Raw genomic sequence first — 144,179 nt, 5'->3', positions numbered from 1 at the left:
TTGTGGCTTGGGGCCGAAATTTCTCCCTTTGTGAGAGTGTCTTTCCGTGTAAGCGTCTGTCACAGCGAACACACACACACACACACACACACACACACACACACACACACACACACACACACACACACACACGATAACGCCCGCGAAAAATAATCACACCTTCACTTAACTCCACGAATTAACTTTAAAAGGAAATTAGTTGGGAGTTGGGAGACGGAAAAGTCGACACGGTAAATACTCCCCACTACTCCAACTAATTGAACGAGGATAGAGGGACTCGGGAACCACGGCAAATTTGGGGACACACACTCCTACTGGGGGACCTGACGCTTGATTGTCTCAGAGAAGAAAAAAAATCAAGCAAAATATAAAAAAAAGTGGGGGGGAGGGGGAGATATATCAAGTGAATACATCCTCAAAAAATATCGGTAGGTTATAATTGTATTACCGTAAGAGGATAAAAAATATGAACTCTCAACTAAGGTTCATATGTATGTAAATATATATACATTACAAACTACGTACAAACAATGGTCGTCCGTGCATTTCGACGCGAGTGTATCAAGGTTTAGAGCGCGAGAGAAATCAGTTTGTGAGAATAGCGAGTCTCAGTGAAGCGTTGGTGAATGGTGGAGACAACCAGCCAACCTAGCCAAGCCAGTATCTCCACCCTCCTCACAGTTTCAGTCAGATAAAGGCTGTAGTTTAGAAGGGTGGGAGCTCACTTGAACCCTTGAATTGGTACAGCCCTGATGCTTCCTCTCCCGCTACTACCCTCCCTCCCGCTGGTGCTATAACCCAACGTCACCACTGGCAGGAGAAATGGGAGATAGAAGAGAAAGGATAGAGAGAGGGAACAGGCGAGGGAGGAACAGGTGAAGGGAGGGAACAGGTGAGGGAGGGAACAGGTGAAGGAAGGCAAGCAGGGAGGGAACAGGTGAAGGAAGAGGGAACAAACGAGGAGAGGGAACAAGCGAGGAGGAGGAACAGGCAGGAGGGAGCAGGCAGAGGAATGTCAGGTTAGAAGAAGGGAGGCGTAAAGAAATGAAGACGAACACACACACACACACACACACACACACACACACACACACAGTACAGTACTGCTTCCTGTTGGCAACTCAATAAACAAACCATGCTTAACACTATAAGACAGATGGGGTAGGGCAAATTTATGTACAAAAATAATAATACAGTTCCCCACCAGTATAAGCAAGTATTATTGTGTGTGTGTGTGTGTGTGTGTGTGTGAGTGTGTGTGAAGTGTGTGTGTGTGTGTGTGTAGTTTAGGGCACAGCTGCTTCATGTATACAGGTAGTTTGTTGTGGTTCTTCCCTCGTGTGTTTCAAGTAATCAAAACAATGATTACCTTCTCGACACTGACGCCCAACTACACACACTCTTGCACCACCTTCCCTTAATCGCCCTCGCCTCCCCAACTCACCTGCCGTAGCTTCAAAGACGACACCTGTATACGACCACCACCACCACCTACCACACTAACACACAGTACCAGGGCCTCATTTCCTTGTCTCCTCCTGTGTGAATCTATGGTCCTCTTGGGTTGTGCTATATGGCAGCCCTCATCTATCCCTGTAGCACTAAGATGCCCCTTCCCCCTGCCCCCCTCCATACGTCTACACCAGGTTGCACCCTCACCCCCTCCACCTCCCACTAAGAGCAGTAGACCTTCAGAAGCAGAACGCCCTCAACCCTGGGATAAACACACACACCTGCGGCGCCCAAGTACCACGGTAAACACTGGAGCTCCCGCCTTTACCAACACCATTCTTTTGGGTACTTTATGTTGGAACAAACCCACAAACTCAGGTTCACCTCACTTATACACGGAGACTTAATGGATCAATCACTGTGCCCGCTGTGGGTTGGTTCAGTCACTCACATCACCACCAGAGGCTGAGGTGATGTAGATAATGAGAAACGAAATATTTTGAAAGTATAAAGATAGTTCTTGGCATCGTGCTATAACAACCAAACTTTACCTGGGGAAAAAAACCAATCACGAGATTTGTTTAATGTTTTATGATGATGACAAGCAGACGATGACAAGCAGACGATGACAAGCAGATGATGACAAGCAGACGATGACGCAGGAAAGGGAGACAAAAGACGGATTTTCCACAGATACGAGGCACATCAGACGGCAAATAACACACTGTGGGCCGGGATGTAGTGGTAGAGGGTGGAGTTGGCAGGTGAGGCGAGCTTCTTTGACGGCCAAGGAGGGAGAGCTACGCGGCAGAGACAAAAAGATCTGAGACATAGATACATTACAGTAGCAAGGATGTACGTAGCAGAGGTAAGGTAGAGAGAGGAATATGAGAGGAAGCATAGAGAGAGAGACAGAGGAAGGGGAGATGAGAGGAGGCATAGAGAGAGAGGAAGATGAGAGGAGGTAAAAAAAAGGAGGAAGACGAGAGTAGGCACAGAGAGAGGAAGATAAGAAGGGAGGAGGTATATAAAGGAATATAAATTGAGAGGAGGTACAGAGAGGAAGATAAAATGAGAGGAGGAATAGAGAGGAAAATAAGAAGAGGTAGAGAGAGAGGAAGCTGAGAGGAGGTATAAAGATAAGAGGTATACAGAGAAGAAAAGATGAGAGGAGGAATAAAGAGAAAGATAAGAGGAAGAAAATTAAATAAAGACGATAGGTGGAGAAAGATTAAGTATATATAGCGCAACTTTACTACGGCAGGTAGGGCCATGGAACGTAACACACACCTGGCACTGACTGCCCCACACACACACCTATTACACTGACCCCCCCCACACACCTATTACCCACTGACACCCCCACACACCTCCCAATCACTTGTACCTTTACAGAGCTGAAGCCCAAAAACTACACTCTCGACACACAACAGCACACCACTCGACACACCGTAGCTTACACCCTCGACACACCGTAACTACGCCTCTCGACACACTGTAACTACACTCTCGACACACCGTAACTTCCCCCTCTCGACACCGTAACTACACTCTCGACACACCGTAACTACACCCTCGACACACCGTAACTACACTCTCGACACACCGTAACTACACTCTCGACACACCGTAACTACACTCTCGACACACCGTAACTACACTCTCGACAAATCATCGACGCCCTACGAAACCAAACTAAAATCCTCACTATCTCAGACCCATAGTTAAACTCTCAGAAGGATCATTTATTGTCCTCAGCAACCCATGGTATATAGTGTAGTAACCCATGATGTATAATGCAGTAAGCCATGATGTATAATGCAGTAACCCCATGATGTATAATGCAGTAACCCCATGATGTATAATGTAGTAACCCATGATGTATAATGCAGTAACCCCATGATGTATAATGTAGTAACCCATGATGTATAATGCAGTAACCCCATGATGTATAATGTAGTAACCCATGATATATAATGCGGTAACCCCATGATGTATAATGCAGTAAACCCATGATATATAATGCAGTAACCCCATGATGTATAATGTAGTAACCCATGATATATAATGCAGTAACCCATGATGTATAATGCAAGACCCTGAATGTCACACCGTCATTTCTGAATCAGTGTAAACAGGAAGTGAGTGATACGTCTACCAACCTCACGTCACACCACCCACCCTAGGGGAAGAGGAGGGGGAAGGGAGGGGGAAGGAGAGAGAGGGGGAAGGGATGGAGAGGGGGAACGGAGGGAGAGGGGGAAGGGGTGGTGGGGGAGTGGATGGAAGAGTAAGATATTGGGGAGGGTTATACAAAAAAATCATGGTGAAAGTCTCTCGTCACAGCTAACAATATCACCATTACTCCCGCCACTACCCAGAGGAAGTTGTGTGCGGTGATCTATGAGTAAAAGTCAGGTGGAACATTACGCTACACCTCATTACAAAATGTAATTAATCCTCAAACTACAACCGTACATCGTTATACTCTAGGATATGTAATTCTCGCCTCTAAAAGTATACAAGAGGTATAAAAACACACATTTGAATTATGTTATCCCTGTGTCCTTTGTGTATGTTAAGTATGAACATATTCTGTGTTGTTCAAATGTTATGTTATTATGTTCAAATGTTCTCATGGCACTGTCACGGCATTGGTCAAAATTAACGAGAGTTTTGGGTGTTGTCTTTGGAATGGTATTGTAACGTGAATGATTATGCACGCACGCACGCACGCACACCTCACGGAATGTCTCGGTATTTTTAATTAAACTTTAGAATGGGTTCGTCAAGTGTTGTGTTTCTGAGTCAGGTTTATTAAAAATTCAAAATAAATGCTTTTTTTCCTTTAAACTTTTATTTCACGGCTTTTGGTGATAAAAAAGAAAGTTATTGAGGTAAACAACAAAGTTTATCAGTTACTGTGTATAAAAATGATAGGAATATGATCATATGACCGTGTTAAACCTCCGCTGCCAGTGATGATGATTGTGATGATGATAATAATTAGTATTATTATCATCATCGCTAAGCTCTACTATCGTTATCACTCCTCTAATGATAACACAACACCCAGAGGAACACCAACACAAGGGAACAGAATATGTGCACTATCCCACAACACAGCACTGGCCCCTCGCTGCCTCCACTCCTCCACGTAATCTGCCGATGAGTCGCTTCAAAGTTATGTGAAAGACGACCGCAGGAAACAAAAGTAAAATACAATCTATATATTATTTAGAAACTACATGAGGTCAGTATATCTGTATTTCAAATTTTCGTTTCGATTTTCTGTAGAGCCATACATTAAAGCACTATGTGAGGATGTTTTAAATTATTGTTTGTTTAGGAGACCAGAGAGCTCAAAGTAACCTAATCAAACTTAACCTAACAAGTCATACATAATCAAAAAAGTATCTTAATTATTTTGTGTTAGACAATATGACACAACGGACGAAGAATTTTGACAAACCTACCGAAACAAGAGGAGTCGCAGTGATCGTTCTGAAATTCATCGATCACCCTCCGTAATGATACATTTTTTGGAGTGAGTGTACGTTGTGACGCAGAGTTTCCGGGTGAAGTGGCGTCCAATATCTCCCTTTAATAACTCGATAGATTGTTGACAGACTAAAGGCTATGTGGTTACTGCCAGACCACACCAGACCCCCATCATACACCACTGATTACATTACACCCGTCACCCATTACACTACACCCGTCACCCATTACACCACACCTGTCACCCACTGCACCACACCTGTCGCTGACCACACCACCCTCGTCAGCCATCACCTCGAAGTCTCTCTCCCTCCCCTGCCTCAACTATCACTGGACGCGTGACAAAAGAAAACTTCATTAGTTCACACCCAAATCTCCGCTGAAAAACTGGGTCGCGCTCCCAACAGCCTTTATAGATTCTGCGTTCCCAAAAGGTCAGAGGTCAACGTAGTGTGGCCGGGGAAGGGGTCGCAGGGCTAAAGACCACAGCAGGGGGAGAGGAGGAGTGAGATGGAAGAGAAGGAGGAGGAGGAGAGGAATGAGATGAAAGAAGGAGTGAGATGGAAGGAGAAGTAGGAACGACGGTAGAGTGACCAAAGAAGGAGGGAGGGAGAGGGAAGAATAGATGGGGATAAAGGAGAGGGCTCAGTGGAGAAGTGAAGTAGTAGGGGATAAAGAGGAAGACGAGTAAATGAGAGAGAGAGAAAGATTAGAACGGAGAAGGGTGGGAAGGATGAGGGGAAAGACAGGGAGGTGAGAAAGATGGAAGAATGAGGGGAAGTCAGGGAGGTAAGAAAGATGGAGGAAGGAAATACAGGGAGATGAGGATGATAAGGTGGGAAGGATGGAGAGAAAGACAAAGAGGTGAGGAAGATGGACGAGGGAAGGAAGGCTGGAGGTTGTATCAGAAGAGGCAGGTCAGCACACGGCCTTCAATATACCAACACCTCCGTCACTCCTCACCAGTCACCCCTCTCACCAGTCACCCCTCTCACCAGTCACCCCTCTCAACAGTCACCCCTCTTAACAGTCACCCCTCTCACCAGTCACCCCTCTCACCAGTCACCCCTCTCACCAGTCACCCCTCACCATTCTCCCTTCACCAGTCACATCTCAAAGGATTGCTAAGGTGTTTAAGAATGCACGTAACTAATTGACGAGCTAAAGAACAAAAAAAAAATCAAAACGAAAAAAACATTAAAATTACCACAGAAACTCTACCTTAACTAGATACCCTCACTTCACCACCCGTTCAGGAGACAAAACGAAGATAGAGAAGCCATGTTTAAAAAGTTTCCTTAACTTAATTTCGTCGGGTGCAAGAAGTGAATGTAACTAGTTAGGGCAAAGTTTCCATGTCATTTTGGTTCCATTTTTCGACGCTATATCTTGTGCTTTAACTTGCCAAATGAAACAGTGAAATACAGTCGCCTACACTTACACCTGGTACAGTGGCTTGTGTGTGTTGAGAAATGTGGCAACTGTGTGTTTGTTCATCTAGCATCCTTAGTCTGGCTACTATTGAGAGGTTCCTTAGGGCCACATTCAGGGAGTTTTAACTCGATGTAAACAAACACAGCGGTGCCACATCTCACAAAACGCTCCAGCCACTGTATCAGGTGTAAGTGTAGGTGACTGTACATCTCACACCGTAACGCTAGTCTACTTTTTCTTCTCACACTCCAACAACCTGAGATAAAAATGTCAGGTTGGTTACATCAGGTAGGAGATTACGGCGACGGCTGAATGGGTGAAACTGTCTCAAGAAAGGACCAAGGCAGGGAATTGGGGACTGGCGAAGTTCCTGCAAGATTAGAAGGAAATTAAATTAAAGACGGGATGAGGAGAAAGGGAGGGAGGAGAATGGAGGGGGAGAGAGAGAGAGAGAGAGAGGGGGGGGGATTTGTAGAGAGAGCAAGGAAGAGAGGAGGGAGGGTGGGGGAGGAGGTATGAGAAAGAAACACGAGCTTAAAGAAAGTAGAAAGTGAATGAAGGAAAAAAAAAGACTATTCAAACATGGAAGACAAATTAGAACAGCAAGCTCTTTTAAACAGGAGAGGAAGACGAATAGAAGGAGGTGGAGGGGAGAAGGAAGGAGGGGAGAGGAGAAACGTGAGATGGGTGAAGTATGAAGGGTGGCAATGAAGCGACGCAGGAGAGAGAGTTATAGTGCATAGGAAACGAAGGAAAAAAAGAGATGGGTGAATGTGCTGGGTGAGGGAAAACAAGAGAAACGGGGACGGAAAACGGGAAAGTGAGAAACGGTAACGGCAGCTTAAGGGGGAAAGAGCTTAGTGAGGGGGGAAGAGAGCTTAGTGAGGGGGAAATAGCTTATTGGGAGGAAGAGAGCTTTTTTAGTGGGGGAACGAGAGCTTAGTGCAGGGAAGAGAGCTTAGTGGAGGGAAGAGAGTTTAGTGGGGGACAAGAGCTTATTGGAAGAACGAAAGCTTAGTGGGGAAACGAGAGCTTAGTGGGAGGAAGAGAGCTCAATGGGGGGAACGAAAGCTTAGTTGCAGATTAAATAGGCCCCAGTCCGAATAGGCCCCAGTCCGAATAGGCCCCAACCTACCCTACCCATTAGACTTGGGACTTAATGGGACCCACAACACAACTCCCCTCCCCACCACCACATCAAACATCATCAACATCACCCCACACCTGCCGGCCACTGTATATCCCACACCTGTCATTCACTATATACTCCACACCTGTCATTCACTGTATATCCCACACCTGTCGTCCACTGTATACTTCACACCTTTAACATCAGTCATACCTTTTAAATCTTATTACCTGTCCACTAATACACGAAGACGTACACATGCATACATACATACATACATACATACATACATACATACATACATACATACATACATACATACATAAATACATACATACAACATAACATACATAACATAAACATACATACAAACATACCTAACATACATACATACATACATACATACATACATACATACATACATACATACATACATACATACATACATACATACCTAACATACATACAGACGCAGACACACACATACACATTCACTGTCCAAATCCCCCTACGATTCCCCGACCTAATCATACCTAATCATAAGGATTAATTGGCCAGTCTAATCCTAAAGGTCAGGTCAGTTTGGAGCCTATTAGGAGAGACCCCAATTAACCTGTAGCCGATACCTTCCTCCTACCTGGCTCGAATACCTACACTCTCACCCACACTCTCACCCACACTCAACCACATTCATCCATATCCACTGATCCACACCCACCAACACACTCACATTCACCCACTCACTCACTTGTACACACCCACACAACACCCGCTCACTCACACTCATCCATACTCTCACACCCATTAACACCCACACTCATCCATACCCACACTCTTCCACACCCACCCCTACATTCACCCAAACCCACACACACCCACCCAAACTCATCCACACCTACACTCACCCATATTCACCCAAACCCACCCATACCCACACTCATCCAACCCACACCCACCCACACACTAGCACCAGAGGAACGTTTTCACCCACAAGTCAATATTCCGGAAAACCTTGACCCACTTCCCCTACACCTGTTGATGTGGACCTCACACCTGGTCACTTCTTGTCCTCGACGCGTAATTGGATTTCAGCTAGTTAGTGTCTGAATGGTCTCAAGTGTGCTTAGTATGGTCGCGAGTGTGTTTAGTGTGGTCCCGAGTGCGTTTAGTATGATCTCGAGTGCGTTTGCATGGTCTCGAGGGCATCAAGTATACCACTCTAACCCTGAGACCATCCACCACCATTACCTTGAATTACTTTGAGTCAAGAGTGTGTGTGTAGACGGGAGGGGGAAGAGGCTCATGATCTGTCACACCTGTATTATTTTCAACACCTGTTACGTAAAGTCATCAACGTCACTCAAGTACACCATACCATCACTACTCTCCGTCAGGTGATCAATCTTGCTCCACCTCACCAATATGTCTAACTACGAGGTACAAGCCAAGAAGGAAATCCCAGGTTAATTAACATCTAGCAACAGGTGATCACGGTAGGTATGGGAGGCAAGGATGAGATTGGACATTGGAGGGAGGAAAGAGGTAACCCCCAGCGGATCACCCGGCTAACAGGGAACCAACAGCACCTCCTGGGTATACATTGCTAGCGCTAACAGCCCAGGGAGCACTAGTGGCGGAAGGCAACGGGGAGAACTAACCTTGTCAGGAATGCAAATGATGTCTTCACAGGAGCAACAACACAGGTCGCTTCACATCACCTCGCCGTCTAATTACACTAAACAAATAATTAACAGCTTAAACCTTAACAGGTCGTTAATCCCTTACCTAACTTGTATGTTGTTACACACACACACACACACACAAGCCCGCACCGATAGATATAAGAATAGCACCATCCCATCTATTGTTAAAATAATAAACAACTCCTGATTTATGTACTGTACAGCCCTGTAAATGTTTTCAACGCATATTATATCATTATGTCTAAATCAAATGTAAGTCTGCATATTTTCAGCCACCGGCTGCAACTCTATTAATAAACCATTTATTATTATTATTATTACACACACACACACACAGGTCGTCATGCTCCTCCTCACAGCGTCGCGTCGTGTACTTCAGAACGATGGGGGATGTCGTCACCCCACACTGAAGAGGACACACCACTCACACATTAACACTGTTGATGAAAGAGCTATACTTAAAACACCCTCCCGTAAGTGAGGTGTGGTGGCGGGAAGGTGGGGTTGGCGAGGAAGAGATGGGGTTGGCGAGGAAGAGGTGGGGTTGGCGGGGAAGAGGTGGGGTTGGCGAGGAAGAGGTGGGGTTGGCGAGGAGAAGGTGGGGTTGGCGGGGAAGAGGTGGGGTTTGGGAAGAGGTGAGACTGGGAAGAGTGAAGTTGGCGAGGAAAGTGGGGTTGGCGGGGAAGAGGTGGGGTTGGCAGGAAGAGGTGGGTTGGCGAGGAAGAAGATTAGGGTTGGCGAGAAGAGGTGGAACTGGTGAGATGATGAAGGTGGTTGGGATGGCGGGGAGGTTAACTTGATCAGGTGTTGAAGAATTTACTTCACAAACCCAAATCTTTAACGAGATGAACCAAGACGGGAAAAACGGCGTCGACTGATTTCCTGATTACACAACTAAAAACCATTTTACCAGAAGACAAATACTGAGATTCCTAAGGTTCGTCTGGCACTGAGAGGGGGTGAAGGGGGGAAGGAGGGGTGAAGGGAGAAAGGAAGGGGTGAAGGGGGGTAGGAGGGTGAAGGGGAGAAGGAGAAGGGGTGAAGGGGGGTAGGAGGGGGTGAAGGAGAAAGGGAAGAGGGAGAAGGGGGAAGGGGGAAGGGGAGAGGGGACAGGGGAGAATTAGGAAGACACACTGAGGGGACGTTTACATTGTGGCAGGGAGTAGCACCCACAGATCTTTGTCAATTTACAGCTCCAGCGTTCCCCTCCCTCCTCCCTCTCCCCACTCCTCCCTCTCCCCACACTCCTCCCTCTCCCTCACACCTCTTCCTCTCCCCACACTCCTCCCTCTCCCCACACTCATCCCCTCCCCCCACCTCCCTCCTCTCCCCACCTCACTCCCTCTCCCCACACTCCTCCCTCTCCCCCCACTCCTCCTCTCCCCCTCTCTTCCCTCACCCCACCTCTCCCTCCCCCCCACCTCCTCCTCTCCCCATCTTCTCACACACTCTTCCCTCTCCTGCACTCCTCCCTCTCCTCACTCCTCCCTGCCCCTGCTCCTCCCTCTCCCCACCTCCTCCTCTGCACTCCTCCCTCTCCCCCACCTCCTCCCTCTCCCCCCACCTCCTCCCTCTCCCCCACTCCTCCCTCTCCCCCACCTCATCCTCTCCCCCACCTCCTCCCTCTCCCCCCACTCCTCCCTCTCCCCACCTCCTCCTCTCCCCACACTCTTCCCTCTCCCCACTCCTCCCTCCCCACCTCCTCCTCTCCCCCACCTCCTCCTCTCCCCACACTCCTCCCTCTCCCCACTCCTCCCTCTCCCCACACTCCTCCTCTCCCCCCTCCCTCCCTCTCCCCACACTCATCCCTCTCCCATCTCCCTCTCCCCCCACCTCCTCCCTCTGCTCTCTCCCTCTCCACACTCTCCCTCTCCCCACCTCCCTCCCTCCTCCCCACCTCCTCCGTCTCCCCCACACTCCTCCGTCTCCCCCACACTCCTCCGTCTCCCCCACACTCTTCCCTCTCCCTCACACTCTTCGCCAAACCTGATTAAAAAAAAATGCTTTGGTGTTCACGATGGTAGTACGAGACACCACTGTACTTCCTTATCTACAGAGGATCCTGGTTACCTATACGAGTAGTTCCCTGGGGTTCAAGTTATAGCTCGAGAACCACGTTGAGGCAGGACCCAAGGAGGAGCACATGGCCTAATTTCATACCTAAAGATTTTTAAGTTATTCCTCGAGATTCATTACCTGTGCTTCAGAGTCCACCTGCAGGTTCATTAATTCACGATGGCTCAGGTGAGATTTACCCACCTACTGAAGATTCGACCCACCAACTTAAAGATTCTACCCACTTACTTAAAGATTCGACCCACCAACTTAAAGATTCTACCCACTTACTTAAATATTCTACCCACTTACTTAAACACTCAAAACAGGGTATAATAGTGAGGCAAGTTTGTCACGGGAGGACACATACTCTACTTCATGTGGCTTTTGCTCCATTAAACATACATAAATACATACATACATATATGCATACATACTGTACATACATACTAAGTGGTTCACCTGACATATAAAGTATAGCTGTAATTGGTTCATCTGTCATATATAGCTATAATTGGTTCATCTGTCATATATAGCTGTAATTGGTTCACCTGTCATATATAGCTACAATTGGTTCATCTGTCATATATAGCTGTAATTGGTTCATCTGTCATATATAGCTACAATTGGTTCATCTGTCATATATAGCTGTAATTGGTTCACCTGTCATATATAGCTGTAATTGGTTCACCTGTCATATATAGCTTTAATTGGTTCATCTGTCATATAAAGTACAGCTGTAATTGGTTCACTTGTCATATATAGTTGTAATTGGTTAACCCGTCATATATAGTTGTAATTGGTTAACCTGTCATATAAAGCTGTAATCGGTTCATCTGGCATATAAAGTATAACTGTACTTGGTTCACCTGCCATATATATAGCTATAATTGGTTCACCTGTCATATAAAGTATAGCTGTAATTGGTTCACCTGTCATATAAAGTATGGCTGTAATTGGTTCACCTGTCATATCAGTATGACTGTAATTGGTTCACGTATCATATAAAGCATAGCTGTAATTGGTTCACCTGCCATATATAGCTGTAATTGGTTCACCTGTCATATAAAGTATAGCTGTAATTGGTTCACCTGTCATATAAAGTATAGCTGTAATTGGTTCACCTGTCATATAAAGTATGGCTGTAATTGGTTCACGTGTCATATCAAGTATGGCTGTAATTGGTTCAAGTATCATATAAAGCATAGCTGTAATTGGTTCACCTGCCATATATAGCTGTAATTGGTTCACCTGTCATATAAAGTATAGCTGTAATTGGTTCACCTGTCATATAAAGTATGGCTGTAATTGGTTCACCTGTCATATCAAGTATGGCTGTAATTGGTTCACGTATCATATAAAGTATGGCTGTAATTGGTTCACCTATCATATAAAGTATAGCTATAATTGGTTCACCTATCATATGAAGTATGGCTGTAATTGGTTCACCTGTCATATATAGCTATAACTGGTTCACCTGTCATATATAGCTGTAATTAGTTCACCTGTCATATAAATCATAGCTGTAATTGGTTCACCTGCTGCCTCTACATATAGGTGGACACACACAACACAGTATCTATGAGTAGGTTCACCTGTCATATATAGCTATACTGTAATTGGTTCACCTACAGCTGTAATTGGTTCACCTGTCAATTCAAATCACTAGACGAAAATAGTGACCGTACAATATATTCACGTGAGACTATAGGGTTCCCGATGCGAAAACATCACCTCCGTATTTCTTGGTGACAATTCTATGGAGTCACCCGGACCCCAATTACTGCCCCATCGAGCCAACAATGCCTCCTGGGCCGCCCTTCATTCACACTCCAGCGCGGCAAATTACGACTTACAACCTGTCCCTCCCCCTTCATCTCTCCCCCATATGCCTCTATTGAATCAGGAGTTCATAGTGTGTGACGGCAATAGAACCAGACGTTAGCCCTCCCAGATTGAGCCAGAAATGCGATATACTTCATACTGGCCCGGGAGCGGTTTTGCACCGTATCAAACCACACTCCAGTTCAAGGGTGAAGTAAACTGCCTCCGTCATACAAAGTCTCACTGCTACAGGTGCTGACTTAAGAGGTTACCAACACCTGGGAAGGTTTACTAGTGTGGGAGATTAATAAAATGTGGTATATGCATAAGACGCAGTAATAACGGGAACCTTGCTGCCAGCCTTCACCCTATTGTTACCCACAATCCTCCCTCCACTACAGTATATACACAGTCGACAGTCTTGGTGTACACATGAACGTTTATATAAAGTATGCGTAAAGGGAATTAAGCCTCGTTATGTAAGCAATAAAATTAAGTGGGTTAGTAGGGGCGCCGCTCCCTGTCAGTGGCACATCTAATGGTGGGCGTAGGGCCAAGGTGGGCCAGAGGGCCAAGGTCACCAGATGAGGGTGTACAAGAACCAGCTGGGGGGGTTGGGGGGGGACCCAGCAGGTTCACCTGGGTACATTACCCGCGGGATGCCCACTCTGGTGCCCAGCCGTCTCTTACACCACACTAGTTGTTCCTCATTAACTTGTCTCACCACCAGTTGCGCTGCGCAGCTTTTTCTTTATATTCAGTACATCTGTCACAGTGCAGCGCTGATTGGCATTTTGCAAATAAGTCAAATGTCAACTTCGTTTATCATTTACGTCATATTTGTTTACAGTTTACAACATAAACAACGTTCACAACACTTGTGTCTTAGTTAAATAATGCAAATATCCGAGAGTTGACGATACTGTGCGGGGTCAACCCCTTTAGGGAGTGACCTCCGGACTGGGGTACAACACTTGGCAGCTAGAACCTGCAGGAGGCGCAGAGGGTGGCTTAAGCAGCACGTGTCCCGCCAGTGGACAGAGAGCGGCACCACCGCCACACTGCCAGCCACAGTGCCACACTCACAAGAGGCGGGCGGCCCGAGCACCAGGGCGGACTGCTGGTGTTGAGGGTGCAGGCGCCACTGTACGCCCGCTCACTCACTCACTCCTTCCCACCCTCACCCCCCTCCCCCCCACATACCGCACCGTCCCCCGTACACCAACCACGCACCTTAAACATGCTCTACACGCCACACGCAACCCCTACCGCACGCACACTCTCACTATTGTAGAGAGCGGGAGAAGGTTTTTTGGGGTATCCCCACGCCTGGCCCACTTCCCTTATGCCACTTCCTTCCGCAGGCGCACGCTCCCTGATGACTCTCACACCTCGTGCTCTCGTCTCTTGCCTCGCTAATGATCACAGGTAAACAGTCAAAGCTGGTGACCTGGGTAAACAAACTAGTGGCAGGCATCACAACCCTCGCCAGTACTCCACCATGACGCAGCCCCAATAATCAATGAGGTAAAATAATTTAGATCTCACCACTCAGCTCAATGAGGATTAAAAGCTTCATTTTCAAATTCTTACTTCCCTTCAAGTTTAAATGATTTCATAACCACCATCTTAAAATTCTCAGCTACTCATTCTTCTTGAGGGTTAACATAGGGACTCACTCGACCACAAAAGGCCACACGTGTGTATATTCTCGTATTATAAGAAAAAGTGAATACTGTTTAAGTTTACGTAATACAAATGGCATGCGCTCTGTTGCGTGAGAATAATACGTCACTCTTGCATGTAAACACACACAGTCGGCTTTCTCTGTCTCCCAGTAACCCCACGTAATACACCATAATTACTGATCATCACAAGAACTACCGTCTTGCCATCACGAAACACAGCTGATTCATCCCCCTTCCCTACAAGACAAGCCTGACCAGTGTGTGTGTGTGTGTGTCTGTGTGTGTGTGACAATGCTCTCATCCTCTGCAGTATAACCCAACTATGCTGTATAAGGTGACGAATATGTTAAACAGGAAGAGGTAGGAAGAAAGTAGGTGGGGAAAGGAGGGGGGTGGAGGAAGAACCGGGGGAGGTGGAGGGGGGATGATGTAGGTGGGGAGTGGGGAAGGAGGTAGGTGGAGGGGAAGGAGGGTGGAGGGAAGGAGGTGGTGGAGGAATGAGGTGGGGGTGGGAGGAATATGTGGGGGAGGAAGAGGGTGGAGGGAAGGAGGTGGGGTGGAGGAGGAGGTAGGGTGGGGGAAGGAGGTAGGTGGGGAAAGGAGGTGGGGTGGAGTGAATAGGGTGGGTGGAGGGAGGAAGGTGGTGGAGGAAGAAGGGTGGGTGGAGGAAGAAGGTGGGTGGAGAAGAAGGTAGGTGGGAGGAAGAAGGTAGGGTGGAGGGAAGGTGGTGGAGGAAGAAGGTAGGGAGGAGGAGGGAGGAGGAGGAGGGGAGGAGGGAGGAGGAGGAGGAGGAGGGAGGGGAGGTAGATGGAGGAGGGAGGAGGGGGGGGCGTAGGTGGAGGAGGAGGCAGGTGGAGGGAGGAGGAGGGAGGGGAAGGTGGAGGGATGAGGGTGGGAGGGAGGAGGAGGTAGGCGGGAGGTAGGTGGAGGAGAGGAAGAGGAGGAGGTAGGGAGGAGGAGGAGGAGGTAGGAGGAGGAGGAGGAGGTAGGGTGGGAGGAGGAGGAGGTAGGTGGAGGAGGAGGAGGGAGGGTGGAGGAGGAGGTAGAGGAGGAGGAGGAGGAGGGGAGGAGGAGGAGGAGGTGGTGGTGGAGGAGGAGGGGGTGGAGGGAGGTGGGTGGAGGAGGAGGAGGAGATAGATGGAGTGAAGGAGATAGGGTGGAGGAGGTAGGAGGGTAAAGGCGAAGGGGAGGAAGTAGGGGAAGGAGGGAGATGGAGAGGAAAAGTGGTAGCGGGAAGGGGAAAGCATGGAGGAGGGGAGGAGGGGGGGAGGGAAGGAAAGGCAGGAGAAGGAGGATGGAGTGGGAGGAATAGGAGGAGGAGAAAGAATCAATAAAGACACCAACAATAACATCGTGAAGAATGAGGTATATTACAAAAAAAGAAAGAAAAATAAAAACACCTGAACACGACGACAAACGGGAAGAGTAAACACAAAATTAAACCTTTAATATCTAGCGAAGTTGGCAGAGGGCGGCATCGATACCCCCCTCCAGCCGCCCACCGAGTTTTAAAAACGCAGCAATAAAAATATCCTCAAAATAATTCCGGGTGGCGAGAAGGAGGAGGAGGTTCCGCGGTTTGAGTCACACCCCAGGTCCCCCGGCAGGCAGGTTTTCCCCCACCCGCCAACCATACCATTTGCTGGAATGAGATTTGGCATTGCTCACTCAGCTTTAAATGCGGAAAATAGAGTGACTGAGTAAGTGACCGAAGCAAATTCTCAGGCACTTCCGGAGGTCTGTAAAGCTGAAATTTGGTGCGACAGCTGCCATGGCGACCCTTGTGGCGACGACGGGGGGGAGTCGAGGAAAGTTATTTTCAAGCCCCAAGGTCAAGAGGCAGTAAAGTTATTTAAGAGAAATGGATCTGAATAAACCGAGTGAAATAATGAGCGACTCTCTCCTACCTTTAAGCTTTCATATATGCAAATATATATTTTTGTATTTATATCAGTAATACACGCAACCAAATATACCGTATGTATATACTGTATAACTCTTAAGAGTTCACCTCAGACGTCGAAAGTTGGTAAGACACCGATTACTGGGTCCGCACACATACACACAGAAGCTCTAAAACGACCAGCGCAAAATCTGAGCCCCTGAGCTGCTCCCTGGAGTGAGGGTTGAAATAAAGTGAAGTGACCACCACACACACCGGTCCCTCACACCAGTACATCATAGATACATACTGAGGCCGACCCAGAGGCAGGCAGACCAGACACTCTGCAGATAGCTTCAATAAATACACCTGATGAGTCATATATCAAGACAATAACAAGGTTAACATGGTCTTTGGCAGCCTAGAGACGATTATTAATCAATAAACCCCAAGAAAAACACTGCCTAATGGGTCTTTATAGGCAGTGTGCCAAATATGTAATCCTGTGATTTACTATACCTAAAAACACACACACACACACACACACACACACACACACACACACACTATCAATAACTTGTAATAAACCAGTGTATTCACTCCCAGTAAATACTACTTCTTGCACTGTCACTATGTTGAAATGCCCTGTAGTTTGAGCTTTTCCCCATCTAGTTATTATAGATCTTATTTATACCACTTATGTTATTTGTATATTATTTGTAATTCGAAACCTAATTCCCCAAATATGTAATTGTATATTTTCAGCCTTCACGCTGCTCTTTCAATAAACCAATTATTATTATTATTATTATTACGTATATTATTATTATTATTATTATTATTATTATTATTGCTATTACCACACACGAGGTCGACGTTAAGTATATTTACAGAAGCGCGGGGGGGGGGGGTAATTATTTCTGCCGTAATAACAGACGAGGAGACTCAGGTGTGCACGACTCACACGGGATGTAAATAATAAAAAGGGTCTTCACGTTACCTGTCCCCACCTCACCTGTCATGTATTTACCTTTCTCACCTCTAATCAAGTTTTTAATTTTCGCCTATGAGAGTCTTTCTATATATGCCATCAGCAACTATTACGCTATTTATTTATACACAACAACTTCTATACGAACACCGGAATGTTATATACACAGACAACTTTAATACATTAATAAAAAAAATCCAGGTAAATCGTGAACAGATGCATAACGAGACTGTAAACAAGTTGATGTCATGTCAGATGCATAATACACCTGTCAGGGGGGAGGGGCACACGCCGGGACGTTCATCAACACGTAGACACAGTTAAGAGTTGATAAATATTCTCAATTTCAAAATGGCGCAGGATCTTCTCAGCGGCAGACATCGGGAGCCAAGCGACCAGATTTAAGTTTTACTCAGTTTGTGTTAAGCTGTCATTTACGGGCGGCTCAGGGGGGACGACAACATTCACTTACTCCAGAATATTAGGATTTAAACCACCCTCCCTTATAACTATTTGGTGACTGTCGTAGTTTCATAGTTTCATCTCGTATCACTAATTCACAAACAGGTAGAGGAGTGAACAAGCACAGGTGGTCTTACAGATTTCAAAATAATAACACCACACGTTACAGCAGCAGCACCGGGAGCACGCACGCACGCACGCACGCACGCACGCACGCACGCACGCACGCACGCACGCGCACACACACACACACACACACACACACACACACACACACACACACACACACAGCCCTGTAAATGTATTCAATGCATATTTATATCATTATGTCTAAATCAAATGTAGTATATGTTTTCAGCCACCATCTCTATTAACCAAGCGATTTATTATTATTATTATTATTATTATTATTATTATTATACACTCGGGGACATAAATTGCAAATTGCTATCGACTATAATTCACTTATCATAGGGGGTGGAGTGGAGTGGAGGGGGAAAGAGGGGATGTTAAGCAATAAAGGGAGGTAAATTTAATGCTTCCTCCTGAGTGACGTCTTAATGATCACTCTCTCTCTCTCTCTCTGCTGCTGCTGCTTTACCCTATTCATTAAATACTTTCATGTGATGTAAAAAAAAAACCTGGAGTCAACACCAAGTACAATATTTTAACCAGGAAAATTACCATGTCTAATTGTCACACACACACACACACACACACACACACACACACACACACACACACACACACACACACACACACACACACACACACACACACACACACACACACACACACACACACACACACACACACACACACACACACACACACACACACACACACACACACACACACACACACACACACACACACACACACACACACACACACACACACACACACACACACACACACACACACACACACACACACACACACACACACACACACACACACACACACACACACACACAGGTTGAGTCACCACTTCTGTCACGTCACACATGAACTTAAAAATATCCTCAAGTTAAATCAATTTCTGACAAGGATGCTCCAGTCTCCTCCTCCTCCTCTGCTCTGCTCCAGGAACTGTGTCGCCAGATTCTCGCACCAGTATCTTCATGTTATGGCGGCTTGTACGAGGCGACTCTCTCATCCCTGGATAAGTTAGGAGTGCGGTGGCAATGAAAGCAAATGAGAGAGAGGCCTGGCTGGCTCAGGGGGGAGACAAGAGGGACCAAAAAGTCAATTTGTAGACAAGAGACACAACTAACAGTGACGAGCGAGAGAGAAGGCCAAGCACCACACTACCCCCCGAGAGAACACAACAACACACCCCAATCTTCTCTCCCTGATTTCCTCCTCCTAACGCGGCACTAAATCAGCGTCACAAGAGCCGCCATTGTACAGCCAATCAGAATAAAAACCCTCGCTGTTGCCTCGACCACTCAGAGAGACTCAAGTTTAGGATGGTTCTGTACCCTGGTAGTGATGATGGCAAGGAGAGAGCTATCTAATATTCTATCTATCTATCTATCGAGAGAGAGAGAGAGAGAGAGAGAGAGAGAGAGAGACTGGGCACCTCGACACACTTTACAGCTCCAAAAGCCTCTCAGCGTAGAGAAGAGCGTCGTACGTTCCAATGTTTTAGCAGTCCCTCCCCTAACGTGTGTAGGCGACTGGTCAACAGAGCCCCAGTCCCAGTAAGCCTTAAGCCTAGTTTTCACCTTAATAAATAAGCAAAAATAAACAAATAAATAAAGCAGCCAAATTCTAAGATTACAGAAATTAACAAGAACAATACATTTACACGGAGACGATAGCTTCCATAACTGTTTTTGTTATACTTGTAAGAAGACATTACAAGTGGTTAATAAACTTAATACTGGGCTCACCTGGCTGGCACAATGGGGTGTGTGGAGGGGGGGGGGTGTCCATCCTAAGCCGCAACTCGGTCAAATAAGCCCTAGTTATGATAGGTCTTAACCCATAAGGAACCCAACTTAGCCATTGGGTTGGGTCTTTTTGACACTTTTGGGCACTACCCCCCAACACCAGGTAACTCCCGCACTTCACTTACCTTAACAGCAACGCCCACACACACACACACACACGTTGGTCTTACCTGAAAAAGAGAAAATGACTCAATACAGGTTCATGAATGCTGACAGTATGTGTTCAATACACAGACACAGCTTTTAGTGTTACTCACCTCCCTTCATTATCTTATATCATGACTGATAAGAAATTCATTGTTAACAAGCGCCTACATGTGCCTGGTAGTTTCCAACACATCCGTCACCTAGACTCACCTCAAGTCAGCCTTACCTGGCCAACTGCTACACAGAAACACTAAAACCACAAACACACGGCTTCAGGAGGCTGTCAAATCAATTCTTGGAGTGATCTAAGGTGTTCATTGCAGACACTCTGGCCTTCCTCAATGGTCGCCTTTTCCTTCATCTCCTCTTACCTCCCCCCTCACGTCCCGACATCTACCCCCTCCTCACCCCTCCTCCCCCCGCCACGAAAATACCACCATCAGTTATCTGGATTCAAAAGTCAGGATCTGCGACAGGTGAATCATTTCTTTTGTGACAATCATATCCTCAGAACAATGGAAAAAGGCGTATTAACGTATCTGACAGAGACAGACAGACAAAGACAGACAGACAGACGGGTGCAGGACCTTGAAATATTAGCGATGATAGATTAGCTACATCACCTGTGCGAACTATAAGGTCATCATCGATCAGACAACCTGAATTATATATATTTACTTTTATTTATCTAACGTAGAATTTAAGGATGAGTCTTAAAGCACACCTCATGTTTGTGTACCCTCCCACTTATATATTTACTCACACTTAATCACTCACTCTCACACATTCACCCACCCACTCACTCACCCACACTCATTCACCCACCCACCCACTCACTCACTCACCCACACTCATTCACCCACCCACTCACTCTCTCACTCTCACACATCCACCCACTCACTCACTCACCCACACTCATTCACCCACCCACTCACTCTCTCACTCTCACACATTCACCCACTCACTCACTCACCCACACTCATTCACCCACCCACACACATTCACCCACTCACTCACCCACCCACACACTCACACACACTCATTCACCCACTCACTCACCCACTCACTCTACAGTATATTAAGGCGAAGTTACATGAACAATCCCCCACTTAAGACTTTCTGTGAGATTAGAAATTCGGCCAATCAGGAGCCACAACGCCTCATTAATATGCATAACGACCTTTAATAATGAACGATATTAACCTCTTTAAAAGGTGTGGCTAAGTGTCCACACTATGGTAAGGTTTTAAACTAACAAAGGTCAGTTTAATAAGGCTTCCGGAGCTTAAGAATATTGACTAATTAGCAACCAGGAGTTTTATTTATCACGTAATATGTTGTGAGAGAGAGAGAGAGAGAGAGAGAGAGAGAGAGAGAGAGATTGCCTCACAAGTACGTCACCAAAACCGCATCGCCATTCCCATCTTCCCATTCTACCATACAAATAATTTAACCCCGGCTCATTAACCCCCTGAACCTCCGTAATTAACTTAAGCGAGGACTGGAAGTAGTGTGTGTAAGGGGGGGGGGGGAGGAGTGATGATGCCACAGCGGTGCCAACTTGTTTCGACTGTCCCCCACCCAGGTAGGTTCCAACCTTACCTGGCCACACACACACACACACACGGAGACACTCGTGTACCCCTATAAACAAAATAATGAGGTTTTCTTAACTAATTCCTTAACCTGAGCAGACAACCTCAGCCCGGCGCCCAATTACAAACTTCGTCTATGACCCTTGACCTTCACTTTGAACTTCGCCCTGACCTTCACCTTGACTTTTGTCCTTCAAGTGTAACCCTGACCTATATCCTCCTGTCTCAACGATCAAATTAGTGTTTAACCTTGGCCTACATCCAAACCGTCTGTTAAATTTCATTAAACATCAGTTAATCCCCTCTTGCGATAGTTACACACACACACACCTCTCTTATCCATGACATTTAACACCATCATTCTATGACACTCACCACTCACACTCCCCCTTGACATTTAACAGTCAGCTACGACTCCTGTGATATTTAGTTTCTCTGGAAATTAACACGAAGGACCAAGGACACTCCCACGACCTAAGTCACCGCGTCTCTGTATACATAATGTGGGGCGGCAGTCTCGTGCCTATCCTACACATTATTATAACTTCCACAAAACCAACAGAAAAATATTAACAGCTCAATTACCAAGACTCGCAAGAATCCCCGTCGCGGGTTTCTAAACTTTCGAGAGGTTATTATACGAGGCAGGGATCCCGGAGCCCTGCCCAAGCTACACAGTAATATAAACAACACGTATATTGCCCCAGCATCGGGTTGTTATTGAAGGTGTGGTGAGGCCTATACTAGATGGGGGCGGGTGATAAACATTGTAGCTAGGCCGATGCGGTGTCGGGGAGGAGAAATGTCGTCGTTTCTAAGGAAAACTTTCTTATTTCCGAGCTCAGGCGAGTAAATATGTCCTGTTGGGACTGACTACATCACCTGGACTTACTTTTTTCGCGCAAAAATGTCGGTGCAGGGTGTGATCGACAACTTCCGAAACGATACGTATACACTGTGATATGTCGGGAAGGTTGGTAAGTGTATCCTCATAACCCCCCTCCCCCCAATAGGTGTTGCCATATGGCTGACAATCAGTGTGTTTGTTTCCTCTTTTCGGATTGTTGCTTTGTGTCGACTGAATGATGAGCGAGGGTTCGGTCTCGGTGAACGTGGGTTTAAAACAGAGGCAATATGAAGCAGTAGAGATCAACACATGCCAGACGACATGGAAACCTCGGAGGGAACACGAGGAGCTATTATTGCCCTTCATAACGAAGGGTTCGGCGGGTTGGTGTCCACAGGAACACCGCTGCACGATGGATTCGGCGATACCTCGAAACTGGTGCTACAGACGACAGGTCTCGGAGCGGCCGTCCACGCTGCACCACCCCTCAGGACGACCAGGTTGAGTGGTTTATTTGGTAGCATAAATTAATGTGGCAATATTCACAAGTATCACAAATAATTTTGTTAACAGGGAGCTCCTCATATTTCATACTGTCTATTTATCACTTCCCGACCTTATTTATAACGGTTTGCTTCACTTGACCAGGGCTGCCAACATACGGCTGGAACAACTCGCCTTTCCCAATACCTATCGTCACTGGTCTCAAATTGTTCACACTACAGTATACACCGATACTTTTTGTTGCGAGTGTACTAGGGCATTGGTGGCTTTTGGGGGTATGCTGTTCATACACTACCCTACTACCCACCACACCACACACACACACACACACACATAGGGTGGGGACGTCTGTAGTCGGCGCTGCCCTGCTGAGAAGGCCGTGGTCTTCTGACCAGGAGACCGCTGCCAGCCTGGTCTGTTGGGCCTTCCCCTTCCCCATCTCCTCCTCCCCATCAGGAATTATCAACATCCTCCCACCAACCGTACAGTGCACAGATTGACGATCAACCCACAAGTGATATACAAAAGTGACAATTTTAACTCGAAAGTAAGAAACAACTGTTAGCGACAATCAGTGTTTAGCGGTCAATGTTGACCTGACACACCCAGGGTCTACCGTACACTCGCCACCACCAACACTGGATGAGAAGTCAAGAAAGACTCCAAACTACATCAGGAGAGAAATAAGGACTCCCTATTCCACCCAGGTGAGGAACTATGAATTCCTAACTACATCACATGAGGAACAAGGACCATCTCCAACACCCTATTTGAGCTGAAGAACCTACCCGGACCACGTGGTGGAAGTGTTAATCATCTTATATTTTTGTATTGAAAGTTTTTGTCAATCAAGTGACCCACTCCTCGATCTCACCATATGTAACTTATCATTTCTGTTCATTGTATATTTTCAGCCTTCTGGCTGTCATGATATCTTGATAAACCATTAATTATTATTATTATTATTATTATTATTACACACACACATTCTGTATATATCTTAAGCCTTTACCCTGGGTGCATCATTAAGCCCGCCTCTCTCATTTTTAAGGGTCGGGTGTGTGACTATTTGTTAGGTGTGGACAACCTCTTCACATCCTCCTTCAACATGGCTTTGATGTGGGTGTTGGTGGTGTTGTGGTGGTGGTGGTGTTGTGGTGGTGTTGTGGTGGTGGTGGTGTTGTGGTGGTGTTGTGGTGGTGGTGGTGTTGTGGTGGTGTTGTGGTGGTGGTGGTGTTGTTGTGATGGTGACGTTGTGGTGGTGGTGTGATGGTGGTGATATTGTTGTTGTCGTGTTGGTGGTGTTGTCGAGTTAGAATTAGTGTTGTCGTGTTAAGAGATGAGTGTTGTCCCCAGACCCTCACCACTTTCCACCCCCTCACCACTTCCCAGACCCTCACCCCACTTCCCCACAGCCCCTCACTGCTTCACAGCCCCTCACCACTTCCAGCCCCTCACCCTTCCACCCCTCCACTTCCTACCCCTCACCACTTCCCATACCCCCTCACCACTCCTATACCCCCCTCACACTTCCTATGCCCCCTGCCCACTTCCCACACCCCTCACCACTTCCCACACCCCTCACCACTTCCTATACCCCCTCACCACTTCCCATACCCTACCACTTCCACCCCCTCACCACTTCCACCCCCTCACCACGCCCCACCCCCCCCCCTCACTTCCCACATCCCTACCACTTCCCACATCCTCACCACTTCCCATCCCCTCACCACTTCCCACACCCCTTCACCACTCCCCAACCCTATATTAGCAGTAGTACACATCACAAATCGTCTCATAAAGTACTGCGACAAGGCTCATATGCAATCCAGTACACACTCAGCTGTGACCGAGAGATTACCGACGCAGAAATCCTCTCAGGCAAGACCACACGGCTGGCACGAGGAGTCAACACACGGAGGAGTGAAATAACGAGTCGTCCTTGGCTATAATAGATCACAATATGGTTATTTTCCCTGTGTGTGTGTGTGTGTGTGTGTGTGTGTGTGTGTGTGTGTGTGTGTGTGTGTGTGTAGAAATGAACAAAATGACAATTGTATAAACTGAATAAATTGTAGAATAAAGAAAAAAATAAACCCTTTCATCCCCCCAAAAAAAATCTTTGTCCTCGTAAAAAAAATTTTGTTTTCTTATTCTACAATAAACAAGTTACCGCCCATTAAGACAACAACAAAAAAAAGATCTAAAGATACAAAAAGTCTACATAACATATTACTTTTAAACGAGGGGAAAACTTTACCGGTGTATAATTTAACACCCACCGCCCCCCCCCAAAAAACACGTAAAATTAAAAATAAAATTAAAACTCGGTTAAATTAGACACTGGAGAGTGGAGGAAGACGAGGAGGTGGAGACGAGGAGGTGGAGGAAGACTGAGGAGGTGGAGAAGACCTTGAGGAGGTGGAGACGAGGAGGCGGAGGAAGACAAGGAGAGGAAGGAGGAGGAAGAGGAGGTTGTGAAGGTGGAGGAAGACGAGAAAGAAGGAGGGAGAGGTGTGAAGGTGGAGAAGACGAAGAGAGAAGGAGGAAGACGAGGAGAAGAAGGAGGAGGAGGTTGTGAAGGTGGAGGAAGACGAGGAGGAGGAGGAAGAAGAGGAGGTTGTGGAGGAAGACGAGGAGGAGGAGGTTGAGGAGGCTGTGGAGGTGGAGGAAGACGAGAAGGAGGAATTATAGGTCAAGGGTCACCGACATGCAGGTTAAGGAGCCGCCAGCCAGCCCGCACACACGCGCACACACACACACACACACACACACACACACACACACTACTTAAAAAACTACTAGGTTATGGCTATTTTTGTTTAGTGTGCCTATTTCCCCACCAAGTTCACCTCATGAGCCATAACCTAGTTGTTTTAAGTGGTGTGTGTGTGTGTGTGTGTGTGTGTGTGTGTGTGTGTCCCTCTAAAGTCTGACCACCAACACTATTTCTTTACCGCAGTTTAAAATCTCCTCCCTACTGCCTGTTCTTGTCCTCCCTGCTGCCTGTTCGTGTCCTCCCCTGTTGCCTGTTCGTGTCCTCCCCTGCTGCCTGTTCTTGTCCTCCCCTGCTGCCTGTTCTTGTCCTCCCCTGCTGCCTGTTCGTGTCCTCCCTGCTCCTGCTCTTGTCTCCCTACTGTCTGTTCTTGTCCTCCCCTGCCACTTTGTTCTCCCCTGCTGCCTGTTCTTGTCCTCCCCTGCTGCCTGTTCTTGTCCTCCCCTGCTGTCTGTTCTTGTCCTCCCTACTGTCTGTTCTTGTCTCCTGCCTGTTCTTGTCTCCCCTGCCACTGTTGCTTGTCCTCCCTGCTCCTGCTCTTGTCCTCCCCTGCTGCCTGCTCTTGTCCTCCCCCTGCCTGTCTGTCTCCCCCTACTACTCTTGTCTCCCCCTACTGCCTGCTCTTGTCCTCCCCTACCTGTTCTTGTCCTCCCCTGCTGCCTGTTCTTGTCCTCCCTGTTGCCTGTTTATAAACAACCCCGACGTCATAATGCACCGTGTGGGGCCCTAATTAGTAGACCTCATTACCTCGTGTAAATCATATTACCCTCCACCTGCACACCACACCTGCACACCATACCTGCACACCACACACGTAAACTAACGTGCGCTCACCAAACCTTCAGAGTAACACAGCACACCTACCTAACATCAGCAAATGAGACCTGCGTACCAATACCTGCACACAACACCTGGGTACTAGCACTTACACACCGTATCTAAGTACGATCACCTTCACGGTGGAGACATACTAATAACAGCGTACCAACACCTACATATTAGGACCTACACACATTACATGTCAGACCTGTAGGCCTGGTGAACTGTTTGGACCCACAGTATCAGCTCCAGTATTCTCTTTCTCCCACCACGTCAACCTACCACGAACGACTGTCGCACCACACACTAACACCACACACACTTCTTCCCTCATACCATACCATACAACATGTCATACACCATACCATACACAACTAGTTTACTATTAAAAGCTTCCCCTGTTGGTCGGAGAACATACAGGATCCCTCACAGCCCGGCTGCAGCACTTCCTGCGGGAGCTCCGCAGCAGGATGTGGCTGCCCCCTGAACCACTAGCTACCCGAGTACCTGTGGTAATTCACGTTAGTCTTGGCGCTTCCTGGGGTAAAATGGGGCCAGCATACAGACAGACAGACAGACAGACAGACAGACAGACACGGCACACAAAACACAGACGGGAGGAACCGTCGCTCTTGTAGTTCCGCGATATCACAGCCACATGCTGATCAACTATAGCAGTATGTACCTTCAAAATCAACAGTTAACGAACAAACGTAGAAAGGAACAATTAAATCTTGAACTCTATAGTATAATGCCTCTGCAGGAACTGTACAGGTATTTACTGCCTCCTTCTGAAAGTTAGCCAAAAATGACCGACGTTTCTGAGTTACTGGGCAACTTACAACGACTGCTTCACGAACAGTATTTGTGATGTAGACTCTGAGGTAACTGACACACAAGAACGCCGAGGAGCGAGATAGGGCTGCGAAGACCCCATCACCTCCCCCAACGAGTCTCCCCACATCACCCCCCCCCCCGAGTCTCCCCACATCACCCCCCAACGAGTCTCCCCACATCACCCCCTTGGCTCCTCAAGTTCACAAAGTTAAATTTCACACGGGTGTATACATGAGCGGCGGCTGAGTGAACACAGCACTCGCCACCATGCCCTAAGGGTCACTGATTCGACCCCATGGGACCTCAGTCTGCCCAGCTGTAAATGGGTATCTAATTTGACCATAAGGAAAGTGAAAGATGCCGAGGGTAGTACCGGCCTCACTGCCCCCTTGTGTACCGAAGGCTTCGTATACAGTGGGATGTGTCCTCGTTATCCCTAATGGGTAGTGGTGACTATGGGATCTACTTCAATTTCACCAAATCAAACAACTTTATCGACACAATAACATAAGAAGTTGGTTGTAAGACTCGATGTTAACTCACCGCCATACACACCCATGTACGATTCGTTACTTACCAAAATTCAGAGGGAAAATACTCGGTCGAGATCTTGTTATGTTATATCTATAAACAATGTTTACATTACCCCTCCGGGGGCAAGAGTATGCAACCTGTAAAACTAGTGAACATTTTCTTGCGAAAGGACACGCACCTCAGGCAACACACCACACCCCAGGCAACACACCACACCCAGGCAACACACCACACCCCAGGCAACACACCACACCCCAGGCAACACACCACACCCCAGGCAACACACCACACCCCAGGCAACACACCACACCTCTGGCAACACACCACACCCCAGGCAACACACCACACCTCAGGCAACACATCACACCTCAGGCAACACACAACACGAGAATCGAATAAAATGTCTATTTACTCGACCCGGGACTTAATAACTGTTGTGTCGGTTCCGTGTGTTTGCTCTTTAATCAGCTGGTGAACGACGCTAAACTGTCAACAATGACGATAATGAAGTTTCCAGTAATAAGTGAACCAACCACATCCCCAGAGTCCAGTGTGCGGGAGGAATGACGTAGTTGCGGGAGGAAAGACGTAGTTGCGGGAGGAAAGACGTAGTTGCGGGAGGAAAGACGTAGTTGAATACAAACACAAGATCATGCACACACTACTAAGCGAGTCCAGCGTAGGAATAACATTTTCTCAGTTAATACGCGATTGACAATTTAATTCTGTTTTTAGTTGACTTTACTTTACGGAGATGATATAACGTGGGTATGGTTGGTTATAGTAACACGACATAGTGTCATGTTAAGTGTTTGGCCCTGAGGGATGACTGATGACCACCGCCTCCACAAAATGTTATTGCGTCTCACTTATAACACTGTCTTCCCCAGCAATATCATTCCACTAGCCATCTGGACTGACGCCAATAACTTGCACCCTCACTATCACCATGCCTCACATTCTTAATACAGCGGCCCTGGGATTAATTTTTGGACCCCGCTGCCTTCAAGATTACACGTCAACAATATTCTTGGCCTGACTCGCCCCCACAAATCACACCACCTGACCTTTTACGTTTCATTAGTCGTCCTACCTTGATCACCCACCAGCATTTTAATTACATTGTCCCGTGTGTCAGTGCCTCTACAACTACTGCAGTATAGGTGACGTACAGGGGCTGAAACACCTGGCCTGGGGAGGAGTTTTAAGAAAGTCTCCCCCAGTACGAGGACAAATTAAAATTACAAAGCAGTTAGTTTATTCATTCATGATTACAATGTAGGTTTATTATTTATGTTTCCCCGACAACCTTCTTCTCCTCCTTCCTTCACGCGACCCCTCCTATTTCCCTTCCATTCATCTTACTTTTCCTCACGTCTCATTTCACCCCCATCCACCCAACCCATAAGTCAATTCTAACCTTTCCTACATCTTTTCCTTTCCATCTTTTCACTATTTACTTCCATCTCTTCCCCAATGTGTTTACCTGCCCCCCTCCCCCAACAGCTGCCACACCAGAGACACATGTGGCTCTTGGGGGCACCTGGAGGACACAATTAATGGGGTCGTGTGTTTACATTACGCATACCTGGAACGTAAAGGAAGGCCGATGTTCCCACGGGTCTCCTTTACTGCCAAGGTGAATTACTACTTGGTGAACTCCTTGTGATTAAAGTACCCCTACCTGGTGACCTTGTGTTAAAACTACCCATACCTGGTGAACTATAAAACTACCCATACCTGGTGAACTCCTTGTGATAAAACTACCTCTACCTGGTGACCTTGTAAAACTACCTCCACCTGGTGACCTCTTGTGTTAAAAGTACCTACCTGGTGACCTCTTGTCGTTAAAACTACCTCTACCTGGTGACCTCTTGTGTTAAAAGTACCTACCTGGTGACCTCTTGTCTTAAAACTACCTCTACCTGGTGACCTCTTTGTGTTAAAACTACCTCTGCCTGGTGACACCTTTGTGTTAAAACTAACTACCTGGTGACCCCTTATGTTTAAACTACCTCTACCTGGTGACCCCTTGTCTAACACGAATTTCTACCAGGTGACATGGCTAATTATGGGTCCCTGATACCTGGAGACGATGTAAATACAGCGCCCCACTGGTATGCACATTGGCTCCGTGTGTGTTTGTAAATTAACATACTGCATGTGCTCAATTTCCTGCATTAGTTCACTTAAGTTAATGTCTTGGTGAACGTGTAAATCCATGCAGGCTACATATGACCGTCTTGGTGAGCGTGTAGGAGGAGGCAGGTGTGGTGTTGGAGGAGGTAGGAGGCAGGGGTGGTGTAAGAGGCAGGAGGCAAGACCCAGGGATGGTGTAGGAGGCAATGCTACACGACGACACAACACACCCACACCCAGAGCTGCACTAACCCAATCAAACGGAGGAAGTATTTTGCCCTCAGCTCACGATCACTATTCTGACACACAACATCGGGAACATCAACAACACATGACTCACACTTAACGTAGCACTGTCGACGGGCGAGTGTGAGTGTTACCCCATGAATATTTGACGAATAATTTGGGTTGTATCTTACTATAGTGGCTACAGGATCACGAGTTATACTATGGGAGGTCGTCTATATATACATGCCGAGGAGAGGAAGGTATACATATGCATAGAGAGAGAGAAGGGAAGGAGTCCACATGAATACGGGGATATTAATATACATGAGAGAGGGGGGAGGGTATCTACATACATGGGGGGGAGGGAAAGAGAGGGGGGTATTCATAAGTTGTCACCGAGTCTAAATATTTGGGGGTAAATTCACTAACAGGAACCAAACAGTTGTTGTAACTACAGAAAATCTTTACCAAATACAGGTAGTTGAAGAAAAAACCGATCATTGCACATGTAAGCCGTAATGGTAAGAATCTTAAACGCTTATAAATGTAGAAAAATTAATAACTATGAATTATGAAAAAAAATATTTGACTTAATTACGAATTTCATTGACGTCGAAATGCCCCCCAAAAAATCTTCTGATAAAAATATTAGTATAAATAAAAATGATGTGAATTATAATAACACCATACGTTATTTCTGAATATTAATGCGTTGTTTGTGAGTATATTTGATCTTTAATGGAGAAATATTCACCAATGACAAGTTTATTCCTGAGGTCCGGGACAACACGAGGAACTAGGGGATTAATGCTCAGGTAACAAGGACACTTATCCCCTTACCTGTACACAGTGAAACTTCCATATAACGGATTTCACTTTCTTGTCATTATTTTTGTTTTTATCTCTCCCTTTCTTCATTCCTCTTTCTCACACTTTCTATCTCACGCCCGTCTAGTCAATTGTCATCGTATCGGTGATTAAGATAATGTAACTAAAATAATATATATAATTAACCTGTAAACCTAAAGTAAACACCGTCCTGGGTAATATTTAAACATTTAGTAGTAAATATATTTTCCCTCCAAGCCGCGAGCGTAAAATTATTCACATTACTGTTTTGGTTAATTATGTAATTTTGAGCCTCTAAAAAGATTAAAAATTATTTTATGAATTATGAAGGCCATACATTATTACCTGTCTGTAATTAACGGCATGGTACTGATGGGGGCTGCGAACAATAACGTATCAGTCATATATATAAAAACATTATATAATTTTTTTTACGTATCCAGACTATCATTTTATACTTGTTCCAGAAGAAAAGAAAAATTGGGGTACAATGTGAGAGATGAATGACCGAGTCCAGAGGGAGTGAGGGACCAGGTTATACTATTAGTACTGTATACTGGTGCCTTACTACTATAGTTGTTAACCAATCAACCCACACACCACGTACACACACACCACGTACACACCCACCACACACACACACACCACCCACACACCACGCGGCACACACACGGGAGACAGGAGGGTGGGAAGGTGCGTCATTGCCACGTGGAGCCACATTACTGCGAGTTGGGGACACGCCAGTCAGGAAATTCAACCACGGGAGGGTAGCAAAGTGACTGGGGGAGGGTGGGAGGGAAGAGGTATCAGGTGGCCTTATTGATTACCACTTGGCCATTTGTCCCCCCTCACACCTTGCCCACACTGGCCATATCACCACACATCTTCTAGCACACTGCCCGCACCCACATTATGGGGGAAAGGGGAAGGGGGCAGGAGGGGAAAGGGGGCCAAGAGGGGAAAGGAAGCAAGAGGGGAAAGGGGCCAAGGAGGGGGAAAGGGGGGCCAAGAGGGGGAAAGGGGGGCCAAGAGGGGGAAAAGGGGGCCAAGAGGGCAGGAGGGGGGAGGGAAGGGGGCGGGAGGTGGGGGGGGGGCAAGAGGTGTAATTATAACGGGCATCAAGGTACAAATCCATTCAGAATGTATGAATAATTTCTGCGTTACCCTCATTAGTGTGAACTCGGCACACAAATAACACAAACATAGAAGAGGTAAAAAAATAATAATAATAATAATTGAAACTTAGACAAAAATCAAAATGAAATTGTACTCGAAAAAAACAAAACATTAGGTTAGGTCACGTTAGGTTAGGTGAGGTGAGGTTAGGTTAGGCGAGGTTAGGTTAGGCGAGGTTAGGTGAGGGGAGGTTAGGTGAGGTGAGGTGAGGTGAGGTGAGGGGAGGTTAGGTTAGGTGAGGTTAGGTTAGGTGAGGCGAGGTTGTATCAGGGTTTGAAACTATCTGACATTCAATGCCTTTAAAAAACACGCGAGTAAAGGTTAAACTCCTCACACCTCACTTACCTCCTCCACCGCCACACACACACACACACACACACACGACTTTACTTACTCTTTAACTCCTAAAACATTATCAGATCAAGTATGAACCCTTTAAACTGATCACTTATACAGCAAAGGAGCAGGTAGAGCAGCTTTACCATAACAGCAGCAGGGGTTAGTCAGCAGCAGTTACAGCAGTACTATAGCAGCTGCTGCATGAAGAACACAATCATAGGAGGTGTAGCGGTTCCCCCAAGTAAGATACAAAAAAAAAAATACAATCAATTACGAACAGCAGGAATATACTACAACAGCAGACGATACAGCAGGTACAACAGCAGACGTTACAGCAGGTACAACAGCAGACGTTACAGCAGGTACAACAGCAGACGATACAACAGTAGGTACAACAACAGAAGCCACAACACACGCCACAGCAAGTAAAACAACAACACAACAACCCTGGAGGCTGAAGTCTTTACTCCTTGGCAGCAGAGAACCGCCGTAAAAGTAAATCAGACACAGAGGCATCAGACTGACAAGGGAACAGAAACAAAAGAGTCGGTCTCAAGGCAACAAAGAGTCGGTCTTAATGCAACAAAGAGTCATAAGTCTGCCAAGAGTGGACGGAGAGGAACCATCTCGGCATTTACCTGTGTATATATGTCATGCGTGTTGGCCAGGTTGGTGTGAGACTCCGCTGAAGGCTGCTGGATGGAGCACTTGATTTTAGACAGACAGACAGACACACACACGCTAATTCACTCCCAACAACAACAACTGCCTCGCCACTCATCTTTCCCCTCTGTCGTGGTAATTTCAATTTATTCGCGCATTTATCATTCATTCTCATTAATTCCCCTTTTCATTTCCCCTCTAATGACAACGACTAATTATTCCCCTTAGGTATCCATCATTTTAGGGCTTTTTTGGGGGGGATTCTTTCTTTTAATTCAACAAACATCTAACGACCCCATCCTGCGTTATCATCATTGCCTCTCATATCTAATTGAGGTGGGGCTTTGTTTTTCATCACACACACACACACACACACACACACACACACACACACACACACTTACTTCTCTTTAAACATCCAACATTCAGAACACTTTTAATGGTACATTCTTTACAGCCATCATACTTGTTTTTAACTATGGGTTGTCTGACCGCCCCTCACACACCTGCCTTACCTAACACCTGCCTCACCTCACACAACCTACCTCACCTCACACAACCTGCCTCACCACACACACCTGCCTCACACTGATAAAAAATTACCCTCAACTTCCCCCATATTATTTGTATTCATACGACCTCATCAAATTTACAATGCAAGAGAGGTACCGCATGATGATGAGCTGGTGGGGGGGGGGGTGATATAAACCCGTGTCACCCATCTCTGTCACCCATCTTTATCATCCACAAGCGACATTTACCCGTATACGAGGGGTGGTGGGTGGGTTGGTGGGTTGGTGGGGTCCAAAGCATCTATATTACCTCACAACGGGCAGGAAGTCGCTACCTCATTCCGGTCACGTAAAGCCATATGTCTTACCCACAGTGCCAAAGGTTACCGCGCCATTCGAGTCACGCATAATGCCACGGTAACAAAACACTCCTCTCACCTCTGCGACACACACTCTAACTCTCTCTCTCTCTCTCTCTCTCTCTCTCTCTCTCTCTCTCTCTCTCTCTCGTCACTACACTACCTCCCACACCTTAGTCACCCGCTCAATGCTCCCACCCCCATTCACCCGAGTTAAGACTGGTCCCCTCGTGTGTGTGTGTGTGTGTTTAGGGCCAGGTAATATCACCTCCAAGTGTTCTTCTCACTAATTAAAGGAGGCAAGTCAGCCATTTTACCTCGCACCGCTATACAAACACACGGATCACCAACGGATAAATTACTCTGTACACCACCTGTTAAGTGTGTTTACCTCCTGCAATAACAAAAGAGCCATTACGTTATTATTACGCTATTACAGGGGTTGTTGACAAAGGGGGGGTAAGGGTAGAGTCAAGCACCGCCATCAATCACGCCCAAATTACTGACGGTTTTATTCAATATTTTAGTGGACACCCCTACCACCACCCCCTCCTCATCATCCCTACCACCACCTCACCCCCTCATCATCATCCCTACCACCACCCTCCTCATCATCCCTACCACCACCCCCTTCCTCATCACCACCACAATCACCCATACCCCCCCACCACCACCATACAAACACACGATTATTACGGCTAACAAATTAATTATACCAATAAAAACAACAAAGGTGCCTATGGGTTCATAACGACTATAAATACACACATACAACTACCTACTACTGTGCACTCTTTGTATACAAATCTGTCAAATCACTTGCATGACAATAATTATTTCCAGTTCCGGAATAATCAGGGATACAACTTAAGGCACCCAGAGCTACTAAGACCACCCCCCCCAGGCGCTCCTCTCATGTCCCAGACCTCCATAAAATATCACGGTGTGAAGGTGTGGAACAACTTACCCCCACCCACCCGAGCAAAGACTACGCTCCCTTCCTTTATATCATCTCTTAAAAAATATTTATTGTCTAAGTATTAATAATTTTTGTAATACCTACTTTATATTCTTACTTTTATTATACCACCAAAAATGTTGTATCAGAAATTATCATACAGATAGATAGAAATTACCATTGCAATAAATATATTTGCCAATAAGACATAATACTGACAGCTCTGTCCTCTTGTTCCACCTTAATACAACCCATGTTGTACTGCTTCCCTCCCTTACCATAGTTATGTATATCAACTCCACTGTAAAATATGCAAAAACTTATTATAAATGTCAAAAATAAATACAAAAATTATTACCACCATGCTATTGTACTATTCCAGATGATACTAAATGTTACATAATACTTCCATGAGATAAATGTACAGTATATATATCAGGTGCCTACAAGAGAGCTCAGACTCTCAACTGGCTCAGCCATGCTAATATTAGGATTTTTACCGACTCTGTATCTGTGTTCTTCTGGCTAAATAAACTGTTTCAATATCAATATCACACAAACAACTATACACACACAAACAACTATACACACATACAATTATACACACACAACTATACACACATACAACTACACACACACAGAACTATACACACACACAGAAATATACACACACAGAACTATACAAACACACATACAAATATACACACACACGTACAATCACAAATACACACACACAAAATACTAAAATTATACATGAATTACCAAGAAAAACTAATTGTCAACTCTGGGCGACAAATGGACCTGACTGTGGCTTGGATAACAACAACAACAACAACAACAACAACAACAACAACAACAACAACACAACAACAACAACAACACAACAACAACAACAACAACACAACAGCAACAACAACAGCAACAACAACAACAACAACAACAACAACAACAACAACAGCAACAACAACAACAACAACAACAACAACAACAACAACACAACAACAACACAACAACAACAACAACACACAACAACAACACAACAACAACAACAACAACAACAACAACACACAACAACAACAACAACAACAACAACAAACAACAACAACAACAACAACACAACAACAACAACAACACAACACAACACAACAACAACAACAACAACAACAACAACAAACAACACAACAACAACAACAACAACAACAACAACAACACAACAACAACAACAACAACAACAACAACAACAACAACAACAACAACAACAACAACAACAACAACAACACAACAACAACAACAACAACAACAACAACACAACACAACAACAACAACAACAACAACAACAGTAGCAACAACAACAACAACAACAACAACAACAACAACAACAACAACAACAACAACAATAAGGAAGACTCTATCACAGCAGAAACTTCTCAACAATAAGCAAATCACTAACCCGTGTACAGTGGCGGACAAAATTACCTGGACACTTGAGGATCACGAGATACAAGAGTAGGAATTTTACCATATTATTCTCAGATTTGTTTATTTAGGGTGTTTTGTGGTTCGGACACAGTATGAGGTGAAAAACAACGAAATTAGATACAAACCAAATTTCCTCCAACCCCCTTGAGGCATGGCCAGAGCAGAGGTGACAAATAAATCCTTCACTATATTTTCAAGCGTTGTCATATTTTGATACTGTGTGTGTGTGTGTGTGTGTGTGTGTGTGTGTGTGTGTTGAACAAGGATATTAGAAGCAAAAATACCAATTAAACATATAAATGAGGTAGATATTATTTATTCTTTGAGTTGATGTAAGTTAGTGTGTACATTTAGCAGTAACAGGAACAAGCACTCTCCACGCTCAAGTGTTTGTTTAAATTACTGGAAAATACCCGCTCAGGTAGACAAATAGGCGACAATTTTAGCCACTGGCCGCTCGACAGTGTGCGGACGTTATTAATACTACCTATATATATGACACTACAGGGACAGAGGACACAACACAAGACCCGAAGGAACGATGACACACAACACAACACCCTGGAAGAGACAGATGAACGCAACACAAGACCCTGGAAGAACAGATGAACAACACAAGACCCTGGAAGAGACAGACGAACACAACACAAGACCCTGGAAGAGACAGAGGAACACAACACAAGACCTGAAGAGACAGATGAACACAACCAACCCCTGGAAGAGACAGATGAACACAACACAAGACCCTGGAAGAGACAGATGAACACAACACAAGACCCTGGAAGAGACAGGTGAACACAACACAACACCCTGGAAGAGACAGTTGAACACAAGACAAGACAATACAACACAACACCCTGGAAGAACAGTTGAACACAAGACAACACAAGACAACACAACACCCTGGAAGAGACAGACGAACGCAAGGCAACACAACACACCCTGGAAGAGACAGATGAACAAAACATAACACCCTGGAAGAGAGTTGAACACAAGACAATACAACACAACACCCTGGAAGAGACAGATGAACAAAACATAACACCCTGGAAGAGACAGATGAACAAACATAACACCCTGGAAGAGAGTTGAACATAAGACAACACAACACAACACCCTGGAAGAGACAGATGAACGCAAGACAAGACCCTGGAAGAGACAGATGACACAACACAAGACCTGGAAGAGACAGATGAACACAACACAAGACTGGAAAGACAGGTGAACACAACACAACACCCTGGAAGAGACAGATGAACGCAAGACAACACAACACCCTGGAAGAGACAGATGAACACAACACAAGACCTGGAAGAGACAGATGAACGCAAGACAAGACAACACAGCAACACCCTGGAAGAGACAGATGAACGCAAGACAAGACAATACAACGCAACACCTGGAAGAGACAGTTGAACACAGACAACAAAGACAACACAACACCCTGGAAGAGACAGATGAACGCAAGACAGAACACAACGCAACACCCTGGAAGAGCAGTTGAACACAAGACAACACAACACCCTGGAAGAGACAGACGAACGCAAGGCAACACAACGCAACACCTGGAAGAGACAGATGAACAAAACACCGGAAGAGACAGATGAACAAAACAAACACCCTGGAAGAGGTTGAACATAAGACAACACAACGCAACACCCTGGAAGAACAGTTGAACACAAGACAAGACAAACACAACACCCTGGAAGAGACAGATGAACAAACATAACACCCTGGAAAGGTTGAACATAAGACAACACAACGCAACACCTGGAAGAGACAGATGAACGCAAGACAAGACAATACAACACAACACCCTGGAAGAGACAGATGAACACAACACAAGACCCTGGAAGAGACAGATGAACACCACAAGACCCTGGAAGAGCAGATGAACACAACACAACACACCCTGGAAGAGACAGATGAACACAACACAAGACCTGGAAGAGACAGATGAACGCAAGACAAGACAACACAACACAACACCTGGAAAGACAGATGAACACAACACAAGACCCTGGAAGAGACAGATGAACACAACACAACACAACACCCTGGAAGAGACAGATGAACACAACACAAGACCCTGGAAGAGACAGATGAACGCAAGACAAGACAACACAACACAACACCCTGGAAGAGACAGATGAACACAACACAACACCCTGGAAGAGACAGATGAACACAACACAAGACCCTGGAAGAGACAGATGAACACAACACAACACAACACCCTGGAAGAGACAGATGAACACAACACAAGACCCTGGAAGAGACAGATGACGCAAGACAAGACAACACAACACAACACGAAGAGCAGATGAACGCAAGACAAGACAATACAACACAACACCCTGGAAGAGACAGATGAACACAACACAAGACCCTGGAAGAGACAGGTGAACAAACACAACACCCTGGAAGAGAGACAGATGAACAACAACACAACACCCTGGAAAGACGATGAACACAACACAAGACCCTGGAAGAGACAGATGAAGCAAGGCAACAACACAACGCAACACCCTGAAGAGACAGATGCAGAAAGACAATACAACGCAACACCTGGAAGACAGTTGAACACAAGACAACACAAGACAACACAACACCCTAGAGACAGACGAACGCAAGGCAACACAACGCAACACCTGGAAGAGACAGATGAACAAAACAACACCCTGGAAGAGAGTTGAACATAAGACAACACAACGCAACACCCTGGAAGAGACAGTTGAACACAAGACAAGACAATACAACACAACACCCTGGAAGAGACAGTTGAACACAAGACAACACAAGACAACACAACACCTGGAAGAGACAGACGAACGCAAGGCAACACAACGCAACACCCTGGAAGAGACAGATGAACAAAACACAACACCCTGGAAGAGAGTTGAACACAAGACAACACAACACAACACCCTGGAAGAGACAGATGAACATAACACAACACCCTGGAGGAGGACAACTGCTCCCTCGGTGGTAGCGATGATGGGAGGAACAATACAGTGTTTTAAGTGGGTTAATAGGGACGTCACCTTTACTAAACAAACCTGTGGCGGCGACGATATGCATCATCCATATTGATCTATACAACACACTAAAGGTTGCGGGGGTCACCATGGTCCATAGTCACACCTGCCTGTACAGTACACACCTGCCTGTACATTACACACTTGCCTGTACAGTACACACCTGCCTGTACATTACACACCTACCTGTACATTACACATCTGCCTGTACAGTACACCTGCCTGTAAATTACACACCTGCCACCTACCTGTGGTACACACCTGCCTGTACATTACACATCTGCCACCTGTCTGTACACACCTGCCATCTACCTGTAGAGTACACACCTTCCATCTACCCGTACAGTACACACCTGTCACCCACCTGTACAGTACACACCTGCCACCTACCTGTACAGTACACACATACCTGTACTACCCACCTGCCACCTACCTGTACAGTACACCTACCTACTCCTTGCCTGCATTACACACCTACCTGTACAGTACACACGCCAGCCCTCCCAACACGTCTAACAATGCCTGGCCACAACTAGAGGCTCATGTAGGGATTTTATCAACATCAGTGTGTGTGTGTGTGTGTGTGTGTGTGTGTGTGTGTGTGTGTGTTGTTGTTTGTGTATGTGTGTGTGTGTGTGTGTGTGTGTGTTTTCGTGTAGCTGGCAAACTTTCAGAATATTTAGCCCAGGTAGGTACAAAAAAAATTTATATTCAATAATTATTCCACAAGTTTCATCACACATTACCACATCAGCACACATGGTCGGTGCGTCAGTAACACTATACCTGTTGTACTTTTGACACTACCGACAAGTGCGTCCGTGGAAAAAGGCGCGTGATAGCTATGACCTAAATCAGATCGAGGTTACCGACTTACAGCTATCACGCACTTTTTTTTTATGTTGGTGTACGTATTACTGAATGAATAAATAAAACTCAAGGTATAAACAGTTCCCAAACAGAATAAAATATAACGGCTCAAATAATAATAATAATAATAATAATAATAATAATAATAATAATAATAATAATAATAGTCACCCGTGCAGCCATGTAAAGACAACCAAGTGTTCAATAGTTAAATGTTCAGAAATATGAAGCCTCTAGTGTTCAATAAACCGACATGATCAATAAATCAAAGACCAGAATCAAACTTGGTCAGCTTAAAGGAGACGTTGACAAGTGGCGGTGCAGCAACAGTTGGGTCTCTCTCTCTCTCTCTCTCTCTCTCTCTCAATTCTATTTGATCAACAGCAACGAGAGAGAGAGAAGAGAGAAGAAGAAGAGAGAGAGAGAGAGAGAGAGAGAGACTAATAGCCTTCTCTACACTACACCTAAATGGTTCCACGTGAATAAACTAAAATCAGACGTGTAATTAATCCCCAGGTATAAACAGGTAGGTTTTTGTACCAAGGTCTTTTAATTATTAAGACATCGTTCTCAAAGGGTTAGGATGTCGTTCTCAAAGGGTTAAGATGTCATGCTCAAGGGTAAGGATGTCGTTCTCAAAGGGTTAAGATGTCATGCTCAAAGGGCTAAGATGTCGTTCTCAAAGGGTTAGGATGTCGTACTCAAAGGGTTAGGATGTCGTACTCAAAGGGTTAGTATGTCGTACTCAAAGGGCTAGGATGTCGTACTCAAAGGGGTTAGGATGTCGTACTCAAAGGGCTAGGATGTCGTACTCAAAGGGTTAGTATGTCGTACTCAAAGGGCTAGGATGTCGTACTCAAAGGGGTTAGGATGTCGTACTCAAAGGGGTTAGGATGTCGTACGCAAGAGGTAAAGATGTCGTATTCAAGGAGTTAATAAGTTGAGTTTCTTCGTATAGTAAATTTCACGACCATGAAGTTAGGACAGGAGGAGGAGGAGGATACGAAAATGGGAGAATAAACAAAGAAAATAGATATTGGAGGAAATGGATTAAACGGACGAAGAGGAGGAGGATAATGGGGGAGGAAGATTAAGAAGAAAATAAATGGGGAAGAAGAGGAGGAAGAGGGGTAAGAGGAAGAAGAGAGAGAAGTTCCCCACTGCGACAGAATAACATTAAAAAAGCTTAATAATATCGTTAAAAAACTGAATACGATTTAAGAAAAGGATTAGCCACAAAACCTTTTATTTACATGAGTGCCCCCCCCCCCCCAGGTGGCGTCTTTATCAGGCAATTACAAAACTTATCGTATTTTTGCTTAAGCGGTGGTCTAACAAAGTACACTTAGGTCAAAAGTTTGAACAGTATAAAAAAGTATAAAACAAACTCCCCAAAACTAGCCTGAAGACAATTTTTAAGTCATCTACCCCCCAAGAACAGGCCAAACCCGAGGTAAACACGAGGAGTAAAATAGACACACGTCGACCACTCCGCCTCACAGCCATCCTCCATCTAATGCTATTAAAGGTGACGCTACGCTTTGTCCGCCACTGGGAGCCGCCCGTCCGCCACCACCACCTGCAGATGCACCACTTCCTATAATTGGTTCTAAAGGCACATTACCAACACAGTACCAACTATCACGATATTTTGGGAGGAAAAGGAACACATATTCTTACCTTCTGATGGAGTAGCATTCTTTATATTTATTGATAGAAAGAAAGAAAGAAAGAAAGAAAGAGTGTAGATTGAAATAAGCAAAGCAACAAAGCCCTGAATCACTTTGTAATTTCGCAAGAAAAATCCCCGCCTTTCCATCTCTAAATAACGAATACATCTGCATAAAAATGAAGGGAGAGGCAATTTTGAAAATGTTATAAATTGTAAAGTTTGGCGCACAGTGCCTGGATACGAGCAAACTTAGTTACACCGCCGCCAAGTTTGTTGATGCAAGATAGTGAAACACGGCAAGTGATGCCCGCAGAGTTGGCCCGCGCAGTGACTAAGTTGCCTGTCAGGCTATTTCACACCTAGGACAGCTCTGCCGGTGCTCGTGCCCCGACACTCCACTCATCTCACTCGCTCGCTGATCCTCGGATCATGGTCTTACCTCGACTTAAAGTATGTAATCCATAATTTTCGGGGGACTTGAAGCTTAAAGCTGAAATTAGCTCGAAACTTTGATCATATATTACCAAGACTCAGCTTCATCACACACTTTATAAAACTTCGGAAAAAATAAGGTAGTGACACTGAGGAGAGTCTTGTGAAGTAAACCAACGCACCAACAAAGACTTCACGGCCCGCTGTATTAAATGATAGTGTTTTAAAATTATAGTAAATTAGTTTTATTACTTCGAACCCAACACAAACTGCTCCCAGGCTGTAACAAGCTGCTTTAGTGCCGTCACCTATACGAAAACGCGGCTGCCGAGTGAATACAGCGCTCACCTCCTTTCTCTGGTGTGTTAAGGGCAACCCACAGTTCATCCAGCTGTGAATGGGTACCTAACTTTGCAGATGGATAAAAAAAATGCTGTCGAGTGCAGCGCCGATCACACCACCCCTTGTGTACACGACTAACTTACAGCGCGCGCGCGTGTGTGTGTGTGTGTGTGTGTGTGTGTGTGTGTAAAATGCCACTGTAACCAGCACCATCATCCAACAAGACAACACACTCTTCACAGCACTCCCCAAGCACTCTTTACTCCCACCAGATATACAACACACCTCACTGTTATAAAGCAATTGTTCCTCGTGTTTAAGTTTTTTCTCTTTCTTATCACAGGGGTTAAGAATCACAACAGTTATACTACGTGTGTCTTTTATACGCGCTCTATACACCGTGATAACATACACAACTCGTGTAGATAGGTCGCACGTGTGTATTCTGCCTGTGATCATACATACACGTTTCACACATACACGTAGCACTATGCAGACTACATGTATGATAATGTAATCACCATTAGCCTAAAAGAGTAGCCCTAGTAACTGGCCTCGAGAGAACACTTCCCAAGCTCCTCCCAACACTCCCCGCCAGCTACCAATATATATTGTTCACAAAAATGCCAAAACTACCACGAGGAAGGAAATGTAAACACCAAGAACTAAACAATGTGTCCGTAATAACTAGTACTTCTTGTTTCTGCTAAGCGCCTTTGTCTTCTTATTTTCTTCACTTTCATCTTAAAATGTCTAGAACTGAGGTAATTTTTATTTTATTTTTTTTTTACTTTCTGTTCTTGCTTCCTACTTTCTGACCTTCCCTAATCCTCGGACTTGAATATAGCCAAGCCTAGCCTAGTCTAACCTAAGCTAAGCTGTTCTATCCAAAACTAAACTAACCCACTTGAAGCCAGGTTATAGACAAAAATTAAGGCATCTTGCCAATATTGCTTCAGAGCTTAATTACCCCCCCCCCCCGCCTTAATATAACCCATTAGGACCAGATCAGCATTAGAGCCCAGGTATAATGGTGCAATAAGGTAAATACACCACGATCATGAAGGTCAGGTTAGGTTAGACAGGGATACAAAAATCAACAAGAACAAGGAACTCCCATTAGCCAATTACTGCCATTCTTCGTCCTACCTCCTCTTCCACCTCCTCCTCCTCCTCTTTGCTTCACTGGTACTCACCCTCCACTCATTATAGATACATAACTCCTATTTAACATCACACTAATTGAAGCCATCCACACCTGACATCACCTGGACACACGACGCTGGGAGTGACTTCACACTGTCATCGACTCTAATTAACAAACCAGGTAAAAAAAAAATACTACCGCATACTTAATTAAAATATCTGTTAACACCTTAAAAAGTATAATGTATGGCAATTAAATTATTATAAATTAAAATATGATTATAAATATAACACACTACTCAGCATACGTCAGCCATCATACCTGTAATCTACTTTACCTGACGGCCTTCTTCACCTGATGGCTGTCACGATATATAAAATTCTATTCGATTATATACATATATATACCATATTACCATAATTTAAACAATTATTCCTAAACCAGGTAAGACCATTATAAGTCCATTAAACGCTTGGAGTGTTTTACAATAATAAATATAATTAATTTATACAATGGTGTGATAATGGTGGTGGTCTGCCAGCGGTGACGGCTGACGTAGTTGTATACGAACACAATGAAAAGTTTTTCGATATAATGAAATATGGAAAAAGTGGATGTGGAATTCATTATTATTATTATCATCATTATCATCATTGTATTATTTCATTATAATTTTTATGTTCATTTTTGGGGGTGGGGTTAGGTTTGGTTAAGGGGGCCTCAAAGCAGTTAATATGAGACTGGAGACCCGGATGAGTGTCGGTCTCCTCATTATGCTCCATATGTCTCCTCTCTGCTCTCCAAGTCTTTATGTTTTAATATTAATCAACATCTTTGGCAATTTTGTGCAATTAATTATATATTGAACAAAAAAAATAAAATTACAATAATACTAAAAATTCCTAAAATAACGACATCACAAAAATAATTCAGTTTCTAAACCTCTTTGCTGTTCGGCCAACCTCAAACACAGCATCACGCTACACAAGATTAATTCCCACCAATATGGAACAATATAGTATTTCCTCACTCACTGCCTAGGTATTTTCCTCCATAAACGACCAACCAATCAATAAGATCACACAGGTGTCATTTTTACCTCACCTGTAGACTGTCAGGATCATTGCTACAGGATTCTCTCTCACTGTATAACCCGCAAGATCTTCACTACAGGGAGTAAATGGAGTTCCTCTAGAGAGTAGTAGTCACCCCGCCCTCCATCCTCCTCCGTGTTTATCCTCCATTGTTAAGTAAATGACGTCTTTATTCCACCACAATTCTCACATCCCGGCTGGGTGGGTGGGTGTGACGCGGCCCAAGCTCCGGGAGGGTGTGAGTAGGGGGGAGGGTGGTGAGAGGGGAGGGGGGGGGGGGTATCCAGCCCATAAGAGCACGTACTGATCGCTATAAGAACAGCCCAGTCCCGACCATTGTAAAAATGTATTCACTCCCATTCAATCTACCTTTTAGCACTGTCACTATGTTTAAATGCCCTGTAGTATGACCTTCTTCCCACCTAGTTATTATATATCATATTTGTATCACTTATGTTAATTGTGTATTAATTGTAAATCAAGTGACTCATTCTCCAATTATGCAACTGTATATTTCCAGCCTTCCGGATGCCATGCTCTTTCAATAAACCGTTTATTATTATTATTATTATTATTATTATTATTATTATTATCACACACACACACACACACACACACACACACACACACACACCTTACCTTACCATACAGGTGTTTTAATTAAAGTCTCATTCTTACCTTGCCTTACCTTACCTTACCTTACCTTCCTCCTCTTACCCTCTGCCATTATTCACTACTCATTACATTTAACAGCCAATCCATGCATTTACCCTAAGCCCCTTTTATTACTTTTCTTCTGTAATATATTATTGTTTTTTCTTTCTTTTATGTCATTTTCATTCTCCTAATTCCCTCTACTTCCATCCATAACAGCTTCTTGTGCTATTTAAATCTCCCTTCCATCGACTTTTCTCGTCCCCTTTTTTGTATTGTATTATTCTAAGTTTATCTTAATGTTCTTTTTAATTCCTCTTTATTCCTCCTCTCCCATTTATCGTCTTCAGATTTGTCTTTCAATTCTCTAATGACCATCTTATCCTAAAAATAAACATCGACTCTCTCATCCCTTCCTTCCTTCCTTCCTTCCTTCCTTCCTTCCTTCCTTCCTTCCTTCCTTCCTTCCTTCCTTCCTTTATCATTTTCCCTTTACCCTACACACCGTGTATACAAATGAGACACAGAAGCAAGAACACGAGAACAACGCACAAGAATAATGATAATAAGCAAGAGAGAAAGTGTAAATTAACAGATAAATAAAGGGGAAGAAGAGGAGGGGAAGAAGGAGGAAGAGGAGGCAGAGGAGCATGAGGAAGAAAGGGAGAGGAGAAGGAGGAGGTGGAAAACGAAGAGGAAGAGGGGGAGGAGGAAGAGGGGGAGAAGGAAGAGGAGAAGGAAGATGGGGATGGAAGAGGAGGTGGTGGAAGAGGAGGGTGGAAGAGGAAGAGGAGGGTGAAAGAAGAGGGTGGAAGATGAGGGTAGAAGATGAAGATGGAAGAGAAAGAGGAGGAAAAGAAGGAAGAAGAGGAGGACGACAAGAGGAAGAAGATGGAAGAGGAGAAGGAAGAGGAAGAAGAAGGGGAAGAGGAGGACTACCTGGCTACTGTGAGGTCATCTGATATACTCGTCAACCCAACCTTGAATTTTGCATGAAGACTTAAAGGTCAGCCGAGCCTCAGCGTCCGGCCAGGCTCCTTCCTGTTGCGTCACACATAATACTCTCTCTCAGGCGTTCTACTGCGTCACAACACTAACCCCAGCGAGCGTACTGTTGCGTCACACACATTATGCGCGCTTCGCACACTGGACATACAATTTCCCCAAAAATTCTGTCTCTGTGGTATACTGCGTCACGCTCCATCACATATCAGCCCCATAACAATTGTCAAAGAAACAGAACATTTACATGATATACCGGAAATACTACGTGTGTGTGTGTGTGTGTGTGTGTGTGTGTGTGTGTGTGTGTGGACAGGTAGGACGGCAGCATGAGGTACACAGAACAGGTAACACAGAAGAATGAGACACAGACTCAAAGCCTCTGTTCATCACACGCCGTCGACCATTAAATCAGATTAATAAAATATCTGTCACCCACGGCAGCCTCACACACCACCCACTGCGGCACTACCTGACGACGACAACAACAACAAACTACAAAAACAACAAACAACAAACTACAACAAACTACAAAAACACTACAAAAACAACAAACAAAAACAAGAACAAAAACCAACTACAAAAAACAACAAACCAACCTACAAAACAAGAACAAACTACAAAATACAAAATTACAGTTGATGTGTCTCGTGGGTTTGATGATCCTAATTTAACACACAAGAGTAAGAAGATGACAGCAACTCAGGGAAGGGAAGGGAAGGGGAGGGGAGGTCATTAATGCAGGATCTCCTACGCCTTGCCCCCTGCATACATCACCTGTATTACCTGGCAGGTGTCTGAGAACCACTGATGAATCCATTACCTGTACAACACGCTAATATAACTAATGTCCCTATAGTAAGGTGTACAATTATATTACTTCACTAACCTGCTATGACCGTAACACACACATACACCACATATACACCACATTAACCCACATACAATGAACAAACCCCACACAGTACTCCCGGACCAATAATACCTCTGGGGACGGACGAGCCAACCTGAATCTGTACCACGGGCAAATTACTCACGCCAGAGGTATAGTATCAGTTGTGGGATATTTATGGGACACCGTCAGGATGATGGGGCAGTGTGACACGCCAGTTAAACACAACAGCGGGTTTCTCTTCCTTTACCTCACTGTTATAAACCATCCAATCAAGTTTAACACACTGGTACCATCAATTCTACATTAATTCATTCTAAGATTAGTATTAGAAAAAAATACTACTGCTACTATTACTACTACCACTAATAGATCACGTTTTTTTTAGAGAGAGGGAAACGAAATGCCTAAACGATATCGTAAAACCAAACTACATAATAACCCTTGACGACCTAAATCACACACCTGGGTTATAACTGTTATCCGTAATACCTGAAACAAACCTACAGGTGTCAAGGTATACAACACCTGCCCACAGTAACATATCTTCCTCTTACCATTACACACCTGTCAGAGTCTCTCATCAACAGGTATAGATCACCTTCAACCCCCCCGTCACGTGTAGTAAAACCTCCCAAATAAATATCTCGTGGTAAATAGTAAGCTTATTCTCCCTGCTGTCTGTCTGTCTGGCCGGGAGCAACAGAGTCCACCCGTCTAGGCACGAATCTGGAAAATGTTAATTAAGAAAGTGTCTAAAACTCGACCCCTAATTACTCCTCGGAGCTGATCTACAAAAATAAACCTCATTCCTACTTCCTCGTGTCCCCCCTCCCTCCCAGCCCCCCTCTGTTGCTCTCCCTGCCTCTCATTTTATCTACAAGGACACAGTGCTATCATAAATGCTGCCTCTCGGTCTCTGCAGGATTACTCGCCCCACAAACTACAAAAGTAGTATCCATTCTTCGCTACTTCTCACAAATAAACAATTCATACTGTATAACTATTTTCTGCTGTAACATAATACCTGCCCACCCACCCCCACACTCAAGCTCTACCAACACAGTTACCTAAGCTTACTCCCAACACTCCCAAACACCTGCCCTCCACCCCCACACTCAAGCTCTACCAACACAGTTACCTAAGCTTACTCCCAAACACCTGCCCTCTACCCCCACACTCAAGCTCTACCAACACACAGTTACCTAAGCTTACTCCCCCCTTACTCCCAAACACCTGCCCTCCCACCCCACACTCAAGCTCTACCAACACACAGTTACCTAAGCTTACTCCCAACACTCCCAAACACCTGCCCTCCACCCCCACACTCAAGCTCTACCAACACACAGTTACCTAAGCTTACTCCCAAACACCTGCCCTCTACCCCCACACTCAAGCTCTACCAACACAGTTATCTAAGCTTACTCCCAACACTCCCAAACACCTGCCCTCCACCCCCACACTCAAGCTCTACCAACACACAGTTACCTAAGCTTACTCCCAACACTCCAAAACACATAACCTAAATTCTGTTGAGATATAACTCGAGTGTCAACAAGAGCCGAGTCCCACTCCACCGTTGAGGGCCTTTGATCTTTTGCCTCGCTACACAGCTTGAGTCACCACTGGACTTTAAACTATTCCACATTAAAATTACGAGTTTAGTTAAGAGTTTATATTGACATGTCACTCTTACACTCATTAAACTGTTACCTGTGCCCACTCTTACACTCATTAAGTAACTGTTACCTGTACCCACTCTTACACTCATTAAGTAACTGTTACCTGTACACACTCTTACACTCATTAAGTAACTGTTACCTGTACCCACTCTTACACTCATTAAGTAACTGTTACCTGTACCCACTCTTACACTCATTAAGTAACTGTTACCTGTACACACTCTTACACTCATTAAGTAACTGTTACCTGTACACACTTACACTCATTAAGTAACTGTTACCTGTACACACTCTTACACTCATTAAGTAACTGTTACCTGTACACACTTACACTCATTAAGTAAGTGTTACCTGTACACACTTATCCTCATCACCTAACCACCTCCTCTTCTTCCTCATTATATCCCTCATCCATCCATCATCCAAAGTCATTAAACCTCCTCATCCATCAATATCTCCCTCCTGGTTTTCCTTACTTAACATATATAAAAATTCTCCTTCATTACCTCTCATCTATCTTCTCTACCAATCAATCTTTCTTTTTTTTTTCAGTGTTAATACTAGCTCTACTTCCTGTCGAATTATCCAACCTTCGTTCTTACTTCCAGGCGCCGCCACGTGTCTCCAGGCGCCGCCACGTGCCATCAGGTGTTGCCACGTGCCATCAGGTGTTGCCACGTGTCATCAGGTGTTGCCACGTGTCATCAGGTGTTGCCACGTGTCATCAGGTGTTGCAATGTGTTACCAGGTGTTGCCATGTCTTATCAGGCGTTGCCATGTGTTATCAGATGTTGCCACGTGTCATCTGATGCTGCCACGTGTTATCAGGTGTTGCCACGTGTCACCTGATGCTGCCACGTGTCACCTGATGCTGCCACGTGTCACCTGATGTTGCCACGTGTCATCTGGTGTTGCCACGTGTCATCTGGTGTTGCCACGTGTCATCTGGTGTTGCCACGTCACCTGGTGTTGCCACGTGTCATCTGGTGTTGCCACGTGTCATCTGGTGTTGCCACGTGTTATCAGGCGTTGCCATGTGTTATCAGGCATTGCCAAGTGTTATCAGGTGTTGCCATGCGTTTTCAGGTGTTGCCACGTGTCATCAGGTGTACTTGTACTATTACTGTCATCTTGTACTTAAGTGTCCATGGCGGTGTTGAGGAGCTCGTGAAGTGACAACCAAGTGACATAAGAACATAAGGAGTCTGCAATAGGCCGGTTGGCCTGTGCATGGCAGCTCCTGTCGAGAGTTACTACCACTCTCTATCATCCATGAATCTATCCAGCCTCCTCTTGAAAATTTCCAGCGTTCCAGCACTTACTACAAAGTTGCTAAGCTTGTTCCACTCGTCCACCACCCTATTTGTGAACCAGTTCCTTCCTATCTCCCTCCTAAACCTAAACTTATCCAACTTAAATCCGTTGCTCCGAGTCCTATCCTGCTCGGATATTATAAGAACTTTATCTATATCCCCTTATTGGATTCCTTTCACCCACTTAAATACTTCTATCATATCTCCCCGCACTCTTCGTCTTTCTAGGGAATGCAAGTTTAGTTTCTTTAACCTATCCTGATATGGAAGGTTTCTAAGTCCCGGAATCATTTTCGTCACTCTTCGCTGCACCGACTCTAGTGAATTGATATCCATTCTATAATAAGGGCACCAGAACTGAACCGCATAATCGAGGTGCGGCCTGACTAGCGCAAGATATAGTTGAAACAGACGAGAACACTCGTCTGTTTCAACCATGTGGCGAGTGACAGTAACAAACTATGGTGTCTTATCTCTCCCACGTAAGTCGATGTGTCTTATTTTTCCCCTAAAATCCAATTTCTTCCCTTTCTACCACAGATTTTTTTCCTACCAGTCTTAGTTCTTTCCTCAACACATGCTCTCGTTACCTCAATATACCATAACGCATCACAGCCCCTCATCACACCTCACAGCCCTCACACCACAGCACCTCTCACACCCCCACAGCCCTCATCACACCTCACACAGCCCCTCCTCACACCCCACAGCCCCTCATCACACTCACAGCCCCCATCATACCTCACAGCCCCCATCACACCTCACAGTCCCCACACCCTCACAGCCCCCATCACACCCCTCACAGCCCCTCATCACACCTCACAGCCCCTCCCCACACCCCACAGCCCTCCCCACACCCACAGCCCTCATCACACCCTCACAGCCCCACACCCCACAGCCCCCCACTCACACCCCTCACAGCCCCTCATCACACCTCACAGCCCCCACACACCTCACACAGCCCCATCACACCCCAGCCCCTCATCACACCTCACAGCCCTCCTCACACCTCAGCCCCTCATCACACCTCACAGCCCCTCACACCCCCTAAGCTCACCTCTCTCCTTCAAGGTAAATACTCAAATGGGATCCAGTCCTAATCAGGCCGGAGTCCTTAATGGCCCCAACTCCTAATGGTTGGGTTGGATTAGGTTAGGTCGGGGCCTATCAGGAGGTGGGGCCCATTTCACTTGCAACCTTTTATTTGAACTGCTAAGCCTCTTAGTGTAGTTCAGTATGGCGCAATCTCATTAATCTATAGTTCACACTCTCACTTGTTTCAATACACCTAAAAAAGGCTTCACCTTCCACCCCTCGTTCCACTAAATCTCCCCTCCCCCTCCCCTCCCAACACCTCCCGTCGCACCCCCCAGCCCGTCACTTCATCCCCCGTCTCATTCCCATTTCTGTCAATAAATGGAGACAGCTGTTACGAAAGAAAGAAAACCGAGTCATCACAATGTTAAACCTTTGACGATGGCGAAGACGATAATGCAGAAACCTGAGTGAAAAAAGTAGACCTTAAGGGCATGGAAGGGGAGGGGAGAGGGGAAAGGAAGGGGGAGGGGGGGGGCAGACCTACAGGTGAGGCCAATAATCGATATAGGAGTGGAGGAGACATCCCCCTCCCCCTATTGTTTTATCTCCGAGGTGGAAATGGCGGTTCATGCACACGGGGCTAGGGGGAGGGATATCACGGGGTACCACGAGAGGAGGAGGTAACAACACTCATTAAAACATAAACAACCCTCACCTGCATTAAGCGTACACACCTGCCTCTAATTAACACACACACACACACACACACACACACACGCACACGCACACACACACCTCGAACCATAATCCTCTTGGCAAATTAAAGTAGATCAATAATCCTGTCACAACTTTAATACCAAATATTCCCGTGTAAAACTAGCAAGGTGAGATAACTGACCACCGCGCTATCATTACATACACACAGTAATTTATATACAGAACCTGGTAGGAGAGTGTGTGTGTGTGTGTGTGTGTGTGTGTGTGTGTGTGTGTGTGTGTGTGTGTGTGTGTTAATAGGACTCTCTTCCCCTGGAGGTCATTACTGAAGCTCTACCTGTTCTTGTGAAGCTCAGGTACTTCCGCCAGTGCTTCTTTGCCTAGCGTATTGAGAACAGGAAACACGATCATTATTTTACAGGGATATGACATTTTTATTTCAAGACAAACTCACAGTCTCCACTCCGGTCAGTCATCAACAGGGTATTGAAGGTTAGTTCCGGGTATTATTGAAGGTTAGTTCCGGGTATTATTGAAGGTTAGTTCCGGGTATTATTGAAGGTTAGTTCTGGGTGGTAATAGTGACGACTCTGCAGACTCTACCGATCGAACCAAACAGAGACCCAGCTGCAACCTCCCACTCACCAGGTCCTTCACACACACACACACACACACACACACACACACACGACCTAGCCTAACTTATAACCCCCTAAAACCAGAGAACCATTAAGATTTGGGTCACTAGAGTTAAACAAAATTAAGGACTGGGAACTTTTCTGAATGAGGCGGGCAAAAATCTACAACAGTGGTTAGGTCAAGTGGTTGGACGGTAAACAATGATCAATAGACCATCGACCAGCCCCGACGTTCCCACCTGCAGCCTCGACCAACTGAATCACTGATTTTTATTTTTTTTTAAAGCGGTCGTCTCTCTCTCTCTCTCTCTCGTCTCATTCTTCAGCTAGCTAAGAGTTCCAACGATATAGCAGCCAGCCAGTGTGCTAAACAAATAAAGTACTAGGACTGTCTTCCTGCTAGCATGTCAGCCAGCCCCACACTGCTAGTCACCCAGCCAGTTCACCAGCCAGCCAGTTCACCAGCCAACAAGCCAGTCAGTTCACCAGCCAGCCAAGTTCACCAACCAAGCAGCAAGCCAGTTCACTAGCTTCCCTCACGCTCTGTATTTATGGGCAGGCCTGTCATGGCAGAAAAAGTTATTCGTTCTTCTCAAAAAAATTAAATAAAATATATGAGGACAAGTGTTGATAATGTAGGGTTAGGGGAGGGAGGGAGGGGAAGAGAGAGGGGAGGGAGGGGAGAAAGGGAGGAGGAGGAGGGAAAGGGAGAGAGGAGGGAGAAAGGGGAGGAGGGAGGAGAAAGGGGAGGAGGGAGAAAGGGGGGGAAGGGGAGAGAGGAGTGTGAAGGCGTCTGGTACGTCAACACAACCCACGACGCACATATTGAAGAGGAACTCCCCCACTTGCTCCCCCATCACCTCAACCTTCACACACACACACACACACACACACACACACACACACACACACACACACCCTCAATTATACGTTATCTATACTCTTTTATTATCAATATTCTACATAATTAAGGCATAGGTATTCCAATTTACAGGACAAAGGTGAGGTGAATGGCTGTGAGCGGACACCTCATTGTGATCACGTGATAAAAATACACCGACACATACTGAACAATCATACACACAAACGTATTAACTAAACAAAGGCGTATGAAGTGTAGAGATGAACATGGATGAGTGAATGATGATCACACACACACACACACACACACACACACACACACACACACACACACACACACACACACACACACACACACACACACACACACACACACACACACACACACACACGTTAAATATTCTCCTTTGCTTAACACTACTAACAAACTTGTAATAAAATGTATTACTAAAAAAAACTGTGGAAAAGGTCCTAGAAATGTTTGAGTGTGAGCACGGATGGCCCCGGTGGACGGCTAATTTGTCAAGGGGCATACATACATACATACATACATACATACATACATACATACATACATACATACATATAATAATAATGATTGCACTTCGTGTAACGAGGATGGCCGGCCCAAGGGTCACCTAGGCTTGAATTTGTTTAAGGTGTAGAAGCTGTCGCCAACACAACAACCACACCCTGGGTTAACGAGCTGCATGACCCAGTGTCAAGGAATAGTCTGAGAAAACCGGACAACTCGCCAACTGCACTGGCTAACCATTACCCCGAAACACGATCCGCAAATCGATTAACATTCGGGTTCCCAATTACTGCTGGGTAGACGTAAATACACACATACATACTTGACTTCCAGCTGTGACCTTCGACCTTCATTGAAATGCCACACCAAACATATTAAAACCTGTACAAAACGTTTACCTTCTTTTAAGTTTGAAGATAATACGAGACGGACAGACGGACAGACAAACGGACGGACGGACAGATAGACAAAACTAAAAGAAAAATACCCCCACCCCCCTCCCATCTCTCTCTATAGCTGGGGATCTAAAATATATTGAAAACCTAATCTAGTCACGCAGAAACATCAAAAGGTCGGCTGTAAAACCCCACTGATGAGCTCTGAACACTTTTCGCTTGATCCTACACACAATCTGATAACAAACATCAAAGTGAAAAATTCAGTAGAAAAACTATAACTAGCAACAAAATAAAACGTATTAAAAAACTTTACCAAGTCATCCACGTGCGGGTATAACTAAGCTAATAAGGTGTCATCCCACTAGCTCGTATGGATGGTTCTGCTCGTCAACACCAGGGGATGGATGGTTCTGCTCGTCAACACCAGGGGATGGATGGTTCTGCTAGTCAACACCAGGGGATGGATGGTTCTGCTAGTCAACACCAGGGGATGGATGGTTCTGCTAGTCAACACCAGGGGATGGATGGTTCTGCTAGTCAACACCAGGGGATGGATGGTTCTGCTAGTCAACACCAGGGGATGGATGGTTCTGCTAGCCAACATCAGAGAAGGGATGGAGTCTTACTAGCACAACACCATGAGATAAAGGGTTCTACTAGCCAACAACACCAGAGACCAACTAGCCAAGGAGAGACGGACCAACAAGCCTACAGCCGAGGATAGACCAGCCACCCAACAAGACATCCATGATATATACCGCTACGAGGAGTGTACAGGCGGTAGCAGTGTGGTACTAGACTTGGCCACTCAATATGAAATGTTCTCAACCTGTCTTTTGGGAGGAACAAAACATCCCAGAATAAACTGACACTCTAGTGATTATATTAACTCCCCCGCCCCGCCCCGCCCCGCCCCGCCTTCATCCAACACGAACATATTTTTTCTTCCAAAGTTAAATTTAGTTAAGGTCGTAATAATTAGAGAGGAACAGCCTTCAAACTCCTGGAATGGGTTAGGTTAGGTTAGGTAACGTACATATGTAAAATGATGCTCATTGGGTCATAGTATTTCACCTTACAGATTTATGAACAGGTATCTCGACTATATTGGCCCAACGATCACTATAATAAAAAAAACAAAAAAAAACAAGACCTTCATATCAACCCTCACCCCCTTCCCTCACCCCTCACATTCTCACCCTCCCTCCCTCACCCCTCACAGGATTCACCCCTCACAGGACAAGGTAGCTAGCTGTACAATATCACGTTCATCAGGGTAGTAAAACTTGCCTGGAGATTCGGATACAAAAACTCTTAGTTAGTTTTAGCGACCATAACAGTGACCCAGGAACCCCCAGATCGATAGGGACCTTTCACTCCCTGGCGGTAAGGTGTGTATAACAGTGGAGTATCGTGTTCACTGTTGCATGCCTTCTCCAGTTACGGTTCGGAAGGTAAAATATTTTCACCCGATCAAAAAATAAATAAATAAATAAATAAATAAAAGAGGAACAGATAAACTAAAGGCCTGATTTCTCCCTACGTAAGGATTATGACACACACACACACACACAAACAATCTAAGTAGCTGGTCCCTTTACAAACATAAAAGGCCCACCAAAGTCTTTTATATCAATTGTTCAAAAAAAAAATCGTAGTCTCAGTGTTCAAATGTTACGGTTCTTCCATCTGTCAACAAACACTACCAAATCTAACAAACAGTTCCCCTGGGGTGTGTGTGTGTGTGTGTGTAGAAGACAAAAATCAAGAGAAACAACCGACAAACAATCACACACACACACACAAAATCCTTTCTCGTCCAGCACCTGAGAGGCGGGCGGCACAAAAGCAAAACTAGGATGAGTAATGGTGGTGGCGCAGAGCAGGCAGACCAGGGCGCGGTGCAGGGGTGGGCTAGGTGCAGTACTGGTGGGTTGGGTGTTGGGGTGGGTTGGGTGGGTGCTGGAGTGAGCTAGGTGCAGTACTGGTGGGTTGGGTGGGTGCTGGGGTGGGGTGGGCTAGGTGCAGTACTGGTGGGTTGGGTGCAGGGGTGGGCTAGGTGCCGGGGTGGATAAACTAATAGCGTCTTGGCAACTCGAGTAGCGGTAAAAGATATCTCCTTAATTACATCATCAAATACTGACAAATCCACATTCTAGTAACCTCGTGTTTAGGTGTTACTTAAAATCACAGTGGACACAACCTCAAGACGTGAAGTGGTGACAAGAAGAAACGACGACTAAAGGAAACAAAACTACGAACACCGAGATAAAAGTAAAAAGACAAACACAACGATCATTCACGTCACACCTTCTCACCATGCGCCCCCCCCCCCCTTACGTGAGGTAGAGTACAATGTTGGAGACTTTAATACTGTGTTTATATGTGTCCGCTCTACTGCCAGGCTCCCAGCGGCCTCGAAGGGAAATACTAAAACTGGCGTCTCACATCCTCATTCACTCCCCTTTAAATTGTTAGATAAGTGAGCCATAGTGGTAGGTCAGGCACAGTTTGGCTTCCTTTCAGCCGTCTCCAACCCACTACCACACCACTCGGTATCCTCAGCCGGACAGAGACACAAACAGCGGGTAGACTCAGTTGTCAGCACTGTTTACACGGGATATTTGCGGCAGTTCACGACACACACACACTACCAACACACCATGTGGGGTTAAGCATAAGGTAACACACACACACACTACCAACACACCATGTGGGGTTGAGCATAAGGTAACACACACACTACCAACACACCATGTGGGGTTAAGCATAAGGTAACACACACTCACACACACACTACCAACACACCATGTGGGGTTAAGCATAAGGTAACACTCACCTTCACTGCCAAGTTGGTTTCGCGCATGCGCTGGATGGTCTCCTGTATTCCTTGCAACTGACGAATATTCTCGTCTGGAAAGAAAAAAAAAACAATATTAATTTATACATACCAAAAAAAATAACACGTAAATAGGAAAGCAGCATCAACAAAAAAATAAACAAACAAAATACAACAGTGAACTTGAACTCTGTCCCAGTGATCCCAAAATCCCTCGGTGATTCTCCTGCCTCCTAGAGCCTCATAGCCTGTGTAATCTCGTTTCCATTTGTGCATGAAACCTCAACCGACAGTCAAGACAAGGCCTTGACAGTAAATGTGTCATGAAAGACGTGGGGAGGAGCACGGCTGGGCCAGGAGGGAGGGAAGGGGGACAGGATGAGGAGGGAGGGGGGGACAGGATGAGGAGGGGACAGGATGAGGAGGGAGGAGTGACAGGATCAGGAGGGAGGAGGAGGAGGGACAGGATCAGGAGGGAGAGGATCAGGAGGGAGGGAAGGAAGCAGGATCAGGAGGGAGGGAAGGAAGCAGGATCAGGAGACAGCCCACCAGTTCAAGTGTTGGGGTGGTATGTTTTTTCAGTAGCCGCCCGAGTATGGAGCACAGGTGGGTGGCTGCAGAGAATGACAGCCATACGCGGCGAAAAACTGACTGGCACATATTCCAAGAACCAAGACTCACAGATCTCCCAGTAACAGAGTTAACCCTTCAGAGTTTGGCACACCTGAAGCGTTTATGGTCAGGTGAAGAGGAGCTTCAGAAGAGGAGCTGCAGAAGAGGAGCAATAGAAGAGCTACAGAAGAGGAGCTATTTAAGAGGACCAACAGAAGAAGAGCTACAGAAGAGGAGCTATATAAGAGGAGCTATATAAGAGGACCTACAGAAGAGGAGCTATATAAGAGGACCAACAGAAGAAGAGCTACAGAAGAGGAGCTATATAAGAGGAGCTATATAAGAGGAGCTATATAAGAGGACCTACAGAAGAGGAGCTATATAAGAGGACCAACAGAAGAAGAGCTACAGAAGAGGAGCTATATAAGAGGAGCTATATAAGAGGAGCTATATAAGAGGACCTACAGAAGAGGAGCTATATAAGAAGAGCTACAGAAGAGCTATATAAGAGGAGCTATATAAGGGGACCAACAGAAGAGGAGCTATATAAGAGGAGCTATGAGAGGACCAACAGAAGAAGAGCTGAAGAGGAGCTATATGAGGGACCAACAGAAGAGGGAGGCTGCAGAAGGAGCTGTATAAGAGGACTAACCAACAGAGAGGGCTATATAAGAGGGCTATATAAGAGGACCAACAGAAGAAGAGCTACAGAGAAGAGGGCTATATAAGAGGAATATATAAGAGGACCTACAGAAGAGCTACAGAGGAGCACCAGACGTAGGAGACAACACACTAATGGAAGCCGCCAAGAGGGGGCGTCACAATACGCGCCAATATCACCTTTGCTGCTGCTGGTGTTAAAGGGAATATGTTCAGGTACCTCCTCGCATGATATACCCCCAAGTTTTGCAAAGTCATGCTTACACAACCACCACGGAAGATAATTCTCTCTCTCTCTCTCTCTCTCTCTCTCTCTCTCTCTCTGCATCTCTCTCTCTCTCTCTCTCTCTCCTGTACAAGTGAACTAATAAACTTGAGAAAAAAGACAACATTCCCTAAACAGCTCCCGATATTCCTGTAGCTATCATGATGTTGTTGTGGTGGCCGGGAGGACACACACACACCACACACACACACACACACACACACACACACACACACACACACACACACACACACACACACACACACACACACACACACACACACACACACCCCATGATGATGTAGATAGGTCAGTAGTACGTCATTATTAACACGAGGCTTTAAAATGTCTTCGTAAACTGTAGGATCCCAGCAATTAAAAAAAATATATATATTTTTTTTTCCAAGTAACTTTCTCTCCGTATTGTCACATTCCACTCAAGTAGATAATTTAAACAGTGCGGGAATAATTCGACACGAGGCGCCGCTCTTCGTATGTTTGGTCTCATTATCGTGAAAACATTTAGAAGAATTATCATCAGGTTCATTTATGTGCGGCCGGTGTACACATGCATGTTGATCTGTTTGAAGAGTTTATATAGGTCACACTGTACTGGGAACTCCCACTTTCATCATCACCCAGTAGTCATCACTCACACTCATCACCAGTAGTCATCACTCACAATCATCACCTTGTAGTCATCACTCACACTCATCGCCATCACCCTGTAGTCATCACTCACACTCATCACCAGTAGTCATCACTCACAATCATCACCTTGTAGTCATCACTCACACTCATCGCCATCACCCTGTAGTCATCACTCACACTCATCACCAGTAGTCATCACTCACACATCATCATCACTAGTAGTCATCTCTCACACTCATCACCAGTAGTCATCACTCACACTCATCACCCTATAGTCATCTCTCACACTCACCACCATCACCACCCTGTAGTCATCACTTGCACTCATCACCACCCTGTAGTCATCACTCACACTCATTACCCTGCACATTCCCCTAACAGTATAGTATCCCCACTCACTCCCTCTCCTTCCCACTCCCTCCCTCTCCTTCCCTCTCATTCGCCTGTCTCTTATTCCCACTATACGCTCATTGCCTTCACCCTGCAACGCCCACGTCTTACTCTTACGCACCGTGTTTCTACCCTGCCCCCTGCCACCACCCTCTGCCCCCTTACAGCACGCCCCCTGCCTCCCTTACAGCACGCCCCCTGCCTCCCTTACATTACCCTGCCCCCTTACAACACTCATCCCCTGTCCCCCGCCACAACCGACACGCGCGAGAAAACAGCAGTAAACGCCTCTGCAGGGATTATCTCTGACACACCAGGAAACAACGCACTCTTTATTCACACACACTCACGCCTCCCACAGCGCTCTACCACGCCACGAAAGAGAGAGAGAGAGAGAGAGAGAGAGAGATATCAAAACCCGCCACTCAGCATATTGCAAAACGTAAAACTCACTATAATAAATGAAGTTTCCGCTTTATGCATATTCACAAAACCGCTGCAACAGACACACACACACACACCACCATCTCATGAATCCTGATCCTGACCAAGGAACACGACATAAACCAGATTCACTACGAAACTCATACACTGTACAGTACACTCTTCGTCTCTCTTCCGTAGCAGACACTACCTGGTAAGACACGATGTAATGGCCAGATATTATTTATAAACTAGACATCATGTTTTTCTTTACAGCGGAGTTTTGTTACAGAAAATAAACCAACTGAACGATGCTAAATATATCTGATGGTTGAATCTCCATAACACATCGTAATTCTTTAATGCTACAAAATAAATAAGATGACATTACAACAACATGAAATATCTCCGGCTAACAATGATGTATCGATGTCAGTGTCCAATACGCCTCCTGAGTGTAAACCCCAGCTGACGAGATGGTGTGGTCGGACCTTACTGATCAGTGGTGATATTCAGAGTGAGGAATATAATGTGACTGATCTATACCTGGATTACGTTACGTTATATTATTAATAAAGCTCTTATTTCCTTGTTTGTATTATCATCTATATCATTGTACTTTTCGAAAACAATATTACGACATCACAAAGAAGAACTAACTTCTCCTCTTAAGATTCACTGGTTCTAACTTGGTGACCCCCCACCCCCCTCCCCGTCTACTGGTACCTAACTTTACACTTGAGGCTGTAAAGTGCAGTGCCATTACAGTGTCTCCTTTAGTATAGAAGGCTTTAATATCTGACATTGGGACCCGTATACTTATGAGACCTGTGGGACAAATCCTCAGGGACACACAGGGCAAGTTCAAGTGTTCGTCAGCAGTGTACTCAGCAGAACACCCCAAGGATACAAGGGTGTCTAGTGCTCGTCACCATCAAGGGGCGCCATATAACACATACATTAACATTTTCAACTTTTCAAAATACGAGTAAAATCTCAGTCCTAAATACAGCAAAATACAGAACAAGTGAAAATATGTTTGTGGTTGTTATCTGCACCAGCTACCATGGCTCAGGGACCTCTGCCATATATTTAATTCGCTGTCAAACTCACTTCATAGGCCCAATAAATCCTGTCATACCGTTATGGTTAATTCCACTATACATTCCTGATAATTCCCATCACTCTGCCTCCAGCCGCCCCTACCCATCCCCTCATCCCATTTGTTCTAGGTATCCCCGTCTGTCTCATCTCCCATTCACTTACCCTATCTCCTATCTCCACATACATCGGTCTACTCTAACTACCATCCCATATATGCAACCCATCTCACTCATCAGGCCAGGTTAGGGTTGACCCCGTGGCCTCACCATCCTCTTGTATCACCTGACTCACCGTAATCTGGTTCAGGCTCTACACATTAATGGTGTTTCTTCACAATACACCAACTCGCTTTTTTGTTAACATTATGTTACACGAGAGTAATATGACTCTTAGTGTTCAATGATATGAGGTCTTATTTCACCTGTTCCACTGTCACACATTATAGACTAAAGAGACAATATAAACTTACTGTACACTAACATTTCAGAAAATTATATATATATATATATATATATATATATATATATATATATATATATATATATATATATATATATATATATATATATATATATATATATATATATATATATATATATATATATATATATATATATATATATATATGCTGATAAACCACAAGGAAAGAAGAAAACACGTGCCCAAGCGCTGTGTAATTCACATCTTCAGGGGTGAGTACAAATAAGGTATATATACAGAGGAGGGTGAGACCAGGTCCACAATGGTCAGGTATTAGGTAATGACCCTACTAATCTTTAAATAGCACACAACGGTTGGTGATCAGGTCAGATGGTCAGGTGACCCGGCCTTTCTCACTGGTTACAAATCTTCTGGTCTCACCCTCCTCTGTGTATATACACCTTGGTTTGTATTTCTCTCGTCTGTACTCACCCCTGAAGATGTGACTGTACGAAAGCGCTTTTGGGAACTTGTGTTTTCTTCCTTGTATATCAGCATATACCTAGATCACGCGCACCAGTGATTTAATACTTATATATATATATATATCATATATATATATATATATATATATATATATATATATATATATATATATATATATATATATATATATATATACATACATACATACATACATACATACATATATATATATATATATATATATATATATATATATGTGTGTGTGTGTGTGTGTGTGTGTGTGTGTGTACACAAACGAACGAAGGAACAAATCCTTATTCTGTACAGGCTCCCCAAAATCCAAAGACCTCACGCCGAGAACCCAGCAGTAGCTCTCCTTATGTAAGCAAACTTTGGGGAGCAAGTCTGCCAAAGGACTGAGGAGGGTAAAGCGGTGGGAGGGGAGGCGCCATCAGGATAATCCCAGCGAGGAGGTGGAGGCTCCCAGGGACGAAAAGAATGCTCGGACCCTCAGAGGTAAACATCTCTTCAGAGCCTTCAGCTACTACAGTGATGTCCAGAGGCCATCACTGTCAGGAATCCTTAAAATCTTCAGGAGTCACAGAAATAAAAAGCGAGTGTTATACAAGGCGACACTCTCTTTCCCCAACATTTGTATGCAATGGTTAACACAGTCCTGGACACCCCGTCCAGATCAAGGCCTTTGTCAACAACTGGTAACACCAAGCCTTTCATTATCGAGGCAGTCCTTTGTGCCCTGGACAAGAAAAAAATTATGGAATCAGTCCCATCGCAGTTGGTGACTTCCTCTTCCACGTGTCCGCCGGGGAGCCGACTCACTTTCTAAAAAAATGTCAGGAAAAACTGAGAAAAAATAAAAAATCTCTCTCTCTCTCTCTCTCTCTCTCTCTCTCTCTCTCTCAAACACACACAATATTGGCATTAGATTATAAATACAAAAAGAAATCAACAAGATATCGAAATAAAATAAATTTCATTCAGAATTTACCACAAACATTTACATGAAAACCCACCACTGGCTCGAAGACGTCTCTGATCTCCTGCAATTCATTAATACAGTGTTACTCTCCACCAAAAGACCATCACTGTGGACACACACACACACACATCCTATACTCCCCCTTGTACTAAACGGTTAGGCTAAGTGTACACATCTTATTTCTTGATATTAATTTTCCTGTGTGTGCACATTGTATACAAGATGATTTTCAAGTAAAGTTATTATGTGTAGACCAACGTGTGTCATACCCAATGTGAAGAACAGCCTCTATGTGTGATGTAACTGTACCCGAGTTGTCCTTACTCAATAACTAATTACAATTTATTATAAGGCTTAAGTATTATCGTTTATTAAAGCAGGAGTGTTTATATTCCCAAAGAAACAGTGATTAAAATAATTTGTTGCGATAAGAAAATTGGTAACTCACTCCCTACCCACCTCCCTCACTCCCTACCCACCTCCCACACTCCCTATCCTACCCCCTCACTCCCTACCCACCTCCCACACTCCCTATCCTACCCCCTCACTCCCTACCCACCTCACCCCATCACTCACCCCCACCCAGACCTCACCCCCCCACTCACTCCACCTCCCACACTCCCTATCCTACCCCACCCCCTCCTCCCTCCCACCCACACCTCCCCCTACCCCCTCACTCCCACCCTACCCCCCTCACCCCTACCCACCTCACTCCTATCCCACCCCCTCACTCCCAACCCAACCCCAATACTTTCTACTACAAGGAGCTCTGAGTGCACAAACAATACAATAATTAAAGACTGGATATCTCTAAATAAAGTCTCGACTCCATCTCAAAGGTAAATGTCTGTCTGTGGTTCTCTGTCTCTCATCTTCTCGTTAGTCGTCCCATTAAACAATCAGGCTGAGTCAAAGTCAAGTCTCTCGGTGATCTTTAAATATTGGGATGGTAATAATGACTCTGGTGTAGTGAGAGACATGAGCCCTTGTGTCCTACCCAAGATCAATTATAATCCTCATATGATGCTAAAGTGTTTCTCATCCATCTTTTAAACCATGCGAGAGAAATTTACCACAACCAAAATATTCAATAAACTACAACCTAATCTAATCAAGCCAAGCCAAACCTCACCTCACCTCACCTAACCTAACCTAACCTAACCTAACCTAACCTAACCTTACCTTACCTTACCTAAACTAACCTAACCTAACCTAACCAAACCTCACTTCACCTTACCTAACCTAACCCCACCATAAGGATCAGAGCTCAAGAAAGGTTGAAACATATTATAAAATGGGTCCTTCCTGTTTCACCTGTGAGCCTCGTTTCACCTCGCACACTGTACACAAACCTGACTCGTAAGGTGGCGGGGTGGGTGTAGGGAGAGGCAGCCTGGGTGAAGGAGACGACTGTAAACATTACGTCATTGTGAAGCGGGTGGTGGAGGGGGGGGTAGGGAGGGGGGAGGGAAGGGGAGAGGGAAAAGGACCCGTTCTGAAGAGGCTCATTCCACTGTGCATCTCCCTCCCTTTCTCCTTCCCTCCCTGATCCCTCATACACGCCTCACCCCCTCATACACGTTTCCCCGCCCCCGTTATATCCAACAATAATCGATACAGCCACCATCTGAATATCATCTCTCTCTCTCTCTCTCTCTCGTTTATCCATATCAATTTCGTTTCTTTTTATAAGTTTGTGATGCCGTAACTACCGTATAGTCATTTCCGATCAAATATGAAAATGTACAAAAAAAAACTATGTGAAAATTACTGTAGTGGATTATATAAACAAAGAATAAATTACTAAACATGTAAGTTGGGAGAGTAATGGCTGGCTGGTGTCAACAGATGCCTCGCCTTGTGCTGCACTAAAATGAAAAATTGATTCTGCCATTTTACGGACAGACTTATGGACGATTGAAAGTAGATCTTAAGTTCGATTACGGCTTCAGTAATTAGATAACAGCAGCAGTAATAATAATAATAATAATAATAATAATAATAATAATAATAATAATAATAATAATAATAATATACTTCAGATTGTCCAAAAAAATCTTTCAATTGTGTATAACTTTGAGAGAGAGAGAGAGAGAGAGAGAGAGAGAGAGAGAGAGAGAGAGAGGCACGATTATGTCTGTTCCCTCTCTCCCGTCTTCTACACAACTGCCTTAATCCAGTTGGTTGCCTGTGGTGCAACTCTCGCTCGCTCTAATTCTCTCTCTCTCTCCTTGTATTCCAGGACCTTCCTTGTTCACTCCCTCAGGTCATCTACATTTACCACTGGCTCTTACTTCCCCCACCAGCCAGGAATCTCTTCAGTTTTTCTCTTCTCTCCAACCGCAGCAGCCGACCCCAGCACCCGACCCCAGCACCAGTCCCCAGCACCAGTCCCCAGCAGCCGATCCCAGCACCCGACCCCAGCACCCGACCCCAGCAGCCAACCTCAACACCCAACACCAGTACCCGATCCCAGCATCCGTCCCCAGTACCAGACCCTAGACAGAGCTCAAGTCACCTCGGCTCCAAGACCACAGCCTGACCTTCCCATCTACACAACGTTCACTCATATACTTATATAATGTACCATACCATCTCGAGCCGCTGCCACTCTTCACCGCTACACTTGACATACATCCCCATAAGTTCTTACCTCTTCTGTCACTCCACCTCCCGTCTTTTCCTCGTCAGGGTCTGCTCACCCCTGCCCCCTCCCTCACGTCAGCTCCCTCCTCCCCCCTCCTCCAGCCGTGAGTAGCCGAGGTGGACGACTGGAAAGGCACAAGGAGGCACTCGGGCCTGGGAATTAATGAGGGGTGCCGTGAGGGGGGGAACCTGACCGTCTTGTTCACCTTACACTACACGACCTCCCTGCCCCCCCTTTCTACCATTTTTTTCTCTCACCTACCATGTAACTCACACAGCCAGTACTCTTCCTACCATGTACTCACACAGCCAGTACTCTTCCATGTACTCCACACACACACACCAACTCAATAGGTCTCTCTCTCTCTCTCTCTCTCTCATCTTCCACTATAACCCTCAACGCCCGGCAGATCAGGACAGTTTAAACAGGTTCTGATGGGTCAGTCATTAACTGTGACCCGGTTACTGTTACCTGTCCGTCGAGGCAACACGTCTCCTCATCCTCCTAGTACTGACACAGGTAACTAGGTAAAGGTGGAGTTAGAGACAGAGATGATAAAGATGGAGCTAGAGACATGATAAAGATGGAGCTAGAGAGAGACATGATAAAGGTGGGGTTAGAGAGAGAGAGAGAGAGAGAGACATGATAAAGATGGAGCTAGAGAGAAACATGATAAAGATGGAGCTAGAGAGAGACATGATAAAGATGGAGCTAGAGAGACATGATAAAGATGGAGCTAGAGAGACATCCCACTACGCTTAAGTTAGTCTACCAAAGTCTATTTTTTTTTCTTGTAATTAAATGAACTAAAAGGAAACGTCACCCCGGTAATTCTGTAGTGCTTAAAAAATTTCAACCCGACTCTGAAAAATTAATGGTGTATTTCCGACGTGTAAACAAAAGAAGGTGTAAACAGTTTAACATGACGTTACCCGAAGTGTTCCCCTCTCAACCACACCACAAGTTACTCTTCCTGTAATTACCGCCACTCATATTCCATGACTTTAGATAAATTAAAAAACATTTTCTTTGATGTCTTCATAAAATTAGTCGACCTTAATTTAAAAAGTTACCCAAAGGATTAAAAAAAAATTACGTTCTGAGAAAAATGCTCTTTGATAAATATACAGAAGTCATTTTATCTATCACCATAATAATAAACAATACAATGATCTAGGGTTAATATCGCCAGTCTTTGTCTTAAACTACCATGACTGAATTGTCTCTCTCCCGCACACAAAAGTTTCTCCCAAATTTCACTCAGCCAGCCTCTCCACTCTCAGCTAGCCCTACCCCTCCCACCTCTCCCCTCTCAGCTGGACATGTCACCTGTGAATCACCTCACACCTGTCCTGGCTACCACCTTCTCGCCACAAGTATCACTCTACACCTGGTCATCCACTTCCAAGGACAGGTGCAGGCAGGTGTGGTGGAGGGCAAGAGTTGAGTCACACAAGGCCGCCACGGGACAAAGGCCTACCTGCTGGGCCGCCACCTCTCATGGCCCACTTATTGATTTCCAGTAATTAAAATGAGTGGCACAGGTGGAGGGCCCTCTCAGGTGGCATCTAGAGAGAGAGTGTCTGTCTCCCCCAACCCCTCCCCCCTCCCTCTCTCTCTCGTATCAGGAGGATGAGAGAGAGATAAGAAAAGCCTCTTTATCCCAGCATTTTATATCCTCAACCTCGTTATCGTCCCTCAGCACAACTTAAGGCTTCACACTATTGAAAGATAAACTTGTTACCGGGGTCTACAGAGGCCACCTGTAAACTAAAAGCTTCACTTGATCAACAGACTTGGTACACACACACACACACACACACACACACACACACACACACACACACACGGTCATGTAAAAAAAATGAAAACACAGGAAGAGAATGAGAGAGAAGCAGAGAATTAGTGAATGAGAGAGTCAACAGAGAGAAGCACACAACTGGGGGGAGGAGGCAAGGAGGTTATCTCAACACGTGACTGATGGCCGTATAATTTGCTTTCAGAACTGACGCTAATCTCTCCCCCGGGAGCTACACCCCCCAACACCCGTATAAAAGTCCGAGTCAGGGCGCATCACTTAATGTGTGGTTGAATACGTTTTGTTTTCATTTCATTGTGGGTAAAGGAACAGGGCGCCCGCAAACTACAGAACCTAACCTAACCTAACCCAACACTACCCTAACCTAACCTAAACTGTCTATAACCACAGTAGCTCTACATGTAATATTTAAAATAAATTACCTTTTATACCATCGTGTCCATAAGAAAAATAAGAAAAATAAGGAAACTAAGAAATGTATTACCATGAAACCGTGGCTGGTCCCGGGCAAAACGCATCGTCTACAGTATATAATAATGTAAACTGCCTCAAGAAGAGAAGCGATTTTGTTATTGTGCACCGGGATTCACCCCGCCAGGCAGACCGCACCAGCTTCCTTCTGGCTCTCTCGTCATTTATATTCACTGACGAAAGAAATAACAGCATTCATTTTAGCATTTATTCCAGGACTGACTCGCACTAAAACCCAGTACTCCAGATATATTTCCTCTACCACCAGCTGTCTGTGATACCACCAGCTGTCTACCTTACCACCAGCTGTCTACCTTACCACCACCTGTCTACCCTACCACCAGCTGTCTACCCTCCCCATCTGTCTACGATACCACCAGCTGTTTACCTTACCAGCTGTGTACCCTACCACCAGCTGTCTACCTTACCACCAGCTGTCTACGATACCACCAGCTGTCTACCTTACCATCTGTCTACGATACCACCAGCTGTCTACCCTACCACCAGCTGTCTACCATACCATCTGTCTACGATACCACCAGCTGTCTACCCTACCACCAGTTGTCTACCTTGTCTACCTTACCACCATCTGCCTACGATACCACCAGCTATTTACCTCCCCAGCTGTGTACCCTACCACCAGCTGTCTACCCTACCACCACCTCACTCACTAGAAATCAAAGCAAATTGGTCGCACGTGCACCTCCCAAAACCCTTATCATTAACAAACAATAATACATATTGTTTAAGTTCTCACATCAGTCACAAGAAATCATGCTTCTCTTTAAACACATTCATTGATTAACATTATTTAATTCAACAAGTAAATTAACCTCGACTTTAAATCCGTCCACCGACGCCTGCCAGTCTCTAACCCCATGACCTTCAACCCTTCACCTACTGATCCCAGACCGCCGGGAGGCAGAGAGCCACACATCACCACCATGGACGAAATGTTTTATACCATCGCCATTTTCAAGGGGTGGCATATTATACTGCCCTGTCCACCTGTCAGTCAAAAATATTTCCATTTATTAACTTTAAAAATTGACTCCCTAGAGCGAGAGACCATCACAATTTTCAACTCCATTAACCCTCTTCACTACGGGACGCTAATTTTAATATTTTATTTGGGTTAACACGAGACGATTTTATTCACCTCAGAGGGGAACCCGTACACGAGGGGTTAAACTTTCTGAGGCTTCTTAATCCCACCATCAAGTAATAACTCGAGGAAGAGATAAACAAGAAGGAACAGCTGTCACTTACCAATCAACAAGGTGTCCGTAACTCATCCCTAGACCAAAACAAAAAGCAAAAAACTCTCTATTGGGGTGATCAATGAATATCAGAATGAACACTAAGACTCCTGTTGTGTCGGTACGGTTGTCATAAGCCTTCGTCCGTTGTGTCATTTTCTCAACACAATTTTGCAAAGATAGTTTTTTTAAGTGACTGTAGGCCTACACTATCTCTGTCAAATTGGATCGGATTACTTTACAAACTTCTAATTAAAGACAGATAGGCACACACACTAACTGTTATCATGGACCGGGAAGGTTAAATAAACATAATCTAAATGACTAAAAGGTTTCATCTTTCTGCATTCACCAGTTTGAAGAGTGACAAAAAACAACATACTAACAACAACAACATACTAACAAAAACAACATACTAACAACAACAACATACTAACAAAAACAACATACTACAACACAATACTGACAACAACATACTGACAACATACTAACAACATACTTACAACAACAACAACATACTGACAACAACAACATACTGACAACAACATACTAACAACAACATAATACAAAACATAATAACAACAACAACATACTAACAACAACATACTAACAACAAGCGACATAGTAACAACATAGGCGACATATCACTAAATAAGTAAATAATTAGTAAATAAAAGTACATCGGACCTGCGCCCCTCCCTCCCTCCATCGTGTGTGGACACGGGCATTTGGACATGGGGTTGGGGGTGGACCAGGCGTTTGGACATAGGGATGGAGATGGGGCCGGGGTGGAGTGAACGGGTGAGGGGAGGGCGAACGGGGTGAGGGGAGGGAGTGAACGTGGGTGATGTTACAACCGGTTACTGTGTGCCCAACTTGTAATGCAAATTATATCATAAAATTTTTCTGGCCAAAAAGATAGTTTTTTTTTCCAATTCAGCTTAATTAGAACGATTGAAACCGGGTTAGCCTACACATTAAACGTGTAAGCTCAAGCCTGCAAATATTAGATCAACTTTTTATCATTATCACATTACGGCAACACACTAAAAATATCGCGTTTTTTTTCCTCCTACAACAGCGCCTCGCCTTGATCAACTCCCGCCAAGCTCCTGATATTGTTCTTCCTTATTCTTACCTCCCCCTTCCTCACTCGCCCATATCAACCCTCACTCACCCATAATCTCCCCTCTATACTGCCTCATTATCTGCCCTCACTCACACAATCTCCCCTCCCTACCCCATAATCTCCCCCTCACCCCCACAATCTCCCCACACACCCATAATCTCCTCTCCCACCCCATAATCTCCTCTCCCACCCCATAATTTCCCCTCCCACCCCATAATTTCCTCTCCCACCCCATAATCTCCCCTCTATACTCTTTCATCCTCAATGTTCAATAAATCTTCATAACATACATTTCCTAGTTTTTCCTCTCGGCGTCAATTTCCTCCTTAGACTGGCCATTGAATCTCCTCTTGTATAATGTCTGTTTTCCCCAGTCCTGTATATCACTGTAAAAATTTACTTAACCACTTAAGTATGATGATTTAAACCCTCGAGTATGATGATTTAACCCCATGAAGTATAATGATTTAACACCTTGAAGTATGATGATTTAACACCTTGAAGTATGATGATTTAACACCTTGAAGTATGATGATTTAACCCCTTGAGTATGATGATTTAACGTTTTAAATATGATGATTTAACATTTTGAGTACGATGATTTAACCCCTTGAGTACGATGACTTCTTAAGGGGTTACGTCATCGTATTCAGGAGTTAATCAAAGGAGTTGTGAGTGAGTGTGTGTGTGTGTGTGTGTGTGTGAGTGTGTGTGTGTGAGTGTGTGTGTGTGTGTGTGTGTGTGTGTGTGTGTGTGTGTGTGTGTGTGTGTGTGTGTGTGTGTGTGTACTGACCCCTCACAAGGTGGCCGACATAGGTTATTAGTCTCTCTTTTTGTATATGTCAACAAAGGATCATCCTGTTCTGTAAAAGTAATCTGTAACTCAACAAGAGAGAGAGAGAGAGAAGAAGAGAGGAGAAAAGAAAAGGAGCGAGAGGTAGGTGTGTGATATTCTTACAAGATATAATTAAAACTTAAGATCCCTAAAACACATTTATAGAAGCAATGATTCACCTAAAACTCTTAATGTTATACTACATAGCACCGCATCCAATTACCTCTAAATGGCTGCGTTTTATGGACCCTTCCTAACAAAACCTGCGGGAGTCAAGTGCTGCTTAAAACTGGCCCGGAATTATGTATTTTACGGTGAAATGTTTACTCAGTGATACTATGAACATAACCTTTGTGATGTCATGCGTCTTTTGCCTCGGTCACGATATTTTCTACTATATAACACGTGTATACTTAAGTGATAATCCCTCCAGGCTTCAAAATCAATCGCAGTTTGGTTCTGGGTCAAGCACAGGGCGCCCGACCCGCTAGTACCTCGCTGAAAATAAAGGCGCTGGGGTGGTGACGCTCCGGGAGGCTTTCGGCAGCTCTTCTTTAGTTAGGTTCAACTTGCACACTCCACCATCATCCCTGCCACCACGGTGTCTCCACACTAGGAGCACAACACAACTGGGGTCCCCTTCACTTCACACAGAGGAACACCACACCAGGGGAGGCCACTCTACAGTCAGATGACACACCAGATGCTTCCACCTCCAGTCTACACCAGGGACAGTTACACTTGGGGGTGGACACTGGGGTGGCGGGAGAAGGACAAAGGATAAATCGGGACAACACATCAGTATGAGGTAACCACGTGTTGGGTCGACCACACGAGGGGAGCTACACTAGGGGGGGGGGCTACACTAGGGGGAGGAGGAGCTACACTAGGGGGAGGGGGAGCTGCACTAGGGGAGTGGGGGGGAGCTACACTTGGGGTGAGGGGAACTACACTAGGGGAAAGGGGAACTACTTGGGGGAAGGGGAAATACACTAGGGGAATAGAGGGGAGCTACACTAGGGGGAGAGAATGCTACACTAGGGAGGAGGGTAAATATACACTAAGGGGAGGGGTAAATACACCAAGGGGAGGGGGAGGAGAGTTTAAATTGAGAGAAGGGACACAGTAGGCGGAAGACAAATTAGGAGAACGGAAAAAATACAATTTAGTCTTACAATACTACGAGGAGAGGAGAGGAGTCCACACGGCAAACAACAGAGAAGGAAAAGACAGAAACACAAGAGTTGAGAAAATGTGAGAGAGAGAGAGAGAGGTCTTTGGTGAGGGATACTGGGGGAGAGTTGGACGTTGATGGAGGGGGGAGTAGGGGGAAGGGGAAGTCATGTAAAAAAAAGAGAGAGAGAGAGAGAGAAAGGGGGATTAAATGTACATAGAGAAGAGAAAGGTTATATAGGGAAAGGGAAGGAAGGGGAAGGGAAATACATAAGGAAAAGAGGGCCGCAGAGAAGGGAGGGGCGATAACCCTCTCACATACCATCTTGTCAAAAATAATAACAAAATACTGGTTAAAGGGTTGGGATCAGGTAACTAATTAATCGTCACAGGTATACCTCACTCTGACCTAATTAACGTGATAGTTGCTCGAATGTACTTCCTCACGCTGAACCACCTATTAAAACAGCCCTTCTCACACAACTCCTCACGCTGACCCGATCCAATTTCCGAAAGGGTTAATTCCACAAGAACGCATTACCCATTCCACGCAACGTTTGGAAATTCCTCACTCTATTCCCCTCTTCACGAACACTTATCACATAAATCTGACCTCATCAGTATTCTAACATCGATAACTATTCATATTCCCGAGTTTGACCCCCCCCACCCACCCATCCTCACCCCCCACCCACCCATCCTCACCCACCCCATCCTCAAAAAAAAAAAAATCTTCGTATTACACATTTCCATTTTTTTTCCGTTTTTGTTTTTTTTTCCAAGTCACATCAACCTTCTAAACCACTCTTACATAATGGAGAGACTTAATCCTAATCCACCTCAAGAAGATTTAATCCGAGGCCTTTAACACCTATCTCTCAAGAGACTTAACCTCTCGACCTCATACAGCCTCCCGTCCCATCACACCTGACTGGCGGTTAGCACATCCCTTTAAGATCTTCCACCGTTTAATTTAAGGCTCTATTGTGTTGAGAGTGTGAAGTCTTATTCCCTCCCTCTCTTCCCTACTCCTTCCTGACACTCCTACTCCATCCTGACACTCCTACTCCAGCCTGACACTTCTTCTCCACCTCTTCTTCCTTCTTCTTCCTTTAATTTCTCTCACCCCACCACAAATACTCTCTCTCTCTCAGGAACTACTACTAACCTGTATTCTCTCACCTGTAAAGGATACACACTCACACACTCTTATTTACATCAACAAATCAATATGTATTCTCTAACAAAAGGTAAGGGTTGACTACTTGTATGGTACGGGTTAGTGTGTCACGGGTATGGTACTACTCTTGTTTAGCTTTTATTAGTGACAATAATATATAAATAAACGAACGAATAAATAAATAAATAAATAAAATATATCAGTTTATTTAGGGTAAAAATGTAGAATATTCTTTTGTTTTTCCACGTGCCCAATCCTGTACCACTAACACAGTTCAGTTCACTTTTGTTTGTTTGGTTTGGTGTGAAATAATCCCGCCAGCCTCGGCTTACAAGCTGAACACGACTCAACAGAGATTAAATCCATGTTTCAGTTGATGGTTAATCCAACACGCCTCGGAGACTGTAATCAACTCATCCACACGTTAGTCACCCGGTTGTACAGTCATCCACACGTTATTTACCCGGTTGTATAGTCATCCACACGTTAGTTTGTGAAGCATCAGGAAAGGCGAGAGGATTTTCGTTCGTGACTGTACACTCGCACCAAAAAGTATCGGTGCAGGGTGTGATCGACGACTTCCGAAACGATACGTATACACTGTGATATGTCGGGAAGGTTGGTAGTGTATCCTCATAACCGCCCCCCCCTCCCCACTAGGTGTTGCCATATGGCTGACAATCAGTGTGTTTGTTTCCTCTTTTCGGATTGTTGCTTTGTGTCGACTGAATGATGAGCGAGGGTTCGGTCTCGGTGAACGTGGGTATAAAACAGAGGCAATATGAAGCAGTAGAGATCTACACATGCCAGACGACATGGAAACCTCAGAGGAAACACGAGGAGCTATTATTGCCCTTCATAACGAAGGGTTCGGCGGGTTGGTGTCCACAGGAACACCGCTGCACGATGGATTCGGCAATACCTCGAAACTGGTGCTACAGACGACAGGTCTCGGAGCGGCCGTCCACGCTGCACCACCCCTCAGGACGACCAGGTTGAGTGGTTTATTTGGTAGCATAAATTAATGTGGCAATATTCACAAGTATCACAAATAATTTTGTTAACAGGGAACTCTTCATATTTCATACTGTCTATTTATCACTTCCCGACCTTATTTATAACGGTTTGCTTCACTTGACCAGGGCTGCCAACATACGGCTGGAACAACTCGCCTTTCCCAATACCTATCGTCACTAGTCTCAAATTGTTCACACTACAGTATACACCGATACTTTTTGTTAAGGTTCAATCACAAAGCGATACGATTACTAATTTGGTTCGCTATTTCCCCCTTAGCTTGAACCAATCACGTGTACGGTATTTTTCTCCCCTTAGTTCGAGCCAATCACGTGTACGACATTTTTCTCCCCCTTTAGTTTGAACCAATCACGTGTACGACATTTTTCTCCCCCTTTAGCTTGAGCCAATCACGTTTCTTCTTACATTTAGGCGAAAAAACTAAACCGTACTGTATTCATAAAGCTGACCCTGAATCTTAACCACGACCACCAGGAGGAATTACTGGTATAAGAAATAAATCACCGACCGTAAAATCACGTAAATACTTGAGATACATAATTGGTTCTTCAGGTGTAGTCAATATTGTCCCAGGTGTTCACTATATATAACTAAGATTCGAAACTTCATAGTCATTTACTTCATATCTCTATTTTATTACGGCGTTTGTTTGTTTTCCTTCTAAATAAACATCAAGTTTTACTCTTGATAAACATGCAAATAACGGGCACACAAACCCACAATCAAAAACACAAACAGAAAAAAATCCCAGTAACACACACACACACACACACACACACACACACACACACACACGGCTAAAATTACACCACCTTTGACATCTCTCATTACCTGTGGCCCAGCAGACAAACACAAACTTAGACTATATGCAAATGTGCGTAAATCTCATAATACAGTTCCTCACATTACATTAGTCATGGGGTTAGAGAACACTTTACTTTATGTGTCCACTAAAATATTTCTTATATGACACCAGCTATTGACAGAAAATATTTATAAATCGATATTATTTTATATATATTACTCAACTTCATATAAGTCAACAATTACTAATGTATGTGTGTGTGTGTGTGTGTGTGTGTGTGTACATACCATCCACCTCAACAACTACACCACCACAAGTTTTCAGGTCTTCAAAATTAATTAAAACTCACCTGGTAAACTAAACATAACCTGAAGAGAACTTGATAAATTTATAATGATTTACCGAGAAATAAACATCTGGGCTGATGTTTCAATGTTTGAGGACTAAACAATCTCTATTTGAGCCCTAACACCAGTGGTCGGGGAGAGGTGGTCGTCACACTACCATTAAATACCACGTATCAACAGTCAGAAACTATACCTGGTGTTACGAGAAGGCGAGACAGACAGACAGACAGACAGACTCGGTGCTGATATACACTCAACACACGACTAAAACTACACAATTATCATGACGTATTCACTAGACAACAGAGGCACTACACCACGACACAAGATAACAACACGTCCCACAGGAGAAGAGATCTTGGACAGGTACAGAATATGTCTCAACTCCCTCGCCAACGTCACCTGGACATATTAATTATTTACTTAGAACGAATGGAGGTCATTGCAGAGAATCATATATAATGCTTTGCGAAGTTATTCAAACGACCACTCGAGGTGAAGTAATGTGTCAATAGGGAGGTAAGAGAGGGGAAGGGGAGGTAAGAAAGGGGAAGGGAAGAAGGGAGGGGGGAGGTAAGAGGGAAGGGGAGAATTACTTAAAATCACAATTCAGTGTTTAATTCCCACCTACAGCAATACATTATTATTATTATTATTATTATTATTATTATTATTATTATTATTATTATTATTATTATTATTATTCAGCTTCAACAATCACTACAATTACTCCCACAACACAATTATACACTAAAAAATAAATTATAAAAACACATTATCACTTCCGTGTATTATCCTGGACGAAAAAGAAAAAAAAAGAAGTAATCACCCAAAATTCTCATTACAATTACCAAATTATTGAAACGCTACGACGTGAATTAATAAATGTCAGTAGAGCAACAAACACACACACGTTTTTTCCTCAGTGTTGGAACAGAGATGGGAGGGAGGTGGTGGTCCCGGGGGGCAGCCGACACAGCGCCTCTCTCACCTGCGTTGAATTATCTAGCTTACCACTGGCCCCGACACCTGTGCTGCTGCCTCCTGCCCTACTCTTACCTGTGTGCTGCTCCTGCTGCCTCCTGCCCTACTCTTACCTGTGTGCTGCTGCTGCTGCCTCCTGCCCTACTCTTACCTGTGTGCTGCTCCTGCTGCCTCCTGCCCTACTCTTACCTGTGTGCTGCTGCTGCCTCCTGCCCTACTCTTACCTGTGTGCTGCTGCTGCCTCCTGCCCTACTCTTACCTGTGTGCTGCTGCTGCCTCCTGCCCTCACTCACTCCTACCCTCTCTTGACCCCAACAAACAAGGAATGGGGTTAAGAAAATATATATAAAATCTTTTCGAACAATTTCATTTTTAACCAGAGGAAAAAAAAATAAGGCCAAAACCTAAGCTTCCTTCCCCAGGCGGTTGTTTACACCACACACACCAAATTTTCTTCTCCTGGGCGATATTCATTACAGTGTGGCCAAGTTTACACCCCGGAAGCAAGACCTGTCCACACCCCCCCCCCTTCAAAAGAAAGAGAGAGAGAGAGAGAGAGAGAGAACAATCACAACACTTCACTCTCTCTTTTCTTCCCAACAACCCTTCATCCTAACATTGTCTTCACATATAACAAAATTCCTCAGAGAAGAAAAAAATACAAGGATTTTCTTGGTCTTAAACCCTAAAAAAAAAAAAACCTACCTATCACTACTTATAATACTACTCACTATTGGCACAGCTCCAGCGTTTGCCCCTCCTGGTGTATGGTTCCTCGCTAAAATCTTCCATTAATCTGAATCCCTAACTTGTACTCAAAGTGATCTTAACGCCTCACTTCTTATCGCTACACCTGACCAGTAATCCATTAACTTCTGACTCCTTACAGCTTAGTATTATCATCTCCATATTGAATAAGAAGATGAGAGAGAGGCCAGGTGCTGAGAGAGAGGGTGAAATTTGGAACCTGTTTTAGATGCGGGTAAGGTAAGGTAAGGTAAGGTAAGGTAAGGTAAGGTAAGGTAAGGTAAGGAAAGGAAAGGAAAGGAAAGGAAAGGAAAGGATAGGATAGGATAGGATATTCAGGGAACACATTAGACTTGCTCAAAATTAAGTCGTTAATTAATAGAAGAGAAGAAAGAACGGAAGGTGATTAAAGATGCAGTTATGATGATTAATTAAGCAGGTGCACAGAGGATGGACAGGTGCAGGTGAGATGGAGGAGGTAGAGTGTTAGGTAGTGTCAGGCCGTGTTAGGTCGAGTGTCAAGTAGAATGAGGTGTAGGACTCTTACCGTACGTCGCAAAATGGCAAGACTAATTCGCTCTTAGGAAAGAAAATAAAGAGCTCTGTGACAACTACGCGGTACACGAAGGCCCTGGCTGTACGAGGAACCCAGTACAATATACAATAGTTTCTTTCCCCAACCTCCCAGTATGAGCTCTTTGACCTTTGAGTACGGCCTCCTCACAAGCCCGATCTCACAGTACACCCTACCCCCCCTCCCCGACCTCACAGTACAGCCTAACCCTCCCCGACCTCACAGTACAGCCTAACCCCTCCCCGACCTCACAGTACAGCCTAACCCCTCCCCGACCTCACAGTACAGCCTAACCCCCCTCCCCGACCTCACAACATAGCCTTCTCTTCCCTCATAGCCTAGTATAGCATTTTCCTTTCCCACCCGACCTCCCAGAATAGCCTCTCTATCACCTTCTCCCACCATGTTTAGTGTTACATTAATATCACTGATGACGGTAAATATCGGCCATCAACGGTGTACCCGGCCATCAGTGTAAAGTATCGCAGTTCGGAGGCCGCTAAAGACCCAGTAATGTTTAATTTAGTAAGGGTTTTGAGGGGTTGTGGGAGCTGGCACAAGAGACATCAGACTTGGGGCTCTCAAGACTCGACACGCTGTACACTCCCTTCTCGTGTTCAGGGGAGGATAACACTATACAAGACTCGATGCAAGTTTAATACCATATAGAGTAAAAGTTGTTAATTTTTTTTAATCCCTCAATATACGGGCTAAAACCTTCAACAAACTGGACCCAGAACCATCATCGACTGACCCAACGATTGGCCAAATGGAATCCAGTCATAACCTATCCAATAAAATTGTGGTCCACTCCCAATGGTCAATCATGTTAGAGTACGCCAAGGAGGCAATATGGCCGGTACTGCACTCGACCGCTTTCACTTCCCCAAATATAATGCCAGGTGTCGATTCACAGCCAGGTGGTCTGCGAGTGTTCCGATATCGAACCATCAACTCTTACGACAGGAGACGAGCGCTGCCACCCCGTAGGCCTTAAATCCTAATGGTAATGTTAGATTAGATTGGGGGACTGTCAGGCAGGTAACCCAATTAACCTGTAAACCCGGTATATTCTCGGTAAATCAGGTGAATGACAAACTGGATGGGTGGAGGATGATGATATCGGGTGGTGGTGGTGGTGGCCGGGTGGGTGGAGGTGTGGTGGTAATTGGGAGGGGAGGGGGGGAGGTAACTGGCCAACCACCACTTACACCAACACCACCACTGACGACCTACACAACCACCACCACTAGGGGTCCACACCATCACCACCACTAGGGGCCCACACCATCATCACCACCACTAGGGGCCCACGCCATCACCACCACCACCATTAGGGGTCCACACCACCATCACCACCACTAGGGGCCCACACCACCACCATCACCACTAGGGGCCCACACAACCACCATCACCACTAGGGGCCCACACAACCACCATCACCACCACTAGGGGCCCACACCATCACCACTAAGGCTCCACACATCCACCACAAAGAGGTATCCAGGAGTCTTGGTGGTACAGGAACAAAGTGTTTATACAGGTAAACGTCAAGCAAACAAAGCCTGTATTCTGTCAACACACACACAGTTTAACTTAACCCTCCGTGAGAGAGAGAGCGAGAGAGAGAGAGAGAGACATGGAACGGTATAGAAGGTATGAGGAACGGTATAGAAGGTATGAGGAACGGCATAGAAGGTATGAGGAACGGTATAGAAGGTATGAGGAACGGTATAGAAGGTATGAGGAACGGTATACGAGATAGTGGAGGAAGTTAATAGCATGATAGGTACACTCCTAGTCGGTAATACCTCATACCGACGGGCTGACGCGACTAAACACCATCACCGCAGCTATATGGAGCGCCACTCACCTGCCATACACCACTAAAGATCAAGATCAAGCTTTGGAGAAAAAAATCACCACCGAGCGTGAGTTGACAATTCCCTCGAGTGCAGTCTATTAAGCGGAACCCCATCACCTCTCTACCCCCTGCCTGTAGTGTGTTTGATCTGACGTCACAAAACACACGTGGCGGTCTGTTTACATTGGGTGGTTAGGGGCGGCGTATCCCTCACGTATGTAATGGAACATCCGAACCATTTTCTAGTTACAAGCTGAAGTGCACTGTAACGCAGATAATACTTAAGGTTGGTTAGGTTAGGTTAGGACAAGAGAATTTGGCTAACAAGGAAAATAATAAACAACGATTGAACAACCCAACGAGAGAGAGAGAGAGAAACAAGTGACAAGGAAATATTGTCTTTTCATATTTAAATTGGTTTTAACGTGAATATAAACCCTTTTACATCTTTTAAGAGAAGCAGAGTAATTATCTGATCAAACACAACTAGTGAGAAGGAATTTACATTTTTTTCCCCGTAAGGAAAAAACTTTCAAAAGGATCATTCTATTAAGAATAAAATATGAGGGTGGTGCGCTGTGTACCTTAGCTAACAAGAATTAAAAAAAGAAGTGGAAGAATTCTTTGCCCCGCACAAACATGGATTCAGCAGGTTAGGTTAGGTTCCTCAACACCTCTGGATACCTGTGCCAACCAGCTCTTATTAAGAATGGTCACTTGTGTGTGTGTGTGTGTGTGTGTGCTTGCTTTACGGTGGTCACAGGAAGGGGCTACCCTGAGCAGTTGGTCTTGTTTCCTGACGAAGGTTGTACTGTACGACCCTCACGTCCACACTATCCCTCGAGGCAGCGTCAAAAACATCTCCTTCGTATTTCTCGACAGACGTTATTTGACGAAAGCACAGGATTAGTTTTTGTCGTCTTTCCACCTGAACTATATTTCTTATTTTTAATATACGAGGCACTTGAACAAGGACGGGTGCGTGCGTGAGGGGGCGTGCGTGAGTCTCCTAAATAAAATGGCGTGTGCAGGGAAGAACAGTATTGTGGGTACGGAAGACCAGGTTATTAAGACTACATCACACAAGACTTTTAGAGAACAGTATCGTGAGTACGGAAGACAAGGGTATTAAGACTACATCATTCAAGAAGAAGATAAATAACTGCTCTCAGGTGTATAAGTCAAAAGGAATTACAACAACTATACTACGCCTGGCTGTGGTCGCATCCCTTCTGTTGCTAAATTCAATGCCGCATCACCCACTTCCATTGCGACGGTAGATGGGAGAGCGTGATTAAGAGCCCCAGTTCTCATTAATGGCAGCTACCAGTTAAACCTCTGGTGGTAGTTGTTGTTGTTATTATTATTATTATTATTTGGCAAAATCGATCTGATGCTGTGCTCGAGGTCGTTAGATCCACAAGTCGCTGGAAGACGGTGGCCACGATCACCTCCAGGATGTAGTGCCGAGGAGGTCAACACACATGACGCTGAGCGGTGGCTGGTGTTTGTCGCTGTCACGTCGAACAGCATAGTGGCCACGAGGTCTTGCTGGACCAACTCCTCCAATGAGGTGATGACCACTCTGGCCACATCGTCTGTCCCAGTGGTCTTGGCGACAGCGAGGAGCTAAGTGACCACATATAAATTAAATATCCCACTACATCTTAGCCACACTGTACGTCACTACACTATATATGAAACAATGAAAATTCCAACCTGTTTATATAGTACATTTCAGCTTTACTCTCCAAATTTCAAACATTACATCAGTAAGAACACCAATTTAGGGTACAAAAAAATAATGGATTTCTTCAAAAACAAACGATACCTCTACAGCAGCTCTGAGGACCTCCGCCACTTGGATGACTTTTCAGAAGAAGAGCAACAAAAAACCGTCGTTCAAAACTACTACCTCAGCAAGCAGAAAGATCAACTTACCAAGGAACACAAGGACATGAGCGCAGAGGAGCGTCTACAGCAGTACGAGGAGTGGAACAAAGATGTTGACGGACAGCGCCTCCTCTGCGCTCGTGCCCTCAAACTAACCTACAGCCAATTTATGACATCGAAAGTCAAGTCAAAGAAAGTGAGAAGTCGCTTGGGCTCTCGCGAACGCAAGTGAAAATTCTATCACCCTCATCATTGACATAAAAACTCATTGTAAATACCTGTCAATACATAATAAATGATCAAACAATAGTAACATGTGCTTTAATTATTTCTTTTCCTTTTATGCTAAAATGATATAACTTAAGGTCAGTTTATGATACCTACAAACTTATATATACTGTAAGATAGAGCAGCTCCAGGTGTAGGAACACAGTTAGAATGATATTGGGGTTTAAGACAGGTAAAAAAAAATGGATTCAAGGTTTCATTAATATAAGACAATTAAGAGGAAATTGTTTCTGACTGGTGTATGCAAGGCAAAGTTGTGAATATATCTGCGACTAAATTAAGATTTGGCGGTCAATTTGTGGTTTCAAGTAACCACGGAATTTGTTATTAGAAACATTGTTTTTTCCCCAATAGTTCAAACAATTGTAAGACACTTTTCTTCTATGACGTTTCCCTCGCAAACTACCTTAAAATTACCTAACCTGACCCTGACACTGTCTTAGAGAAATTCCTACCGTACAATAGCCCAACCTGCACCTCCTCCCCAATAGCACACAGTAGACCAACCTGCACCTCCTCCCCAATAGCACACAGTAGCCCAACCTGCACCTAGTCCCCAGTAGCACACAGTAGCCCGACCTGCACCTCTTCCCCAATAGCACACAGTAGACCAACCTGCACCTAGTCCTCAATTGCACACAGTAGCCCGACCTGCACCTCTTCCCCAATAGCACACAGTAGCCAACCTGCACCTAGTCCTCAATAGCACACAGTAGACCAACCTGTACCTCTTCCCCAATAGCACACAGTAGACCAACCTGCACCTAGTCCTCAATTGCACACAGTAGCCCGACCTGCACCTCTTCCCCAATAGCACACAGTAGACCAACCTGCACCTAGTCCTCAATTGCACACAGTAGCCCGACCTGCACCTCTTCCCCAACAGCACACAGTAGACCAACCTGCACCTCTTCCCCAATAGCACACAGTAGCCCAACCTGCACCTCCTCCCCAATAGCACACAGTAGACCAACCTGCACCCCACGTCACAACTGGTGGCTGGCGGCGTGTGTCCCGGCCCAAGCCTTAAAGGGGATACCGTTTTACGCCACAAAATCACTTGCTGGCACCACGGGGCAAAGAAGCGTTGATTAAATCCCGAACCGAGGGAAAGAAAACCCCTGGGGGCCTTTTACAAGCTGTCTACACCCTGGAGGAGAGAGGTATCTGGGCTAATGGGGTGATGGACACACGCACATCAATGAACTCTCTCTCTCTCTCTCTCTCTCTCTCTCTCTCTCTAGGGCAATGAACGGCATCTTCCCCACTAATATGTTGAAAGAACACAGGTTAGGTTAGGTTAGGTTAGGTTAGGTTTTAGCTCTCATGACTCGAAACCCACCAATCAGGTAACATATCTAGGTGTCAGACATTAACAACACCACTCGCGGTATCTCTCTCCGTCGTTGAGTAGTTAGGGGTACAAGCTTATTACAAAGGATCCCAAACTACGCTAATTTCTGGTGACGAAGAGGTTTCCGAGACTCATCCAAACAACTTATAATATTTTGATGAATACGGTAAAAGCGTAAGTTGTTTCCACGTTAAAGAAAAGAACAAAAACAGGTTATCTTGTTTCATCCAAGTTCCCAGTGGCAGCGTACCCCCCCTCCTTCCTTCCCTGCCCTACCAGCATGGAAATTTCCTCTTCGGTCTTCATCATATAAAACTCACCCACCCGCCTACCTAACCCCCCCAAAAAATTCTGTCGGTACTCTCTCCCATCAATGAACCCTGACTCATGAACCTGTGAATCCGAGACATGAGAGTGTTAGGTTCATAGATGGTGCACACTGCGTGATGTCTCGGATTCACAGGTTCATGGATCTCAGGGTTCATTGATGGGTGAGAGTACTGACACGACTTATTTGGAGTGGATGTACTGTGTGCCGACTGGTTTTAAACAGGCGAAATAACCAAATCAAACCAAACCAACAAGCAACTAGTTAATGTTAAACCTCACGCCTGGAACACATACGGCAAAAAATTCTATAAAAAAAATAAAATAACAAAAGCAAATATTCTATACTCCTCTCCCTGAATAAGCTTTTAATAACGCCCAACATTTTAATAACCAGGAATCCTGCAGCTGACATTAATTACACGTTAGACTACAGTATAGCCTTTCAAAGCCTCGCTAACCCTGCTATAGCTCTCATAAGGCAGCTGTATCCGGCCATGCAATACAACATAGGAAATTACAATAGTTAGGTTGTTTACACGGCTGGCACATACCATTGGCATTCAACGTGGGAAAAGTGTTTGTCTCTGTTATAAAAAATGTAAGTTAGTAAGATCGTGATAGGTACAGACACCGCCAGAATGACCCAGGTAGTACAGACGCCACCAGAATGACCCAGGTAGTACAGACGCCGCCAGAATGACCCAAAATGACCCAGGTAGTACAGACACCGCCAGAATGACCCAGGTAGTACAGACGCCACCAGAATGACCCAGGTAGTACAGACGCCGCCAGAATGACCCAGGTACAGACACCGCCAGAATGAGAGGTACAGACACCGCCAGAATGACCCAGGTAGTACAGACACCGCCAGAATGACCCAGGTAGTACAGACACCGCCAGAATGACCCAGGTAGTACAGACACCGCCAGAATGACCCAGGTAGTACAGACACCGCCAGAATGACCCAGGCAGGGCAGACGCCACCAGAATGACCCAGGTAGACGCCAGAAATGACCCAGGTAGTACAGACGCCACCAGAATGACCCAGGTAGTACAGACACCGCCAGAATGACCCAGGTAGTACAGGACGCCACCAGAATGACCCAGGGGTAGTACAGACACGCCAGAATGACCCAGGTAGCCAGACACCGCCAGAATGACCCAGGTGGTACAGACACCACCAGAATGACCTGGTAGTACCAGACACCGCCAGAATGACCCGGTAGGACGCCACCAGAATACGGTGGTACAGACGCGCCAGAATGACCCAGGTGTACAGACGCCACCAGAATGACCCAGGTAGTACCACCAGAATGACCCAGGTAGTACAGACGCCACCAGAATGACCCAGGTAGTACAGACACCACCAGAATGACCCAGGTAGTACAGACGACCGCCAGCCACCAGAATGACCCAGGTAGTACAGACGCCACCAGAATGACCCAGGTAGTACAGACGCCACCAGAATGACCCAGGTAGTACAGACGCCACCAGAATGACCCGGTAGTACAGACGCCACCAGAATGACCCAGGTAGTACAGACGCCACCAGACGCCCAGGTAGTACAGACGCCACCAGACGACCCACCAGAATGACCCAGGTAGCAGACGCCACCAGAATGACCCAGGTACCAACAGACACCACCAGAATGACCCAGGTAGTACAGACGCCGCCAGAATGACCCAGGTAATACAGACGCCACCAGAATGACCCAGGTAGTACAGACGCCACCAGAATGACCCAGGTAGAGTTAATATCCAAAAAGCATGTGTTCGCTGGCCAGACAGAGTGAGAGAAAACGTATGAAACTTTGCAGGGTAAACTTAAGACAATGCAGTAGACCTCAGTGCTTGGGGGGTAGTTGCGCGTGAGAGCTGACGTTACCATAGGATTTTATAAGCTGTTTCGTACTACATAAATTTGGTCATACAGTCAGGGTGGACGCTTGTACAGGTAGAAAACATGACGGTGTCCTTATATGAGCAAAGATTCTACATATATACGGCTCTGACAGCAACATTTTTTTTACTCTAGTTCATCTAAATACTGTACTAAAGATTCCTCTTCCATCTCTTCATTGATCACTCATTCAGAATGTTATCAAAATTATTTATAACTTTTAACTTATAATCTACAAAGACTTAAGTGACAAGACTGTGTTCAACGTCGCTATAATTTCCTATTGATTAAAACATAACAAACAGGTCTTTAAGTACTCCTGATCCAGTACAGTTTACGGGTTTGTTTTTTATACAGGAAATACTTACGACACAGTAGTTGTTCCTCACACAGCAAAAATTATATCTAAAGTTATTCAATACTAAAAAAAAAAATATATATCACGAGAAAGATGGATGATATCACTTAACTTCTCGTACTTGACTTGCGAAATATTCCTCGCTTAACGTAACCAAACCAAACCAAACCAAACCAAACCAAACCAAACCATCAACCACCTATAACCAAACTTATACACAGTTTATTGGCCAGGGTATAAGACAGCCTCGCTTACATTCCTCACACAATTTCCTTAAACCTGGTCGTTGTTGGTCGCTCCACAGATCAATGGCGACATTCTCCTCCTCCCTCGTAAAGCTGCTTGTCCCTCAATGACCAAGTCTCAGGTCAGAGGTAAGACTTGACCGAATTTCTTTTATGCTTTTTTGGTTTTTAACCAGGGATAACGGTGAACCACTTTTAACAGGCAAAAGGTCCTCTGATGTAAAACGTTGACTCACTTCCTCCCGGGTGCCTACGACTGATGGTCATCGCTCATATTTTAAAAGACTAATAGAAGCAGCCTCAGTTTTTGTGGTCTTAAAAGACTTTTACTTATGGGGTAAATTTTACAGGTCGCTAAAATACAATAACTTGCGGTAGGTGGGTGGGGTGGGTTGGATGAGTGGGTGGGGTGGGTTTGATGGGTTGGATGAGTGGGTGGGGTGGGTTTGATGGGTTGGATGAGTGGGTGGGGTGGTTTGGAGCCACAAGGAATTTATAGAAGAAAAAAAACCTGTTGGAAATATAAGTCACGACGATACTATATAGAGAAGATAATTTCTGCTACAGTTAATGACCATCTCTTAGGTGTTATTATTACCTGATAATATCAAGTACTATAAATATGGTGTCTTTAGAGGAAGATACTGATTGTCTTTAGTTAAAATGTCATGAAAAAAAAAGAGATTGTGTTGAAGACGTAGGGAAAAGAGAAATAAAATGGAAAAGTATAAATAATTTGAGGTCGACTAGATCGCTACATTATTTTTTCCCCCTCACGTGTACTTGTTCTTCTTCTTTCCTGTTCATTTACCCTTTACAGGAATACATTGTGGTAAGTTTTCTGTCTAGCTTAAGAGGAAGGACTAATCTTACAGCGCCAAGGGACGTTAAAGAGAGTCGTATCAACAGTGACATACAAGAGTTAAAGAGAGGAAAAAATAATAGTTTGGTATAATTAAAGTTTTCACAAATTCACAAAGGAGATTTTTCACGATATTAAAAGAGATTTACAAACACACACAAATATAAACTCTCACACACACAAATATAAACTCTCACACACACAAACACACTCCTACTTACACATACAAACACTCACACTCTCACCGGTCAGGCTAATTTACACGAGCCACTTCCAGGTCCTTGAGATTTCATTAGTGAGAGCCTGTACAGTGTTATCAGGGCTGGAGGAGCGGCCGAGAGCACTCCTGAGTCGAGCAAGACGTCAACGAAGGGAAATACAACTCTCCTTGAAAGAGCGTCCGGGGAGAGAGGGGAGAGGAGAGAAGGGACAGGAGAGAGGGGAGAGGAGGGGAGAGGGAGAGGGAGAGGAGAGGAGAGGAGAGAGGAGGAGGTGAGGATGAGAGGAGAGACGGGAGAGGAGGTGAGGATGAGAGGAGGTGAGGATGAGAGGAGAGAGGGGAGAGACGAGGAAATATATACGATGGTTAACAGGTGAGGCAAAACATAACAGTCCTTATGTAACAAAACAATAACATGTCACTCCACTAATCACACACACAACACAAGGTCACAAAACAATACCTTACACACTCACGGTATAATAAGACTTCTATGGCATTGTTGACCGAGAAGAAGCCATCACGAGACCCGGTACAAGTTCGTGCCTGAATGACCGAGGAATCTGTCGAGCCATCACTCTCTCTTAATTCACTTCAGTATCTGTAGGACTTTTGGAACCACCCGTCTTGCGGCGACACCGTGGCCGCAGGAGTTGGCAAGCTGCCTTCACCCACCACGGAGAACCATCAACAACCGACTCTTATGTTATTTTTGGTGATCAGAACCTCAGCGAAACACTCCCTCGTTCTACCTATTTATCATTTTACCTGTTAAATACAATCACATCATAGCATAGTTAATCCGACCCATATTTCATTGTTTATTTGTTGTTAGACTAGTGTAATTACTCGTTATGCGCTTATTGGAGATAGTCTATTAACTTAACCCCTTATGTACGGGGTCCCCCCTGTGCTGAATAAAATCGTATGTCGTTTCCCGAATTAAATAAGTGGCGTCCCCGTAGTGAAGGTGTTTAAAGGCCTTAGATATTAAAGAACAGTTATAACATAACATCAACGGCAACCCGACCCGGTTTTAGCACTTCAAGACAGAGCCCCCCCCAGAATGTCTGTCTGGAAAATAGAAGTCGTCTCCAGTGCGTCTTGAGCGCTAATAATGTCCACGATGAAGGTGACTGAGGCTGGCGTGAAGGGCTGCTGAGGGAGAAGGTGGAGTGAGTGGGGGGGGGAGCCTAAATGAGGAGGAAGAGAGAGGAGGGAGGAAGAGAGAGGAGGGAGGAAGAGGGGAAGAGGCCAGGGAAAGGGAGGAAGAACAGAGCGGGGGGAGGAGGATGGAGGGAGAGGGAGGGAGAAGGGACGGAGGAAGCTGGGGGAATGTCGGAAAAAAGAGGGCGGATGAGCAGGGAATATTACACACTGAAGACCTTCTGCTTCACGAGTAAGCCTGTCGGTGGCTTCTGTCTAGCACTATATTGACCCTGCCTCCTTCCCATACAACACACACGCCTTATGGGTCTCGGATATTTGTTCTACGGATAATAAAACGCACGAGAGGTTCCTATGAAAGGGCACATCAAGGCAAAGATTAAAAACTCATATTGGAAAAGATTATTAATATGCAGTGGATGTTGTGGGTCGACGCTTAACGTACTGAGGGGCGGGCAGGGAGGAGCGTGTATATGTCTGGTGCTCACATCTTATATTCTTGAGAAATATTTAATGACACCCAGTGCTACCCAGTCCACACATCTCTTATATAACATTAACTTTTTATTTCCTCTAAACACTTAATTTATCAATCATCTTTTCTTAATACATGAAGGTAATACACGAGAGCTGCTCCTAACTACACTTTAAAACAACTACGACAACCACTGAACCATTAGCACAAGTCATGCCTCACAGGATTTCTTTAATGGCATTGTTATGTTCGGTAAGGAAGAAGGTGGTCACCCTCCTCTAGAAGAACGTGATGGGGTACAGTACCATAGAGGAGGAGGGGGGGGGGGGTGACGGCCCCTCTAGCCTGCCCTTAAAACAACTGAAGAATAAAAGAGGATACTTCACTGTTATAAACTATGTGACAAACACCATCTGTATACTGAAGACCTATAACACAGTGATAAATAAACAAACTACAACAGGAGTAAAGGCTGGGAGAAGAGGTCGCAATTGCTAGACGTTCAACAAGTGAGTGAGCGCCAAGGAAGTAAGTCACCTCACGTGGTAATTCCCTAAGGTAAAATGCCAGTAATTAACCCTATCTTACCCTCTACGTGCGTCAACAACTTACCTGGTGCTGCCTTCATTAGTAAGATCTTAAGCAAGTTCAACTGAGTTTTTTCCAATGCTCCTCGCCTTTATCAGCAACAAGAAACTTAAGTAACTGTGTACACAGAATAGAGTTAAATGTCTCCTACTAGGACAGTGATCTGGAAGATATCTACTACAAGGGTAGACGGGTTAAGGGGAGTGGCTGTGGTACTTACCCAACACGGTGAAGGGCTTGTGGGCGATGGGCGAGTGTGGCGTGATGCTGATGGTGGGGATGGGCGGGATGAAGGCGTCTGATGGGCCCATACCCACACTCACGCCCATGCCCAGGCTCTCGGCCGTGATGGAGTCCATGGTGGGGATTTCAGCCATACGCACCAGGCGGCGGGGCGGGCCGTGGGCGTGGGCGGGCTGCACGCTCGCCACCACCACCTGCTGCTGTTGACGCTGGAGGCTGCGTTGTTGCTGCTGTTGCTGCTGTTGTTGTTGTTGCTGCTGTTGATGCTGCTGGTGCTGTTGTTGTAGGTGGTGGTGGTGATGGTGGTGGTGGTGATGGTGGAGAGGGGATGTAGGGCCCTCCCTGGGTACTAAGGGAGCTCCCGCGGACCCCCCAAGGTAGTTAGTGACAATGTCCTCCTCGCTGTCATCCCCGCTCTCCGCGCCCTCATCTGAAGAGACACAAGGTTCTAATTAGCTACCTCAGTAAATGGACTAAACACACACATTAATTATCCAACAACAGTTTTCCTTACACATGGTCACAAGGAACAGACCCCAGACCAACGCCAGCGACCCGTAATAATAATAATAATAATAATAATAATAATAATAATAATAATAATAATAATAATAATAATAATAATAATAATAATAATAATAATAAATGTATCAAGCGAGTAAATGAAAAATTACTGTTATGTAGCCAAGGATGTCAGCATCAGTATTTAACGAGCCTGAAAATTTAGCAATTAGGGTTGGGGAAAGACGCATCCTAACTAGCTTCGATGAGATGAAATTTTCAGACAAAGTAGAGTGTCTTCCTGGGTATCAGAATATTGTACCAGTCACCCCGTCATCTGCTTGAAAAACTCTCTCTCCAACAGAACTCTGAAACATGCAAAAAGTCTGTAGCCAAAGACAGGTCGAGACAGACACCATTATGTATGTATGTATGTATGTATGTATGTATGTATAAGAAACCCCAACAGACTACTCATTAACCCTGGCAATAACAGAGGGGGAATGAGGAGGGTGTGAGAAGGGGAGGTGTGGGAGTATTGAAGACGGAGCTACAAATATAATATAGTATTAACACGGAACCAACATACCATTAATCAAACCAATTAAAATATATTCAAATAATTATATAGGAAAATACTGTCAGAGAGAGGGTATGCAAATACGGATATGGAATCACCTGGTCTAACTCGATGATGACAACCTGATATGTAATTAATAAGTCACGTACAGGTATTATTGTTTACATCTGTTTACTTCATCACGTGTCATAATCTGGCGTTTGTCTTCTAAGGTCTTCATTCTCAGGTTTATACATCAGAGAACATTCTTAAACCCATGCACTTCAATCTTCATGTTTTGATTCTGTTAATCTAAATAAACCCAACGTGTGTAACTATTTCCATTTTCTCTGGCGGTGTGTTGCAGTATGAGAGAGAACGGTAAAGAGTTTAACAGTTAGCCCCTAAAATATCTACCGTTCTCTCTCACATACAAGACGCCGCCACCAAAGAAAACGGGAATTTATACACACAGGGCTAATTGCTTTCGTATGAAAACAGTAATATTGATAAGAGAACATTTACTCTGATTTTGTGGAATATGTTAAATTTGTTACTCGTTTATGACGTAAAAAGAAGTAGAATTGTCCTCATTTTCCTCACCTACACAAGGAAACCAACCAGAGTATAAGTCTTCCTTACAATCGATACGGTTACTCGACTTATGTTTTAGACTGTCTGTTAAGAACCATCCGCTACAGAAAACACAACTAGCCTGTACACTGTCCTACCGGGTAAATTATTCAGCCATACGCCCCGTGTCTTACTGGTGGCGTCTCCATTTTAGAGTCAAATAGTAAACAATTAATCTTTACACCAAAAATAAACCTAGAACGAACATTAAAACATCGTGTTAATGTTACATTTTGTTAAGAGGAACATATACACATATGTTGTGTGTGTATACAGTGTGTAACTAATATATGTTGTGTACACACATCAGCGTCTCCTATAATGAATATTCATTTACTACAAATGACTGATGTAACGACTGTACGAGTATTGATCAGAGCAGTATCTTGTGGTGTAACAACTATACACACCACACTGAGACGGACTCTTAATCTTTTTTTCTTTTAATTTGCTCTCTAGAAGTAATAGCACAGTGTTTTTTTTTAGAACATTTAGAGGCGTTAAGGTGATAATAAGTCACCACAAACATACGGTTGTAGCAGCCAAGGTTAACACTGCCTCCATCATTCTCGGCCAAACAAAACAATGCTCGCGTGTCTTTATACCCTTGTTACAGGTGGGGCCCGGACCATTAATGACCACCGCCACTACACTAGGCAACACTGAACCACAACTTACAATGCTCCTTAACAACGCCCTGCCTCACGACACATGACAACCCGGAACTTACAACAGAACAGCTGAGTGGCAGCCCCCAGCCCCTTATCCTTGACAACAGGGGAGGAGGGGAGGCAACGAGAGCACCACGCCATAACTCGCTAACCTGGCAGCATCATGTCACTTAGGGCAAGATGGGAAAACGCCTTCCCTCTGTCGTCTTAGTGGCGACGGTACTGTGGAGAATGAACCATCTACCTCACTACATTACTGAACTGAATAACGCATCGCTCTATACTGCTTCTAGTTCATGAATCTTGGGGTTCGTGGTTCAGCAAGATGGGCGACAGGAGTTTTCTGGGAGGGACTGAACATAATATTTTGACACTGTTGGTCTATTCCACACAAGGGTGACTTAATCGTTCAGAGACATATCGTGTGTTTGAATATATGAACACCTAACACCCAGGGTTCAGATATTATAATATAACGTTTGTCTCTTATTGCTCATTAACTCTTCACAACACAATAAATTAAGAGTCTAGCGCCACCAAAACGCTCACATAAAAAAACACCATCAAACTTCAATATTAAAACACACACACGTGATATTAAGCGTCGTATCGTTCATATCACACATGAAAATACACTATTTTTTATACAGTGCAGATAACACAATACAGTCCAGCCTTTTAATACCGATAACAAACTCACTATCACCATTAACATATTTATAACTACAAGGAATATTTTTTTTTGTATTTCTTATTATTATTTTGTATATTTGAATATTACTCATTAAACAGTAACTATATCTTTGCTCTATCTTGGGGATGACTAAATTAAGCTGGTACACAAGATTGAGTTCAGGTTGGCCATGAAATAAGACGATTCCATTACTGTATGAAGACGATTCAGTCAAAATGTATCTAGGTTTTTAGCGTATTTCTCTGCGTATCTAATTTTAGGTTAGGCTAGGCTAGGCTAGGCTAGGCTAGGCTAGGCTGGGCTAGGCTAGGCTAGGCTAGGTTAGGTTAGATTTGGTTTGGCTAGGTTTGGTTAGGTTAGGAACTTTGCATTTAAATCTGTATTAGAAAATGGATATTTTTCTTAATACAATTCGACTTTCACTTCCTATAAAATACACCACACGCGTCTGGACACAAACACCTGCATCAAGTCACCTGTCCAACTTCACTAATAACACAACTACCTTAATTAAAACTTTCAAAACCTAACAAACCAAACTTAACTAACACTAACCTAACACATTAAATATCTCACTCCGGGACATTGTTTTCATCTTGACCTTAGAAACAGCCCTAAACGACCACTTTGCCCTCTAATGACCTTTATCGTCGTCTAGATCTTGTTACACTCCGGACGAGGTGTTTATTTGACCTTTAGCTCCGACCTTGACAACGATCGAAACATTACGTATAATAAGCGCATGTGTGCAGGGTATTTAAGCTGGCTCCAAGGGTGTTCTGACTCCAAGGGTGTTTAAGCTGGCTCCTAGGGTGTTTAAGCTGGCTCCAAGGGTGTTTAAGCTGGCTCCAAGGGTGTTTAAGCTGGCTCCAAGGGTGTTTAAGCTGACTCCTAGGGTGCTTAAGCTGACTCCTAAATATGAAGTAAATCCAATTACATTTTGTTGGCCTATTTATCGTGTCATGTTTCGACAAGGAAGAAAGGAAGTTCAGAAAGGGAGGGAAGGAAGTTGAGAAAGGGAGGAAAGAAGGGAGACAATGAAGGGAGATTAGGGAGGGAAACAAAGAAGGAAGTTTTGGGAAGAAGATAATGAGGGCAGATAATGAAAGGAGTTTAGGGAAGGAGATAATGAAGGCAGGTTAGGAAGGAGATAATGAAGGGAGTTTAGGGAGGGAGATAATGCAGGGAGATTAGGGAGGGGTCATTAAAAGTCTCTCTCTACACGTGCATAAAAACACATCCAGGAAAATATCTCAAATATATTTTTTTAATACCCTTGAAATTTGTTGACATTATAACGTGTTTATTACCTCGGCACCGTCGATAATGAGGGGAGAGCGGATCATAACAGGGGAGGAGACAAGGATGGTAAGTGTGGAGGAAAGGTGAGAAGAGGGGGAGGAGGAAGAAGAGGGGGAGGAGGAAGAAGAGAAGAGGAGGAGGAGAAGAAGAGGGGAAGGGAAGGAAGAAGAGGGGAGGAGGAGGAGGGAGGAGGAGGAGGAGGAAGAGAGGGGAGGAGGAGGAGGAGGAGGAGGAGGAGGAGGAGAGGAGAGGGGGGGGGGGGGGGGGGGGGGGAAGAAGGAGGAGGGGGGGGGGGGGGGGGGAGGAGGAGGAGGATTGGGAGAATGAAAATAAGGAATAGGAGAACAAGAAGGAAGAAGAATAGTAGGAGGATGAGAAACTAACCTAACCTTACCAGTAGTAGGAGCCCAAACAGGGAGGTACTACCGCCTGGGAAGAAATTGGAAGTATAATGTATTGTCTAATGGTAGATCCTGCTGCCATATGGCATCACCAAAATTGTGACCAAGTCCCAGGTTGCTGATCTGACTTTCTGCCTCATTTACACAATATCAGGTCTCAATTGTTTCTCTTACTATTGACAACACAACATACATATATTGTTCCTCACTGTTGTCAAATTTTTTTCAGATTTGTATTTCTTTATGGTTCTTTATTATTATTATTATTATTATTATTATTATTATTATTATTATTATTATCATTATCATTATTTTTTTTTATTTTATATTATAAATTTTACTTATCTGAATTATTATTATTATTATTATTATTATTATTACATTTGCCTCCCAGGCCCCGATGCAGAGACCTGTGCCCGGGTGGGCTAATACTGTAAAATAAAAATAATAATACAGGCTAGAATCACCCACACCCAACCTGAGTCTTCCGTAGGGGACTAATGGGGTGTGACAGGGACCAATGGGTGTGACAGGGACTAATGGGCGTGACAGGGACTAGTGGGGCGTGACAGGGGACTAGTGGGCGTGGCAGAGGACTAGTGGGGCGTGACAGGGGACTAGTGGGGCGTGACAGGGGACTAGTGGGGTGGCAGGGGACTAGGGTGGGGCGACAGGGACCAGTGGGGCGTGACAGGGGACTAGTGGGGCGTGACAGGGGACTAGTGGGGCGTGACAGGGACTAGTGGGGCGTGAGGGACTAGTGGGGCGTGACAGGGACTAGGGCGTGACAGGGGACTAGTGGGCGACAGGGGACTAGTGGGGCGACAGGGAACTAGTGGGGCGGACAGGGGACTAGTGGGCGTGACAGGGACTGTGGGCGTGACAGACTAGTGGGGCGTGACAGGGACCAGGGGGTGACAGGGACTAGTGGGGCGTGACAGGGACTAGTGGGTGACAGGGACTAGTGGGGCGTGACAGGGACTAGTGGGGGTGGACAATGGGCAAGAAATGGGGCGTGACAGGGGACTAATGGGGCGTGACAGGGGACTAGTGGGGCGTGGCAGAGGACTAGGGGCGTGACAGACTAGTGGGGTGTGACAGACCAGGTGACAGGGACCGTGGGGCGACAGGGGACTAGGTGGGGCGTGGCAGGGGACTAGGGGCGTGGCAGGGACCAGTGGGGGGTGGCAGGGGACTAGTGGGGGGCGGGGGACCAGGTGGGGGCGTGACAGGGGACTAGTGGGGGCGTGACAGGGACTAGGTGGGGCGTGACAGGGGACCAGGCGTGACAGGGACCAGTGGGGCGTGACAGGGACCAGTGGGGCGTGACAGGGGACCAGGGGCGTGACAGGGGACCAGTGGGGGGAGCGGGGGACAGGGACCAGTGGGGACCAGTGGGGGCGGACAGGGACTAGTGGGGCGACAGGGGCCAGGTGGGGCGTGAACAGGGGCGTGACAGGGGCTAGTGGGCGTGACAGGGACCAGGGAAGTGACAGGACCAGTGGGGCGTGGGGACTAGGGGGCGTGACAGGGGACTAGTGGGGCACAGGGACCAGGGGCGACAGGAGGACAGGGCTAGTGGGCGTGACAGGGCCAGTGGGCGACAGGACTAGTGGGGGCGTGGGGGACTAGTGGGGCACAGGGACCAGTGGGGCGTGACAGGGACTAGTGGGGGCGTGACAGGAGGGAGGACTAGTGGGGGCGTGACAGGGGACTAGGTGGGGCGTGACAGGGACTAGGGGGCGTGACAGGGGACTAGTGGGGGGCGGACAGGGGACTAGTGGGGGCGTGACAGGGGACTAGTGGGGGCGTGACAGGGGACTAGTGGGGCGTGACAGGGGACTAGTGGGGTGTGACAGGGGACTAGTGGGGCGTGACAGGGGACTCACCGAGAGAAGGGTGGGGCTGAGCCGATGCATGGACAGGAGTTTGTTGTCCTTGGCCCCCTCCATGTTCTTGGTTCACCGCATCCTAACCTGGAACAAGAGACAAAACCATGAAACACACCACACTGGAGACCACTAGTACACACACGCTGAGACAATAGAATACACACACAGCTGAGACACACTTAGTAATACACCAGCTGAGACACACTTAGTAATACACCACACTGCTGAGACACACTTAGTAATACACCACAAGCTGAGACACACTTAGCACACACTGCAGCTGAGACACACTTAGTAATACACCACACAGCTGGAGACATGGGTAATACACAGCACAGCTGAGACACATAGTAAACACCACACACAGCTGAGACACACTTAGTAATACACCACAGCTGAGACACACTTAGTAATACACCACATTGAGACACACTTAGTAATACACCACACTGCTGAGACACACTTAGTAATACACCACACAGCTGGAGACACACTTAGTGATACACCACAGCTGAGAACACTTAGTAATACACCACACAGCTGAGCACACTTAGTAATACACCACACAGCTGAGACACACTTAGTAATACACCAAGCTGGAGGACACACTAGTAATACACCACACTGCTGAGACACACTTAGTATCACACCACACAGCTGAGACACACTTAGTAATGGAGACACACTTAGTAATACACCACACAGCTGAGACACACTTAGTAAACACCACACAGCTGAGACACACTTATATTCACCACACAGCTGAGACACACTTAGTAATACACCACACTGCTGAGACACACTTTAGTAATACACCACATGCTGAGACACACTTAGTAATACACCACAGCTGAGACACACTTAGTAATACACCACACTGCTGAGACACACTTAGTAATACACCACACAGCTGAGACACACTTAGTAATACACCACACAGCTGAGACACACTTAGTAATACATCACACAGCTGAGACACACTTAATACAGTACACGGGGAAGAAAACGATGGAAACTTACCAAGGAACAATTAATACAATCTAACCTAACCTAACCTAACTCTAACTCCCACCATTTACCACACGGTATGACCATAACCTGAGTACGTTTCACTTTCCTTGCGTTCCATTTTGTACACATGTTTAAGAATGAAAACTGTGAAATAAAGGTGAGGTTGACGTCTTTTGACTGCGACCCATTATTTTGTCCAGTCACCTTATATAACAGGGCCACTTGTAGAGGCGTAAAGCTGCACTACTATATAAGCACCCTATCCATTGTCACCTTTTAGCTCAAATTTCTCGAGTGAGTTAACTAATACATTACGTTCTGAAGCACAGGAAACACCCTTCAGCTCTTAATAAATGTCATATATCACTATACCCGACTAGTATAACTATCTGATTAACACACACACACACAACTATCCTACCAAGGTTCATCATATAGTCCACTAACACATGTATAACTACTATCTGTATCACGTTTCATATAGAGGCCAGACCTAACTGATCATATATCCCGGCTCCTGAATGTGGCCGGTCGTAAAAAAAAACAGTGTTCCATTATGGTGTAAACATTGGAAATTTATCTGGTCATCACTCAAAACAATTTAGGTTTTGGGCATATTTCACCCAACAGCAACAACTAGCCAACTATTTACTCCCCCACAGTAGTAATTAATAATGCTGATGCAATTATTATTATTATTATTATTATTATTATTATTTCCAACCTCCCCTTATAGCCATACCTTCACAATTTTTATTACCTAACCATTACTACTACTACTATTATTACTATTTCTACTACTACAACTAGTACTATTTCAACTATTACTTCTACCAATAACAATAAAACCAATAACAAAAATATAAAAACAAAACCAAAATAATAACAACACTTAACAAAGAATAACAAGACAGACGTAGACAAGAAACCAATAACAGTGGCGGTACAAACACTGTATTGAATAAACGTCCTCAGCTGAGATAACACTAAACGTTCATGCAATAACAAAGAGAGAGAATATGAACTAGGGAGGGGAAGAGACGCAGCAATGGTCTAAATATTAAAAAAAATACCTTATGATCATAGAAACGAGAGGAACCGAACACTAGACACAGCAGCAAGAGGAACCCACAATATACAAGAAACGTTTCATTGAAATAGGGGAAACGTTTCACAAAATAGGGGAAACGTTTCACAAAATAGGGGAAACGTTTCACAACAAAATACAATAAACGTTTCAGACTTAATAATATATGATAAAAAGTAACATTATTAAATATAAACCAATCACGTACAAGACCCAGAAGTAGATGGTAAGATACTGCCAAGTGTTTCGGAATGTTTCTCCACAAACTGCACGTCACTGACTCAACCTACAGGTTATATCTCAAGAGTCAAATTTAAACAAAAATCTCGCCTTAAACTTGATAGCGTAACCGTGAGCGCCCTTGAAAACATTACTTGTCAACTTTAAATATTACCAAAACGGTTCATAGGTTTCCGATAAAAGCCAAGACAAGTGAAGTACAGTATATTGGTGTGGGTTAACAGTCACACCGCTTCAATGACTTCCACGGTCGTTAAGAACAGCTAATGTTATAATTACAGTGAAACCTCCATTTAAAGGACTATATGGAAAGGAAAGTCACGTTATATCGAAGGTCCATTAGATGTGAAATCAGCGAACGAACTATTGAGATGAAAGACACGTTGTATCGAGGGTCCGTTAGTGTACACTCTCCTCTAACGGATTATATGAAAAAGAAAAGTCCGTTATATGGAGGTTTCACTGCATATACAAATACAAATATAATAAAAATGATTATCTAAATTTATATAAAAGTTTAGTATTTTAAGTAACAGCAAAGCAGTGGACAGGTACAGTCAGGTCTCAGGGTAACAAAAAGTCTGCTCCCTCCCAAACTGAAGAAGTATCGACCCGCATATGAGATAACGCAACACACCCGAACCATGACAGTCAGGGTAAGTAAGTTCGGAGACTCATTCTCTGACTCAAGTTTCACCACGGGGAGTGAATCTTTGTCCAGGACTCTACAGCACCTCTGAAGGGAATGTATCCACCACACCACATCCTGTCTAGCATTCTTTAACCCACAGAGCAATAACCAAGCAGGAAAGGGTTAAAAACATAGTCATTCCTATTATAAGTCTTTGTATATCAACCAAATATTCCACTGAGTTACCCACCATAACCTAGACTGAGTATTATGAATAAAGACAAGCTGTAGACCCGCCACACCTGATACAATATTACCTGTAGATAAATAGCTGTATCGTGTGGGTGAATGTCATGACACTAATTAACCTGCCTACTCGTCACAAATAGGAGGGACCGGCGACAAATAATATTAAATGTCTACAGTGGTAATTAGTCTACAGTGGTAATTAGTCTACAGTGGTAATTATATCTTCAGTGTTTCAAGGACTAATAAAACACTAATTATATCTAAATGAAAATTATCGCTATACCTAGAGTGTGGAAGGGGAGGGAGGAGGTAGGGGTAGAGGGGGAAAAGGAGAGAGAAAGGGGAGGATGAGGTAGAAGGTAGGAGGGTAGGGGTGAAGGGGTGGAGGGGAGGTAGAAGGACGAGGGGGAGGAAGGATGGAGGGGACGCAGAGGTAGAATGGGGGAGGAGGAAGCAGTAGGGAGGTAGAAGGATGGAGAGGGACGCAGTAGGGAGGTAGAAGGATGAGGGGGACGCAGTAGGGAGGTAGAAGGATGGAGGGGGAGGAAGGGGAGAAGGGGAAGGTAAGGGAGAAGGGGCAGATCAGAATTAAATGAGCCTCTCCACAGCATCAGGAAGACAGGAACCAACACCAATAAAAATCAGCTATCTATTTTACTCCGTCATATGCACAACTGGTGAACCAAGGACAAGGGTAGAGAAGGTTTAAACTTCTTTCACCAGACTTAGAAACTTAGAATGTCGAAATGATACCAACGGATAGGGGAGGAAAGAAGAGGGGAGGGTAGGGGGAGGGTGAAGTTAAAGACGGGGTGGGAGAATAGTCGGGAGGAGGGGAGGGGTTGTGGGAAGGAGGAGGGAGAGAGTTGGGGAGGAGGAGGAAGGGGAGGGTAGGGGAGAGGGGAGGCTGGGGGAGGAGGAGGGAGGGGAGAGGGGAGGGGTTGTGGGGGAGGAGAGGGGAGGAGTGGAGGAGGAGAGGAGAGGAGGGTGTGGGGAGGAGGAGGAGGGGTGTGGGGGAAGGGAGGAGAGGGTAGGGGGAGGAGTGAGGAGGGTGGGGGGAAGGAGGAGGAGGAGGGTTGGGGAGGAGGAGGGAGGGTTGTGGGGGAGGAGGAGGGGAGGGTTGTGGGGAGGAGGAGGGAGGGGTTGTGGGGAGGAGGAGGGAGGGTTGTGGGGAGGAGGGAGGGTTGGGAGAGGAGGGGAGGAAGGTGGGAGGAGGAGGGGAGGGGAGGTTGTGGGGGAGTTTTAAGAATATACTGGTAGGTTCCAGCTCATGTATAGAGTGTGACTACAGTACAGGATACAGGACCTCATAACCTACTCTCCATCCCTCACTATTGGCCACACACTCGCTTTACTTTACTATATAATACAATCAGTTGTTTCATTAATCCTATTACTACCTGGGAGGTGGAAATCTGCTCCAATTATTTGAAGATAAATTTCCTGTTAATTTAATTTTCTGGGGAATTTCACGATTTTTTTGTGAACTAAAATATATACGAAAGTGTTGTGAGTATAGGGAAACTTTCATGGTAATTTTATGACATTTTGCGAACTACGACACGAAACTGCTGTGTGAGTTTCCATTTGTGTTGGACCCAAAGTTGTGTTCCAATCACGGCTGCCTGCGGGTCTGGACAACTCTGTGTTGCGACCCTCTGATTTGACTCTTGTTGAACAATAACGAATACTGTATTGGTATTCCATGCGAGGAAAATACTTTACTGGTAGAAAATGACATTATTGGCAGTAAAACAAAATATACATAAGAGTGAAACGGCCATAACTGACAGTGAAAATGCCAGTGAACAGTGGAAACAGCAATACTTCCCCTCCTGGTGTGTCACACAGGCGCTGGTGTGTATTAACCACCCACAGGTGACCTTACTGACCACCTGTCCTTGGCACCAACCTCCTCCTCCTCCTCCTACAGGCGGTGTGTGGAGGAGGCGCTACCCACCTTTGATGTCGGTAACTCCAGCGTCGCAATAATTGGGCCATGTATAACCAGGTGACCCGCCCGTTACCTGCCACACCTTGATGCTGTCTCCGTGTTGCATAAATATTGTTTTAGTGGGCTTGTAAGGTTAACCATCTCCACCTGCGGTAGCTTCAACATACATTTATACTGACTTTCACGTCCCCTCTTTACACACACACACACACACACAAACACAAATAAAATAATAAATCTTAAACCCAATCTTCCTTGCTAACTAAGAGTGTCTAATTCTCAGTTCATTTATCCACCCGACAGCTGTTGTTATTCTTTCCTGGGTCTTATATCTCAGGAGCCGTAAAGGTTTCCTCAGTCCACAGTTAACAAGGTACAGCCTCATCCCCTTACATCATGGCTGGTGACGATACAAATTTGATAAAACGAGTCTTAATTTATCAAGAGTCTGGGTGGTGGTGGAAAATATAATTAAATAAAACTTAAAACCCAGTCATAAATTAGGATGTACCATACCTGGGGACTCGGAGATATAATCTGCTCAAAATAAACCCATGGGTCACATTTCGATTCAGTTTAAGAAAGACAAAGTAAAAAATACACTAACAATCTCTACCTGGGTGTATCCAAAGACATTAATTAAAGGTGAATCAACTTCCCACCACTGGACAACATGTAAACACCAGCAGCCATCACAGCCACGCCTCCAACACCTCACGTATACATAGACAAAATTAAAATTCCACCAGCAGGTTATACCGCGCCGTACCGTGCTTGGGTGGCGGGGCAGGCAGTGACAGGCAATCTATGAGCGGCAGATTGAGTTGGCAGTGAGTATTGAGCAACACACACCCTCCTCGCTCAGTCCTTTATTAAATTCACGAAATCAATTATATTTGGCCAGATTAAAGTCCCTCTCCAGGGTTATAAGCAATTGTATCACCATCCCTCCTCCACCTTATTGAACTGAAGACAATATTCAAAGGTGTTTTTAATTATTGACGTAATCGAGAACAAAGACACCTGAACACACACACACACACACACACACACACACACACACACACACGAATGAACGGGCAATGAGGGGTGAGGAGAAGGGGAGATGACACAACACCTGACACAACAGTAAATTACAGGTAGTATATCATTACCATCACTCGGCAACCATTTCACCAACCAGGTCACCCAATTCACCACAAAAACCTCCACCCACCCCGAACCAGTTTTTTTCCCAGTTAACAGTAAGCGTATACACCAGCTACAGTCTGCCAGTAATCCATCATCAAGCAAATGGGCTGATGACCCCAAAATAATGTAATCACCGTTAATTTATCGCTCTAGTTATCAGCACAGCCACCAAACCACCCACATAAACAAAGCTAAAAAAACGCGTAATTTAATAAAACACAGATCAATCACGTTACCCGACCGACCGATGTAAATATCCATCACCGAGTGGGAGCAAACCCGGTACGGTGTATATGCAGTTAGTCAGACCCATGAGCGATTGGAGCAACGTTCGTATGATGGAACACTATATACCTCATCCTTCACACTGGTGCCTGGGTAAACATTCTCTCATTCCCTAACCTCATTCCTCCTCCCCCCCCTCTCTCCCTTCATTCCTCTTCTTTCCCTCCATCCCTCCCTTCCTCTCCCCAGTCCTCCTCCTTCCATCCCTCCCATTCTTCCTCCCTCCCTACCCCATTCCTTCTCCCTCCCTCCCCCCACCATGATCAATAACGGACTGGGGTCTTCGTTATGAACAAAGCTGAACGAAACATAATTCTGATCCCTCACGATTTATACTGTGTGTGTGTGTGTGTGTGTGTGTGTGTGTGTGTGTGTGTTCCCCTCTCCTCTCACACATTCCCCCATGCTAATTAAATATATCTAGTACTGTACCGGTATAGAATATAGAAATTACAAAATTAATTAAAAGGTCAAACACAAAATGCTACAGAAATGTTACAATAAAGCCCTAAACTAAAAGCGTATCCAATTTAGCACTAATGGACCAAACGAATACATTTCAAAATCCTATCTATTCCTTACAAAACCTGAACCATACGCTAACTTGTCTTTAAAATACAAACTAACAAACTAACACTCCTGGGGAGGATGATTTTATTTTTATTTTTTTCCTCCGACGAAAAGTTATTCCGTCAGCATACTCCTTCGACAGGTAGCTGAGATAAGTAGCCCCTTGAGTCAGACACGACGTGCAGTACCAGCGTGGCCAAGTGGTAAATGCCGATACAACTCACTCGTTACCCATGAGGACGTCAACCATTTTGATCTAACTTGAATCTTCATGAAGACTTCTTAATGACCCAAGTTGGATCATTAACAAGACGTGGTAATGATCTAAGTTTCCACCATGTTAACTTACGAGAGACTACATGTTTTTTTGTTATTGTATTGCTCTTTGTTATTACGCCCGATATTCCAGTACTTGTTCTGTGCTAATAAACTCTCTCTCTCTCTCTCTCTCTCAACTACAGCATTTCACATTACGAAAATTAACCTACTTAATGACCTAAACAGACAATAAATAACCTATCGTGTCTAGAGAGTATTCACATCACAGTCCAGTAACGTTAAGTAATAGCATCAATTGTTTCACTGAGCGTCGACCATCATACACCCAGGCAGAGAATAAATAAACCACATACAGTACACAATATTCTCTTTATAATCAGCCTCACTCTGGATCAAAGGAAAATTGTCTTACCGTAACACAGGTTAGTCTCAGGCTGAAGCAATACAACACAACAATAACAACACAACAATAACAACACAACCATAACAACACAACCATAACAACACAACAATAACAACACAACAATAACAACACAACCATAACAACACAACAATAACAAACATCATTCTACACTCTGGACAATTTTGGCCGAATAATAATAATAATAATAATAATAATAATAATAATAATAATAATAATAATAATAATAAATAATAATAATAACAATAATGAGACAAACATTTCTAGCGGACACAGTTTTCTCTCTCTCTCACGCACCGAACACTGGGAGATTAATCAACACCTGGCCAGACCAAGGTCATGTAACCTTCCTCCTGAGCCCACACGAGTCCCACACATAATACATCAATTCCTGAAAAAAAACACACTGTAATACACACCCCCAACCCGCATACAAGCAACAATACAAAGAGCGTAAACACAACCTCCACCAACCCCTCCTACCCCCTCCCTCTCTGAACACCCCCTACTAATGCTGCACCACCACCAACCCCTCCCTCTCTGAACACCCCCTACTAATGCTGCACCACCACCAACCCCCTCCCTCTGAACACCCCTACTAATGCTGCACCACCAACCCCTCCCCCTCTCTGAACAACACCCCCTACTAATGCTGCACCACCACCAACCCCTCCTCAACACCTCACACGCGTAACCACCACCAACCCCTCTCTGAACACCCCCTACTAATGCTGCACCACCACCAACCCCTCCCTCTCTGAACACCCCCTACTAATGCTGCACCACCACCACCAACACCTCCAGCACCAGCACCACCACCACCTCATCTTAGTAATGCTGCCCTGCCCTTGACACAAACACAATGCTTCGTTAGTGTTACCCGGCCAGAGGGAGTGTGTTATTGTTTCACCTTACCTCACATTATACGCCAGAATATGTGATATTTTAAGGTAACGATGCGTCAATGGTAACAATAATGTGCTGGATAAGACAAGATAGCATAAAACACTTGAGAAATCCTGATTGAATGCAGTTCACATTCATCACAGCTGAAAATACTCCAAAGCTTAAAGAATATTGTTGACTTCTGCTTCAATGTTCAAGACAAGGAGGAAAATATACCATTGATTCAATCTTCATAAAATTTACACAAATTCTCCTCAGTCACATCAATTGAAACCTAAGTTTTTTCGTAACATTTACAAAGTCAAAAACACTAATCCAGCGTGGACAAATGTATTCCATTCATTAACTAACTTATAAGGAGAGAAAATTCCCATTTTTAAATCAAAGCTCCGTGACAACACAACACTTTAGTAATTACGTAAAAAATTATATAAAGTTTACAGAGAGAAAATTGATGTCTGTCGTCCGTTGATTAACTGTGAGCTTTTTTAACTCTTAACTAATTACACATTGGGAGGAACCTGTTAATACTAAACATATTACGAGAAACTTCAGACTACAGACAATTAAACTTGGGAGAGAAGTTTTACGAAGACCATCAAGAAGAACGTGAGAGAGGAGTAAGGATTTCAGGTCCGTAAGAGAAGATCAGGTCCCTCCCTGGTCCAACAAGACGATCATGTATTAATTAATTCTTCAGCCGTAATTATCTACCTCAGAGAGGGTTTTCCTTTCGTAATTACTTTTATAAGGTAATCCTCTTCTCGTAATAGGATTGAACTACCTGACGTGAACAAACACTACCTGAGCTACAGTGACACCACCTTATTACAGCCTCGAAAATATCCAAAGTATTTAATTTATAATTATGAAAACCTGTCAACGATAAAAAATAAATAAATACCAATAAAATCTGCTTAAGTTATTATGATCTTGAATATTTATTACTCAGGAGGATACAGATTTTACTCCAGATTTTAAACATTAAATTATAAAGAAAAAACTTAATCTACTTTTTTTTTCTGGAGTGATGACGAACATGAAGTGTTTGTTCCACCAAGACCAGCCACTGGGGAACATTTGAAGAACAATCGGTGTACGTGAGGCTACAAGATATAGACAGGGAGAAAATATGGCTTTCATAAAACATTTCCTCGGGAGCTGTCTGGTAATACTCATATAAGCGCCTTTAACTTAAGCAATCTTCCAGAGCTAATGCCAAGCATGACGTCATCAGCCTACTCCAGAATGCCAAGCGCTTCAAACAAGATTTAATATTTATAACACAAAAAATTGGTTATGCATATTACGATTAACCTAGTGAAAAATTAATGAACTTAATGACGTTTATTGTTGTCCCCCCCCAAAAAAAAGAATAGGTTGCCTCAGGGAATTGTCGTGTAATTGTTGAGCGTCTCTCTCAGGACCAAACTAGTTCACTGTGAGCCTGACCCAACACATTCCAACAACTACACCACCATCGCTTGACATAACCTCACAACACACACAAACACTTCACGGTAACCCAATTACACACACACACACACACACACACACACAACACACACACACACACACACACACACACACACACACACAACACACACACACACACACACACACACACACACACACACACACACACACACACACACACACACACACACCACGGCCTCAGCCTGCAAATTTGGTAAGAAGCTTCTACACTATCCCTGACACTGCCGGCTCCTACTACCACCTGAGATCCCCTGTCCGGAGAATTGCTGTTCGACACCACAACCGCATCCAGCCCATACGTGCACGAACTGATCGCTATAAGAACAGCCCAGTCCCAACCATTGTAAAAATTATCAATAACATGTAATAAATCAGTGTATTCACTCCCAGTAAACACTGCTCCTTACACTGTCACTATGTTGAAATGAACTGTAGTTTGAGCTGATCCCCATCTAAGTTATTATATGTCTTATTTGTGTCACTTATGTTACTTGTATATTAGTTGTAATTCGTAACCCATTCCCCAAATATGTAACTGTATATTTTCAGCCTTCTGGCTGCCAAGCTCTTTCAATAAACCGTTAATTATTATTATTATTATTATTACACACACACATACACACACACACACACACACACACACACGCAACACACACACACACGCAACACACACGCACAAAACACACACACGTCCCTTGTCACCTTCGCTGTGCCAAAATTCTCTACTGAAAACTATAAACCTCGGAGGAACAATATTATTTCACGCAGATTTACACAAAACTGAAACATGGTGAAATTTACGGTGTGATTCTCCGTGAGGGTAAACAGTGACTGTCTGGGTGTCCTTACAGTCTCCCCTACAGTCTGTCCTTTCTGGGTCCATTCGACTGTCTCCCCCCCCTCCATAACTCACACTCGACAGTCTCTCCCCCTCCATAACTCACACTCGACAGTCTCTCCCTCTCCATAACTCTCACTCGACAGTCTCTCCCCCTCCATAACTCACACTCGACAGTCTCCCCCTCCATAACTCACAGTCGACAGTCTCTGCCCCCTCCATAACTCAACACTCGACAGTCATCCTCCAAGTAGCATTCACTTACCAGTCATCCTCGTAACTGCCTCCCGTCAACAGCCTCCCACTTGCTCTCTCTCTCTCCACAATGCCATCCACTCACCTGCATCTTGGGTCATTACGATCCAAGTGTCCATCGCTCAGCTTAACAGCTCTTCTTCTACTGTGAGGCAGCCCCTTAGCCCTCCTGACTCTATTGTGAGGCAGCCCCTTAGCCCTCCTGACTCTATTGTGAGGCAGCCCCTTAGCCCTCCAGCCCCTAGATTGAAACTTTCCCAGCCCTCCAGCCCGTAGAGTGAAGCAGCCCCACAGCCATCCTGACTCTAGAGAGAGGGAGGAAGCACCTGTTAGCTTGCACCAATTATACCTAAGGAAGCGAGGTCCCACAAGACCCCAGTAATGACCATTAGCTGCCCCAGACCCGTAACGCCAGACTTACCGCCTCATTCCCCACTCTACTACTGGACCGACCTGACTCGTAAATGGCGTCTTTTCCTCTTCAGACTTTTAAAATCCTTCCCTTTGTTTCTTTCCGGTTTATTCAGATAATGGTGTAATTAATTTGCGCAACTTTGTGGGAGATTATTTTTTTCAAGGATAAACGTGCTGATAAGGTTCCTTGAGAAGTACAGGTGTTTGTTATCTACTCTCGCTTACCTGAATTTAGGATGAGAATTAACACAAATAAATACAACAATTAAGTGACCTCCCTATAAGGATAACAGGAGTCAAGAGTACGGCGGCTTGTTTCCTAAGGTCATGTTCGAGACCTCAGGGCACCCTTAGTCCAACTTGCTGTTGATGGACACCTAAATATACAGTTGGGGAAACAAAAGTGTTCGAGTACAGTGTCGGATCACGCTACCTCCTTGTGTACCTAAAGGTTAGTATTAAATTTTCTGTATCATTAACCTGCTTCAAGTTGATTGGTGGTAAATATGGAATACAAACACCCAAGTTGAGCTGTGACATAAACAACTTGATGCGAGGAATAACGGCAAAGATCCTCCCTTTAGTGATTTCAGAAAGTATCCAGGAAGAGTTTATTGCCGAGGTTGGTGTGTCACGTCACAGCAAGCGCGCGCGCGCACACACACACACACACACACACAGTCAAGTGCATCTTTTAAAGTGCTTGAAGAGTCACATCCTCTCAAAATTAAGATTACAACATTAATACTCACTGACCTTGAACGAAACATTAATAACTCAAGTCTAAGTTTTTCCTCAATGATGTATGAATGTTTAAAGTTAATGTCTCGTGCGAAATATAATGCTTTCATAAAATCCCAAGCGATATTTCAACAAGGATCACTAGGACATAAAACAAGGGGACTACTTGTTGGTCGTTACTTATATCCGAGTCTTCTTTTTTTCTGTTTCACTCTTGACATGAAATAACCTGACCTACAGACAACGACCTGACCTACAGACAACCAAAGGCCACTTATGAACCCTGACCTTGAGCACGTTGACCAAGACAGTTCAAGACATTTCTCAACGCCCACAAACCCTCCCAACTCGAAGCTATATGCTGCATCCTCCGACAAAAGTATTAAAAATGGTAAAATCAGTCAACAATTATTGAAAGGCAATTAATACGGCATAAAAATACTTCGGACACCTACCAGCGAGAGTTCTAGAGAAGATCAGTATGTATATCATCACACTAACCACAGGTAATTTATCAAAACTTCACGGAGCATAACTCCTACATTAAGTTATCTCTTGGTCTAAAATTCAGTGAAACAATAGCTGTAGCCTAGGAAGCCACATATACCAAATTTCAGAACTCAATCATTAGTAATTACAGATTAGTTCACTTTACAAAAAATGCCCAGACACACACAAACACTCGTCGAATCAGACCAATAAAAAATGATTACAAGATTCTGTATTGTTTCATATCAGATGACACTGCTGGGAACGAATATAGAGTTAAGAAAATATATGCTGAATTAGACTAAAATTGAGGGTTTCTAGAAAGTTAGTTTGTAAACGAAGACATGTTAGACCCCTTGTGTATGGGCTTCCCGCAGTGCTGAATTAATCTGACTAGCTTTAACCAAATAAAAATGTGGCGTCCACGTAATGAAGGTGTTCCTGGAGATAGTCTGATAGAGGAGATAAGTCTATTAGGGGAGATAAGTCCATTAGGGGTGATAAGTATGAGAGGAGATAGTCTATTAGGGGAGATAGTCTATTAACCCCGTGTGTATGTGCTCCCCTCTGTGCTGAATAAAACCATCTGGCATTAACCAAATAAATTAACAAAAGTGGCAACCCTGAAGTTAAGGAGCAGCCTGGAGAAGTAAATGTTTTAGTAAGATCACCGAGGCTCCTCGCCCCTGTTAACTTTATCTTCTACTTTACCACCTCATTAGCAGCGGCCGCCTCTTATTCTAAATCCCTCGGTTGTATAATATTCCCCGGGAGAAAAGGAGGATGAGAGAGAAGAAAGAGAAGAGAAAAAGAGAAGAGAAAAAGAGAGAGAGAGAGAGAGAGAGAGAGAGAGAGAGAGAGAGAGAGAGAGAGAGAGAGAGACTTCATATTTAAAGTGAAATTTTTCGGTACTGTTTACAATAACAAATACACTATTCTTTCAGTGTGTGTATGTGCAATTCCCCTATGGACAAAGTGACGCCCGTGTGTGTGTGTGTGTGTGTGTGTGTGTGTGTGTGTGTGTGTGTGTCAGGGGATAACGACCTACATCACTGAAATTACGAAAATTAATCGTCCTATTATTTCTGCTCGTAATCTCAATCATTAGCGCCAGGTATGACGAAAAGTGCCTCCTGCCGGTTCGTAAAAGTGTCTCTCCAAGCTCATAAAAGTGAGTCCCTTGGCCTATAAAAGTGCTTCTGCTTGTAAAAGTATATCTAAAATCATGAAAATACTTCTCCCAGCACAAAAAAAATCCTACTCAGCTCACTAAAGTACACCCCTCTCAGCTCACCAAAGTACACCATCTCAGCTCACCAAAGTACACCCTCTCAGTTCACCAAAGTACTCAATCTCAGCTAACAAGCGTACTCAATCTCAGCTCACAAAAGTACTCAATCTCAGCTAACAAAAGTACTCCATCTCAGCTCACAAAAGTACTTAATCTCAGCTCACAAAAGTAGTCACTCAGCTCACAAAAGTATTATCTCTAAGCTCACAAAAGTACACCCTCTCAGTTCACCAAAGTACACCCAGTCCGCTCACAAAAGTACTCGCTCTCAGCTCACAACAGTACTCGCTCTCAGCTCACAACAATACTCGCTCTCAGCTCACAACAATACTCTCTCTCAGCTCACCATATTACCCCCTTATCAGCTCATAAAAAATATTAAACACAGGATGATCAACACGGTAAAACTAACAGCTCCAGGTTAACTAGGAAAAAATCTCACTGGGAGGAAAACCGATTGGATAAAAATCTGGAAAGGATATTAAGATTTTTCTCCCCCGGCGAAATTAAGGTCCATTTAGGGATTATTTTTTTTTTTTACTGTGATAAACTATGGTGATGTATGAATGATAATTGACGATGAACTGGGGGGTGGTGACTCGTGTCCTTATAGGCCCTGCCTAACCTAACCTAACCTAACCTAACCTTCACTAAAGTCAGACCATTTCATTCAGCTCAGAGGGGATCCCGTACACTAGTGTTTAAGGAGTAGCGGCATGACGTAATTAATTAAGTAATGGAAGTAATTACCAAGACTTATAATGACGGTATAATAACTCCAAAATTAAGAGATTTGTTACGGTAAAATATTTCCTAATCTTTTATGAATTAACAACAAATAATAATAATAAAACAATAATAAGCCATTAACATAAATAAAGTAATAATAATAGTAAATAACAATAATAATAGCAACAACAAAAATAAAAATAATAACAACACACCTACAACAACATATCTACAATAACAACACACCTACAATAACACACCAACAATAACACACCTACAATAACAACACACCTACAATAACACACCTACAATAACACACCTACAATAAAAGATGAGAAAATCTGCCCGAAATTTTTAAAGGTTGTGCCTCGCCCGGTCACAACCTTTATAACAAGTCACTTTAAATTACGTGTTTGTTTTGCAGTTTCTGGCGCGGGAAATCCAGGGCTGGGTGATGTACACTTTGGCTGTTTGTCACTACCTAGAAAAAAAAAGTCCAACTGGGGGCTAATTTATACCATTACCTCGTTAAAGTGAAAGTTGGGGGCTGATTTATACCATTACCTAGTTTAAGTGAAGGTTGGGGGCTGATTTATGATCATTATTTAACACTGTGAACTTCACACACACACACACACACACACACACACACACACACACACACACACACACACACACACACACACACACACACACACACACACACACACACACACACACACACACACACACACACACAGAACAAAATGTCCAAGTGAAACCAAATCGCTCTTACAAATAACAAAACGAAGATGTAAAGAGGGGAGGGGAGGGGGGGTGGTGGACATGGTGAGTGATGAGGTATGAAGGAGACGAGGTGTAATGAAGTAGTCAAGTGTTACTGATGACGATTAACCCAACACACATTCCCTTTTCCTCCTCCCTCTGCTGCTACCACTACTACCACTCGCCAAAGATGTAGAACATGATGACAGTGAAGGTGAAGTCTACGATGCTTGCACTACCTGATCTGATACACCCAGGTGAAGGCAGGTACTGGCATAGAGAAGACGAGAATCAAAACGTGGGTCCAGAGGCAGACAATACCTGTAGGAGCCCAGTAAACGTTTGGTGTAGAGATACTATGGACGCCAACCCTCCCTCCTACCTGAAGACTTCATGCTGATTGATTGACCCAACTATCTGGTCCGTCGCTCAGGTGGAAGGGAGTGGGAAGATGATGGATATACCTGGGTGAAGAAGGGCGGTGGAGATGGTAGGTACCCTTTAATCTTTCTCAGATCAAGAGGCGGCGGTAGGTAGCCTTTCTTAACGAGCTGGTCAGGGAGATCAAAGAGTGGATATACATTGTTTCCTGCCAGGAGGGGGAGAGGGAAGAAAAGGGGGATAGAGGAGGGGGGTAGAGGGGAGGGGGGTAGAGGGGTAGAGGGAGAGGGGGGACTCGCTGCCAACCTCGGGTGGAAGGGAATAGAAAGGGCATATTATTTATCATCAGAGGATGGGATAAAAATGGCCACCGATTACTACCTGGTGGAGAGGAAAGGACAGGTAATAACTTTCTACTTACATCACTATTTTAAAGGCAAAATTAACCCCACACTCGTTAAACACGTTCCTCCTCTTTTATCTCATCATTATTCAATAACTAACCCAATGTTAAACGAAGCGCCTATGTTAACACGCAAACGGCGGCGTTAAAAATCCGCTTTAACTATTATGATGCGTGAATACATGACCCTCGACACTACCTCACTGTTACCTAAGACAGAAAATTAAAAGCAAATGAATCAGATTCCCTTTACAATTTAATGGCAGAGACATACAAAAGATCACCTCACGCATGAAACCTTAGTCGAGTGTTCAGTAACGGGATCAGGTCGTCCCCACACATACCACGCCCTGTCTCTTATTCCCTGTCACATTAATCTCTCTCATGTTTCTATGCGACGTGCAGATCTGGAGCTTGAGTCAACACCCAAGTCTCCTCCTCGACTCTCAGCCTTAGACTACAACCAGCGTCGGACAATTCAAGTGTAAAATCTTGCGGTGGCCTGGGGCTGTCAAACAGGTCCTGCCTCACCCACGTCTCCACACCTGAAGTTTACCAACTCCGCGCCAGATGTGGCGAGTGTGCGTAGAGGTAGGTGGGTGGATCAAGCATTGTATGGATCCTTCTGTAGCTTACGTTAGGTAAAACAAAAAAAATATTTCAAAATAAACAGATTTAATACTGAAATCCCACTGTAGAAGATAATAGAGAGTGGTAGTGCATGAGACTGGCCAGTTTGACCAGCACACCTACAGGTCTGGTATGTGTTCATGAGCTCGCTCTTCAGTATACTTGGTGACGTCTGTAATTATAATTACTTCATCAACTAGACATTCTTCTCATCTTGCCTGGTGATGAAGCAGCACCCTGCCTGTGACACACCTTACTTTACCAAAGATGTATTACTAATTACCATAACAATGTAACGAAACGAGAGTCCAGCGTCACCCCCGGAGATATAAACACTCACTACTTTGTCTACGAGAAATATACCTCACCAGCAGGAGGGAAGCGGTGGAGTTCTGGGAAGGATAAGCCACAACTTTAGGCACAAAGTTCAGTTAAATCTCCAGAGAACTATTGTGAGCCAGTTAATGAGTTGATAACAAAAGTACATACACTCTTATCTGCCGCCGGAAGCCCCTGTATAACCCCGAGACTTTAGATGAAACAAAGTGAAGTGAAGTGAAGTGAAAGTTACACAGTTTAAGAAGCTTTACTCAAGTGTTAGCAGTCGTTATGGATCATAGCTTTATACACAGATGTTCTACCACACGACTATTAAACACTGCCTCGACTCCCCTGCCGAGGCACACTTGTACTGTTCACTTAGTTTAGCACCAGCAAATACTCTACAGTGTCTACACCATAGGTTCAGTCCCAAGGTGTGAAGCAACTTTATATCACAAGTATAGAACAGAACTGACCAGCATTTAAATATGAACAATTCATAAAAAATTAAACCTAATCAAATTGTTATAAATGAATAATGTAACAAGCAAGTCTGATATAACCAAATGGAGAATAATCGTTTCAATACATCAATACTCACATGGCTCTCCTGTATACAAAACGTGCAGTACTGTGAGATGTATTCAACAATGGCAGATGCTAACAGGTCAGGCTAGTCACTTTCAGTAAGATTAATCGGACTCGGTTTATATATAAGGTGTGTGTGTGTGTGTGTGTGTGTGTGTGTGTGTGTGTGTGTTCGTTTTCATAGTGAAATAAACCTAATGTATTCTACTACACATATACGAATGCTACTCAGACACTGTTAGAGGAAATAGGCCGGCCAGCATTACCTTAGTTCAGCCAGGAAACAACGCTGTTAAAACCGGCTCACAAAATATTCTGGAAAGTGTAATGTCACCGGCGTGGAAATTGCTCCTTGTTCGCTGCTAGTAAGAGCGAGAGTATGAGAGTATATATAAAGTGGTGTTAATGTGGTGGCTGGTTGAGACTGCACAGTTTTCATATATTTTGTACAACACACCTGATGTTCAGTTGCCGTCTCTCAGTCACATACGGATGGCAACAGGGAGGATGGGGGCTACAATAAACAGCACATCCAATACCAACTTCTTCATGGGTAAGATACCACCCTAAGACTCCTTCCCGCAGGCTACCACAACATCTACTCACTGGTGATACACAAACACCCATAAGAAACATACACAACTTCTCCCACACTGAGGAACAAAAACACTCTGCCAGAGCCAAGAAAATGGTCCCCTTTCACAATCACGAAAAAAAATATTCCCTCACCGAAAATTCTCAGCTCAAGAGTGACAAGGAAAAGGTGCTCTCTCTCTCTCTCTCTCTCTCTCTCTCTCTCTCTCTCTCTCTCTCTCTCTCTCATACAACTAGAGTGAAAGGAACATTTTTGCACATCAAGGGAAATGTACCTTTGTGGAGGCCAGGATAAGAAGATAATAATATAGGAGGAGCGGAGTGTGGTGGAGTAAGGGGATATTGCGCCAGGAATCTGATTACTGTCACAGTAAGGTTAGGGCGTCCCAGAATAGACTTGCGACACTTTTCCCTCCCCTCAGCTTAACTTGCTGGCGAGATCGTCGAGGTCGCAAGGGGCTCTGGGAAGACATTGCAAGTAAGTAAAAACAAGTGTGAGATATGAGAAACTTTCTTCTGCTGAACATATTAAGATTCGCAATAGATACAGAAACTGAGAAATTTTACGGCTACCCCACTCTCTCATCCTTTTACCCCCTCCCTACCCCTCTCACCTCCTCCCACCCTCCCACCCTCTCACCTCCCTCCTCTCTCCTCACCCTCTCCCCCCCTCCCTCACCCCTCCCTCACCTCCCACCCCTACCCTCACCCCACCCATTTTCTCTACAGTGCATAAGACAGTAACTGCAGGCGTCATTAGAGGTTTGTTTACGATCACACCACCCACCTCACAGCTCAGCCGGGTGTCTTAAAATTCCATACGCTCTTACCCGTACACGATCACATGCCAATATGTTAAATCTAAACCAGAACAAAAATTTAAATTCCAAATGATGTACTCGGCTGGTTGTCCTATCATGCTCAGTATTCATGATATTCAAATTTTAATGAGTTAATACGACAAAGTTGTTGTTTTTTTTATACACGGGAAAAAATAATTCAAGTAAAAGTCTTCTCCATCTAACGTCAGCGCCGTGATGATAACTCCCCCAAATCTGTGTAAATTCAGCAGTTGGTTTGTGTGATGACTGAATATGGAACAGCGACACTATACATACATACATACATACATACATACATACATACATACATACACTTATATAATACACTCATAAGTTACATTTGTTTCATTAAAGGAAAAAAAAACCCGGATATTTATCAACATAAACGTACAAATTGTAGGAATTTTCTCCATATTTTTCGGAGGCTGAGAATTTCCCCTTCCACACACAGACAAAGGTAACTCTAAATTACTGCCAGTCTGTTTTACGACCATGTTATCCACGTAGGAGAACCAATGAACTTGAACTGCGTCATTACTCCACACTGACCTGTTAAAGAGCACATCGTGACCTCTGAGAACAACGGTTGACACAGTATTAGTTTCACCTTGTGTTGCTCTGGTTCCGCACTTCGAGGAAAGACGGACTTGCATAAAAAGAGTTGATATATACAGTCTTGTGAACTGCCCATCTACACTACAGTACTACAAAGTTAACGAAGTACTAAACGATACACTGATAAATACACTAAATTAAAAACTGATAAATTTTCCCTCATGTATACAAATAAATAATAATAATTTCGTCATTTTTATAATTCGGTTTTACAAGAATATAATCAACATATAAAGTTTGTATTTCCTGAGGTGAAGAAGACGATACCAAGTTGAGGGAAAGATAGAATTCTGAGTTTCGTTTATAAGGTAAATCCATATTGGTCATCTCACACCCCACTAACGTTGCGGCTTAGAAATTCAATCTAACTATGGAGAATTCGGACAGGTTAAATACAGGTAATAACTGCAAACAGTATCGAGAAATTAAACACACACACACACACACACACACACACATCATAATAAATTCTACAATATCTGTGTTGCATAAATTTAATGTCTGGCCATATTTGTGTGTCCATTCATTTAATTAACAGACATCATTTGCCACAGTAAACTCTGCCCTCGGACACTAATAACAACACCACAAATAACCTGTCAACAGCTGTAGGCGTAAACAACCACACGTCATGTTCTGTACTCGTTCATTTCCAGTGTTATGACAAGCGGTCTGGGGTCATTATGTGTATCTCTGTTGGCTCACTGGTCCCTGTTGGCTCACTGGTCCCTGTTGGCTCACTCCCCAAACAGAGCCAAGTCATAACAGGAAATAGTATATATGCCCTCATCAGGACTCGACACCGCGGGCCACAGTAACTCAAATTCCTCAATTACACCCGAGAAGGTTTCATACTCCACCCACAGCCTCCACTAACCACCCACAGCCTCCACACCTCCTCCACCCACAGCTTCCATACCTCCACCCACACCCTCCGCACACTACCCAGAGCTTCCATACCTCCACCCACCACCCATAGCCTTCAAACACCACCACCTCGAAAATATGTCCTCCCCTCCTCCTCCTCCTTCACGTCTCCAGTACACGGCGCCTTTAATACAACTCCTACAGGTGGATCTCTCTCTCTCTCTCTCTCTCTCTCTCTCTCTCTCTCTCTCTCTCTGTAAGATAACCATTAAAGTCTTGTACGACACCCGGGAGCCAGACACACAGCGTTCCTTCACTACGACACCCACAGGACTCGCCAGACTGACACCACAAAAGTCCTCTATGAACGAGTTACTGCCACTATTTTGTACCTCATACACAGCCTGTCTGACGTGGTGGCCCCGAGCGTCTCCTCAGCGCCTCCTCCTCCGTATATTGTTATATGACAATTATTATTATTACAACATCAGTGAAGAATCAAAACACCTTGAGTAATTGTCTGACTTGAGAAAATCCAAAGAATATAAAATCATACGAATTACTACTTGTTTGTACAGAATACTCCCTGAATCACCTCCCCTCTCTCTCGAGCGCGCGTACGCACCCACACAGGGGAGTGTAAGTAGAGAGTGGAAGCCAACTCTTCGAGAACTTAAGTGTTCTTATGAGATTAAAGTTCAAGTGTTCGGAGATTTAAGAGCGCCAGGCACTCCGAGGGGAACGTGAGAGGGGGGGGGGGGGATACCTGAGGGTCACACACAGCTCCAGGCACTAAAATATTTAATTATCGATCCTGTTTTTATACAATGTGTGGTTCATTCACGCGAAGTCAGCGAAAGAAGTGGAGTTATGTTCTGAAACCAAAGACACTACATGTCATTGTTGAGGCGGCCGGGGAGGAGAGAAGCAAACTATCACATCTTTAACAAAATAACCCACTAAACTGCCCAATTGTCGACCCAGGCTTATCTACAGTACACGACATCTCACCAACTATGCTGGTCTGAATAACGCTTGACACAAACTTGAGTTCTACCATATAATTATACTTCATGTCGGGTAGTTACTGTTATCAAGTTCTGGCTAACACTGTCAGCACTATATTCTCTGACTGTCATCTGCACCCCTCCTTGTAGCGGTCTTCTGTACGTAATTATGCTGTCTTTCATACCTTTGTCTTACATCCAGTACAGTCATAAGTCTCTCCACATAATCTGACTGTAGGTTATTCTAAACTTTAAAATTACCAGTTAAAATAATATCCAAATCCCAGGTGTAAATCTCAGGTGTACATTTCAGGTGTAAATTCAATTAACTTTACTCACAAACACAAACTACACGTCAGTTACCGGAGTCTGGACAACAAGAGGAGGTCAAATGGGCAAGGAAGTCAGAGAACAGAGGCAGCTTACTGATCGGACGGGAGGTTGAGAGCGGCGGTAGGTGACAAGGGCAGAGGAGTGTGAGTATTGAAGGTGACGCCCCGAGACGCCTGAGGCCAAGACCATCACACACCTACCAAGACAGAGCCAGTGAGGGAAACGGTGACCCATCCAACACAAAACGCCAATCACCATACACCAGGTATCATCCTACGAGTGTTTAGCGCCATTACTCACACTAACCCGGGTAACTACATAACACTCACTCGAATAAGTATGTTTATGATTTGGTGTGAGACAATATGACAACGGACGACGGATTATGACAACACTACCGAGACAACAGGAGTCGGAGTATTCACTTTGAAATTCATCATTGCCCTCCGTCAAGATACATTTTGGAGGAACACTACGATACACTTCTAAAACTTTCCAACACTTGTAGAAACTGTATAGTCTTCCTCCTCAGGCCAGAGACCCTGACATGCATCCATATCTCCTAGTTTTAATTAATGTTATGTTTCTCGTTCATGTTTCCCAAAGTAAAGTTTTCAGTGCCTCAGAACACTGCCACAACTTCGGGTGTTTGTCCAACTTTCAACTTGTTTTTGAGCTTCAGTTATGGGTCGAGAACTGACGGTCACTGGGAAATTCTGTCGTTCACCCAAGTTTTTTTTTATAACATTCCTTGAGGCTATACCAAAGTCTAGCCCTTCCCTCCCCTCCCCTCCCCTCCCCACACACTTTTTTTCGTGGGAGGCTCGAGGGGGGTTCCATTGAGCGTCCTGAAAAATGTCATCTATTTTTTGAACACTGGCCAAAAACAAGACATTTATCTCAGGGAATAAGTAAAAAGAAACTCTGACTTACTGATCCCCAAACCTTCACACACGGACTAACACCACCATTCATTCCCTTATCAAATGTATCCTTGTCCTAACGAGGCGGCCAAAATGCATACTAATTGGTAGGGATAGATTGGATCACATTAAGAATGGGGCTAATAATTAAACCAATCACCTTTTTGTTTACCTTGACGTCACCAGGTAATAAAACATACACTCGATCTCAAGTTAAAATTATGCTGAACACCTGTGACCAACACCTCTGACGCTACCACCACCACCACCCATCCCTGCCCCCCCCCCACCACAACCACCACCATCCTCCTCCCATTCCCTCCCTGGCCAAGACACAATTGAAAATCATTCCACACCACCCGTCTGGCTGTGATTCTCTCCTGAGGCAGTGAGTGATTGTGATGACGGCTAACAGGTAGCCGCCGCCGCTGCTTCTTCTTCCCCTTCTCCACCTTCCTCCTCTTCCACAACCACCACCATACTTACTTATCACACACCATTTACAACAGACCACCACCTCTACCAGACTACCACATTTACCACAGTCTCTATATCAACCAACAACAACCACATTTAACTAAAAGCTCCAAACTTGCCACGAACAACCAATGCCACTCTCGGCCACACACAACACCAGGAACCAACACACTCATACATACATACATACATACATGCATGCATACATACATACATACATGCATACATACATACATACATGCATACATACATGCATGCATACATGCATGCATGCATACATGCATACATACATACATACATACATACATACGTGCCTCAGGGGCCACAAAAGTAGAAGGTACCTGCAGGCCTGGGCAGGTGTTACGGTGCAGGACCTGACTGTGTATGAGGGTGCTGGTGAACCTCTCTGGTGTGGACGTGATCGAATCGTTCTTCGTTTCTATTTAACACAGCAGCTAAACAGTCTAGATCACTGTATTCCTCGCACATGGATTATTCAGTGTTTCATCTTAACCTTTTTGGTGCTAAAATGGCTCTCGTGTGTGTGTGTGTGTGTGTGTGTGTGTGTGTGTTAGCAGTTCACACACTATTCCCGTTCAATACACACATACTCAGCACAACATAACATCCTCCCCCTCGTCTCCCTTACTCGGATACCGTGTCCTAGGGCTCCGTGACTGAAGCTATCGGCCCTGGCTCACCTACCAGAGCTAGCGAGAACAAAAAAAAACCCCGACCAAGGTTTACACTCGGCTTCACACCAAATCCATATGTGAGCTGAGAAACACCCCCTCTGACAGGTCCTTTCTCTATTAGGCTTGTCACTTGGAACACGTTTTCCTTTCCTTGACTTTTTACGGACAGATGGGAGATGGAAAATGAAGATCGATTTACATAACAGCTTCTTCTCCCGTCACTGTGTCCTCTCCCGCTGCTTGTAGTCCACTCAAAATGTAAACAGATAATGATGACAGATGATCATAAACAATAATAATCACTACAGCCGCCGTCGTAGTCATTGAATGAATGAATGAATGAAGAAAGAAAGAAAGAAAGAATGAAAGAATAAGACCGAAAAATTAGAGGAGACCTAATATGCTCAATGGCTAAATCAACACTATTCAATACAGCCTCAGAATCCTCAATATATATAAACATTATGATCCACCTAACAGTTCCTATCCGCTTCTTGTAGTCTTTGGCAGTAAATGGAGCCGAAGTGAGGAGGGGTTGAAACCTATCAGCACTTGCCGCTTGGGTGCTCCTATACAGTTATCTGCCTAATATTTGCACCGAGTTGACATAACCGCAAGAATACCCCACACGTCTCAAATGTCTGGCCTTAATATCGTAAATAACATTGTAAATAAGATGGATAGCAAACCTGTCACAGCAAATATGTTAAAACCACGACATATTAAAAAAAATTGTGTACAGTCACTCAAAAAACTATCATTACAATATTGTGTTCTTGAAAATATGACACAACTGACGAAGGATTTTGACAACCCTACCGAGACAACAGGAATCACAGTGTTCCTTCTGAAATTCATATACCCTCTTCCCTCCTCCGAAGTAAAGATAGTTTTTTGAGTGACTGTATAATCCCATTCATGAATATCGTCATAACTGTCTCTCATTCCACTCACACGAAACTAAAATAACTGGAAGAACATACTTAACAAGGCTACACCACCACAGTCTACATTAACCAACTCCTGGAACCGTACACATGACTTGGAGGGGGGGGAGGAGCAGTAATCACACCAGGGCCTCGTAGAAGTGGCACTCCAGGCATTCAAAACGACGACAAGGGATATATATATATTACACTGTGTTACCTAACCATGGACAACCTGAGGCCACCAGAGATATGCTATGAGAGGATGGATGTGTGTTGACAAATCTATCTGGCTTGACAAGATAATCAAGGAACATCGTGCAACACTCAAGGAACACTAAGCAAGCAGAGACACAACACAAACAAGAAACATACATGAAGAAGGATCAGGCAACACAACAGGACTCATACTCCATCATAAACACCATTAGACAAAAAGCAAGTACAGATTCATACAGTGACTCTTGAATCAGCCAGGTTAACTTTACCAGGTAACTCCAGGATCATTATCACTCACAGGTAGGCGCCGGGTCCCAAACTTACCTGTAAACAAAATAAAGAAAATAATTTAGAACTACTTTTACAACAGTGGAAGCATATCAACTGACTCATACCTGTTGAGAAATATTTAACAGATAATATTCTAATAAATATATAAAGATCAATGTGTAACTTATTCTTGCATTGAAATAACCTCTATGAACATCTGTCCTCACATCAGAAGAAAATTAACAATAAGATCCCAATAGTCAAGCTTTATGCAAAACACCTAACATACCCCAAAGGACACGCTGTATATTCCATCAGGTGTTAAAGACCTTGTTAACCTGAGCCCCATAATCACCAGGTGTCCACAAAACAATTACTCTGCTCCAGTGACCTCAAAACTAATACGGGGCAATACGGTGTTCACTTTTCACGGGGCCATTGTATTGGGAAAAAAATATTGTATTTTCCGTCTCTCTGGAAGGTCGTGTGGCTGCAGGTGAAATATCATGTTCACTGGTGAATGAAAACCCAAGTTGAGACTCGAAAAACAAAATGCTAACAGACAGACAGACAGACAGACAGACAGACAGACAGACAGACAGACATAGTGACCTAACTTTGTATACACCACTTTTGGTGGAGTATAAATATAACAAGACCACATTCACAAATTATTTTAATTATAAACTCGGATAAAAAAAATAACAAAATGGTCTTATGCATTTTTCTTACACCAAGTACGGTACATGGTGTTATCAGCCTCACCTACTGCACATACTAATGACACAGATGGAGAGGTTTGGTTAGGTTAGGTTAGGTTGAGGACATCACCGTAAATATACTCTAAAATGGAATTAAATAGGTTTACCTGGGCCCACCGGTTAGATCAAAGACACTACTAATTGCCTTCATATTACTAAAAGGTGAAGAGAAGTGACACAGGTAAACACACCCGGGACAAGCCACACCCACACACCTGGCTAGGAGCTCAGGTGTGCTGGTTACAGTTAATTGAATTCTCGTGTCAGGTGACTTACACTAATATCTCAGGTAATGAAACGGTTTTGTCTATATTACGCACCCGGAATTGGTAACAGCACCGGATTAAGAGAATTGAACAGTTAAATGACTTGTATCCGACTGACGCTTAGCATAATGCCATATCAAATGCAGCACAAAAAATTATATTATACAGGTAAGCAGACATTTCTCTACGACACACACACACACACACACACACACACACACACACACACACACACACACACTACCCTCAGGAGTTAAGTTAGTGAAACAATCAGGTTTGAGAGCGACTTCCCAGAAAATTAGAGGCTAACTTTTAGCTCTGCGGGGATGTGTGTAATGGTGGCGAGCGTAAGTTGTGGGAGCCAGAGTCAGAGCCACACACTACCAGCTTGGCTCTCGTTCTCCTCCTGCTTGTGTAAGAGTGTTGGGCAGTATACCTGATGGGCTGCTGATGCAATACCTTCAGCTATTCGTGTACAAGTGGTGGATAGTTTAGGATAATGAAAGGTTAGATGACTGACAGATTACAGCTCTATATTTGCAACTCAATGTGGTGGGTGTGGTGTGGGTGTGTGGTGGGCGTGGTGTGGGTGTGTGGTGGGCGTGGTGTGGGTGTGTGGTGGGCGTGGTGTGGGGTGGTGTGGGTGTGGTCCTGTGTTCAGGTAGGGTGGGCCGTGAGGCTTTAACAGCAGGTGGAAGAACAGGTGTAGCTATAGTAGGGAATGGGGAGGTGTGGCTACAGTAACAGGAGTAGTAGTGTGGCTACAACGGGCGGATGAAACAGTAGCTACAACAGCAGGTGCAGCGGTGCGGGATAATAGGCAAGTGATGTGATGTAAAAATGGATTCTCAAAATTGGTTCACTTTTTTTTCCTTTGTGGAGATCTGAGAACACTAACGGGCTCACTAGGAGGACACGGCTCTCCTGACCTGGAAGTGAAACCTACTGTACGTGCTCCACCCAGGTCTCCAGAGGTGGAGGAAAGCTCTACGTGCTCCACCACTTGCGTGTTCCACCCAGGAAGTTCAGCCCCATCCACTCCACGCCATCGTTGCCGCCACAAAAGACTCTCTTATAGCTGGTCGTTCTTTCCTTTATCTAGCGTCAACACTAGACAGACCTCTTCAATACTAAGAACATCAGGTGTACAATTAATAAACCCACACAAAGCGCACGCACACACACACACACACACACACACACACACACACACACACATACATACATACATACATACATACATACATACATACATACATACATACATACATACATACATACATACATTCATGCATACATACATACATTCATGCATACATACATACATACACACACACACACATGAAGGGAGGGGAAAGGGAACACACAAACATTCACAAACAGTGATTGAAAAGCATAATGATAAAGTGGCCGACACAGGAGATATTTAGTGGAGTGTTGCCTTAACTGGAGGCCACCACATGTGTATGGGAGGCACGCGCGCCGCCAATCAGGGAGAAGGTTGCCGCCAGAGTGGGTGTGGAGGCAGGCGGCCGTGGACCAAATCCTAATTTGTCCCTTTAAATGATATCTCGTAACAACCTCAGTTAGCGTCAACAACAACAAAAGTAACACGTATTACACAAGTTATAGGGAAAATATTTCATAAATTAGGTTAGGTTGTGTTGGACTAGAAAAGAGCCCCACTAGCCAATAAGTACCGTAGGAACGTCATACATTTTCAAACAAAACTCATACTACTGATTACTGTAGATGCAGGTCATGCGTTCATACAGTAGAGTGCCAAGTGAGGTGATTTGAAACAAGAATACTAAAGATAACGAGTTCAAAAAATTTCAATTACTTCACAACAAGAAACATAACATTATTGTAGTCTGTGAAAAATCGACTGTCTTAACTCACTCACAGCAGGAAAAATAATCTTCAGGCGTTTTAAAGTCTCTACACACACAAACACACACCCTCCCTCACACACGTCCATAGCCCCACACACACACGTACGTTTTCCCTCCAAGCTCTCAGGAAATCTTGTCTGACTTTCACGGTTATAGTTCACACAGATGATGACTTGTAGCTGACGACTTTACAATAATTTTTTTTTTTTAGCTTTCGACGAGTCAGGATTGTCCTTGAAGCTCCAATAAATATTTCCGTGATATCCCAAACCCTTCACTGGGGCCCCGACTCATCACAATTCTCAATGTTCTTCATTTTTTCCCCCGGAGATGTCTATAAAAAAAAAAAACACTTTCCTATCCACTCAATTAATTTCAATTTATTTTCAACCACTTCTTTTACAAGGCAATACAACTGGTCTATTGTCCAAAAACATTTCAAGTTTTTCCTTGCAACTGCTAAACTTCACTAAATATTGCAACCTGAAAGTAGGCAAACAAACGCTTTACAATTGGTGCTTCCCGCTGTCATAAATTGGAAGATAATACCTATTTTACCCCTCAATTCTTATTTTATTTTCAATAATTGTCTCACTACATTCAAGGGTAAAAAAAATAAAAACTTCCTTTTATTAACACATCCAGCCATTGTGTTCCTTATAGGTCAAGTTAACATGATAAAAACATCACCTACTGCCCGAGTGTAGCGGCATTCCCTTACTAAACCCCTAACACACCTTCCCCAACCCATCTTGCACACCTGGTTACCTGTACGATCTGGTAATGGAGTTTCTGTATACGAATATTTACCTTTTTCTTTAATAATTAGTCGAGTAATAAAGGTTAATGGCGTCTGTTACTGCTGGGTAAGACTGTACCTGCGGCGGGAAATGGTTAGAAGTAAGTTCCTAGGTGTAGCGGCTTTACTCCACGGAGGAACTATCGTCTCTTCTGGCAAAAATCTAATCTTACGTGTAAATCATTAATTATATAAGAGTTTTCAAGATTAATACCGATCTAAAAACATTCATAAATAATACCTACGTAAGATTTATTCACAATTACGCAAAACAAGTCGACTATAGTGTTTTTTAAGTGTTTGGGCAACCTAACCTGACCCGATAAAACCAAGCCAAAGCTAACCTAACCTAGCCTAGCCTAACCTAGCCTAGCCTAGCCTAACCTAACCAACGTAACCTAACCTAACCTAACCAACGTAACCTAACCCAACCCTAACCTAACCTAACCTAACCTCTCTCGCGTATTGCTGAACTAAAATAAAGCACCAACACTAAAAACACTGCAAATTCGGCCTCGGTAGTTCTGCGAGACCATTAATGAATCTGAAATATAACTGAGCCAATATTCTTAATGATGTAATTAAGACGTTTTAAAAGCGTTCTTCTAATAATGATGGAAGTTCGAATAGTCAGTAATCAGAGAAGCTGGAAATTGGATCTTATTGAACATGGCTCAAAATAAATTATTTCATGAGAGTATCCCAAGCTCAGAAGGGAATGGGAATTGTTTCACGTTATTGGTATACGATGTATTCCAGATGGTGTCAAGATACCACGTCACCCCCCACACACACACACACACACACACCTCTCTGTCTGAGCTACACGTTAAAATAAACACACAATAACTTCTTCCTTAAGGTGAAAACTGTAATAATAACAGCTTCCAAGGTCGACGACAGTGTAATTTTAACCCACACACAAGCTACCGCGGACCCTCCCTGTATCCCACACACCCAGCAGACTCATTATAACACACAGCACACAACTTCTCTTGCTTGGGGCTCACTGTAAATAGCCTTTAGCACATGAGGGGCGAGTTCTCTCCAAGTTTACCACAGGCAGTCAATATAGAGCCACCACACCCCACCCCACCACCCTACCCCACCTCACCCCGCCCAACCCCAAGCTCCCTGGTTTAGCTAACAGCCTGAATACACCACCACCCAGTGTCCTCCAGCCTAGATACTGAACTTCCCCTTTACTGGGCCTCAACACACCCCTACGGAATATTAACCATTAAACATAAACCTCAAGTCAAATGGGAACTAAACTACACTAATCACCCTTAACTACCATGAAGGTCTTTACGGGTCCCCAATCTTAGCTCCTAATTCAAACTATAGGATCCCCCTTACGTCTACCATTCGTCAAGTGACTCTGAAGGACCTACACACAACAACACAACTACCACTACACTAGGGAACACATTCTCCATTAAAGACTAAACCCGACAGCGAATCGTTACACTGATCCGACAGCCAACACACACACTCGTGATGTAGTTACTGTATAATCCGAGGGTTTTTCTCTGCCTAATCCAGATTTCCATACGATATAACCAATGGTAAAGAGGATGTACACGGCCAATATCTAGTGCAGGTTTATACAGGTACAGCAGGTGTAACTGTACCTTCACGACCAGCAGGAGGATCACCTGCTTGTACACAGCTCCAACGGGCCCCAGTCCTAATAGACCCCAACCTAACCTAACCAAATCTAAATATTAGAATTGGGGTCCAATGCCAATGAGTACCAGTCCAATGGGCCCAAATCATGAATTGTCCCAATTATAATCGTTAGTCAGGTTTGGTTAAAACCTATTAGGAGTGGAGACCATTCTCACCTTCACCTAACCTATCTGACTGAATTTCTGCGGAGATCATTACTAGACAGAAAATAATATCACAAAAGTAAACAAATTATATCATCAGGTTGATATAATTAGTGAACCCAGATAATTAAATCAGTAACTCACAAACACATAACATATTTAACCTTTAGATATCCTGCCCTCGGATCCACGTACAATAACACTGCCCCTGAACGTGTATTAAATAACCGTGTCTCGTTAATGAAGAGTCCAGGTGTAATATTGATGACAATTTGGAATTACATTTTTTACATTAGTTAAAAACGTCAACTCGAGTCAGCGTTATGTTTACGTTCTCTTAAATAGTTAAATGTTTGAGAAATATGTGGGCCAGGCATGATATGAACGTAATAGTGAGTCCTACAAACATGACTAGCCATTCGGGATAGTGTGGATATATTGCAAACTAAGCCTTCGGTACGCGAGGAAGCAGAGACACCCACACTGCACTCGACCGACTTCACTTCCTCAACTGCCAAGCTGGATACTAATGTTGTGGGTGAACTCAAGACTGCCCCAGGATCGAATCAGTGACCCTTAACTGCCATAATAAACACACCACCATCTCCCCACTCCTTTATTATCTATACTTCAAGATAGATAAAACCTTAAATAAAAACGTATATCGTATAGTAAAGAGTTCAATCATAACAAAAAAGAGACAGTACACAAGAAGCTAAGTTGCGTCAGTATAATTAAAAGTTAAAATATAATGGGAATTGATGTACTGCAACTTTAAAATAATATAAAAATGAAGTATAAACCTTCACTTCACATTACCAAACCTAACCTCGGCGACAGAATTCATTATCCTCGTACTTGAAACCAATAAGTGTCACCTACTGGCAGACAGTATAATGTCCTCTCGAGTTGTCCTTGAAGGTTGACCTATTGTTAAGCCTCAAGGTAACAAGAAAAAAAATCTTCGTACAAACTTTTTAAGAATTCGGGTCATGAAGAAAAGGTCCTCAATATTCTGTGGACGTTGGTGAAGGTGATTAAAAGATTTGGGTCCAGGGGGTGGGGGGGAGGTCAGGGGTGGGGGAGGCTGGGGGGTGGGGAGGTCAGGGGTGGGGGGAGGTCAGGGGGTGGGGGGGAGGTCAGGGGGGGGGGTGGGGGAGGTGGGGGTGGGGGGAGGTCAGGGGGTGGGGGAGGTCAGTGGGGGGAGGGGTGGGGGAGGCCAGGGGTGGGGGAGGCTGGGGTGGGGGAGGTGGGGGGGGCAGGGGGTGGGGGGAGGCAGGGGTGGGGAGGCTGGGGGTGGGGGAGGGGGTGGGGGAGAGGCCAGGGGTGGGGGGGAGGCTGGGGGTGGGGGAGGTGGGGTGGGGGAGAGGGGGTGGGGAGGTCAGGGGTGGGGGGAGGCTGGGGGTGGGGGGGAGGCTGGGGGGTGGGGAGTCAGGGGGTGGGGAGGCTGGGGGTGGGGGGAGGTCAGGGGTGGGGAGGCCAGGGGTGGGGAGGTCAGGGGTGGGGGGAGGAGTGGGGGGGAGGTCAGGGGGTGGGGAGGTCAGGGGTGGGACAGGGGGTGGGGGAGGTCAGGGGTGGGGAGGTCAGGGGGTGGGGAGGTCAGGGGGTGGGGAGGTCAGGGGTGGGGAGGTCAGGTGGGGGGGTGGGGGGAGGCTGGGGTGGGGAGGCTGGGGTGGGGGAGGCCAGGGGGTGGGGGAGGTGGGGGGAGGGTGGGAGGCTGGGGTGAGGGGGAGGAGGGGGAGGTGGGAGGAGGGGAGGTGGGGCAGGGGTGGGGGGGAGGCAGGGGTGGGGGAGGTCAGGGGGGGAGGGGGGGGGGAGGTCAGGGGTGGGGGAGGCTGGGGGGGAGGCTGGGGGGAGGTGGGGGAGGCTGGGGGTGGGGAGGTGGGGTGGGGGAGGTCAGGGGTGGGGGAGGCAGGGGTGGGGGGGAGGCAGGGGGTGGGGGGAGGCTGGGGGTGGGGGGAGGCTGGGGGTGGGGGAGGCTGGGGTGGGGAGGTGGAGGGGGTGGGGAGGTCAGGGGTGGGGGGGAGGTCAGGGGGTGGAGGGGGAGGTGGGGTGGAGGGGGAGGTCAGGGGTGGAGGGGAGGCTGGGGTGGGGGAGGTCAGGGTGGGGAGGCTGGGGGGGGGGAGGTCAGGGGGTGGGGAGGTCAGGGGGAGGCAGGTGGGGGGGTTAGGTGGGTTAGGGAGCCAATCTCAGCACTGCTCTGTCATCCCTTGCGTGCCGTGGGGTAGAAGGAGGAAGGAGGAAGAGAAAGAGGAGGGAAGGAGAAAGAGAGGGAGGGAGGAGGGAAAGAGAGGAGCAGGGGGAGGGAAAGGAGGAAAAGAATGAGGGCGGGAGCGAGGGAAGGAAGGAAGAGGCAAGGAGAGAAGAGTAAATAAATATACGGACGGACACACCTGAGAAAACGAGAGAGATAAAAGATAGGCAACAAACCACAGTACAATATACCCATGAAGTTCGCCCTTTAAAACACTGGAGCATCAAACATTCATACACACGGCTCAGGCAGCGACACCCGGGGATACAGAGAGCCCGGCCCACTGAAAAATGACTGACGAGCTCCTGAACCTAACGAGTTGCTTAACCTGACGAGCTCCTGAACCTGACAACCTCCTGAACCTGACGAGTTGCTTAACCTGAAGAGCTCCTGAACCTGACGAGTTAGTTAACCTGAAGAGCTCCTGAACCTGACGAGTTAGTTAACCTGAAGGCTCTTGAACCGACGAGTTAGTTAACCTGACAACCTCCTGAACCTGACGAGTTGCTTAACCTGAAGAGCTCCTGAACCTGACGAGTTAGTTAACCTGAAGAGCTCCTGAACCTGACGAGTTAGTTAACCTGAAGAGCTCCTGAACCTGACAACCTCCTGAACCTGACGAGTTGCTTAACCTGAAGAGCTCCTGAACCTGACAACCTCCTGAACCTGACGAGTTGCTTAACCTGACGAGTTACTTAACCTGACAAGCTCCTCTGAACCTGAGGAGCTCCTGAATCTGAGGAGCTCTTGAACCTGACGAGCACCTAAACCTGCCGAGCACCTGAACCTGACGACCTCCTGAACCTGACGACCCCCTGAACCTGACGAGCACCTGAACCTGACGACCTCCTGAACCTGGACGACCTCCTGAATCTGACTACCTCCTGACTCCGACGACCTCTGAAACCCGATTTATCTCCTGAAACCTGACGACCTCCTGAACCTGACGAGCTCCTGAACCTGACGACCTCCTGAACCTGACGAGCACCTGAACCTGACGAGCACCTGAACCTGACGAGCACCTGAACCTGACGACCTCCTGAAGACTCCCTAAACCTGACGACCTCCTGAACCTGAAGACCCCCTGAGCCTGACAACCTCCTGAACCTGAGACCTCCTGAACCTGAGACCTCCTGAACCTGAGACCTCCTGAACCTGACGAACACCTGAACCTGCTAAGTATAAACACTGTAGGAATACGTTAATCAAACCTCAGATGAAATACTGTAAAGTGTTTGTTGGGATTACCGAAGCTCTCTTGGTGGTGGTGAGGCACTGGTTCACACTCTGGGTCAACTTAAACAAGAAGAGGTACTGTCCTCCCTCACACTCCACAAACTCAACTCCTGGAAGTTTCCAAGTAGGACAATAGTCTTGGGAAGTTCAGCGGCTCAAACCTCGTCCATTTCTGAAACTGATGAGGGGAATTCCAACAATTTTAAGGACTTTCAATTCCAGAAACAAGAAAAACTCGACTCTTCTTTTTGTAAAATTTATAAAGGACTCGACCACCTGACAGTAACAAGGAACCTCCACATCCTGACTATAATGAAAGTTTCTCTATGGATGTGTTTACACTCAACAAACAAGTCATATAAACACGGACGTAAGAGCGACACTGAACAGTATTTAGCCTAAAACAACATCATCATCATCTGTATTAAATAGACTTATTTTAATTTAATACAAGCTGCCAACAGTTAAATAAAATAAAAATTACTCATAGGATTTTCTTTACACAATCTGAAGGTGAAAAACATCAGAGCCGCGGGACTTTCATAATAATGTGGACCACGAACAAAGAATCCTGTGTGACACGTAATGGATAGATTATTCTATCAAAACTTTTCAAATGACTTTAAAATGATTTATGCATTTGAGTCTCCAAACTCTCTTACGCATCAAGCTGTATTGTCAGATGATAAAATAAAACTTACACAAGAACATTAATATTTAAGTGCTAAAAATCAAAACCTAGAATTTTATAAGCTAATTTATTCAACAAAGCTTAGTACGATATAAAGCACATGAAAGCACTCAGCTGTAGACAACACACCATCAACGTAACAATAACACGAGTGCAATACGACCCCTCACTCACCTACGGGAACGAAGTGCACACACCTGAGTCGACCCAACCAGGTAGAAAAATAGGAAGTTCAAAACCCTTTCATTTTTTCAGGTAAGCTAACAACTACAGTATCTCTATAATGCTAAAAGCCTCAGGGCAACAGGTACGCCAAGACTGCAGCCAACTTAAAACACTTCCCCCGGAATACTGATGGATAAACATACTGGGCGGACACCACTTAGGGTGACCGGGGGTGGGGAGGGGGGAGAGGAAAGGGGAATGGGGTGGGGAGGGTGGGGTGGGAAGGGAGGGGAAGGGGGATGGGGTGGGGAGGGGGAGTGGGTGGGGAAGGGGGTAAATGTTAACTGTAATAGACCTTTAACGACCCGCCAGACACAAATATTAACCAAATGTAGTAGAAAATAAGTTCTCGTGATCAAACTGGGTCGCTGGTATAGCTGGGAGGGTCAATGCCACACACACACACACACACAGTCGACTTGTACATTTTCGGCGGCTACACTTCATAAGCAACATAAGACAGAACAGCTTAGCATTCGCCTTCCAGCATAGCTCTGACTCACCACACTAACTCGTATCAAATCACGTTAACACAAGGTGAGTGACCAGCGTAGTAAAACTAACCCTGGCGCCTAACACCTTAATTAAACACCTATTGTCTCCCGTCAACACCTGGTCACTATCATCACTGAACCACCTATAAACATACAACATAAACATCTCCCTAAGACTCATACATAAAGTGATTAGTTTAACACTTAGCTATGCGCTTCAATTCACTGATGTGTTGGTGAGCCCCAGAGCAATAATTTTCCCCCAAAGTCCTCCATTTTATATTGATGGTCGACAGTGCCAAGACTTCCAAAAAATTCCTGGAGAGACAAAGAAAAGACGCTCGGGGTCCCTGAAGAAGGAGGAGCTGACCGGAGTGGGGAGAGACAGCTGCGCCGCCACAAATACTCGAGAGATAAAACACCTACTTGGGGAGAGAAAGACCCCCCCCCCCACAACTACTACGTAATCATATGGAAAATGAGGGTTACGGAAGGTGGCAGGTGTAAGGAGGTGATTTAAAGGAAAGTGCGATGAGCACGAAGGTAGGGGAGGGGTGAGACGGGACGGGAGGTAGGGGAGAGGGGAGGAGGTGTAGGGGAGGGGTGAGGGAGGCAGGTAGGGAGGGATGGGAGGGCAGGGGAGGTGGAGGAGGCAGTAGGGGAGAGGTGGAAGAGGCAGGTAGGGGAGAGGTGAGGGAGGCAGGTAGGGGAAAGGTGAGGAGGCAGGTGGGGGGGAGAGGTGGGAAGAGGCAGGTAGGGGGAGAGGTGAGGAGGCAGGTAGGGGGAGAGGTGAGGGAGGCAGGTAGGGGAGAGGTGAGGAGGCAGGTAGGGGAGAGGTGAGGAGGCAGGTAGGGGAGAGGTGAGGAGGCAGGTAGGGGAACAAAGAACAAGGGAAGAGTTAGCAGCAGGTGGCGGGCGTGAAGGTGTGTGGGAGGAACAACACCTCGCTGATAAATCAAGAAATTTAAAGGCGAGCATTGAAGATAACCCCCACGCCATCACCGCTACCAGGACCCATAACCTAACCCAACCCCCACGCCATCACCGCTCCCAGGACCCATAACCTAACCCAACCTCCAGCCCTCCAACAAAGAATCTAACAAACATACACACACACACATTACTAAACACACATACTATAAACAAACACAGATACACAAACACACACATCACTCAACAAACACAAAGATAAACATATTATTATTAACACACACACACACACCTGAACGGCGAAGTACTGTACTGAGCTACCAAGGGGTGATCAACATGGTTCCCAGATAATTTGATCCATATGCTTCGTCGACTGTACCAACCATTCAGTAACTAGAGGAACAAACACTACTTACAAACCCCACCAACCACATCGACTCCACGGGTAACAAATACATTGTAGGGGAACGTAAACTGTAGTGAATGACGAGCCCAGGTTGACTCCGGTAAATTTGGGTGGTCATGTGTACGACTTAATTTTCTTCGTGTCGGCAGCAGTTAAGGGTGTTTCTGCCGCCGCTCTTCAAGGGGTCTTATCAGGTATGAGTGCTCCTAAAGGTCGGCTACAGGAGGGCAACTCAGGGCAGTTTTGATAGTTGTTTTGGCGCCTCGAGGAGGAACCTAAAACACACTTGAAGAACAGACATACAAACACTTTACTGTCCCCCCACACACACTTTACTGGTCCCCCCACACACACTTTACTGTCCCCCCACACACACTTTACTGGTCCCCACAAACACTTTACTGTCCCCCCACACACACTTTACTGGTCCCCCCACACACACTTTACTGTCCCCCCACACACACTTTACTGGTCCCCCCACACACACTTTACTAACCACCCTCCCTGTCACCTCACCACCAATACGTCCGTTATACCCACTAACTAAAATGCAAATGCCTTCACGATTTTTTGTATGTAGTTGAAATTAAAATTCATTACTTTTACTGAGATCTTTCATATGCAAATCCCCAGGTGCCTTTGGTACGTCACTGTGCATAAACTCTGGCTTAAGCTCACAGGATGCCTAAACGGATTAAGGGAACGCCGCTCGCCTTAAGAATACTCGTTAAAATATCTCATAATCTGTGAATGGTGTATCAAGTTTCCACACAGACGGCGGCACCTCCACCAACACCTACTACCTTCCTCATCACTAGAAATACAAATCCTCTACTACTACATCCACCAACACACACAACACGTTAACACATCCACCAACACACACACACAACACGTTAACACATCCACCAACACACACACACAACACGTTAACACATCCACCAACAGCAGGATTTTTCATAAGAGGATTTTATCACCCTCCCCCCTACAAAGAGGAGGAAGAAGAGAAGAGGGTGAAGGGGGGAGAGACGAGAGAAGAGCGATCAATTCCACTATCCTCCCCAACCATACACACACACACTCACTCACACTCACTCACACACACACTCACACACACACACTATATCCTCATCAGGACAACAAGGGGCATCTCACTTTCTTCATCCTCTTCTCTGACCGCCGCTGAGCCCCACTTGAACCTCAAATAACCAGAACCAAGACAATGCTATACTGTTCCCCCCAGGTATATAAGTGGCAGCCTTGAGGAGAGAGAGAGAGAGAGAGAGAGAGAGAGAGACTAATAACACACTATAGTACAGCCAGTATTATTATAACCCTCGACGATACGTTACATTACACCCAAAAAATATCATAATTCCATACCAGTTTTATATCCATAGCATAAATATTACTTCAACTCACCGAGACTTTTATGTACGGTAATTGTATAATTTAATCTGGTATAAGCGAAATAGTCATAAAAAGTAACGGTGATGCCGGATAGTATTTTGTTATCGTTGTGTAATTCCTCAACCCGATACTGTACAGTGTAAGAGACGACCTTTAGCTACAGAACACTACAGTAGTCATCTTGAGGCTCTAAATACAGTCATGTTTACAAAAATACTGTTTACCTTGAGAGTTTATATTTAACCGATCTATAACAGCAGAGATAATGTTAAATATAACCGGGTATTAACCACACACACACACACACACACACACACACACACACACCACTATGCTTTGTGTAAGTGCTTAGTAAGACCGAGAAGCAGCGACACAATATACGTAAACCACGCAGACAAGATTATCTCCATGTTCCTTCCTTCCTTCCTTCCAACTCCATTTATACCCCTCCCCACAACACCCGCTTCAAACCCTTCACAACACTAGATGCATTTCCTCTACACAGACAACAATACACTGGTACACTTGCAATCCATCTGTGACGCCTAAAACCTTACATACGCACATTGGTGAAAACAAAAACATGCTTCAAGGCCCGTATTCAGGAGTGGTCGTTCTGTACCGTACTTTTCTTGCTCTGTCCTTTATATACAACCTATCAACGCTTTAACAATCAAGAGTCAGTCTCTCTCTGACCCGTTACCTGGACACACTCAACCCACACCTTCAGGGGCAGCGGTGGGTGACCTCTACTGCAACACCCGCACCCACCTCCTGCCTACCTGTGTATATGTATATATATGTATATATATATATATATATATATATATATATATATATATATATATATATATATATATAATATTGAAGTACGACAGAGAAAAAGGACATGAACCTATTACACTAACGTTAAGTTCTCCCACCCCTACGCTCAGGGTTCATGAGAGAGAGAGAGAGAGAGAGAGAGAGAGAGAGAGAGAGAGAGAGAGAGAGAGAGAGAGAGAGAGAGAGAGAGAGAGAGAGAGAGAGAGAGAGAGAGATCACTATATAAGAATACCTAACAACAACAAAACATAGAACTAACCGCCATTAACACAAGTGACGAGAGAACCCCCCCCCCCTCCTCACTAAACCATAACCTATACCACGGAACAATATACTTGTCTGCATGAATATTTCTCGACACGACTTACACAATAACAGCAACGATGAAATGTAGGAGATATCACAAACTATTACTCCTTATACCAAGTCTTACAACTCGCCCATAAGTCTCGGCTAAGTCAAAAATGGATTCACAGCTTCCATGCAAAACATATCTAAGACTGTGTAGGCGGTTATTGTACTGTAAGGAACATACCAGTGACGACAAACATACGGACATACAGCCAGACGAATATGGGTAACAGCTATATACACCTCTAGTTAAAATGGCGAGGTATAAACATAGTAAATAGTGAAACTTATTGAAGAAGATAGCTAGTAGAGAGAAGAGAACTTATAGGTTGAGAGAGATAGGATAAGGGGAGCAGTACAGTGCTAGTAGAGAGAAGAGAACTTATAGGTTGAGAGAGATAGGGTAAGGGGAGCAGTACAGTGCTAGTAGAGAGAAGAGAACTTATAGGTTGAGAGAGATAGGGTAAGGGGGGCAGTACAGTGCTAGTAGAGAGAAGAGAACTTATAGGTTGAGAGAGATAGGGTAAGGGGGGCAGTACAGTGCTAGTAGAGAGAAGAGAACTTATAGGTTGAGAGAGATAGGGTAAGGGGGACAGTACAGTGCTAGTAGAGAGAAGAGAACTTATAGGTTGAGAGAGATAGGGTAAGGGGGACAGTACAGTGCTAGTAGAGAGAAGAGAACTTATAGGTTGAGTGAGATAGGGTAAGGGGGCAGTACAGTGCTAGTAGAGAGAAGAGAACTTATAGGTTGAGAGAGATAGGGTGGGGGAGTATGTGCTAGTAGAGAGAAGAGAACTTATAGGTTGAGAGAGATAGGGTAAGGTACAGTGCTAGTAGAGAGAAGAGAACTTATAGGTTGAGAGATAGTAAGGGGGTATAGTGCTAGTAGAGAGAAGAGAACTTATAGGTTGAGGAGATAGGTAAGGGGGCAGACAGTGCTAGTAGAGAGAAGAGAACTTAGGTTGAGAGAGATAGGGTGGGGGCACAGTGCTAGTAGAGAGAAGAGAACTTATAGGTTGAGAGAGATAGGGTAAGGGGGGAGGTACAGTGCTAGTAGAGAGAAGAGAACTTATAGGTTGAGAGAGATAGGCAAGGGGCACAGTACAGTAGAGAGAGAACTTAGGTTGAGAGAGATAGGGTAAGGGGGGAGTACAGTGCTAGTAGAGAGAAGAGAACTTATAGGTTGAGAGAGATAGGGTAAGGGGGCAGTACAGCTAGTAGAGAGAAGAGAACTTATAGGTTGAGAGAGATAGGGTAAGGGGCAGCAGTGCTAGAGAGAAGAGAACTTATGTTGAGAGAGATAGTAAGGGGCAGTACAGTGCTAGTAGAGAGAAGAGAACTTATAGGTTGAGAGAGATAGGGTAAGGGTACAGCTAGAGAGAAGAGAACTTATAGGTTGAGGAGATAGGGAGGGGGCAGTACAGTGCTAGTAGAGAGAAGAGAACTTATAGGTTGAGAGAGATAGGGGGAGCAGGGTACAGTGCTAGAGAGAGAGAACTTATAGGTTGAGAGAGATAGGGTAAGGGGCAGCAGTGCTAGTAGAGAGAAGAGAACTTATAGGTTGAGAGAGATAGGTGGGGCGTACAGCTAGTAGAGAGAAGAGAACTTATAGGTTGAGAGAGATAGGGTAAGGGGGGCAGTACAGTGCTAGTAGAGAGAAGAGAACTTATAGGTTGAGAGAGATAGGGTAAGGGGGACCGTACAGTGCTAGTAGAGAGAAGAGAACTTATAGGTTGAGAGAGATAGGGTAAGGGGGGCAGTACAGTGCTAGTAGAGAGAAGAGAACTTATAGGTTGAGAGAGATAGGGTAAGGGGGGCAATACAGTGCTAGTACACCAGAGAACCATCATCACCACTACCACCATAACCAGCACCACCGTCACTACCGCCACCAATATCTTCCTGAAGTGGACATAATCACTACACTCTACTAATGAGCCATAACGTGCATCAAATAATATGAACGCGTATCAAATATTCTTAAAGCAATTCTATTCTAAACACAGTGAGTTATAATTAAAAATGTATAAACGTGAACAATCTCTACCTTTATTCATGTAATAAATCGACTTCAAGGGTTAAATGAACAGCGATCCTCAAAAAATATATAAAATACACCTATAATTTTAAGGGGAGGGGGAGAGGAACCAGGGCAGCGATGGTGTGTAACGACCTGTCAACAACGACACGTCAACTGGCTATCCTCGCTCTAGTAACACAAAAGGGATTGTTTATTGCGAGACGAAATGGCTAGACAAAAACCCACGCAGATATCCACCTCTCACTCGGGAAAAATTAAATTCAGATGAAATTTGCAAGACAAAAACTGTAAAATAAATTGTGATATTCTTACCATCACCGATATTAAAGACAATGTTTACGTGTAGTGTCTCTCTATCACCCAGGAGACAGTGTAAATATGTACACTGCCAGAGCCACACCTCCTCCCACCACCTCGCTAACAGCCACTCACGCTTTCACTAACCAAGACACACTGTCACCTAACTCACCCTCCTAACGCCAACTGGGGAGAGAGACACCTTGCCACCACCTCCACTCCACACACACACACACCATGTCGATCTTCATTCCTCACATGAATTAATTATCTAAGTCAAACATTCTTTCCCTAATCTCCTTCGCTGATAGTGACAGACCTCTTCATCCATTAACTGACTCACCTTACATGTTAACTCTCCGCTCGTCAAGGTAAGGTTCCCAGGTAAGGTTTTCATCACTGTATTTCTGGGATGGTTGACACACCTGTACTCTTGATTAGTTCCTTCTACTATTAATTACCAGGTAACTTTTCCACCTTCGTGACTCTAGCAACGGGGAGGGCCAGACTGATTACATTACCCTCAACCGGCCAATCAGAACAAGACACGTGACGTCACAGGTAGGTGGGATGCTCGCGGCGGCCAACCCTCTCCAACTACCTAACTACCTAGTTAGCCACTCTCAAGCACTCGTTAGGTGATTTATATTAATAAGATTACATTGAGTCTTGTTTATATACGTTAACGTATATTATTAATAAATATTAATAAAGTAACATACAATACTATACAACACCATAACTTACAACACTAAACACCATAACTTACAACACTATACAACACCATAACTTACACCAAGCAACACCATAACTTACAACACTATACAGCACCATAACTTACAACACTACAATACCATAGCTTACAACACTATACAACTTCATAACTTGCAACACTATACAACACCATAACTTACAACACTAGACAACACCATAACTTTGTAATATTACCTCTCAAAACGCTAACATATGTAGAAAGATTATCATTCAAAAATTCCCTCGTTCATAACATTTTTAAATTGAGCAATAATACCAACACCCACTTTTCCCCCCTTCCTACCCCCTACCCCCCTCCTCTTCCCTTCCCCCCTCTCCCTACCCTACCCCCCCCCCTGTTGCTCAGTTATGATGTATTATTACGTCTTCTGCTCCAACATACCGTACAACACCACACACTGCACGGTCCTAAGTTAAAATTACCTGTCGGCAAATTTAATAGTCGTAAACTCTTGTGAGAATTTCTGCCGGATGAGAGAGAGAGAGAGAGAGAGAGAGAGGAACGTATTTTGACTTTATTAACACGAGTAGAGTTGGTAGGAGAGGGAGGGATAAAGGATCTCCTTCTTATATGGTATCTCCCTTGTATAGTGATCATCCTGAATAGTGATCATCCTGTACAGTGACTATCTTCACCCGAGGAGGTCTTAAGAACACAGTAAAACTTCCATTTAACGGACTATATGGGAAAAAGTATTCCGTTATATATGAAACCTCCATCTAACGTGCTTGAGCGTACCTGAGCTTTTGATGTGAACGGTAAATAACAATGTATGAACTTATGACAGTAAAAACATCTCACGGGTAAGATCATAAACAAATAAACCTATTCTTCTTTCTTCCAATGCGATTAAAATTATTACCATCAGTTGCAACCCAAAACAACCAGGGGTAATACAGCTACTGGTTGACACATTACGTTATCAACAATACTAAACCTACAGCTATGAATCACAACCAAGAAGAATAACACTGACACTCAACATGCTACAGTTATTACCTACAACAAACTGGTAACTCAATTTTCTTAACTGCTCGTGCGGGACAAACTAATTGACACAAGCACACTCTATTCAAGCGCCTCTTATTACATCCTCCACAGTCTCAATCTTTTTGTTAAGTGACTTAGGAAAGAGCTGTAATTGTCCTTACTACTTTCCAGATGTCGTATTCAACTGCTAGGAGTAATCATCTACAACAAGGATAAGTGACACTAAGAGTCTCACTTATTATCACAAATTTTACCGAATTTTAAAGAACAAAACCTATTGTTGACTTTTGTTCAATGCGTCCTAGCTGGTAGTAATGTTACACTGTTAATTCTTTTATCTGCTTGAGAATTAAAAGCAAAACCAGCTTAATTACTTTACTCCCCCACACACCCACACAAGATTTGCTCGAAAAGTTTTCACCTGACAGCCTGGGCAATTGTCTGTCAGCTGCACACGTACATTTTTTCAGAGAGAAATTGCTTAACAGTATGACAATACGCGCTCTCTCTCTCTCTCTCTCTCTCTCTCTCTCTCTCTCTCTCTCTCCGGTTAGTGACACCCTCAGCCAGACAACCTCACACCCTTTACTCTATTCTCAGCAACATTGAAGTGGCAAGGTGTTGATGTATACTGATTGACTTCATCTGTTGGGTGTTGTTGGTGCTCACTGTCAGAGTCGGTGGCACCAAAACAATGCAGCCGATCAGCTACAGGTTGACGCCAGCCAGTGAGGGCCTCATACACGTCCTTACTGGAATTATCAGTATCTTAGTCTGTATTTCATCCATTTTTTAGCGACAATGGTGGCGGTGAGGGTGTGGGGGGGGGGGACATCCTGGGGTTACGATGTTAATTTGCAGTTGAGTTAGAGCTTCGAATTACTTCATAAATACACTCTTATTGGTCCCTGTGTTGACTCGATGAAATTAACTCAAATTACAGTCCCACCTGATCAAGATTATATTCTTAATTTGTTATACGGTGCACACACACATACGGAGCGTTGATAACTTTACCTAGATTGATGCAGTACAGTACAGGTAAGACAGTACAGTAATATGACAGGTGCGATACTGTACACATGACGGAAAAGTTTATATGTAAGTTTCGCAAAAAAATACAGCACGCCGATTGAAACAGTTCTACATAACCATTACTGCATCTCTACAGGTGGTAAAGAAATATTTGTTCCCGGGAAAGAATAACTTTAAATAATATAGTGTAGGAGACTTAAACTAACAGTGATAAATAGTAGAAGTGAATACAAAAGTCTAATAATATTCATACATTCTGAAACTACAACAATTATACCTGACTCGTCACCAGTACTGCTGACTCAAGGTAGATGATGATGATCACCTCTTGACTCCTCCAGCCACCTGTTTGGTAACCCCCACCGCACACCTGATGAAAGTAACACACCCCCCTACCACACACACCACAGTCTCTCTCTCTCTCTCTCTCTCTCTCTCTCTCTCTCTCTCTCTCTCTCTCTCTCCTCTCTCTCTCTCTCTCTCTCTCTCTCTCTCTCTCTTCTCTCCGGACCTATGCTGTCAACACCCATACCAATCCCCGAGACCTTTGTTTGAACACCACCGAGCTTTATCTTGGAACACCGACATTACCTGGTATCAAGTTATACTACCTGGTACCTATTTTGGTCCCAGGTACCTTCAACACCTGCACCCATCTGGTCTAATCTCGCTACACCACCCGCTGCTATCTGGCTTCATCAGGCACCATATGGCCTCTACATGTGGTTCAAAATAGCCTCACATCACATGACCGGCCAACACTAGCACCAGCCGAGCAGAATTAATAGCACCTGTTTCCACTAACTACCAGCTATTAGAAAAGCCATGTGAAGCCCTGTAAGGGTTCCACTGATTGGATCCTCACCTCAACCACGCAATGCTCTACCAACTAACCTAACCTAACATAAACAAATCCTATTTGGCCTTGTTATCCTGGACCATCAAAGGGGTGTCCAGTTATATTGGTTGGGTTGGGTTAAGACCTGGAGTCCACACACCTAACTACCTTAGGAGCTACCTGCTTAAAGAGACGCACCATTACTACTCACTAACAGACAGACTTCAATTACTGTGGCTCCAATTCTAATGGTGTGGTTAGGTTAGGTCAAGTAGGATGGGGGGGCATCTGACCTGCAATTCCCACCAATCACCTGTTCTACCCTCCACACCTGAGGGTCCGGCCAGCCTCCACCACCTACACGGATAATCAATATACCACAGTCCAGCACTTATAACCCACCCAGGTTTATTCTGTCCTTAAACCACG

General features: G+C 44.7%; 1 protein-coding gene across 1 annotated transcript; it reads right to left on the bottom strand.

Moving 5' to 3' along the window:
* Window positions 1–56,390: 56,390 nt before the first annotated feature.
* LOC121873643 (mushroom body large-type Kenyon cell-specific protein 1-like) lies at window positions 56,391–108,977 on the bottom strand. Its single transcript, XM_042377293.1, has 4 exons — window positions 108,962–108,977; window positions 90,787–91,257; window positions 57,974–58,078; window positions 56,391–56,455 (listed from the first exon to the last, which is right to left on the bottom strand). The coding sequence occupies exons 1-4, from the start codon at window positions 108,975–108,977 to the stop codon at window positions 56,391–56,393; spliced, it is 657 nt and encodes a 218-aa protein (XP_042233227.1).
* Between the last annotated feature and the right edge of the window lie 35,202 nt (window positions 108,978–144,179).

The sequence above is a fragment of the Homarus americanus genome, unplaced genomic scaffold (assembly GCF_018991925.1).
Source record: "Homarus americanus isolate GMGI-L3 unplaced genomic scaffold, GMGI_Hamer_2.0 scaffold53502, whole genome shotgun sequence".
In the NCBI taxonomy this organism is placed as follows: Eukaryota; Metazoa; Arthropoda; class Malacostraca; order Decapoda; family Nephropidae; genus Homarus; species Homarus americanus.
The sequence above is the reverse complement of the archived record's forward strand: the minus strand, read 5'-3'. Positions and strand labels throughout refer to the sequence as shown.

Coding starts and splice junctions, on each gene's coding strand:
- LOC121873643 (XM_042377293.1), bottom strand. Junction 58,079..90,786: donor CAAGCCCTTCACCGTGTTGG/GTAAGTACCACA, acceptor TTTTCTTTCCAG/ACGAGAATATTCGTCAGTTG. Junction 56,456..57,973: donor CTTATGCTTAACCCCACATG/GTGTGTTGGTAG, acceptor CCGAATCTCCAG/GCAAGTTTTACTACCCTGAT.